A 135,735-nucleotide genomic window follows, 5' to 3' on the forward strand; every position below is an offset into this window, starting at 1 on the left:
CGATGTGATGCAGCATGTCAAAGCAAAAAGAAAAAAAAAAAAGAAGAAAAAAAAAAAAAGAAGGGAAAAAAAAAAAAAAAGCATGTGCATCCATGTCCATGAAATACATAGCTCTGTCAAGGGAGGACATAAATATCACAGAATAACTAGTGCCTCTGTAGGTGTGTTTTCTGGTTTTGGTGGATGAATGGGTAATTTCTCTACTACTTGCTAAATACGCCTAAGAGTGAAATGCAGCCTCCAGAGGCACTGAGAGCTAGAGCCTGTCAATTCCGAATGTAGATGTCTTGTAAATTCTCTTGTGCCTCAGAGACACACAGTCACTAATGATGGTTTCTGTCATTCAAACCTGTTTTTCAAATTTCTGGTTTTATTTCTCCAGGAAACTTCAGGCTGGGATAGGAGAAATTACTTCAGTGTACATTTGATGAGAAGGTACACACAAAGTCTGTGAAACATTAAACATGGCAGACAATAAATTCTGTTACCTAAACAAAAACACCAGTTCTAATGTTCTGTCAGTGCTCTAGCTCAAGGTGTATTACTCTAGCCTGTCCTCATCTCACTCTGTAACTAAATTCCAGTCACTATGATTGATAACACCTCTGCTCTGAATCAAATAGCTGTTTGTTCCTCCCTACTTTCTTGTGCCTTTTAGTTCTTTAGGAAAGGTACAATGATATTTAAAGGCATTTTGTGGGGAAAAAAAAAACAGCAAAAAACCCTGAAATTTGGTCACAGTTCAAGACTGCACATTGATTGTTTCTTTTAACCAGGATCCGAAGCTCTATCAGTGAACAAGCAAACATAAACCTAGCTTTCAGAGTAGACCTTGCAGGTCTTGCATTGATTATACAAACTTTTCTTACACACTACAATGCAGCATCTGGAAGAAGATAGTATTATCACTGGCAGATAATCATTTAACAATTGATGTGTGAAATGTGATATATATTTGACATGGAGAGAAAAGCAATACGCAAATAAAACAGCATAAGAATAAAAAAAGCTAATAGAACACAGTAATACAATGATCATAGCATATAAGATGCAATATGTCAGATGCAGACAGTGCGAATCCTATAAAAAATATCACACCAATGATTTTGTTAAATTTATTTTGTGATTAAAAAATTCTAGCAGGTATCATGGTTGATTGCAATAGTCACTTGTTTTTGTTATAGTATTAAACAAGTGTTAAAGTCACCTGTTTTTGTTAAATAGCATTTTGATATCTGGTTTTTCTTCAGTTTGATAGTATGCTATGCTCCATATTGGTTCTAAGGGTACAGGACAAGCTGAAGTCCAGAATTCTGCAAGCATTGATGTGAGATTTTTCATATTTGGACCTCATTGTCCAAGTTCCTGTAGAGTTTACCAATTTTTGTGGGTTTACAATACAGAATACCAGATTTCTCAATGCAAGGGCTTACATTGTCTGACACACGAAGCTTCCTATCTTTTCAGATGTTGTCATCCTTGTCTCCAGTTGTAGCACTTCATCATCAATGTTTTAATAAAGTTCCAGGGAATACTTAGTGTACTTTCTAGATAGTTATTTTATGTGGTATGCAGGTTGAAAGACAGCTTTCATTTATTCATTTATCAGTTCCTAGTGGAGGAGAAAGAAGACTTAAGTCTTGTATTGCATCCAAGCCTCAGTAATGACTGGTTTCATTTTCAGTTTCCCTTATTCCTTTCCCTTGAAAGTCCAGCAAGGTGACTTTTGAGTGATAGGTGTTGAATCCTCTTCTGATTTCCCAAATACCACACTAAGATATTTAAAGTATACTGCTGGTGTTATTCAGTACATGCATCTTCTTCATTAAAAATGTTAATGATATCACTTTTCCTGGGAACAGCTGCAGTGAGTGGTTCAGGGACACTGTTCAAGGCTCTGTAATCTATTGGCAGTCACCATGTGCCATGAGATTCTTTTATCCACAGCTACACAGGGAGAATGAGAACAATTCCCCACTCCTCTAGTGCTTTTGTCAATTATCATAATATTAATATATCAGTTCTTCTACCAATATCAATTCAAAATCATATCAATTCAATTATCTAACTCTTTCATGAATCCACAGGATGGATAGCACTGGAAGCCAACTTGTAATGTGAAATGTCAACTAGATTGCTATGGGATAAAGAAGCAGCTGTTTGTAACAGATTGACAGCCAGAGATGTATCTGCATGAGGCAAACTGTGAGCCAAAGAGAGCCATGAGACCATCCGTGACTGCCCCTTGAATACAAGCTAGCTAAAATCTAACCAGGAGATGAGTGAAGACAGTCCAGGAACCTAGGTGCCTAAAGGTTAGCTTTTAAATCTGCAATAGCAGGTCTACTTTACTTCAGTTTGATGTCTCACTCAGTCTGGCTACACTCTTCTACCATTACTTGGTAGCTATGACAATCATGCAACTTCATATTTGGTTTAAATATTAGCCACATGTCTAATAGTCATTTGAAAAAGCTGGTCCATATTTCTGCTACTGCCTGTTCAGAAACCAACGGATGCATGCATGGTGCTTTACAGTGAGAGATAAAGCTGCATTGTCTACTACAACATCATATTCTCCACTGTAACATGGAAGAGCTCCACAATATCCCACTTTGATGGGCTTATATTTTAATATATCTGAAGACTAAAGTATAAGAAATTGAGAATGACTGAAACTTTTACCTGGGTTTCTTGTGGAGAACCTGTGCCACCACAGGGCAAAAAAATATCTTGCAATCTACATTGAGCCTGACTACTAGGCTTAATCCAGAGCAGTTACTGAAAGGATAAGAAACATCCTGCCCCGATAAAGTAAAGTGCATGATGAAACCACCTATTCTTTTGCCTGCACTGTGCCTTCCACATTTACTTCTCATACTCATCTGAACTGCACATATTTTCTGTACAAATAAAAACTTATCAGAGAAGAGTTACTCTAAACCACAGAAGCATTAATTTAGATTAGGTACAAGGGGCTTGAGAAATGTGGGAAGGGAGTTCACCACTGAAAACTGAAGCAATAAAATGTTGAGTGCCTCAGCCTTTTCTGTATTAGACCAGTTATCCTGTCTTATTTATTGGGGGCTTACTTTTTGCTTGGTCTCATTTTCTGACCACATACTTGTAAAAGGCTTTATTATTCTTATTATAGTGGTAAAGTTTCTCCTCTGCTTGAGTTGTCTACCACTTGGATTAAAATCTCAATGCACATCAGGAGTCTCCTGGCCTGCTTATAGCTCGCTGCGCTGCTTTCCCAGCAGATGCCTGAGAGGTTGAAGCCCCGCAAAGCCCCCCATCCAGATCAGAGCCTGGAGTATGAATCTTCTGTAGCTGAAGTGAAAACACTTCATTAACATTCTCCCCTAGATCTGGTGGCCTGCAGTAAACATGAACTACGAGGCTTCCCTTGTTGGCTTTACCCCAGTATCCATATTTTTTTTACCCATTTTACCTGTTCATTGCTGGTTTTTCATGGTAGCTCTCTATAGTTCATCCATTTTTCACACAGAGGGTAACATCATCCCCGCTGCTGCCTGCTCCTTCTTCCTTGCCTGTCCCTTCTGAACATCAGTGGCTTTATAGCCACTGTTGCAGTGCTCCAGCCATGCAATTTGTCCCTCCACATCTCAGTGACAGCGATTACACCACAGGGTTCCAGCTGCACTGTGGTTTCCAGCTGTAGCTGTTACCCATGGGCATTGCTGCACGGGCACTTCACTGGGATTACAGATTTTCTCACTTCTTTAGATGAATACTCCCCAATGCCTTTGAGGCATTCCATTGAGGTCAGTTATCATATCGATTTTCAAGGTCCATGATAATTTTTTTCAATCTTGCGAGCCTTACTTATGGTAATTTTTTTTTTCTAATCATCAGGGACTTCAGCAGCACCAACAGAACCGAAAGAAAGGTAACAAAGGATTCATGGTAGAAATCATCCCATTGCAAAGTCTGGCTCGTGCAAAGTCTTAAACACCATTTCAGAGCTAACAGCTTGTAAGAGGTGCTGGGGCACAGTGGGTATTTAACGTTTCAATTTTTTGTGAAACAATATATCTAATCCCCCAGTTTTCAACATTGTATCACAGTAAGAACCCTGAAAATCACACATGCAACTGATTATTCCAGACTGTTGGGAGAGGTATGGAAACCTTGACTCCAATTTCGTACTGCTTTTCAGGCAGTATTACAAGTCTGTAAACTTTAAAACAAAAATCATAACAAAGGAGGAATAAAAAGCTTTTTATAACTTTCCTCTGGATCTGTTTGATATAAAATACTAAGGAATGTAAATCTGGATAGCCATCAGTATGTTTCTGTTTAGAAAAACGAGTTAACAGCTGTTTTAGACCTTAGACAAAACCATGTCTTTATGTACCTGAAGACCTTAAGCAGATCTGAAGGCTTTTTGTACATTGCTAAAAGCTTGCCTGTTTTCCAAATACGGCACTTACCCTAATAGGGTACTAGAGTAAAGGTAGAATCTCTTATCACACTTGAGTAAAATGACCCCAGGGAAAAAAAATCTAGCTTTTGCAGTGATGTTATCTTGTAAAGGTTTTATTTAAATTTAGAACTAACAAGAAAATGGAACACCGAAGATCCAGAAGCAAATGAAGTGCAGCGTACCACAACTGTCAGGTTATGTCTGCAAGAACTCTACTCCAAATTGCACAGACTGCCTTCCTGAATTTCCAGCCAGCCTGTAGTCTAGAGCGTGTATTAGACTAACAGTTGAAGTAACTTCATACTGCAAAAATACCTTTTCTTCACTTATTTCTGGAAGACAATTTACATCCAGAAAGATTAGGAAGATTGTCTTAGCTGAAGTGCTATTTTCACACCTTTTCCTGTAGTGTATAATTAGTATTCAAATTTGCCATTTTTGGAGGGCTTACAAAAAAGGAAGTCTGCGCCACAACGCACTTTTATGTATTAACTTCAACATGGGAGTAGTTTTAAAGCAACTTCCCCCCAGGAAGTGAGTGAAAAATGAATCATCACAAAAGCAGTAGTGGCTCTGTTCATCACTTTCTGCCAGCTGTGAACTGCCAAGGGCTTCATGCAGGCTGTATGTGCGTGCCAGAGAGCAGCAATCTGAAAAAAAGTGCAGACACCTCAGAACGATGAAGTGGAAGATGTGACAAGAAAGTACTTCAGACCCTCATGTTTCACAGAATCAGGAGATAGGAGCTGTTGAAGTTGTTTCTGATTTCAGGGCTGGAGACTTGAAACATTCCATGAAGCTTAAGCAAACAAATCAAGAAAGGCTTTGAATGACCTTACAAAATTGTTGGGACACAAGAATCACATCAGTAGTCTGCTACAAACCCCAGAGTTGTTAATCCTGCTCACCTGCTCCCACATTGGATGAAAACTTCAACCAAATGACACAGAGTGAGGGAAAAGACTGACACAGTGGGGCAGTGCTGGCAGATGTAGGATTTGTAGAAACATTTCCCACTCATAGCATTGCACAGGAGAAGGCAGCTGCTGTGATGTGAAAAATGAAACAAATTCTCTGTCTGCACATTTAGATCTCAGAGAACTACTGTTGTTCCACGGAGGACAGCAAGTGCACCCCTTTAGGTACTAAATTTCGCTCTGAATTTTCTTTGTTAATGCATATGTCGTTTTTCCCACTATTCCACCCTTCCCGAGAACTAAATCCGCTGGGCTCGCTCCGCACACGCAGCTGTTTCTCCTCATCGCAGAGACGCATGGCCACAGGCATAGAGACGTTTTCCTCACTTTCAGAGAATCTCTTAGTTGCGTTCGTGGTGCCTTCTCATGCCAACGGATTTGCTAGAATATTGTTCATCTGACAACGAAACCAGCGTCACCGTGACAGCTTAAGGATATCCCTGTCCTTAACCTATCCCTTTACCGACATCTTTGACTTTTTTGCATATACCGAGCGGGGCTCACCGCCCCCCGCTGACGCCTGGATGGGGCGGTCTCCGCTCCCTACACGTGCCTGTGGGGGCCAGCTCACCCGCCCATCGCGACCTTTGCCACCTGCTCCCGGGCCGTCGCCCCCACCCCCGGAGCGCCGTGCTGACTCGGGGGCGCGGAGCCGGACAGCGAGGGCGAAGAGCCCACGGCGGTGCCTATGCCCGCGGGGACGGAGCGCGGGACGGGGCGAGGATGGTTCCGGGCTGCTCAGGGAGGGCTGTGGCTCGCCGGGGGTGCCGGCACGGACCCCGCTCCCGCTGTCCCGAGGGGGCTCCGCCGCAGTGCGGGGCGGCCCCGCCTGAGCGCGCCCCGCGGGTCGGCACGCCCTGCGGCAGCGCTGCTGCGAGCGGCGAGAGGCCTTGGGGAGGCGCCGGACTGCCGGCGGGCCGCTGGGACTAGAGGCAGGGAGGGAAGGAGGGAGGCAGGGAGGGAGGAAGCAGGCGGGGAGACTTCCTCCTCCTCCTCGGCGGCAGCAGTAAGCAGCTGCGCCGCTGGAGCGGCCGGCGCGGCTGGGCACCGGCCCTCCCGCCCGGCGGTGGGCTGCGCCCCGGCCGGAGGCTCCCCACACCGCCCATGCCACCCACGCGTCCCCGCTGGCGCTGACCGCTCCGCCGTCCCCGCAGTGGAGCTGCTCCTGGGGCGGCGGCCGCCACCGGCCGGCCGGAGCGGGCAGCGATGCCGGTGACCGCCCGCTCGGCAGCCCCCGGGGCGCAGCCCGACGCCGGGTTCCGAGCCCCTGTCCGCCAGCGGGACCGCGGCGGCGCTCCGCGCGGCGACGAGAGTGGCGGCGAGCGGCACCTCCGCCAGGCCGGCGAGGCGGGCCGGCGCGGCAGATGGGTGGCTTCTTCCGCCGCCCCCTTCCTGCCTGCCTTCTCCTCCTCCCCTCCGCCGCCCCCCGCCTCCTCCGTTGCCTCCTCCCCCGCTGGTGGGGCCGCCGTCGCCGCCTCCACCTCCCCCTCGGCTGCCTCCCTTCTCCCGGCACTCCCCCAGACCCGCGCCCGTGTCCGCTCCTGCTCCGGCTTCCCGGGACTCGCCATGAGCGGCGGTTCCGGTCGCTTACCGCCGCCCGCCGCCCTCTGCCCGCCGCCGCCCCTCCACGGGCCGAGCTTGCCGGAGGCGGGAGCGCGGAGCCAGGGCCGGGGCAGCCCCGCTGGGCACGGCGCACCCCGCGGCGCCCCGGGTGCCAGAGCCCCGCCACCAGGTGAGCGGGAGAGGGTCCCCGGGGGACTGGGAGCGGGTCCGGACGTCGCACCCCCGGCTGGCAGCGCAGCCGGCCCGCAGGGCCGCGGAGTTGCCCTCCACAGCGCCCGGGGACCGTCCCCGGGTGGGGGCCACAGGCGGGACGGGACAGGAGGGAGGGCAAACTCCCGCTGTTCTGAGCACGGCGAGGCGAGTCGCGGCTGCGGCTGGCGGCAGGCCATGTGTCCCCAGCCGGCAGCGAAGTGCTCGGGGCCGCCTTTGAGCCGGTGCCCTGCGCGGCGATAGCTCTTTCCCCGACGGTCAGCCGGGATGCGCGGTGCGGAGCGCGGGCGGCCCGCAGTGCTGGCGCTCGGGCGGGCGCCTCCGGCTGTCGCGCCGCTGCTGCCGGCGCTCGCCAGCCCCGCGCCCCTGCCCGCCGGGGCAGCTCCAGGGGCTGCGCTGTGCGGGGCACTGCGCTCGCCCTCTCGCCTGCGTCTCATCACACTTTAATGTGCCCTGGGCAGCGCCGGGGCCTCGCAGACTCTGCCGCCCTGCCTCCCTTGCGCAGCGGCCGCTGGCCTTCTGCAGCCTGCGGGCTGCGCCCCGCTCCTGGAAGGATTTTTGTGTGTGTGAGTGTGTGTGTGAGAGAGAGAGAGGGGGCGATGTGTCCGTGTCCGTATCCGTGCCCGGAGCCAGGCCCCGCCCCTCGCAGCGGGCTGCCGGTAACTGCGAGAATTCGCGGAGCACTGTGACCGGTCATACCAAGTTCTTGCGTGGTGCTCCGAAATGCTGTTTGCAATTCAGGCTTTTGCCTTGTGAGACCCCCGTTGAGTGTCTTCGGGGCTCTGATCGCCAGTTCCACAACGTGTTTTTGGATTTCCTCTTAGAAACCGCCCCACAGCAAGGTCCCTCTGAGGAGCTGGTTTTGGACATGTGGTTAGCTCATCCTGAAGCTTCGATGTTTTCAGGACTGTGGTCCCAACATATGGGTTGATGTGCTTGTTTACAGTCAAACACAAGAGCCGCTTCCAAGGCTGTGCTGGAGTTTCCCACATGCTTATATTTAAACGCGTGTCTATGTGGTTTTGGGATCAGGCCCTTAGATGTTTTTCTAAGCTGTTCTTTGTGAATGGCAGCCAGAATTAAGTTGTTTATGCATATACGGAGTTACTAATTAGGAAGTGGTATGGGAGAAGGTCAGAAAACAAGACATCATTCTTTGGGCCTGGAGGGTGAAGAAACGAGGTGTCTAATTAAGTCTTTTCTTAGAATGTATTTTTAGTGGTGCTTATGTCTTGGGCACTTAGTTGGGTGATTTACCAGAGTATGTGGTATGGGTGTTTATTACTGATAGAAATCTTGCTCTGAAATGAAGTAGGTTTTATAGACAAGCTACTCTTGAAATTCGTGATTGACAACATAGTAAAGAATTACAATGCAGAAAGTTGAGGGAGAACTTGAATTTTTACCTTTGCATTGTATTAGATAGTTCAAAAGCAGCTTTTGCTATGTCCTGAGACCACACAGTACATGGGGCAGATTAGTCTCCCCCAGGCCTTCCAAATAAAATATATAGGAGAAAAGTATTTTTCCAGTCTAGGTTATTTGGAAATGGAAGTTTTATCTGATGAAGCTCAGTTTCAACTTTTTGTTTTAAAATTGCATGGGCATTCCTGGTGTAGATGGTAACTTTATCTTAAAGCCTGATCTCAAAACCTCTCCTAATCTTCTTATGCTCTTAGCAATCCTATAGACAAATTGACCCAGTATGCTGCTGTTAGGAGATAAAAGCTTTTGTATTTTTCATGATTTGGAAAATCATTTGGAAAATGGAGAAATGGAAATGTAACCTTTACCATATAATAAATTAATCACAGACTTAGTGTATGAAGACCTTAGTGCTGTATTAGGGAATACTGGACTTTTTATTCTCCAGAAAGGGACTTTTTGGGGGTTTGTTCTGAAGTTTTGGTATTGGCTAGCACAGACCCTGTGTTTAAAAGCCCTTTAGAGTCCTGTGTTTAATGGTAATTGCAATAGCCTTGAATAATTTTCTCAAAAGAACTCATGCAGACACCCAAATTGAAAGGTTGTTTTACAGTGTACTTAAGTCACAGTAGTAGGTGAATGCTTGTTGCTAGTCATTTTCAGATAGTATGGTATGTGATTCATCTTCTAATTTTGAAATAGTGTCACAATCTACAGACAAATCCAGGAGATTTCTAGATAGGGCATGAGGAGTGTTTATTTCTTTGCTTGCTTTTATCCAAAGGGAAAGACTCTTCATGAAGATCTATTTTTTTCAGTCAAACACTTGTCACCAGAGGGAAAAATTATGAACTAAACTCAGGTATCAGGGCTGAATTTGGATTGTTTTGCTGAGTATCTTCTTACTTATACTTTTGATCCTAATATATTAACTGTGGTGAAAATCTGTATTGTGATCTAATCTTCAGACATTGAGAGGGATTGAAATGGCTGTACTTTACATGCAAGGTTAAGAGAATGTTTGCTCTGTCTTTTCTCCCAGCAGAAAAATGTTCAGTGATGGTTGGGTCTCTTTTGGTGTTGTTTTTTTTGTGTTTTTTTCCAGTATGTGTCAACAGAATGGAAAGTCTCCATTCACGGCTGTCAAATGTAAAAGGATATTGGACTAGAAATGCTGCTGATTCTTTACTTCATTTAGAAAATTAATCCACATCTTAGAAGGCATTTAATTGAACATGAAATATTTTGCCTCCACTGGGCTACCTGCATCTCCTGGTGAAAAAGAGTCACTCACCTAGAGGAAATGTCAGTCAGGAAAAGTGTCTGTACTGGAAATTCGTAGGGTGGTGGTTGTTTTTTTGTTTTCTTGTTTTGGTTTTGTTTGTTTGTTTTTAGGTCTGTACTGACATCCTCAGGTTTTGCAACATCTGGAAAGGAAAGATGGCTTTTGAAAGTTGCGCTGTATTTAAGACATGGTTATACCCATAACTGGTGAAAACAGCTTTTCTCTTAAACATCTTTGTTACTCGTATCAACTCTTTGGATGTCATCTGATGAACTTTGCTAAGTCTATTTAATATTGATTTTTCTCCTTCTGTTGCTTAGTCTTTGGTTAGTTTAGTTGTTTCAAGGTGCACACAAGGTCGAGTCCTATATTAAGAGGGGTAATGGAAGGTGTTTATTCTGGCAGACAACTGCATTTGCTAAGTCTTTCACTGTGGAGAAGCTGGAACTTCTGCTGAAAGGATTAGTGCCAGTTTTCAAGCCTAGTTTATTGTAGAATGTGAGAAGTTGGACTTCTTGTGAAGATTATATGAGGTGTCAGTTAAGTGCAGTAGAAAGCTGAATTGTTAGTGGTTCTGCTTAAATCTGTAAATGCTGAGCAGTTGTAGTAGAATTCCGTGTTCATATTGACACATAAACTTTTGCGCTTTTAGCAGTTGTGCATAGTTATACCATCTCTGTGTGGTATTTGTGGTTTTGTTCTCGAACTGGAGAGCAGTTAATGTGGCTTTACAGTGAGAGTCATATTTAATTCTGGCATGCCTGGTGATAGACGCTGTTTTTTTATTTATGACATGGTGGTGCCTTCACAGCTTTATAACCATATGAAATAAAGTGAGATGGAAAGATAGCTTCTTGGTAGGAACAAGTGCAGCATGTTCAGTATGTGGAGACTTTTTAAGAGTTACAATTGATTTTGATAGATTAAAGAAAAAAAATAACAAACAAACAAAAAAAGCCCACCAAAACCAGAAACTAATTGGAGCATTTCCATTTTAATTTGGTCAAAGTGCAATGTAAAGAAATGGCTTGGTGGTACTTCTTAGTTAGAATCACCACAATATTGTAAATCTATTACTTTGCATGTTTGAACATAATCTGTTTTGGACACAAGATTACAATTACCTTTACCATAGCAGAATTATTTATTATAATGTTGATATGTTAGTTTTGCTGATTTTGAATTGTAAAGGAAGATAGGAGGCTTTGTTTTTTACATAAATTAGTTGTACTTTGAATAGATTATAGTAATTACAGATTTAATGTAAACAGACATATAATTAACGTTTGTTTCAAGAAGTTGGTTATAAGAGATATGAGTTGTATATTTATTGGATTAAATTGGGAAATAAATGCAAATGTACTTCCTTAACAATTATTTTCAGATAAGTTGCATTCATTTTAAACCATGCTCTGTGACTATCACTTTTATATTTTTAATTTCACTTTTACACTGTAGTATTTAAAGGAGATGGAAATTATGATTTTATGACCTGATACTGTTCTTTGGAGGTGTGCCTTTTAGGTGTCAGCATCAAGGCAGCTCAAGTGGATACTAGCAAGTGTTAATATACTGCCCCACCCTGCCCCAGCATAAATATGTAAGGAAAGTGTGAGACTGAAACAAATCTGTTGTGAAGAAAATATATAATATAAAATTAATATAAAATAATTTTGATTGTAGTTCATAGAGTAAGAACAACATGATCCTTGTCTAATCTGGCATATTTTAGATGCAAAATATGCTAAATCATGGAAATTAAAAATTCAGAATATTCTCGTAAGTACAAATTTCAGTTTAATAATAGCAAGAAGACCAGAGATATGTCTTTAATTTGGAAATGCATGTACTGTTGTGCAACATCTGTTTATGAAATAATCTAAAATATCCTTTTGGTCTAAGTCATCAAAATACCGAGCTTGAGAAATACATTTGTGTTGTCACAGAAAGGTTAAGATGAGAAACTGCTTTAAAGAATATTAATAAGCATGATTGAGAGCATTGTAAATTCTTGGAAAAGCTGTGTTCAATTAAAAAATAATGGTGGGGTTCAGAGTTTTTTCTTTGCCTTTTTGTGTTTAGTTTTGCTGCTTATGCAGCCCTTTTTCACCCACAAATTATCTTGGCAAAATGAAATCCACATGCAGACAGTCTTTTGACCAATTTTTTTCTTTTCTTTTTCTTTTTTTTTTTTTTTTCCCCTTGGAAAAATAGGCTTAAAATATTTTTCAACCAATAGCTTTGCAACTTTTGTGTTACTTCTTGCACCTTAGGTATTTTAAATGGTCTCGTATGGCATCTGCTTCATATTAGAAGTTCAAATGGAGATGTGTCATCTAAGCGTAAGATGTTAATGTGATGCAAGATGTGGATGGGTTATCAGGAAGATAGGGAACCAGAATATGAGAGACTAATATAAATTTTTCAGCACCCTGATTTTGGGTGGAATAGAGTTAGTTTTCTTCCTGGTAGGCACTCTGGAAATCAGTCAGTGTGTGGTGATTGTTGGTATTGTGCATCACGCGTTTCTCTTGGGTTTTATTCCTGGGTCACCCCTTTCCCCCCATCCCCTCACCTCTCTGTTCATTATAATTATGATACTTTATCATTAATGTTGTTTTAGTATTTTACTTTACTTCAATTACTAAACTGTTCTTATCTCAGTACACAAGTTTTACCTTTCCTGATTCTTGCTCACGTTGCATTGGCAAAGGGGGAGAGTGACGGAGAACTGCTGCTGGTACTTAGGGTTAAATAAGGTACACTGAGAGCTCCCTTTACACGAATATTTTAATAAGATAGTGCTGCTTTTCCCCACCTTTTTTTTTACTGGGTTTTGTTTGGTTTTTGTTTTTTAGTGCCTTTTTTTTTCTTAACACCTTCTGGTTGCATTCTTCTATGCTTGCTCTAAACCATTGTTTTCTTGTTTGTGTATGTGAAGTAAATGCTTGGTTGTTAGAATTCCTTGCATAAAGAAAACAACCTCCATTCTTGATAGGGAAAATACTCTTGTTCTTGTGCTTTGATGACTTCAAATAAAGCTTCCTTCAGGAAACTGCTTGATGTAATGTAGGGCAAGAATGCATACTTCACTTAAGGAAAGATGCAGGAAGTTTTTAAAATAGTAAGTCATAGGTGTTTTCGCAACTATTTTAAGCAAGCACGATATACAGTGTTTTCTGAGCTTCTGAAATGCACACATGCTCCAAATGTTCATTCTTAAAAAACTCTTCCTTAGATTTTCTCAATGAAGAGCCTGGCATCCCAACTCTAAGCTCCTGAGCTGCTGTTCCCATTATCCCTGTTTAGGTTGAGTCTCTGCATCATCCCTCCCATGCAAGCCCTTTGCTACCAACTTGTATGAATAAGTAACATCTGCTCTCAGTCTCTTGGTGGGAAAGGGTGTCAAGATGTTTCGCTAATGTCTTCTGTAGTGACTGGGGTTCTGCATCCAGACAAATAATATTGTTGCTGGCTGCATTGTCTGGCAGCTGGTGTGGTTTTCTTGAACGTGGGCTGTCATAATAACTAACCAGCCTTCAACGCTGTAGTATTTCAAAGCTCACGTCTCTAGGCATTTGGGCTTGGTCACCAGCTTCTAGGACAATCCCAAATGGAAAATTAAAATATTAAAGGAAATGTACTCTAGCATTTCAATTACAAAAAGCAAACCAAACCAAACCCCTGCCAAGCAACAAAAAAAAAATTCCAGCAAAATAAGCCCTTGAAAAACTGACTTAAGTCTTTAACTAAATTTCTGTTCTTCTGTGTAAGGTACACAACTGTAGCACAAGGGTGCTACAGTAAAGAATATCAGTATCAGTAAAGAATATTGCTTAAACTGATATCCTTTATGAATAGTGGAATTGCATTTCTTTCTGTAGCACTGCCTGTCTCTACTTCCAAAAAAATGTTATTCATGCTTCTGCACATTTTTCTGGAAGGAGGGTACGAGGAAGGTAGTGATGGTATAAATTTTCTGCCAGCCTGTGAAGGAGTAAAGTATGAATTCTGTGAATCTTATTAAAATACTTCTTAATCTGCATGCCTGGAAAACTCCCTGTTAGGAAGACTACTCTTAAATAGTCTAAAAATTTCTAAAAGCCATGCACTGTCTTTGTTTGCATGACTTCTAGTTGTGTATGAGCCCAAGGAATGGCTATTAAGCCACAAAGTATGGCTTGAAACATTAGCTGTGTATACAGAACAGTTGGGTCTGTCGGAAAACACTTGGAACAGCTCCTGTGCTTGATTGAACCTGCACCACAGAACAGCAACATACAGTTTGAAAACATTCACTGCCTGTTTTTTCAATACAGCTGAAAGTTATCTCTTCTTTATTTTTTGCTGCTTGGCACCTAAAGTATATCAGGTTCCAGAGTGAAAATATTAGAGATTTGTGTTTACTCTCTTCTTGGGTTCTTGCTGTGTGATGTTTTGACTTTTAGGCACATGGATACTTCTGCTTTGCTTAAAAACCTGTTCAAATGTTTGTGGGATCCCTACCTACAAGTCAACATTTTAAAGTGATTTTTAAAATTTCCATTAGAAATCTGTTTATCTGCTTTTTTTAGTGTGTGCAGGCTGTCTGTATATATCTTTTCCATGGCATCACTTTTTTCCTGTTTATAAGTTGAAATGGCCCAAAGCCAAGCAGAGTAAGCAGTAGTTTTTGGAAAGAATTATCATGCAGATTTAGTAGTTGGATATTGAGCCATTTGGCACAAAAACCCTGTGAGTCTGTAATCGTGGTTTGTGTGTGGTTTTGAGCAAGTTTACATAAAGTGTTTATGATATGATCTGAAAATTGCCTTTTCAGCTTATTTTGGAGGTTGGGTACAGGTTAGACTTTTGAACTGTTTCAGAAATGCATTTTGATTTTTGGAGGCATGGAAGTGAAGCTTTTAGCCACCAGTGTGACAAGTGTCTTCACAGTTAAGAAGTATGTGTTTATGCTTGTGAAGATCAGCAAACATGCTGCAGGGACATATTTCAGGAAAGTGAGAGTCAAGATGTATTTGAAGTTGTTTGTCATAAGGGTCTTTTGAGCTGGACTGAAAAAGTGAATGAGATAGAAAAATATTATTTTCTTTATTAAAGCTTATTTTTTAAAACACTGTCAGTTTCTTGCGCCCGCAGGGTATTGATTCTGCTTTTATGCAATGAGATACCAAAAAATACTACTAATGAAGAATGTGGACATTGAGGAAAAATAATTTAAAGGATTTGTTGCATTTTGGCACCTTTTATTTGATGAAGCATTCTGAACATGAAGGATTAGGGAAAAGCTATTAAACTGGTAAATATGGTAAAAAATTATTCAGTAGTGACTAGGATTGTGTCACCTTAAAAACCTGGAAAAAACCCAATTGTGGAACACCACATATCTCTGGTGGAATAGTGATCCTCAGCTATCTCACTGATGCCAATATATGGTGAGGACCAGTCAGTATGTTGGGGTGTAGGTGTGCTATTCCGAGGGACCTTGGCAGCCTGGAGAATTTGCGACCTTGCAGCATCCAATAAAGGCTGAGGCACTGGGGCAGAAGAGCTGTGTGCCACGAGGGGGTTGAATGGGTGGGTAGCAGCTCCTGACCCAGTGGAGCTGGCTTGCTCAAGGGCAACAAGCTTATGTAGGGGCTGGAGCATGGGACCTGTGAAGAGAGGTAGAGGACAGTAGGATTGCCCAGCATGGCTGAAGAGATGGCCCAGGGGAGATCCCAAATGAGAGATCCCAATTGCCTCTGTCTTCCTCTTATGGCAGATGAAGAAAAGGTAGTGCCAGACTTTTGAATGCTGGTAAAGCGAGTCACTGGGAATAGGGCTCAGGCTAAAACACCTAAATATGTGGCAGATATTTTTAGGAAGAATCTCTTCACTCTGAAGCAGAGACCTGCAGACATAATGGACTTTACAACTTTGGAATGATTCAGAACTTCCTCCGATAAGGCATTGCTCCAAATTGGCCTGGTCTGAGCAGGGAGATTGAATTATCAGATATCCAGACTCATGCAGCCTGAAAAACTTTCTGTCACTGTGTAGTGAGCATGTACTGTTTAGCCTGGGGATGCCTGCTTCAGGCACTGCAAATGGAGAAGGGACAGTAAATGGTCAGAAGTGATGATGAGAACTCAGTTTGCTTTGGCGTATGAGTGTCACCTCAGTCCTGTGAGACTGGTTTTCTTCAACCTTGATTTTTTTTGCCTGCTTCCTCCCCACACACCCAAAAATACCTTTTGTTATGGGTATTTAATATATAAATGCTTCTGGGTAAAGCATCAATAGGTCTTTGTATTTAAAGCAGAGCTATACTTCTGCCTCTCAGCCCTTCTTCCTAACTTACTTGCTGGTTTATGTACAGTCTGTTTTCATCTGACAGACAAAAGTATGCACTTCAATTTTTATTTTTGAGTCCTAGAAGTATAGACAATGCCGGACCCTGTTTCTCCTGTCATACTTGGTACACTCTCAGAAAGTGCCAGATAAATTAATTGAGAGATGTGTTCAGCAATCAGAAGGATTTTTTTTCCAAGATTAGAGGGTGTGTAAAAACATATAAAAATATATTCACTGATGCGTTCTTATCCTTTTTTGTTAGTCTTTACCAAACCAGTGTTTCTAATATGATGACTCTCGTAGTGTATACATTTTCTGTAGCATTTTTAAGAGAGAATGGTACAAACAGGAATTCAGTCAAAAATATAAAATATTAACAAAGCAGAAAGTAGGAAAAGAGTGAAAAACTGTGGTATATGACTCAGGCTGCCTTTGTATGTAAAAGTGAAATTGGCATTCTTAAGTAAAGCTGTCATACTTGTTCGCTTAGTTCTGTTTCTCTGTAAATAGCTTCAAATTTGAGGGAGGTTTTTCAGTTTTTTAAGAAGACTGCTAGTAAATCACTAGTTGAGTATCAATAAATCAGTCTGCTCTCTCAAGCAAACAGCTTGGAAGGGATCTGATGCTGTTTTGTCTGACATATTGATCTGTGGACACAGGTAGTTATTGTGCAGCTAGACAGTGTTTTGCTTCCAAACAACTGCAGTGTACAGTCTCTCTGAAAAGGACACAGGAAATAAAGGTGGATCCTGAGGGCTAGGGAAACCCAAGGAATTTCAGGGAATGGGAATTGTAAGGATTTGGAGGCAAACTTTATTGTTGTGGGAGAAAACATAAAAATACATAACAAAATTCCATGATTGCAGATTTTCATTATTTCTGATGTTCATGTAACCACTGTTTTCTTTTGAGGATCACTCTTAAAACATCTGTGCCATAAAAGAGAATTTTCAAAGCAAGTGAGTTGCCCATATTGTTATGGACTTGTTTACTGTGAATTTATTGAAGCATCATCTGTATCTCTTGTTTGCAGGCTGTGTGGCAGGGTGGGTAGTGAAGCCGAGTGAGGATGCCAGAGTGTTCTGGAGTTACTGAGTCTTCAGCTAGGTTGGGGCAAAAGTGGTTTTAAAGCATTTTAAACCAAGAGATACCTGAATGATTGCCACCTGGAGTGATTTTAATTTTGATCTTCTAAAGATCTTAAATTTATACAATTTGAAGAAGAAACGCCTTCTAAGGTTTACTGCATCTCTTTAAGAGGCGTGTCTAGCATAACCATGAAATACCTTATGATCTCTGTAGACAACAGTAGGTGAGAATACTTTAATACTGCTCAGTACAGTTGGTATGACTATAGTTGAATATCTCTATACTGCTTTGTTATTTATTATGCAGTATCTTTGGAGTTACTGCTTAGGGATTACCTGTGCTAAAAAGTTATGCTAGGGCTAACTCAATCAGTCTATCCAAAGGGGCAAGGATGGTCTTCTCATAAAAGGGACTTTGAAATGCTCATTCTGGGATTTTGAGAAACAGGGTAGCTCATCAATACGACCATTTTGGTCTGATAACCTCATTGTTCCTGGATTGTAGACACACTACGTCTGGAGAATTGTGGCTTACAAAGACACTTGTGTGTTCTCTTATGTAGACCACCAGCTTATAGATGCTTGGTATTTCAAGTTCCTAACAGCTATGTGTGGTACTGGAAAGAAATTTTCAGTCGTGTTGGGGCCCATTGGTTGCTTTTAGGTGTGTGGGTGTCAGCTACCTCTTCCTTGCAGTCAGTCCATGTGATGAATTTAAGAGGTAATTTCCTACAAAACATTTATGTTTTAAGCCTTCACCTTGCTTTGCCTAAATCTTGCTGTCTTGGGTTTGCTGCTCCTTGTGCTTAAAAATTTTGTGCTCCCCTCAGCTCATTTGAGGAGTCATGCTGGAACTTCCTGGATTGTTCTTATGGCTGTCCAGGCATTTTCCTTGTTTTTACTGCTTCCCAGGCCAATGAAGCTTGTCCTTTTCATGGCTATTGCTGGAGGAACAAATTTCAAAGTGTCGTAAAAAACCTTTGGTGGGCTGAATTGCACCTCTTGCAGATTGTTATGTTCAGCATTCTTGTGACCACTGAAGCTTTTTATGTTGTCATCGGAGCAGTGACAGCAAAAGGGGAGAGCTGTCACAAAGTCTTAAGAGAAGGGAAACCAGGACGTGTGGTTGGTTACCTGTTCTCCAGGGCTGCCCACAGTGCTCAATGGAGAATACAGCTAGCAGGCTGAGGGTGAAGAATCATGTCCTGGGAGACACATTTCTGGGACATGAAAGTGATTCTCAGCACTGGTAAACAAAATGCTGTGTTTTCCTTGTGAGGATTTTGTATGAATTGCAAAACTGGGCTCAGAACTTTGTATTTATGGTGTTACCAAGAAAGACTTCTGCACACAAGCAAGCTGTTATTGTTACGAATGCATTACTTGCAAAAGAAGGGGAAGTGGACTTTGGTTGTTGTGTATATTAAAAAGAAATGTGGCAGTCTGATCTCTGGTTAAGTCTGAACTTGTTGAGTTTTGCTTTGACTATAGCATATTTTGTTTTGGAAAAACTTGGGCAGTGAGAGCTTAAATTCTAAATTTACTCACCCAAGCACTGCAGATGTTACTTTCCAGAAAGTACTGTGAAACAGAGCAGATGGAGGCAGGTTTTGAGGAGCAGATTTGCTCTATTGCCTTCGGAAGTGTAGACATAATTCTCATCATCAACCACAAATAGACATGCTTCAACTTTGCAAATCAAGTATCATCAAGACAGAATTAATGCCTGATCTACTGGTCTGTGTTGACTTCACTCTTCATGCCTGTGTTTAACAAGTCATGTGCTATTTTACTCTGAAATTTGTATTTGTAAAGAGAAGGGCAAGAGGCATTCTTCCAGAGGTTCAGTGGCTGATCTTCATTACTATAGAGAGGTTATTCGAAATCTTGGTTTAGCTTTTAAGATATCACAGAAACTGTTGAAATTGAAAAGGATAGTGTGCTGAAACAAAAAATGGATATATCTGAAGTCACAAGATTGGTTGTTATTCATTCTAAGTTTCCTTTATATATACATTTCTGTTGACTATTTTCTATTTTTCCACTGGCTATTACACTTATTAACATCCTGCTGATCCTAAAGAAGACTTGAGAGTTCAAAACTGACGATGAGCTGACTGATGTTAAATCTAGTGTGTTAAGTTCTAATCTTTTCTCTTTTGACATGCATACTTCGTGTTTGTTTGCTTTAGAGACAAATAGCACATGCATATGGGAATGCTCACAGACAGACACACAAACTTAGATACCTCATATATATAAACAGTCATCTCTGTATCTCTTAAAAAGATATGCTATGTGGCAGTGGCGACAGTCCCCTACTTCTAATTGCCTCAGTGTGTTATGTAAGGTATTAAAAAAAGGGTTTGCTGAAAATGGCTCCATGAGTATTGAGATTATGGGTATTGAATGCATAGTAAACTTACAGGGTTTTTTTTTTGTGAAACTTGTCTGCAGCATGCAGTGGTATAGCTAATCATATTGGGACTGGATGACCAATCTACTTTGAAACCTCTCTTCCAGTTCTATATGCTGCTTTCTGAGGTCTTGTCTTCAGCTGAAATATGCTTAAAAGAAAACTGGACTATATATGTGTCTTTAAGTCTTTGTATATACTTTTTGTGTAAATATGGGAGTTCTGTGTTCTGGACTGGATAGAGTTATGCCTTCTTTAAGAGCAAAAGTGGTAGTTTGTTCAGTTGTACAAAAATATTGGTGATAACAATCCCCATCAAAAGAAGTGAGTTTCTTAAAATGACCAAATATCCTTGCTATAACTGCAGTAACTTGTCCTCTTTCTCAAAGTTTTCATGTCAAAGGGGTATTTTGGCTGCTAGACAAACAACTGAAATCTGCTGAGCTATGTGGATATGTCACAGGTATTGGCTGACGTGCATCTGTGTTGCTGCTTTTGCTTTCAGATGTTACCATGAGTATCAGTTGGAGCACAAGGAGCTATGGTAGTAGGAGTGTTTGGGAGAGCTGGGTCTTGTTTACTTGAGAAAGGTAAGAGTGTGATGGGGTTGTGGGAATTCCTAATGGAACAGAGTAAGAATGGCTGATGACTAGCCAGGCAAGATCACCCAGCAATGAGATATTTTACTTATTGAGTCAAAGAGGGTATCACAAGCTGAGAATTGGCAACTACAGAGAAGGAAATACTAAGTCCACTATTGCTTCTGTAGCATGTTACCGAATTAGGAGACATGAAGCAAGTTCCAGAGTATAGTTCATTTATGCAGAACACATAAAGTGAGACAATAAGAAACTAAAGTAAAATTCAGTGGAGAAAGGGGGTTTATGTTGTGATGAGATAACTTTGGCTGAACATAAGATGCCCATCAAAGCCACTCTAATCACTCACCTTCCTCATCTAGATGGTGAAGAAAAAGTATGACAGAAGGTTCAGCAGATACAGTCACAGGCCAACCAGACTTGGAGAAATTAATTTAATTAATTGCCAATGAATAGTCAGAGAAGGATAATGAGAAATAAAAACAAACCTTAAAACATCTTTCCCCCACCCCTCCCTTCTTTCCAGGTTCAACTTCACCTTCAGACTTCTCTTCCTCTTCCGTCTGAGGGGCTCAGGAAAATGGGGGCTGTGGTAATTTATCACACTTGTCTCTGCTGCTGGTCCCTCCTCACATTCTTTCCCTGTTGCAGCGTGAGGTCCCTCCATTTTCTAGCATGAGTCCTTCCCACGGGCTGCAGTTCTTTATGAGCTAGCCTGTTATGTCTTCCAGCATGGTTATGGCCTCCTTCAGGCACCTGCTCAGGTGTGGAGTTCTCCATGGGCTGCAGGTCATCTCTGTGGCACCATGGACCTCAGTGGGCTGCAGGGGGATAAGCCTGCCTCATCATAGTCGTCAGCACAGCTGCAGAAGAATTTCTTCTCCAGTGCCTGGAGCATCTCCTCTCCCACACTTTTCACTGACCTTGAGGTCTGCTTCGCTGCTGTTGTGCAGCAGTTCCCTTTCTTAAATATGTTCTCTTAGATGTAATCACTGTCACCGATGGGCTTGGCCTTGGCCAGTGGTGGTTCTATTTTGGAGCTGGCTGCATTGGCTGTTGCACATAGATGAAGCTTCTGACATCATCTGACTGAAGTTATCCCTGTAGCCAGCCACCAAAACCTCACCACACAAGATGGTGTGAAAAAAATCTCTTAATTTTCCGCATAAGTAACCAGTGCTGACAAACATTGCCTGTATGTATCTGTTATCTGACCTTTGACTGCACAAAGATTTTGGTGTCTTGATCTTGTCACAGCTCCAAGACAGTTTCTTGAAGAAGGAAACAAAACTTCTTTCTATAGGGTGTCCTGGATCAAGAGGAGTTGTATGATGAACTGGGTGAAGAATCTAGTGCAGGAAAGTAGAGTGAATTCAGCATGTTGTAGTTTTTGGTTTTTGATTGCTTATGGTTGAAACAGTTTGCTGCCTAGAAAAGTTCTACAGCTGAAAAAGGTAATATCGTTGAACCTAAAGGCAGGTTTTTCTGGGTTTCAAATCCTATAACTTGCATTTAAAGTTGAAAATGGACTGCATTGCAGCCATTATATTGGAAAAATAAGTATAAATATACAGAAGGATCTAGTTAAAGGCTCTGAATCCTACTAGCTTACACACTTGTCAGAAATAAAGATGCTCTTTGTACTTGTAAGTTTGCCATTGGGTAGAGGTCTGGAATTATTAAAAAAATAAAATAATGAAATTGCAATTGAAACGCTAAACCACAACTTTTTGATGTAGATAGAGATTCGTGTATCATGTCTTTTGCTTAGTTTTTCAGGGATTTCAGATATTCAACTTTACCTTGGAGGCTTTCAGAAAATTGTTGGGGTTTTGTGGTGATGGTTTTTTTTGTTTTTTGTTTTTTTGTGTTGGTTTCCCCCCACATCAGAGACAAAGCAACTGCAGAACTAACAAAGATGCAGAAATAATCCAGCTTTATAAATGGAATGGAAATAATAGTGTTTAGACTAATCTGTGATTCTCAGTAAAATCTCCTTATGACTGACCTGCTGCTTTGCCATTTAACGGTGATTTCTGCACTTTTTCTGTTGTCTTTGTAAATGTGGTACCTAGATTTTTGAGTGTGGTTTTGCAACAATCTTTTAGGTGGATTATGTCTATCTAATACCCATCTTCTGGTGAAAGGTCAGTGGCTGTGATGTTCAGAGCAAATTTCAGAAAACAGTCACATCCATCACAAGAACAGAGGGGATAACATATTTTCATGTAAGGGCAGAGGTCAGCAAGGTTGCTGACAGGAATTGAAAGTAATAAACTTTACTCAGCAGTGAAACCATGTTTCTGGAAGAGTGCATGTGTTTATAAGTAAGAAAAAAAGGAAAATAACTTCTGTTCTCATGCTTTTAAAGAAGTGCTGCTTTCCAAGTAGCGCTTGGTTTGCATACCAAGGAAAAACTGGCATATGTAAGCATCAGTTGGTGTTGCTGTAGGTGACCCGTCTTATATTTTGGACTGTGGTGGAAATGTGCCCTTTTCTAGCCTTTCCAAAGTGATCAAAGACATCTGTATTGTTTGAAGAAAATTTCTGATTTGTGTTTGAAGGGATCTGTTTTTCACTGGAATGAGTGGGTGTGGGGCCTTTTCTTGACCTCTTAGGTAGGATTATCCTTCTGTGAAGGTTTCACCGTGGTGATGCATAGTCTCTTTAAAAGCACCATCTGAATCCATTGCTAGAAGTGTTTCAGTGTTTCTTTTTATTGAGTGTGATACTGTGGACCTTTGGGACAAAACAGAGGAATAAGGTGAAATCAATACATACTGCAAGAGTTGGTTTGGTTTGTGGTGGTTTTTTGAGTGTTAGGCTGGCCTTGCTTGCTTAAAGGGAAATAAGGACAGAGTTCATAAAGCATTTGGCATGTGTATTCTCTACGTCACGTCATGAAGCTCTGAATCAGGCATCTACCCTTTTATTAGCTGTGTAGAAATAATATAAGGAATATCCCAAAAAATGTGTTTTCTAGGGTAATAACTTCTTATACTCTTAAGCTGCAGCTGGGAATAGCAGAAGTAGCTGCACATTATCACCTGACTTCTGACCACTGTACTCCTAAAATGGATGAATGCACTGCTGTACTGTAATTTAACACTAGCAGTAGGTGTTACCTGAGGTAAACCACTTGCCCAAGTTTACCGGATGTCCTTACAGATGCATACCTACAGTATGGAGGAAATCTGGAAGTGTTTCCTTTCTTGGTAGTGCTGCTCTAATGTGGGATCAAGAAATGAAAGCAAAGCAATGAGATTGCAAACACTTTTTTCCTGTCTGTGTAGCAGCTTCCAGGTGATATTTGTTTCCTCCTTTTGTCATCAGTTGTACCTATTGCAATCCATTTTGATAGTCTTTGGAGGGCTGGTAGGATATACACAGTAAACACAAATAAGTGCTTTGTAAAAGTAAATAAATAGCGATGGCATTTTTTAATATTTTTGCCTCTTTCAAAAATTTGCTATGTGGAAATAGTGATAGAGGTAGCATCAGTGATGAAGGTACTATATACTTGGAACTTTGAAGGGAGAGAAAAAGGAAGTAAGTTTGTTTTTTGAGGAAGGAAAGTTTTTTCTATTGAATAGAGTTCTACAGTAAAGTGAATGAAAAATTTCACACACACAATGACCTCAAAGTGCAGATATTTCTTTGACCTTTACCTTCATTTATGTGGTTCAGATTGTTCATGAATCAAAGAGAACAGCTTATGCACTCTGTAGCTGCAATTTTGAGTAATCCTTACAAATCATGGAACTGAAGCTAGAGACCTCTCACTTTGAGGTACCGATCCTTCCTGCCTGACCCCAAATAATATTGCAAAGCATAAGCTTGCAGGCTGGTAAATGCCAGCCTCAGGTGCTGAATGTAATTTTTACCTGACTGCTCTATGGTTTGCTCATGTAGCCCCAGTGCTTTCCTCCTGTACAGTACTAGTACAGGGTTGGTGCTTTTTGTTTGGTACTTGATATGCACAAGCAAATATGATGTAAACCATGTACAAGGCATATAATGAATATTAGACAGCTTTTCTTGCATATCAAATGAAAAGCAGGAAACCTGAATTGCCCTTATCACCCAGAAACAGGCTCTAATTTCACAGAAATGTGTTAACCCTGTCATACGGAACTAAGCATTCCACTGCACTTCCTCCCCCAAATGAACTCATCATTAAAAACATTTTAGCATCACAGTTATTTTCTTACTAGTTCTCATAAGCTTTTTAGTGTGGTTGACATTTTTGGAGAGAAACAATCTCCTGTAAAAACTTAGCGAGTTTCCCATCATAAGATGTTCCTTCTGTTATGAAAATAATGTAGACACATTGGCACATAGACAAGTGAGGATCTGTGTCTAGAAATCCAGAGCATAGCTTAGTCATTTGACTCTAGGAGAAATAACATTAAATTAAATGGTTTATTGAGGCAAAATGCTGATGCTTAAATGATACAATCTGAATTGTGCTTTTCTCTCTCAAAGTGGCTCTTGAAAGATGATCTGGACCTAGGTCTATTAGGGGCACTAAGCAAGGCTTTCAGTCTTTCTGAGAGATTGTATTGAGAGCACTTACTTTAGTTGCTGCTCTCTACTGGGCTCTCTTGAAAGGATAATTTGAAGATGTTATAACATCCCCCTATTAGAACAAGTGGAAATCTTCTAGTATTAGACAGGTTGAGCTTGTGTCTGGCAGGAGTTCTCTCCAGTTCCATTTTTCCCTCTGTTTAGTCTCAGCCACAATATTCTTGTGTATTTCCCTGATATTCAGATCTTCATTCCTAATAATATTTCCCTGTATTCCAGCTTGTCTTCTATCCATCATCTCTGGTTGTCTTGAGGAAGAAGAGAAACAAAAAAGTAGTTTCCTCTGGAAATTCTTTCTTCTCTTTTGACTTCTGTAGCCCTAATATTAACTATTATTCGTCCATCTCATTTCAGTTTCCAGGTACCCGAGCCCAGAAGGGTCTGTCGTGTACTAAGTGTTGCGCAATCTAAAGAAATTCAGCCTGTCCTCGGTGCTTGTATACTGCTAGAAATTGACAGCTAATGCTTGGTTATGTTCCAGGAAAATCATAGGCTTGGTATTGGGCTTCTGAACCTGGAAATAACATGCTTTTTTCTTCATGGTGCAGAATCCTTTTGCTTACATTGCTGTTGTGCTTGGAGAGGCTGTATTTTGCAAAGTGCTGCAAATAGATGGTGCAAAAAGGAAAACAGTAATCAAGCAGACTGCTTTCAGAGTGAGGAGAAAGTGTCATATGGATTTTATCTGACCTGAGGTCAGTAATGTTCTTTTGCCCTGTTAAGGCACTTACCAGTCTGATAAAACTGAAAAACTGCTTGTCTCCAGTAACCACACAATGTCTAGTAAGGGGCTTCTTCTCCTGAAAAGGACTGCTATCAGTCGTGCCCTGTTCTGTCTTGCAGCTTTACTGAAAGCACACCAAGGTACTGAAGAGTGTTCCAAGACCTGGAACCTGTCTACAGCTGAACTTAGAAATCTGGAGGAATGTTTGTGGAAGATGAACAATGGTTTTTGGAGCAAATTGTTCTTGTTTTATCAGATACTAGCTAGTCCAGAGCTGGTATCTGACAAATACAAGCCAATTGTAACTGTCCCGCCAATTGTACCTGTCCCATCATACTACCAAGCTTCAAGAAGTCATGGTCAGGGACTTCCAGAGGGGGAAGTTCTACCAGGCATAATGTGTTCAGTGGTCTGGACTTCTTTTGAGGTCTGGACTTCTTTTGAGGCACCGTGAGTGTTCTTCATCAACATCAATACTTCTTTTTGAAAGTATTATATTCACTCAAGCAATTTAACAACTGAAGAGTCCAGGTCTGTATGCTGTCTTCTTGCTTTTCCCCACACTATCTATTTCGTTAGTGTTCTCTAACTAATTATAGGTTCTTAAGAACACAGATATCAAGGTACTGGAAAACCCTGAGGTATTTTTCAGTCTGTAGCCTTTTTCTAATTATTCTCAATGCAGAACTTCTGATAAAATTAACAGATGAACAAATAAAGTGTTTCCATTTAAAGGGAGAAGGCAAAAGGAAGTTTTTGGTCCACAAGTGTAGCTGGGATGATCTTCCTCCTTGCATGTTCTCTTTTTGTAGTTACTGGCACTGAATTTCACCAGTCACTTTATTTGCTCCTCGCTTGCTGTTGTTAAACACTGTCATAATTCTGTTGTATATTTTTCTTCCATTTGACCCCAGGTCATGCTTGTTGCTGATTTTAATAGACTAGAAAATGAGGATTGCTTTGAAACGGATTGCTTTGAAACTTTGAAGGCCTTTGCCATTAATTGCAGAACCATGTTAGACAGATGAGGATAAACACTCGTTAGCCGAACAATTCTGCCCACACTTAATCAAATATATTTGCCTGTTTGTGGAACTGGCTGGGTCATGTCTTCCACATTTATTTTACTGGCAGTGTACTGCTCTGCTTGCTCCTGAATAGAGCATGTCCTGAGGATATTCTGGAAATGTGGAGGCTGTGCCCTGGCAATGGGAACAAAGGTTGCACAGAGTAACTCCCTCTGATTTCAATCATGATTTTGTCTTCTTGCTCCTCCTTTCATCTCTGTGAAGGTATTTTTTGGCCTTCTCCCTGCTTTTACTTACAAAGTTACTTAAATGATTTTTCCTCTTTAAAATTATAAGTAACTGGGTCAACAGCCTTGATTTTTAATTGCTATGAATAATTAGGAAGCTTTTATAGTAACCCATCACTGCGTCTTCAAGATGACTTAGCGAATCTCCTGATCTCTTCTTCCCCTGCTTTCTGGGAATGCGTTCACTCCACATTCCACTGCTGGGATTGCCTTTTTTCCATGTCATTCTCAAGAGATATCTTAATAGAAAATCTTGCTGTTAAGCCAGAGTGTACAAAGCTGTAATTGCATTAGAGTGAGATGGAATTTGGAAGATCTTAAAAAAAACCCACAAATCTAGTGGTTTTCTTTGAGGAGTGCTTCCAGCTGTTTGTTGTATTCCAATTTGAGATTGTTTTTGCACCTGCTTCAGAAGTCTGGGTGCTGTCCACTAGCTAAATCAACTCGTGGCTTGAAATTAGCTATACCAAAAAGTATGTCTCATGTCTGCTTTGTTTGCATTCTACTCATAGAACAAAAGGCAGGTGGTAATTACACCTCAGGGTAAGTAACAGTAAATAACTGTAAATTTCTTAAGTAAAATTTGAGCGATTGAGGAAAATGTAATTGAGGAAAAATCTCCTGAATGTAATTGACTAGTAGTAGTATTACTACTACTATTAGTTAGTTGCTAGTAGTACTACTAGTAGTTGGTAATACTATAACTGGTAGTAGTACACCTAGGACAGTCGCCCTGTTCTTAGAACTTTGTTTTTCAGAGGCAAAGTGTATGACGTTCTGATGATGTTCTTGCAAATATATTGACTTCTCATTGAGGTAGTGTCACAAAAGAAGGATGGACTGAGCTTGTATGGGCTTTTGCAGAAGTGGAAGTGCTGGAGGCAATATTCATATATTCATATCTCAACTGCATCTGCAGTTGAACTGGTGGGAAAAGGCAGAAGAATTCACCCTGGGGAGTTGCTGTACTTAATGTGGCAGCCACGTCCTTCATGTTTACCAAATAAGCTTTGACTGGAGTTCTAAGCTTTCTAATACATAACATCTTGCTGTCCAGCTTAAGAAATAAGTGAATATTTGTGTCTTCTGATGGATGAGGAAGCTGAAGCATTCTCTCTGGATAGCATTAACACTTTCAATTAAGAAGAAGTCTTTGGCAAGATGTACATTATCATTAGCATGCTAGTTGGTCTAGGTTATTGGCTAGATGTTAAACTTCATGTCGTCAGTCTTGCATTATTTGGCAATATACCTCAGGTACAAAGGATGATGAGTGAAATAAATTTTTAAAACTGATGCAGTGAGAGAAATGAATGTTTTGGTATTTCTGTACAATGGTGTAGCAGATCTAGTCATAGTAGCGAAGAATTGTTGCACGTTTGGGCTTGAGAAAGAAGAATGAACAGTTAAAGCAATTATGTGTGACACTGAACCATGCATGCTTAAACGATGAGCTTCCAAGAGTATTCGAAAAACTTGTGTCCTGTGGTTTAATTTCTGCTATGGCCATGAAAACATAGGATAGCTTACCTGTTTCTCCATTCTGAATTAGAAATGACTGTTTAATGATCACAGTTCCTCAGTATTCAGACACAGTTACCTTAAGTTTTTCCATTGCTGTTTTTCTCCTGAGAGCTACCTGTGCAGCTTTTTGTCCCTGTAAAGTCTTAAGTTTTAAAACATCTTTTGTAAGTCATAAAATGGCAGTTTAAATATTCTGATGTGTGATCACCCCAAAAATTATGATATTTTTAATGTAATATTATTGAACAGTATACTTCCATGATCTTTGTTTCATGCAAGATACATGCAGTGCTTTTTCCCATTTCTTCTGTGCGAAAATTTCTGGGTAATTTCTTTTAGAAGTTGCAAAATTGCCTTCCTTAACCTACATTATGCCCCTTGACCTTTTGCTTTCTCTTTCAGTGTGTCTTTTGTGTACTCTTCAGAGACACTCCTTCCTGTCTGATCACTGACTTTCATACTCTCTCGTAAACCTATGGCTTCATGTTTTCAGACTTAAGTGTAGTGAGTGTCCTTTTGTTACCTCTTCTCTAAGTTTAAACATACTGGCCTTTTTGTGATCTCTTCATGTCCTGATCCTTCTTGCTCCTTGCCACTGTCCTGGTGCTGGGTTTGAGCTTAACCTGTGGTGTGTGCACCTTTGATTCTTGCTGCTCTGCATCTGCCTGCTTGACAAGTTCAGATCTCTTGTCATCTTCACACCTCAGTCACTGAAAGCTGGTGAAGAAGCATATTCATGTGGAACTGAAATACGCTGTAAGTGTGTTGCTGCTACCAGCTTATTCTCTCCTAATCTTTTAAGCCTTGCTCTGGCATCTCCTTTGTAGCCTCCTAGTGAATGTGGTAAGCTGTTACTCTCAGCTAGCCTAGTTTTAGGAAGCAGTCTTTGTCTAGCATAGGTATGCTGCACTGAACACTAAGCAAATAACCTGTTACAAAACCAAATACTCATCCCACTACTTTGATAATTAGCTTCATTAACTGTACAGTTTTTTCATGTAGGGAATGATTCAGAAAGCATATTAATTCTGGAAAGATTGTACAGTTGGGATCTCTGTGTTTCTTCATTTCTGTATCAAATATCATCATTTGGAGGGTATAAAGGCTGTACTGACTGTAAGCAAAATTGACATTGTACTTAAAACATCTTTGAATTCTTTCTCATTTTGCTTAGTAATAAATAGTGAAGGCCAGATCTGTCACTCATATGTGACTTCATGATAAAGTTTTGACAGTCTGAACTAGCAATCAGTATGTGCAGTAAAAAGCACTCAACTTCCTTCTTTGAGTACTGCTGAAATTTAATGTTTTGTCTTCTCTCAGCACGTGCTATCTTCAGGTTTTCTCTTTGAAGTTAATTAGAATTTTAAGTTCACGAGATACAGAATCTTTGATGCAAGAGTCCACCAATATATATAGTTGGTTTTCTGGAACAGAAGCATTTTTTTTCAAAAAACTTAATTTGCTTATTTCCGGTAGTTAGTCCTTAGTTTTGATCACTTACTGTATTGTATTACAGCTTTTTCAGACAAGAGCACAGATAGTGAACAGCATTGTAATGAATTCCCTTAATATGAATAAATTGTGCCATGGGCTTTATCACTCTGCTGGAGGAGGATTTGGATAAATATGTCAATTCTGTGTTTACAATGATTACGTCTTTGGCATTACATTCAGTTTGTTCTGTAGTCAGTTATGTATGGTCCTCTACTTGGTAACTGTGCTGCTCTTACTTAAACTTCATAGAAAACAGCAAACTGAAAAAAGGGTGCATTTAGTGGGAGGCTTTTAAAAGGTTTCCAGGTTCTAATGAACAATTGTTGTTCAAAGGCTAATAGCCCTTCCTGTTTCTTGTCACATACATGCCAGAATTAACTGATTGTGCATTGTTGAAATTGTGGATTTAGAACTTTTACTCAGCAAGTTTTTCCCAAATTATGCCTTTTTATGAGAAAAAAAGAGGGCATAGTAATTTTTAGTTATTGCATTGAACTTTTCTAAGTTAGATTTTAAATGGAGCATGTTTTCTAAATTCATGGCTTTTGATTGTCTGAATGTATGTTGTTGGGGAGCTAACAGTTCTTTTCCTCTGGTATACTAACTCCTACTGAGGATAAAAATGCCTTTTTATATTTTGATATTGCAACTGAGAAGGTTGTAACTGCACATTGAAAAAAAAAAGAAAAGGCTTGATGGATTTTCTTCCTTGTTCTCTAAACAGGCAGACAGCGGTATGATTTTATAACTTCATTTTCTTTGACCTTAATATATTCTCACCCTAAATCAAGTGGACAATATATTATGTTCTTGCATCCTCATTTGTGGGTTGCATGCTATCTGGAGAAGTTGCCCAAATAGCTGAAGTTTAAAAGAAAAACTAGTAGTTGTACTTCCTTCTGATATAACAACTCTGGTTGAGGGTTGAGGATTAGAGGCAGTGAGCACACACTGAAGCATAGGAGCTTCCTTCTGAACATCAGGAAACAGAGAGAGGGACTGCACTTTGGCACAAGTTGCCCAGGGAGATTCTGGAGTTTCCCATGTTGGAGATACTCATGCGGACATTGTGCTGAGCAACCTGCTCTGCGTAGTCCAGCTTGAGCAAGGAGGTTGGACAGAATGGCTTCCTCCAGTGGTCCCTTCCATTTCCAACATCAGCTATTCTGTGATTCTGTGATTGTTTGTTTGTCTTTTTCACAGCAGACTTGTTTCCATAGTAATCAGCAGTGATGGCAGATTATTTCATCCATATTAAAAAAGCTGTCAGCGTTTTTCTCTGAAACGTGAAATGGGAAGTTCCTACCTCCAAAAAATGTTACCTTTCTTCCAGAGGTCCTTTCTTTTCTAATTCTTGGAAGTGACTTTTTAGGCATTTCTAGTAAAAACATTTTACCAGAAATTGATATATATTAACTTCAGAAAGTAAAAATCAAATATTTGTTAAATTTCAGTTGTGGGCTGTAGATGAAAGTCATTTTATGTAGAGCATCCCAACTTCTGTTTTGGAGAAGTAATTTTCCCATAGTAAGCTCTTTGGAGGAGAGGGACGCCGGAAGCAAGTATTTGTGCTAAAGCACTTCTATCTTACTAATATATTTGGCAAATCTAATCTTTAATTTTTTTTTCAGAATGTCAACTGTTGCTCTAATTTTTGAATTAAAATAAGAATTGGCAGCTTTTCAGGGACTGGAAATACTGTTATGTGAGTGTCTTTTGTTACATATCAGATGAATTTTAAGAAGGAAGGTGAGAGGTATTCTTTGACTGAATGGCTTTGATTTGAATTTGTCATCCTGTTCATAACTTTTCATGTTGCTGAGAAGCATAAGCCCTTGAAAGCTTTGTTGGTAAGCAAGTGTAGTCTAACTTGTAACCCACCAGGAAAATGTCCACTTCGTAAAGAGAAGTGACACAAGGTTTCCTGCAGTGAGAGTGAGAACTAATTCTCTGGACAGCAGCAACCCTCCAAGATTTAGCTGGCTGACAAAAAAAAACCCAAAACAAAAACAAACAAAAAACTCAAACAAAGAAATCAAACCAAACCAACAAAAATGCCAAACACACCCCACCGCAAACAAACCAGCTAGATTTTGTGCAAAAACATCTTGTTTGGTTGTGACAGTCTTTTTGAAGGCAAGGTCATATGCTTGTTTTCCCATTGAGACAACAAGGTCTTAAAGCTCTTTAGTTTTATGCGTGGACAAAAGCAGATTTTAGGAAAGAAGAAAAAAAGAAGTTATTTGAAAAATGAGGTATTTCTAATGAATCTGTGAAGTGAAAGTCCAGATTCTGCCTCTGGGCTGCCAAATAGATGAGGTGGTCCAAGCAAGGCATACTTCCAGGTAGATCAGCAGTAAAAATTGCTGATAATTGAAAATCTGTTCATATATTCTTTAATTAAGTGCTGAGGTAGTACTTTACCTTGCAAGAACTTTCCCCCTTGAATATGAAAGAAGAGCTACCAGAAAAAAAGCTCATGTCATTCCAGAATAATGTACAAGACAAAAAGATCTGTGGGGCGACTTTTAACAACTGTCACTTCTCCACATAGCTTTTGTTAAGTATATGAATTTTAGGTTTTAGCAGCAAAAATGATTAGGGGGAGGGGGTGGGCTGGCAGTCTGTGAGGCAGTTTGCCATCTGGAGGTGGTATGAGCAGTCTGTTCACCAGGGTTTTCATACAGAAATGGACTCTGGACATTTTTTCAGAGGACACTGGCAAAAGAGCAGCTAGACAAAAGAAACTCTTCAGAAAAATTACCCACATCACACCTTGCAACAGCTGCACGGTTTCCAGCCATAGATATCATAACAAATTCATCCTGGGCTAGCAATATTAAGGGTAACACTTTTTGTGTGCAGTGGAAATCCAGTGGTTGCTTTTGACCTGGCTGTTTTGTGGATTGCTGTCAAAAAAATCAGCTGGATGCCCTGTGTTTGGTAACTGGCCATTGCAGCTACTGTGACTGAAAGTTGTTCAGAAAACATGAGAGAAGGGGATTTTTGTGTGTGTGTGTGGTTGTTGGACTTTTGCTTCTCTGCTCCAACTTTCTGATATTGTCTAACCTATGTAATCAAACATGGGTGAGGGTAGAATTTATCTTAGAAGTAATCTAAAGCATTTAATTCTTTTTAGAATTCAAATGTTAGTCTTTTGCAACAGCTTTTTGAAGGTTTGTATCAAACTGCTCACAACCTACAGCAGAAATTGAGCAGACTAAAGTGGTCTATAATTCTGTTGCACTGGTGTTTTCTTTGAGCTCTTTAACAACTTGCCAGTGAAATTCTGCATCAAGAGTTAAGGAATATTAGTTGATTTTTGGATAAACTGGAGCTCCAGCTAAGTGACTAAGCTTGCTTTAGATTGCTCCCTGCATTTTTCCTGATGACAGGCATGTCACATGCATGGTTCTTTGATTTGCCAGTATCAGTTTATGTTTCTAATGGCCAGTGTCCTCCTTTGCAATCCTGTCTGATTCACTGACAGATTTATCAAGCTGTGGAATTGCCAGCAGCCCTGTAGGTCTGTATACCACAGCTGCTGTGCAGTGACTGACTACTGCCATGGAATAGCAGCTTTTAATGCTGTGTGTGTCTCTTTATATTTGAAAGGATTTAAAGTTACTTGTGTAGTATTTTATTGCTCTTTACCTACACAGACTCCACTTCTTTCAGTGCAAGAGTCTGTGCATTTTATTAGAAAATGTTAGTCTAATATCTGAGACATTTATGAAGTGAAAAAACACCAGTATGGGTTGCATTACTGTAGAGGTGCTTCTGACACTGTCTGTGTCAGGAAAAAGCCTGTTTTAATGTTCTGAATTTTTGTCAAAGGGACTCTCCAAACAGCCCAGGGGCTACCAGTTTAGCATTAAGACACAAGCACAGAAATTCTTGGTGTTTCCCCAAAGGTCAAATGGAACTCACTGAAACATCGTCAAAACCAAATGATCCAAATGATTTTGACTAATTGGCATGTTCCAATTTAAATAGTGCTGATTTTTTCCTAACCTGCTCTACTTCTAACCCTGAAATTATGCTTCATTTCTTGTCTTTAATGCCTTTCTACTTTCCATCAGTCCAAACAGCTGACTTCAGGAATTGACTTCCATTGTCCTTCAGATAACATGTGAGACTTTCTTTCTGTGTCAGGTGCACTGTTTTGCAACTCTTAAAGCCTTCGGATTTTTTGTTGAAGTCTCTCCCTGTCTCTCTCTGTCTCTCTCCCCCTCTTCCCCCTCTGCCCCTTCTTTCTTCAGATTACTGTTTTCTACTTGGCAGAAAACAGGAAAAATATTTTAAATTGTCAATCAAGTCTTACCTAGTGAACTCTCCTGAAGCTGGTAACTATCCCATGGGTTTATATGTAATTTTGAGTACTGGAATGGTATAAGTTTGTGTATTATTCTTATTGATTGGAAGTCTTGGTTTTTTTAATCAGTTTGCCCTGTGGAGAAAAAAAAAAAACATTTAAAAGAAAGATCCATGGAAGTTTGAAGAAGGTGAGCTCAATCACATGTCTTTTTCAAAATTGTTTAAAAGTTAACTATGCTTGACAGTAGTAGCTCTGTAAATCAAGATTGATTTTTCTTTGGAGACCATGCAAACCAAAAACTAGAAGAGGTCAAATGTGTGTTTATTGTACCAGTCTTGGCTTGTACAGGGAGTTCTCACTCATTACACGACAGTTAATTAAGCAACCTACCTGGGATTGTAGACCTGTTGGTAAGCTCAGGTACTTCATTAAACAATTTAAAATATTCCCACAGTGCTCCATAAAGCAACCTGTGTTACTTCAAGCCTAAATTCTAGATGTGTGCAGTGCAGGAAGGGATTAAATAACTGAACCCTGCTGCCCTGTGCTGTAAGTGAATTCCTTCACTTCCAATTTTGCTGGCCAAAAGCAAGCAGATCTCTTTTAAATGCAGATGGCAAAACTAAAGCAGAACAAGATCATATTAAAGGTTGGCATGACATGACAAGAGAAGATGCAAACCCTGCAATACCAGCAAACATGTATTCTGTGAAATTGTCAGAGGAGCACACTTAGAGGTTATAAGGCAGTGCTGGGAAGTCTCCTTAGCAAAAATTTTTTACTATTGTTTATGTATTACAAGTTTACTTATATGATCAGACAAGTCTCATAAAACAATTACAGCCTTCCTTTCACCTTGGCTGGAGAATGAGTACATTCTCTCCCTATCATATGTATCTTTAATTAGTTAAGAAAAGAAACAGAATAGCAGAGTACAGTAATTTCATGATTATAAGCCGCACCATTTTGACTAAAATTTTGGTCCGAACCCAAAGTGCGGCTTATAATCAGGTGCGGCTTATATATGGACAAAGAACGAAAAGTTGCTGTTTTAGTTTGGAGGGCAGGTGTCTGCTGAGAAAGGCAGGAAATTCTCTTTGAAATGGAGAATGTAAACCCCCTCCCTCCAAATTATTATAATTTTTAAATCAAGGGGCTTTCAGGCAATAATATGGGAATTAGGAATAACAGTTCTTTACTAGAGAAATTAAAATAGAAATACAGTACTACAAAGAAACAAACTCCAAACCCTGACAAAGTCAGAGTACAACCTGACACCCCATCAGGCAGAGTGTTGGTAGCAGTCCCAATAAATGGCGGCTGCATCCTCCTGCAGTGACAGATGTGATTCAGTTGGAGCAGTGCTCCTGTAGAAGGTGCAGTTTCCCTCTAAAGGTCCAGTGGTGATTTGGAGAAATCCGGTTTCCCTCTGGAGTCCAGTGAAGAAAGGGGCTCCCTTAGTGTCCCAAAACCTCTGTTTTTATCTTGGTAAGAAATGTTGGGCTCTTCCCCCTGGCTGGAGCAACTTCCAATGGGATGAAGTAATTTTATCAGTCCCACAGTGGGACTCAATGGGCCATTAGCAGAAAATGACTCGCTGGAGGAAGGATGAGTTGTGAAAAGATAAAGAACAATGCCCTGCCTGGTTTCAGTGGATGACCCATTAGCAGAACATCTGCCATTGAGATAAGGATCACTGCCCCCACCCCCAACAGATGGTGATAGAATAGATACCTTTTATCACACTCTGTATTGTAACCTGCGGCTTATAATCAGGTGTGACTTATGTGTGGACAAAGAACAAAAAGTTGCTGGCACCCAGAAGTGGGGCTTGTACTCAGTGCGGCTTATAATTGTGAAATTACTTTAGTCCCTGTTTTGAAAGAAGTAGACTACACTGTTCTAAGTGGGATAAAGTAATTTCTGGGTACATTAAGTAGGAGGTTTCACCAACCTGATTGTCTTCTGTGATGATATGACAAGATCTGTGAATGATGGGAGAGTAGAGGCTGTCATCTGCCTTGATTCTTAGCAAGGTGTTTGCTGTGGCCTCCCATGGTGTCCTTGCACCCAAGTTGGGATAGTAAACTGTGGATGGACGAAAAACTACTAGATGAGGGTAGCAAAGATGGTGAAGGTCCTTCAAGGAAGCTGTATGAAGAATGACTGAGGTCGCTTGGTCTGTTCAGACTGAAGAAAAGAAGACTGAGGGGAAACCTCACTGCAGCTGAAACTTCCTCATGAGGGGAAGAGGAAGGGCAGACACTGGTAATATCTCTTTAGTTGTGCTAGTATTCCCAGAGCAAGTGACCTGTGACAGAACCCAAGGAAATGGCCTGAAGATGTGTGGGGAGGTTTGAGGTTGGATGTGAGGAGACATTTCTTCACTCACTGGGTGGTTGGTCACTGGAACAGGCTCTCCCAGGGAAGTGGTCACAGCACTGAGCCTAAGAGAGCTGAAGAAGCATTTGGACAATGCTCTTGGGCATGTGGAGTGACTCTTGGGGATGTCCTGTGCACAGCCAGGAGTTGGACTCAATGATCCTGATACAATTCTTCCCAAATCAGCATATTTTGTGATTCTTTGATCTGTGATTCTCTGTGTGAAAAAGTGGTTAGATGTTTGAGCTTGGAAAGTAGTAGTTAGTGGATAATACTACTGGCTTCCAGAAAATAATATCATGGGTGTCTGTCCTGAAATCTATTCAGTGTCTTCACATCTTGTTCAACTCTTGATCATGCACACCATTAAAATCTGTGAATGACTCCAGTCTAGGTTTGCAGTTTATACACTTGAAGTAAGGACTGCCATCCAGAACAATCTAGACAGGCTAGGAGAGTGGACCAACAAGAATGTTGTGTAATTGAACAGAGACATAGGCAGCAGGACATGCTATTTCCCTCAGACAGAAGCTGACTGGCTGAGGAATTGCTCTGCTGAAAAGCTCTTACAGATCCTGGGAGACAGTGGCCACACATGAACAAAGTGTGCTCTGCAACTGATGAAAGCCAGCAGCATCCTGGGTTGTATTAACAGGAGCATAACCAGGAAATCAGACCAAGTGATTCCTCTTTACTTGTCATATGTTAAATTGGATCTGGAATATTGCATCCACTTTTGATGCCCCAGTATGAGAAAAAATGATGCAGAAATGGGCTGAGCTCAGTAGAGAGCTATGAAGCACCACAGAATCTAGGGTGCTTGCACTCTGAGGAAAGACTGAGGGACTGGGGCTTGTTTGACATGGAGAAAAGACAACTGCAGGGCAGGGATATGTAGTGATAGTCTGCTTACATCTATGAAGAGTTGCCTAAAATGCTGATACATACTCTGTACTTAGATATACAGCAAAAGAATGAGAGAGTGATCGTGAATTCAATCAGATCATAGGTTGAATACCATAAACTATTTTTAATAATAGCTTTTTATGCTCTTTTTGAAAAAAATATTATTTTTAATAATGGCATTTCATAGAATGTTGTCCTTAAAGGGGTGTGACAAGCTTTAAAATACCACATTTGCTTGGGATAGTGTAGCATTGGGATAGTGTAGCTTTTTCTGGAGTAGATGGCTTCCTTAGTTAGCCAAAAGGAAGCTCTGTCATTGTACACAGATCAGAAAAGCGTTGATGTTTGAAGGCATGTTTTGAGATCATCTAATCCAACCTCTCTGCTGAAGCAGGGTCATTTAGAACAGGTTGGCCAGCACAGTGTCCACGTGGATTTTTTTAATACCTCCAGATCCTGGAGATCATTTTAATATAGATGATGCTGTGAATTTTGATGCAGAGACAGGGCCTGTCTGTGACAGCATAACTCCTGTGGAAAAAAACTACAGTAATTTCACGATTACAAGCCGCACCTGATTATAAGCTGCACGTACAGGTGTCGGCAACATTTAGGTCTTTGTCCATGTGTAAGCCACACCGGAATATAAGCTGCATTTTTGTTCGCAGGGAGGACCTGCATGCAACAAAGTAATGAATTAGTAACGGAATTGCGGGATCGCTTGCCCTGGCGCGGCGCTGCCTCGCGATGCCGGCGGGAGTCCACTCACACCCACAGTGGCGGCGGGAGGCAGGAACAGAGCCTGCTTGCACCCATGGCAGCAGCGGGAGAGGGAGGCACAGAGCCTGTCTTCACCTGCAGCGGCAGCGGGAGGGAGGCACAGAGCCCACTCACACCCGTGGTGGTGGCGGGAGGCAGGGATGGGCCCATTCGCACCCGCGGCAGCAGTGGGAGGGAGGCACAGAGTCCCACCTCCCCCCCGGGCTGTGGGGCCGGCGGCACGGAGCCCCCGTCTCCGCCCCGGGCCATAGGGCTGGTGGCACAGAGCCCCCCGCTTTCCCCCCACGGGGTCAGTGGCACAGAGCCCCCCGCTTTCCCCCCACGGGGTCGGTGGCACAGAGCCCCCCGCCTTTCCCCCGGGCCGCAGAGCTGGCGGGAGCTCGCTTCCCTCCCCCGTGCTGCCAGCACGGAACCCGCCCCCACCCGCCACGCAACAGAGTAACCAATTTGTAACAATCACGCAATCTCAGGTTTTACTGGCAGGTGCTCAGCTCGGCATCCTGGCTCATGCTTCTGGGTTGGGAAATTTCCAAACTTTTTTCGTATATTGTCCGCTCCTGAGTGTAAGCTGCATTTCCAGGTTGGGATTAAAATTTTAGTCAAAATAGTGCGGCTTGTATTTGTGAAATTACTGTACTGAAGAGTCAAGTAGTCCAAATGAAAAGAAAACCACAAATAAAAACCCAACAACCCCCCGCCAAAAAAGCCCCTAAAAAAGAAACCATGCCCCCCAAAGTAAACAACCAAATACACCCCAGAACAAAATACAAACAAAAACCCCTAAATGAACCAAATGATACCCCTTCCTGATTACATCTGTCACTTCTTCATGAAAAGAGCCTGAGAAAGGGTAGCTTTTCCCCCCAAATTGCACTACTGTTAAGACTTTATTATTTCACTCTTTCCAATTTGTTTTTAAGCATGCCTATCCTTTGTTGTGATATACAGACAGAATGCAGATGTTGTTTCTATGACCTTTACAAGTTGTATTTATTTGCATTATTTCTATGAACTGTAATCATGAACTGTTATGTCTAACATTTAAAATGGACAAGTTTAGAAAGCAATTGGGAGAGTTTGGAGTGTTTTTCCAATTTGTTAAATTAAAGTATGTGATGACAACTGATGTATGGGGTCTTATTTTTTTAATACGTTCATGTACTTCCTCAGATCTTTTCTGGTGATCTTTTTGTGTCTTTCTTTCATGTATCATTTGAGCAAGGAGAATGATGCTTATATTTAAAGTTACAAACCCACTCAGCAATTGGAGTAGATACCCACATAAAATCTAATAGCATTTTGCACTAATTTTTCTCTAATTCCATAGCAAAATTTGCCTAGTTTTTAACAATTGCTTGAATGTTCTGTCTTGAGGTATGATGAGTGAATTTTAATAGCTGAAATGCATTTAACTGTTGAAAAGACAGTGAGTCAGGCTTCCTTGCTGTTTCTCTACCTACAGAGCTAGTGAAATGTGTAGCTTTGTGCTTAACTCAGACAAAAGGCACCCTGACCCTAGTGTACAGATCTCATTGACATTTTCTGGGTTTGAAAAAGGAATTGTAATGATCTACAGTGTGCTTGAGTGCTGCCTAAATTGTGTGTCAAGTGTGGGTGTCACTGCGGGCCCTTTTACTGATGTTATCAGTTTACAAGAGGTGCCTGCTAGGAGAGGGGCTGCAGCCTCTATGCACAGCAGGGAGCATTGTGAGGGCTATGAGCCCTTAGGCCTTTCAGTGGCAATTGCAGGACAACGTTTTTCACCCAAGGAGATGAAATAAACGTGGCGTAAACTCTAAATGGAGACTATGTATATACTTACTTGAAGGCTGCTGGGATGAGAAAAGAGAGTTTGAGTTAGGTTATTCTTGATGTAGCATGAAAGAACTGTAGAATGGCTTAGGTTGGAAGGGATCTTAAGATCATGTAGTTCCTGCCCTACTGTTAGCAGAGACAAGTTCCCCTAGACCAGGTTGCTCAGAGCTCCATCCATCTTGGCCTTGAACAAGGGATGGGGCATCTTTAACTTTTCTGGGGAAACAGTGCCTTGTCATCCTCACAGTAAAGAATTCTTCCCAATATCTCAAGTAAACCTGCTGCCTTTCAATTTCAAGGTGTTGGCCCTTATTCTATCATTACATGCTTTTTTCCATCTTTCTTGAAGACTCCTTTCAGGTGCTGGAAGACTGTAGACAGGTCACCCCTAAGCCTTCTCTTTTCCTGGCTGAACAATCCCAATCCCAATTCTCTCAGCCTTTCAGAAAGAAGTGTGACTGTTTTGTTCTGGTTGTAGAAGGTAGAAGGAATTAAAGTGTGATTTAGTGATGGTGCTGCATTTACTTACTTTGTTTTATCTGTTTCATGTGTTAACATGGGAAGGAATTTCCAGAACTGAATTCTCAAGAAAGTATCTTAGCAATAAAACCTGGTAACAAAATTATTGTTACAGATGTTTCTTCAGGCTCCTGTCACATGCTAGATGGTCTTTTAGAGTAGTACTGAGAAACAAAACTACTTCAAGGTGCTGGTGTAGCTTTTTCTGTGGATTTCTACATCTATACATAACCTGTCTGACTGCTCTTTGTTTGTCTGTATACTGCATTCAGTTGTGTTTCTGTGCTGATTTTTTAGCTATGTCCTCATGATTCCTCTCTTGCTTGGGAGCTGGGCAGTACTTTGTGTGTGTGTGTGGGCAACTTTCAGTCTTGCTGTTCCTGCTGAGTGGAATACTGGTAAGCTATACAGTGAAGATTTCTTTGGATTGTCTTTGCTAAGGGAAACTTGGAAGAAGTGAAAACCTGGTGGCATTCAGATTGTGAAATTCTTGGCTGAACCAAATACCTAATCTAAAAACAGCCAAGCACTATCCACAGTACTGTCCTTGAATGTTGTAGGTATTGGTTTCAGTCACCATATTAGCTAACTTTTGCAAGTGATTTTCTGCCTTTCCAAATAATTTGGAATAATTTGGAAATATAGTTTAGCTTCTTTTTAGAGTGGTTTTTACTAGCTAGAATTTGAGTTAATTGTTAGATTTCCCATCTTTATAAATCCCAGTAAAATGTTCTACTTGGTTTGTGATTTTATAGTTGTGCATCAAACATTAGTATTAGAAATCATATTAAAGGTCAGCATGTCCTACATGCAACAATATTTGTGTCTGTGTGTGTGTGAGATTTCCATTTAATCACTGAAAAATGTAGTAGTCAAGGCCTAACAGAAGTTCCATACATTGCTGGGAAAGACCTTTCTATTTTTAACAGTATATAATTCTGTCATTTCTTTTCTATTTGGTTTAACATGTGGGGTGTGTGGGAGTGTTGTCATTTTAAGGTTTGAATGTTAGCTGAGTTTCATTCAGTTTTTTCTGAGTAAGGCAGGATGGTAAGAATGGTTCATTGCACCTAGTCTGCTGAAGCTGCGATACCCCAAGGTTTAATTTTGTGTTTGGACATCCAGTTTATTGGTTTGATTAATATATCTATGTTGGCTCTACTGTACTTCTAGTTTTTATCTTTAGTGCTATGTATGATTACATGAGGGCCTTCAACGTGGGCCTCCTTTCTTCCCTTTATAAGGATGAAAGGATTATTTGCACTTGGTTTAAAAGGATAAGGCATAAGAGCTAAAAAACTTTAACAGCCTGATGAAGATACTTATTTTTGAAATTTTGCTTATGAAAAGCAGGTGTGGATGTGGTTTTCTTACATCCCAATTATTTCTTAAGGCAAAAAACAAAACTGCAAAATAGACTGAATCTCATTTGGTTTGCCTGCTACAAAATAACATCGGCTATAAAATCATTATATTTCAGAGACTCATTTTCTAGCCATTTTTCACCAGCATCTACTTCACCTTAAGACCACCATTGATTACAGTATTTTTTCAATTTCTCTTTAGTCATGGGCTCACCCTGAAATTTACTACTATTCTTTAAGATCCATCCAGAGGCAGAGCAAATTAGAGATTTTTTTCATAGAAGCGGAGGAGCCCATTTCAGTACTGAAATTCCCAATGTTTCATGCATTGTCCAAATGCACACACCTTAAAACAAGTTTTCACTCTACCAACGAGTGTGAAAATGTATGTACAAAATACAAAAAATTAAAGACTCACAGTGCAGAAACAAAATACTTGCTCCTGCAGCTTGTGCAGAGCCCCAGCCCAAAATCCTCCAGCCTCTTTATCAGTTCCCAATCACCACCCTTTACTGACGAAATACCTCTCTACAGTGTTGTGCTGGTTGTCCTGACTTTGGAGTTGGTTTTCTGAAGTCCCCAGTCAGAAGGTCGGTGTGCACTAGGATTTGCCTGACTGTACCTGCTAGTTTGAAGTGGCCAGTCAGTCTGGGCAAGGCACCCTGTCTGTCCCACTTGTCCCAGCTGCAGGCTCCTTCACTTTGCACACTGCCAACTCACAGAGCCAGGTGAGGTATTTCTACCTCTTATTCTGGTTTGTGCAAGCAGGGAGCAGGGTGGTAGCCCACAAAAGACTGGCTCCCCAGTCATCAAAATTTTACACCATTTGTACATTTTGACAAAGCATCAGCATCCACTGCTTGACTTGACAGATCATATGGCTTTCCTTAATTAGTACTCAACCCCCTATTTGCCATGCTAATTAGTCTGCAGGTGCAGTTCTTCTCTCCGTCTGACTCTGGGTCTGTTTGGAGTAGGTGGTCACTAGGTTGGTGGACCACTGCTGGAATTTCCTCCAGTTGCTGCTCGGTCCTGACCTTACTCCTGGTGGCTCTCATCCAGACAGCCCATTCATCTTGGGATTGTCTTCCCTTTTCCTTGAAACAAACATTAACCAAGCATATAATGTTCACAATGCAACTGCTTAATCATAATTGTCTAGCTACATCCGCTGATTGACAACAAGAAAATATTGTGAAGTTCACTTTAGATCTTGAGGGGCTTGATACAAGATGTGCATATGCTTTTGTCTGGATTCTGGGATCTGCAGCTGGCTTCCATCATGTTAAGCAGTGCCAGGGTATGTGCAGATGGAGTGGGTGAACTGTAGTGGATTGCTGCGAGGAAATAAAACATGCTTGAGGCTCTGTATACTCAGTCTGGGGATGTTGGGAAGCAAATTGTCCCAGCCTATTGTAATAACAATGTAAGACATGCTCCTGACTCTGCATACTTGACCAGGGGAGGTGAGCTACCCTGGGTTACCACAGCATAGTTTTCTCATGCCTTACATAGGGTTACAGGGCTTTCTTGCTAGCTCTTGAGTATACCAGATCTCTTTACATGCCACGGCGGCCGAGCCACACCAGCTGGGAGCGGGCGGGAGTACCAGAGCCTGGGGCTGCATTTAAAGGCTACGCCAATGTGTGAAAAATGTTTGCAAATTGAGCACCTGCCAGTAAACCATGCGATCGCGTGATTCCGTTACTAATTTGTTACTTTGTTGTGCGCGGATCCTCGCTGCAAAAAAAAAAAAAGTGCGCCTTATGGTCCGGTGCACCTTATATATGGACAAAGTTTGGAAATTTGCCGGCACCTGGAAGTGCGCCTTATGATCCAGTGCGCCTTTATAGTCATGAAATTACAGTAATTTTAAGCCAGTATGGTGTACAAGCAGAACAATGCAGAGGTAGAATGAGATATAGAACTATCTGTGTGAAGCTGCAAATTGCTCAAACGCTTTTAGTGAATATTTCTGGACAATAATATTGCAATGAGGGAGCAGCTAGCATTTGTAGAATGCAAGCCTCTTATGTCTGAGGGGTTGTCTGTGTCAGAGCACAAGGAGTACTGTCATGTCATGCTCTGAAGCTTGGGATAGTGCTGATGCTGAGGGCATCTCGGTTCCAGCTGAGCTCTTCAGAGCTACCTACAACTGCCAGAGATAGTAATTTTCAGGAACACCTGCAAATATTCCTCTTTTTGAGAATGAAACTCCATTCTTTCTGCTTAAGAGGGTATGTTGGGCTTTGTATATTGGTGGATTTCAGCAGCAAAGATTGACTTGCAATAATACTGAGAGTTTGGCAATCAAAAGAGCAGTTTCTTTCCTAAAAACCTGAGACTTTTGTGAGCTTCCAGTGGAGGTTTTTCTGTTGTTTTGATTGTAAAAATTGTGATATACTTGTTTCTCTAAAACTAGTTTTTCTGGGAATTTTTCTCATTTATTTCACTGTTGCTTTATCTGTTTGCTTAAAAAAGGTGTCTAGAGTGAATGTAAGCTTTAGGGTCTGGATTAATGCTTCCATAGCCAGCTCTTAAGTGGAGGTTTCCAGTTAAAGGTGTGTGGTTTTGACTCCTGTTCATCCTCCTCTCTCATCCTCCTGTATGTTGGTTATTTAATTGCTTTCAGTGACAGGTTCTGATATGCATGAGATTCCGTATTAACTTTAGCCAGTTGACTAGTGATAGAGTGAGGGCTACAGGAGTAAATGCTGACTGTTCGCAGTCATCTTTTGTATGTTCATAAAAATGCTCAGAGAATTCACTGGTTTCATTATTTCCTCGGGAATCAAGGTGAATCCAACCATTCTGCAGTTCCCCAATGACCTGTTAGCCTTCTCCCCCAGACTGGTGCAACATTTGCTTTTTCCAAGTCATTAGGGGCCTCCCCAATCTCCATGCTTTTTACATGACTTTAGATGTGTGAGAGAGAGGGGCTTATCACAGCATTGCCCATCTCTCAGTATTGTTGGGTTCAACAGGTCTCATCCCATGGAATTGTATGGATCAAGTTCTGTTAAACAATTTCTGGCTAAATCCTCATCAATTGATGGCCATTCTTTGAACCTCTTTGTCTATAAGAACAGAAGTATTTTGCAGGTAAAAAAACAAAGGCAAAGAAGAGTGTATACCTCTCACTTACATGTTCCTGGGTACACTAAATCACCTACTCCGTTCAGTAACTTTCCCATGTTTCCAGAGGTCAGACTTCTACTGTTCATGGAGCAGTAGAAACTCTTTGTCTTAGCCTTCTAATGCTTGCAGGTCTTACTTGCAGCTGAGCTTTGCCTTTCCTAATGCTATTCCTGCATGTCCAGGCAATGTATCTAAATTCTTCCTTTGTAACCTCACCTTGCTTTCATCTCTTGTTTGCCTTTTAGCAATGGAATTCCACCAGGAGTTCTTTGGCTGGTCTGGTCTTCTGATATGTGTACTGGGTTTCCTGAGTATTGGGCTGCACTGTTCCTGTGCTTGGAGAATGTCCTTTGACCTACTTGGTTTCTTGTGATCCTTTACCCATCATTACAGTTTAGAGCTTTCATTGGGATCATACCTACCTATCCCCAAATTTGCTTTCCAAAAGTCCATGGTCTGTACTCTGCTGCTCACGTTCCTCTCTGCCCCCAGGGTTTAGAATTCCCCTATGTCGTGATCATTACCACTGAGGCTGCCAGTGATTTTTGTATCCTTAATTGGTATTTCTCAGCTAGTGAATTGCAGATGTACACCAGCCCAGGTTAGCCTCTCCAGTACCTATATTAAGGAGATACTCTTCAGAGAAATTCTGTTCTATTCTATTCTATTCTATCCTATTCTTTTTAGTGCATATCCCCACCTGCTCTGTTGCTTTTTCAAAGGGATGTCAAGGAGATTAAAATAATTCACAAGAACTAAGGTTGTGATTAAAAGCAAACCTCAAGTTGTTTACGGTGCTCCATCTGTGTGGGAGGTCTGTAAAAAGTCTTTTTGTCATGATGCCACATTACCTGACATCTTTTCTGATGTGGATCTACGAACCCCCACCCACCTATTGTTCCCTAAAAGAGCTCCATATATCCAAACTGGTATTTTGCATAAAGACCTTTACCTTCATCTTCCCTGTCTGCATTTCCTGAAGAGCATCTGTTTGTCCATTGCAGCTCTGTCATTCTTCCAGATCTCAGTTATTCCAGTCACGTTGTGTGGTGACTAGATGCAGAGCTCTTGTTCCTCCTCTATGTGTTTTCAGGCTGCATGTGTTGCATGTACACTTTAGAAAGGGGCCCCTTCAGCCTATAATGTTGCTGCTTAAGTGCCTCTTGGTCTTGTCACTCAGGGTCCTTTATTCTTTCTACTGCTACTCCCCAGTTCTTCCCTTATCTGTGAGTCTCCCTTTCTAGTTGGAGATTATGTGAGTTTGAAAGTAACTTAACTTGTGAAAATTGATATATTGCCTTGACTGGTGCTGCTGTGCCAGGAAGTAAGTGGAAAGCATGATATCCATTCCCACTATCTTCTGCCTGTTGCAAACTGGTACCTCTCTTGTCAAAATCTTGTGTGTTGGTTTGTGGGTTTTTGGGTTGTCTGATGTTTGTGGGGTTTGTTTTTTTTTTTGTTTTTTTTTTTTTTTTTTTTGAGATTGTTCAAGAAAGAGGAGAGAGGATAAGGAAGAGAGGATAAGGAAGAGAGTTTGGGGACCAACTTCAAATCTTAAAATGAAATTAACAGTTCCATGAAATGTATTAAAGGCTGTTCCTATTATTAGGGTTGTATTAGAGGTTGCTGCTCATACTATAACCTCTTCCATGGCAGAATTTATCCCTTTGCAGTGAAAACATACTGCAGGCAATTGAATTTGGCATTCCTGGCCAGAGCCCAAGTAAGTGCTACTGTTTGGTATCTTTGTTCCTTTTTTAAATTTAAAAACATAATTTCATTTTGATTTGAAAGACCCTGAGTAGCAGAGGTTTTGTGGATTTGGCTGATGTTTACAGTTCCTGCAGCTATATTCTGTTTGTATACAAATTGCCGGGTAATTAATAATGTGATCTAATTTGTTTCCATTATATGTACACAGTGTTAAAATTGTACTTGAATGTTTACTGTTAACTAACAGTAAAGCTTATTTCAAGAATGCATTAGGGTTTTTTTTTTAATACCCATTTGACTACATTTTAATGTTTCCCTCTAAACATAGAAACAGACCATGCACACACACAATTTCTTGTAGCTGGAGAAATGGAGCTGTGACTTCGGCAACTTCAGTTTGCCTGCGAGTGCACTCGACTGATTCCAGTGAGACTGATAGCATAGCTTAGCCTTCCTGGGCTGCATCTCCTGCCACCTCAGTGTGTGCACATCTCTGACTGTTCTTCATTCTTTTCAGTTCTTCTTGCTGCGGACATTGTGCAGTGGCACAGTGATTTGAGCAGGTGATTAAAAGGAAGCCTCTATTTGTGAATTACTTTAAAAGAGGGTGTTTTTGGAAGAAGCTTATTTGGCAGATGTTTACTGTATAATGGCAGGTAGTTCTGCATTAAGTTCTGGTTTGCTAGCTTCTACCATTTTGGAGAAGTGCAGGTGAACCTTTTGTATTCATAAGTCGCCTTCAGAGTGTAGGTTGTGGAGAGAAAGGTGGAGTGGGACTATAAACAATACTTTGTTTTGTAGTGAGTTGTGGGGGTGTTGTGTGACAGAGTTTAGCTAGAATGAGTTTACTGGTGTGATTAGGAAACCAAGCTTGCGGCTCTGAGGCAATTTATGCTAGCAAAATAAAAATTATCTTTAACCTAGATTTGCCTTTGAAACAAAGTAGTGTATATAATTTTTTTTGAAAATTATGTTCATATTTATGTGTGTTGTCTTGGCCTTTTAAAGCTGATGCTAAAGTAATAAAGTTAAAATTTGTGTCCCACTGTGCATTGTGTTGAGGCAACTCACGGATTTTACAAACCATCAAACAGGCAGATATAGTTACACACTTCAAAAGAAAGAAAAACATGTGCTCCCTCTAGTTCATTTGGGATTTTAGTTCACTTTTTTCGGTAGCTGAAGGCACTTTGCTCTCAGCTTAATGTCAGTAAGCCTGTCCAGTACAAACCATTCTACTCCTAATTTTACTGGGATTTAGTTACCTTGTAATGCCACCTGGAACAGCACTGGGAAGGATTCATAAGGAAGGATTCATAAGCAAACTGTGCATGTTTCTGTGAATGAAACATTTGTGGCTTCTTGACTTTTTGTTCCATTTTTTTTCCTAAGTATGTTCTAAGTATGTTTATTATTCCTAAGATGTTTTAATTGCATCCAAGGACAGTTCTGCTTTGGGAAACTTTAGTTCGTCAGTTTCTCTAGGTTATATACTTAAAGTAGATGCAGTCCTTAGGATAGAGAGAAAAAAAAATCTTTATGTCCATCATGCTTTTGATGCTTAAAAAATGAGCAGTTTAAGTTACTCTTCTTGTGGTACCCTTCTGTTTATAGTAGTGGGGGCAAAGGGGTGTGCTTCTGTTCACAGCAGAGAGCTGCACTGTGGCAACTTTGGTCAAAGTCACTCCAGATGAGACAATCCCATTTACAATTGAGCTTAGTAGTGTTATGCCAGCTTTTCAGGTGATGCCCCTCTTGGTCAGTTGGTGACTTCTGAGCATGGAGTTGAAGGATGCCTAAGAAGACTGTGAATACGTGGAGAAGAATATTTCTGTGTCAGGAGTCACTACGCAGGTCTATTGGAGACTGATCAGGGAAGCTAGCTGCAAGATCCTGGACTTTCTTTGCATATCCTTGGTCATAGATCTCTCTCATCATTGTGTAGGACCCAGGCTGGTTGTGCTGATGGCTGTAGGAGTTCTGAAGCAGCAAAGAAAGGCTCAGGTGTGATATGATTGTATGTACTGTTGGATAGACAAGCTGTTCTAGAGGAGGTTGGTAATTGGAAGGCATCTCAAATGTCAGGCATCTATGGGTTAAATATTTGATACAGTTAACAGTTAAAACATTTTACAAGACCATTTTTAATAATCATCCTGTAGTAATTTAAAAATAATTTATATTGTGGTTTCATAATTGTTCCATTCAAAGGTCTTTTGTTTATCTGTAGTAGTGCTTCCAGCAACCACCTAACCCCAGTAACAAATTAGCAAGTTGCTTTACATTTCAGAGAAACAATCTACTTAGGTTTTGCAACTACATACCTTGAAAACAAATCCTGCTGTAAGTCAAGATATGATGTCCGTACTTTGTTGTTGGTTTTATTTAGCTTCTTTTGAATTCATAAAAATTGTTCATACTTTCTGTTCATCTTTAATGTGGGCCAGAAAAATCATGAAGCAAAACCCCTAGGTTACCACAAAAAAGCCTTCACAGGGAAACCGAGTTAGGTTGGTTTTAATTAATTTAAATTGCCGATTAGGATATTTCTTTGATTTATGATTTTCAGTTCAACTTTGGAGCATTTAATCTAGAGCAAACTTGAATCTTACTACTTTTAAAGTGTATTTCCTCTTGAACATAACATTTGAAGTCTTATTTGCTGAATTTTGTGAAGAAAGGAGGTACGGTAATATCATGAGTATAAGGCGCACCGGATTATAAGGCTCACTGCAGGGTGTCGGCAAATTTCCGAACTTTTACCGGTATATAAGGTGCACCGGAATATAAGGCGCAGGTTTTTTTGCAGCGAGGATCCGCCGCTGCTCCCCCTGCGTGGTTGCTGGCCGAGGTCCCACCTCCACCTGGCAGTCACAGCACCGCGAGATCCTGGGCTTGCCTGTACCCGGCAGCCGCGGCCCCGCGGCTCTGCCTCCACCCAGCAGCCATGGCCCTGCCGGCTCCCCCTGTGGCTCGTGGCTCACACTTCCGGGTTGGCAGATTTCCGAACTTTGTTCATATATAAGGTGCGCCGGACTATAAGGTGCACTTCTGGGTTTGGGCCAAAATTTTAGTCAAAAGGGTACACCTTATAGTCATAGAAATTACTGTAACTTATGGGCACATTTAAGGAATTTATGTAGCTGCACGTTTTATTGGAGTCTTATGTTCCGTGTTTTAGGCTTTTGAAAAATTTTATGGTTTACTTTATTTTCCTTGATAAGATTAATTTTTATTTCTTAATTGATGCTAGGCTTCTATTTAATATAAACAAATTAAATTTAGACAACAAGCTTGTTAAAACAGTGTTGAAAGGTAGATGTGTTTTGTCAGTATGCTGAAAATAAAGTGGCTTTGAGAAATCAGGAAAGTGGAAAAAAGTTATTTGAGGGAAATGCAAATTTAAGATCTTTTTCTTGATATGTAGCATTTGTAGTACTTGTGATTTAGTATTCACTTGCACTTTGCCTTCTTTTTCCAATATGTAAAAATTTGTCTGTTTTCTCCTACAATTTGTAATAAATTTTCTAACTTTGAATGAGCAAGTTATTAAAATCTTTTCAATTGCAAGAGGAACAAAAGGCATTAACTTTTCAAAGAACACCTAAACATCTCTGATTTCCTTTGATTGGCCAGGAACTTCCTTCAGAGGCTTGATTGATCCTAAAAGTTCAGGACTAACGTTTACTCTCTGAAGTGTTCTATTACATTTTGATTTTTGTTCTAGACAACTTAAGGTTTCAATTTCAAGTACATTTGAAAATAGCTTTGATTAAGCTCAAATACAGTATCTTAATTTAAACTTCTGTATTTTCACCTACTGGTTTCTGATGTTCAAAGACTCCTCCTTGGATCAGGGATTGTAATCAAGGTTGTGCATACAATTTTATATTGGTCCATCATGATTTTTCTTGGAAAATGTATTTCATTATTCTGCATTTTTTTGTCCTTTGTTATGAAAGGGTTTGGAATAGAAATGCTCTTCTGAGAACTTCTCTGTTATCTTATCTTTAAAAATACTGACAAATAGAATGTTCCATCCAAAAAATGGGACTGTGTGGCTATTTGAGTCTCAGTGGACCTCCACATGGAAGAATTTTTCTGTATGTGTATTCTGTATGCTATGAATTAATGAGAAACTGCCTGTATGCTGCATATTTTATAGAGCCAAAGGGAGCTAACCTTCACCCTTGGTATTACCCATCCTGTTAGTTTTGATGTTGGTCACGTTAGGCCATTTGATTCCAAATATTTAACACAGACAGATGTGTGCAATCCAGCTTCTGTTGCTTGAATAGATACTTGACAGAAAGGTAAATTACCTTTCTGATGGATATTACCTGCAGTGATTTCAAAGTAGAATGTTAGTCTGAGCTAATTTTGTTAATGTGCTCTTTCCAAGAAAACAGATGTTTTTCTTTTGAGAACCTTAGACGGATTTTGGAAAATACAAGGATTATCAGACGTGAAAAGCTGAATGGAGTTTAAATTAGTTATTAAAAGTAGAGGACAGAGAATAGTTGGGCAAATTTATGGGGGATGGATCTGTCACTCTCCACTTGTCAACATTGTCCACTTGCAACCAGCAGATCCAGAGTCCCAGGCCTATTGTTTGTTGTAAGCTGTTGTGGCTTTGCCAAAAGAAGGAAAAATGAACTGTTATCTTCTGTGGTCTCTCCAGACAGAATTGCTATTGACCAGTACTGCTACAAGATTATCCATTTGTTCTGAAGTATCAAAACTTCCAGAGTTTCTTTACTGGAGTTATTAATGTCTAACAAAGGTAAAATAAATGTATACATCTGCTCCCATTTACAAGCTTAAGTCATTCCACAGCTGACAGATTTCTAATCTCAGTGTTGAATATGTACCAGGAGAGTGCTCCTGTTAACATTTAATGATATTGCTAAGACCTGGTAGCCTGTGGAATATGGATAGGCCAATTTCTCTGTTTTTAAAAGAGAAAAGACAACATTGTGCAAAAATAATGACTGATGCAAACATACTGAAAAGTTGCCCTATTTACAATACTCAGTAGGGCAGTGTGGCTGTTCTTACATTGAAAAAGAAGCATATTTAACCCTGGAAGGTTTTCACCCCTATCCTAGGGGGTATATGGTTGCTTTCAGAAGAGTTTTTCTGTCTGCTGGTATTGCTGGAGAAACTAAAGGATTTTTTCCTGTATTAAATTTGGGAGGACTTTAGAAGATACATTCTGCAATCTCCAGGGTCCAGGACAGAGAGAAATGCATTTTGGCTCAGGAAATTAACTGTATCCTGGAAGTGATTTCCCCCCTCTTCTCTGCTCTTATGAGATTCCAGTGGGAGTACTGCACCCAGTTCTGGAAGACTTCGGTACAAAAAAGTAACCAGAGACCTGTCGAAATGGGTCCAGAGGAGGGCCACAAAAATGCTCAGAGGTCTGAAGCCCCTCTCCTCTGAGGAGAGCCTGAGAAATGGGATTTTTCAGTCTGGAGAAGTCTCTGGGAAGACTTTACTGCAGCCTTTCAAAAGAAGGTTTAAAAGATGAACAGAGATTTACATCCGTGGCTTATAGTGACAGGATAGGGAACAAAGGTTTTAAATGTAAGTTTCTCAGAGTACTTCTTCATAAAAAAATTTCTAGTTACCTAATATGCTCTTCAGATGTCAAACTTGGCACAGACCTGGTCTGCTGTTGCCAGATGTCTGATTTATTTTCCTTATGAATGTTCTTTTAAATTAAAGAACCTTTAAAACTCAAAATCATCAGAAAAGATACCAGATTTCTGAAACGCTGGAAACTGACAGCAAGAAACCTGATGCTTTCTACATACCTGACTGCTGGCTGAATTACAGTAATTTCACGATTCTAAGACGCACTGAGTGTAAGTGGCACTTTCTTTCGTTCTTTGTCCATATACAAGCCACACCTGATTATAAGCCACATGTTACAATACAGAGTGTGATAAAAGGTGTTTATTCCATCACCATCTGTTGAGAGTGGGGGCAGTGATCCTTATCTCAACAGCAGATATTCTGCTAATGGGCCATCCATTGAAACCAGGTGGGGCATTGTTCTTTATCTTTTCACAACCCATCCTTCCTCCAGAGAGTCATTTTCTGCTAATGGCCCATTGAGTCCCACTGTGGGACTGAAAATTACTGCATCCCATTGGAAGTTGCTCCAGCCAGGGGGAAGAGCCCAACATTTCTTACCAAGATAAAAACAGAGGTTTTGGGACACTAAGGGAGCCCCTTTCTCCACTGGATCCAGAGGAAAACCAGATTTCTCCACATCACCACTGGAGCTCCGGAGGGAAACTGCACCTTCTACAGGAGCACTGCTTCAACTGAATCACATCTGTCACTGCAGGAGGATGCAGTCACCATTTAATGAGACTGCTAACAGCACCCTGCCTGACAGGGTGTCAGGTTGTACTCTGACTTTGTCAGGGCTTGGAGTTTGTTTCTTTGTAGTACTGTATTTCTATTTTAATTTCCCTAGAAAAGAACTGTTATTCCTAATTCCCATCTCTTTGCCTGAAAGCCCCTTGATTTAAAAATTATAATAATTTGGAGGGAGGGGGTTTACATTCTCCATTTCAAAGAGAGGCTCCTGCCTTTCTCAGCAGACACCTGTCCTCCAAACTAAAACAGCAACTTTTCGTTCTTTCTCCAGATATAAGTCGCACCTAATACAAGCTGCACTTCGGGTTCAGACCAAAATTTTAGTCAAAATGATGCGGCTTATAATGCTTTATGGTTAGATTGAATATGCAGTGAAGACAAAAGAATAAATAACTGAGGTGCATTTAAATCTTTGTTTCTGGGATTTCACTGATATTGGACTTCATTGCTCTTTCCTATATGTGTGAAAGACTACAGGAATTGGCACCAACAATATTTTTAGCGCTGAAGCATTCTCTTCTCCAGGCTAGCTTGGATGGGAACTTTAAGGCTTATATAGAAAAACCTGATCAAAACCAAAAGTCCCAACCAAACAATTAGCAGGCCTTTCTGCAAATTAATGCTAGGTTTGATAAAGAAACAGGCAGGGGAAACAAGCTAAGGCTTAGAGTTAAAATTGTGCTTCTATGCCTGTTTGGGTTTTTTTGTGGTAATGATGGCGGTTTATGTTGGTAACAATAAACATAAGCCAGAGAAAGCCCTTTATTAATTACGTTCAAAAAGTCTGTATGAGCAGACTTTGATTTTTTAGACATTAAACGAGATTCTCAAGAAACAATGAATTTTTAAAAAATCAGTTTAATAATGTAGTTACAAATAGAGAAAAACAAATGGCTTGAAATATCACGTAGCTTTTGAAAAATAACTTACATTCAGGAGGCTCAGAAACTCAAGACAACTGAATCTTCGCCAACTGAATCTTCGCAACCAGTAATTCAAATTCCTATAAAGATGGAAATAGAATGGAGGAGATCTATGTGATCTTTTATGCTCATACAGGGCCTTTAATGTAGTTGTGCTTGGTATTTGCATGTTTTGCTTCAGCTCCCACACAGTGGTTGATGAAAACTGAATTCCAGGATAAGATTAAAAGATTTTATCTTTTTTTTTGTTTTTTAATGCTTTGTGGCTTGCCAGTTTTATTCTTTGTTCTACAATTGATTTACTTTCAGCAAAAGTCAGCCTTGAGTTATTGAAATACCCGTTTTCTCTCCTTTTTCAGCTGTTTGCATATGCTTTATAGTAACTGTGTTTGGATGCCTTTTGGGCTTATGGTACTGCTGTTAGCCTCCTTTTGAAAGATGACAAGAACAGGCAAAAAGTTTCCTTCTTTGTAAATAGATACTGAACTTCCTGGGGGAGAGGCTCCTTATGAAAAGGCACTGCTATATTTTGGCCTTTCAGTACTATTTTCTGTGGTGAGTTTTACCTCACTCTTTGCATGTATAAATGAATGTCATCATTCTCTCTGGAATGGCATTAAATGTGCATATAAATGGTGCGAGCATAGGCTACACTTGCACAGAAGCAATCCTGGTGAAACAGCCTTCAGGGAACAGCAAGGAAACTGTGACTAACTATTAAGCAAAGCAGCCACAGAGACCAAACACCACAAACTGGAGATGCTGTTCAGAGTTTCTTAGCAATAGTGTCCCTCTCTTGCAGAAGTTTGTTCATTTCCTTGCATTAGCTTGTTAATAAACTGTGAATTATTTTTGTTACGTATCAGAGATAACTCCAGTGTTGAAGCTGTGAATCTTACTGTACACAGGGGGAAATTGCTTATCTTTAATGTCTATGGCTTAAAGTGTCAAGCTTTGTTTCTCAGTAATTTCATGATTATAAGCCGCACCATTTTGACTAAAATTTTGATCCGAACCTGAAGTGCAGCTTATAATCAGGGGCAGCTTATATACGGACAAAAACAAAAAGTTGCTGTTTTAGTTTGGAGGACAGGTGTCTGCTGAGAAAGGCAGGAACTTCTCTTTGAAATGGAGAATGTAAACCCCCTCCCTCCAAATTATTACAATTTTGAAATCAAGGGGCCTTCAGGCAAAAATATGGGAATTAGGAATAACAGTTCTTTTCTAGGGAAATTAAAATAGAAATACGGTACTACAAAGAAACAAACTCCAAACCCTGACAAAGTCAGAGTACAGCCTGACACCCCGTCAGGCAGGATGTTGGTAGAAGTCTCATTAAATGGTGACTGCATCCTCCTGCAGTGACAGATGTGATTCAGTTGGAGCAGTGCTCCTGTAGAAGGTGCAGTTTCCCTCCGGAGCTCCAGTGGTGATGTGGAGCTCCCTTAGTGTCCCAAAACCTCTGTTTTTATCTTGGTAAGAAATGTTGGGCTCTTCCCCCTGGCTGGAGCAACTTCCAATGGGATGCAGTAATTTTATCAGTCCCACAGTGGGACTCAATGGGCCATTAGCAGAAAATGACTCTCTGGAGGAAGGATGGGTTGTGAAAAGATAAAGAACAATGCCCCACCTGGTTTCAATGGCTGGCCCATTAGCTAAATATCTCCCGCGGAGATAAGGATCACTGCCCCTACCCTCAACAGATGGTGATAGAATAGATACCTTTTATCACACTCTGTATTGTAACGTGTGGCTTATAATCAGGTGTGGCTTATATATGGACAAAGAATGAAAAGTTGCTGACACCCAGAAAGTGCGGCTTATAATCAGGTGCGGCTTATAATCGTGAAATTATAAGAGGGTCTTACAAGAGTCCTGTAGTATGGCAGTAGGAAATATGTTTTTTGCACTTTAGCTGCACAGGTAATATGTTCAGGCTGCAACTTAAGTTTATGTCAGTTCTTCAGAAAATCACCTCATAATGATTGTGTCATGAGAGGAGATCTTAAGAGAATGACTACTTAGAGGGAGGAGGAACTGGTGATTGTGTTGTTCAGTACTCGACTGCCATGCCCATGGGAGCAATCTCTTCTGAATCTCTGCATCTTGTCTGCAGCAGCATGGAATTATCTACAGAGCGTACAGGTAGATCACCCCTTAAGAAACATCTACTGGCTGTGGGACTAAATCAGTTTTTGAAAAATTATTCCCTTCCCCACACAAAGGCTGGTTTATGTATTAGGTGTTACTTCTGTATGTCCTTAGTACAGTTGAGAAGGTTCAGATTAGTGCATCTAAAATCAATAATCCAACAGGCACTTTTGGCTTTCTTTTGGACATACCCTTTTTAAAAGGGTAAAAAGAAGGGCCCTGAAAATTACTGACCACTCAGCCTTTCCTCTATGCCCAGCAAGATCACAGAACAGATTCTACTGGTAGCTATGTCAAATCATAAAGAAGACATGGAGGTACCTAGAGACAGCCACCAGGGCTTCACCAAGGGCAAATCATGCCTGACTAATCTCACAACCTTCTGTGTTGTAGTCCTGACTGTGTCAGTGGACAAGGGAAGAGCTAGAGATACCTCCCTAGACTTTTGCAAAGCCTTTGACATGGTCCCACACAGTGCTGTTGCTGAATTGGAGAAGGATCTGATGAATGTACTGTATGATGGATGACATTGACTGGCTGGCCATGTCCAAAGTGTTATAGTCAACAGTTCAGTATCTACGTGAAAACCAGTAATGACTGGTGTCTCTTAGGGTCTTTGCTGGGACAAATACATTTTGATACCTTAATTAGTGGCATAAAATTATTGAGCAGAATCTCAGCAAGTTTGTAGAGGGCACCATGCTGAGTGGTACAACTGATAGGCTTAATGAAAGGGATGCCATCCATTACTAGATGGTACTGAGTGGATCTTTGTGAACCTCATGGAATTTAACAAGGCCAAGTCCAAGGTCCTGTCCCTGGGTCAGTACAATTCTTCATTTCCATCACAGGAAGTATTAAAGTCGAGGTTAAACAGTATTTTGAGCAACCTGGTCTAATGATAGATAGACTAGATGGTATTTAAAAGTTCCTTAAAATGCAGATGGTTTTATGATTCTTTGACATTAGCTTGTACCCTATTGAATGAGCAGTGAATTTTCCCAGGGGACTTAAACTCTCATCTGAGGCAAGTTTTTCAGTTGCAAAGTTCTTAAATGACTTCCTGGTCCAGATTTGTTGGCTGTCTTCCATGTCTGACACTTGTATGAGACAGCTGGAAACTGATTTTTATGAACTTGGTTCATCAGAAATAGGAGGATACAAAGGTAACAGAGAGGGAATGGTCTAAATAGTTTATTTGACACAGACAGTGCTTTTACCTTACTTGTTTATATAGTTCTTTTTCTCCAGTTGGACTTACCACTGGAAACCAGACTTAACACCCTGCTAAGATTTTGTTGATGCTCAGCTGTGTAGTCTCCTCATATAACAGTTTGTGTGTTTTGAGTGTTAAGAGCACCAGTAAAATACTCGTACTGTGTTTATGGGTGTAGTAGTATTTCTGCATTAAGCTGATTTCCTGAAGGTTTACTGATGCTGTAAATTTTTTCACCAGATGATTTCTTGCTGAAAAGCTCCTTGAATAAGCAGGAAAAAACGATCCCCAAAGCAGAGCAAACAACTGTCAGTAAGCCTATGGAAAACATGCTTTACTTTTGTATGTGCACTGTAAAGACATGAAAACACAAATTTTAGAATACTTCATGGTTATTGAGTCTTTGGTTTTTCAGTAATGTTGCATTGTTAGTTGAGGAAAAAATCTTCTGATGTACTTAATACCTGATCTGAGCTGCAGAAGTTAAGAGTATGTGGGGAAGCATGTTGCTGGTGAGTTGAATCCTTCAGATACTTTATCGTGTGAAAGTGACCCACATTCTTTTGCAGGTATGTGCTTATCTTAAAAATATGCAAATATTTTCAGAATTTGGACCTTGCAAGTTGAAGTTGGGTGGCTGCCAAATCAGTGGCCTCTTTCCTTGTCCCAGACTGCTGTGGAGGGGATGAAACCATATGGTTGACTCTGTTGGGCTACCAGTCTATCTGAAGTGTAGCTGTTCTCATTCTTCACTAAAAAATATGTAGCTGCTAAAGTTAGTGGGAAGGAAGAAGGCAACAGCTAGGCTGTAGTAATTCCTGGTATGACGTGAGGGGGACTTTGTTGTAAGTGCACTTGCAAGCACAGTGTTAGAGAAATTTCTGACACTATGTTCTCATCTCCATCAGGTGGGTTTATTGGCCATCTCTCATGTGAGAGTCTGGACAAATAGCAATGTTAGGGTCTGGGGTCTACTTGCTCTTCAGCAGTTCATCTTTTGTTACCAAGTGGTTGCCATGTGGTCATCTTCACACCATCTTACATTGGTTTTGGTGGGAGTTTCTGGTTTTATAGTCCATGTTGAAATATGGCTCTTAAAGTTCGTAAATCACAAATCTATGGGCTGTCTCCTCCAGCTCTTTATTTTAATATAGTATTTTAGTTGCTATGTTTTTCTGTACTGACTATTATTAATATTCAGATTTTTAGCTCCAGGTTTGACTATAATACCTCTTTGATTTACACAACATAGCCTTATAGTTCAGATGAAGTTCAGCTCACATCCTAACAATTCCAGCTACTGATACCTACTTTCAAATAATTTTTCAACACTAAGGTAGGCAGTATGTAGATGGGATTATATTCAGTTGGCTGCTATGAGGACCATTTTGTGGACAGTTCCTGGAGTAAGCTGTCCAGTTTGTACCTGTAAATTTAAATTAGGTGGTCCTCGAAGTAAAAGTGTTTATGCAGTCTTGTAGAGACACCTCAGATAAACCTCAGCAGAAACCTCAGGTAAAAAGGTCTTTCTTCAGTTCTGATTTACAGATGAGTTTGTTTATGAAGCTGAGGTCTGCCTCACATTCAGGCTTTTTGCTTTACTAAAGGAAGTTTGTCTGTTCTTTGTTTTAAGCTCTGGTATTGTTTCAGGGTTTTAAAATGAAAGTTTTCCCTTTAGGTTCCTCTTCTTTTCTCCAAAAATGTTGTAGAGGTGTTATTCAATCAGAAGTTTAGCTGGAAGATACGCTTAATTTATAAGAAATTAATGTAGGTCTAGATTTCATTTTGAACTCTCCGTTGTGTAATTTGCATCCCATTTCTTACTGCTTAGTAATCATGCTGTGTATTTTTCTGATAGCTGCAGAAAAAGGAAAAGCTGAGGGACCTTTTCTTGCAGAATGCTATCATGCTTCCTGATGATATATATAAATTCTCACTGAGTGTGTGGAATTGAGGACAGCTTTCTTTGGTTGAGCATTGTGGTGGGGAAAAGGGGCTGGCAGGTTTATCAGTAAGGCTGACAGGGCCATGGTGAGGAAGGGAGCACCAGAACTCAGAAAACACCAGCAAACCTGTGCTGGGTGCAGCACAGTAGGACTATTTGACAAGTAGAGGAAGCAGGAGGAAAGGATGGAGGGAACTTTGGGAGGCATTTTACCTTTTTTTCCCCTTCTCTGTTGACTTTAGGCTGCTTCCTGGCTGGAATGTGTTCCAGAGTTTTATCGCAGTGTCTTAGATACGTATATTCCATGCTGAGGAGCTGCTTTAAATTTATCAGTGTTGTCCTCCATACCACGCAACTGAAAAATATTCATTCTCCCTAGAGTGTAATAAATTCTTTCAACAACCTATGTTAAAGTGGATATAAATCCATGGGAATTTGTTGGAGTTTATGGCAATCCTAGTATGCATTGCATGCAGCTAGCATATAATGTAGCATGTTTGTTCTCTGTGGTCTGATTTGGAGGCATAGGGAAAAAAGTTTGAAAGTATAATAATATACTTAATTTGGAGCCTCGCTCTTACTTGACCAGCCTGAGTAGCTGTGTCTTTTATTGAACTCACCTTTAACTTTTTTGTTGTAACAGCAAAGCATTCAGTTTACCCATTAAGTAACTTCTTCCTTACAGTTTGAAAGGTTCTTGAGGTTAGAAGGAGCATCCAAAATCTGAATAATGTGCCGCAGGTAGAGGAACATTGTTGACTAGCACATGATGATAATCTGCAGGAGTGGTTTGCATTATTTTGTTGGAAGTTGAGGCTCCTCGATCACAGATAATTTAACCTCCCTTCCTCCTATCTTTTCAAGTAGACAAGCCATCCATGGCTCTATCTCACCATATATATATATATGTACTCCATTCAACTGACAGGTTTTTTTTAAGGGACTCTTTTAATTAATAGTCTAAACTTGATCCAACTCAGACTTTGTTTCCATGCATTTCCTGCTTTCCAAACTCTAATCTGCAAATCAAACAGCCCAGAACTTGTCTGATTCATACAAGTTAGTAAGACTCAACAGCTTCACTCTAGATAATAAAGTAGGTTTAATAGTGCAGGTGTCATACACAAATTATTTCTTTATGAGACTGATGCTGGAGAGTCAGTGAATGTATTAATCAGTGTCATTCATTTAAGCAATGTGATACTTCTAGTAACTCTGAAGTTACTGAACTAAAAGGTTTGAATTTACACTTCTTTTTCCCTTGGCCTAGCATTGTGTGTGTTTGGAGGATTTAAATTGGCAAGCATGAAGCAGGTCTTTCAAACCTGATACTGACTTTGTTTACATTACAATACAGAAGTTAGACAGAACCCATAAAATTCTGAAGATTATTTTTGCTGTTCAGTTTAATATGTGGGTTTACAAGAAAAACAATCACTTTCCTGTGGTAGGTGGGGAGCGCAACACACTCTTCCTTGCCTGTTCCAAAAGAACTGTTGTTTTTTCTGGAGTGCAAGTCATAATACTAATCTGGATATCTCACTTTATTTGAGGAAGGGTGTGCAAAAGAATTTAACTGTGTTTAAAGAGGTTATATTTATACATATAGTGCATCACTTGCAGGGCATGACCCTGTCTGATACTGGTTATGGTGAAAGGATGTCTGATCTGATGTTTCATGTATGCCTGCTGTGTTTTGATGGTGCCTCAGAACAAATCGAAGCAACTCCTTTGTCACTTAGGTTTTAGAAGCTGTGAGTCTGAGAAAACCAACTAACTGTTACAAAGTGGAAATTGCTTTCAAATGTGGGAGAGAGGAAGTTCAAGCTGGGATTATGCTTGAGAAAATGATAGGCATTAGACCTCACAGCTGCATCTCCTGAACACGGTAGCAGGGAAGTGTGTTTGGGAAGGTCCTGTGGGCAGGGGCCTGTGTGCCACATTCTGCCCCTTATGTAGTAGTCTTGATGGCATTTCCCCCACTGTGTCAGCTTAGCAAAAATAATTCTTCAGTCAGAATTAAAGCTTTGATTGTAGTAGCCCTTGGATATGCTAGCCCTGGAGTGTAGCTAGTCTTGAGCTGGTCTGAAATTCCCTGTAAATTTGGGGATAAGAGTTTGCATCTACTCCCTCCAGTCAGTGCAATGCAAATTGACTTTTGTTGCTTTCAGTCCTCTGGCATCTTTATGGTTAAACAACAATTGAAAAGTATTTGACACAGACTAGAGAGCTGCTAAGGTCCTCTTTTGAGATTCTGACTCTGATCTTCCTTGCAGGTGGGTGAAAGGACTTCAGGTTTGTCTCAGTGCAATATGTCAGAAAGAAAATGCTTTAAAAACATAATAACTTAGTTGTTAAAAACTACTCTTATATTTTATGTGTGTATGAATATAAAAAATATTTTTAAGATCAGGAAAGTCCTACAGGATTTCCTGATCTCAACATTACAGATGCGCTGTCATGACTGCTGTGTCAGTATCTTCAGATCTGTTGCTTCTGTTGGCCCCATTCAAGGGACTGCATTATCAATTTGTCTTTGGTGTAAACCCTTTTCTGAAGGCAGCTTTTGGTGAGGCTGTTGCTGAGGTCAGCCAGCTCACTGGTGCAAAGCCGGGATGTATGTAATGCCTTCACTTCTTGCAGTTAGGAATTGTGTCTTATGTCTTGCTATTGTAAGGTATTAGTTGACTGCAAATGAAATAAATATGTCATGAAGGCCATGAATAATCCTGTCGAGAGAAAAAAATAATTTAAAGGAAAACATTGCCATTTCTTTTTTTTTTTTTTTTTCTGCTAGTGTGGATATTGTTAGAATTGAAGGTATGGCATCATGCAAACTGATAAGCTGCCCAGGTGTCTTATGTTGCACTTACTAACTGGAAGTTCTGCTATTGGAGCTGTGTTGCTACTGCTGCTATCTTTTATAGCTAGAAGAAAGTTAGATTATCATTGTGATGGTTTGTGTGATCACTGTTTGTGAAAAGCCTATCTGTAAAGTATATAAAGTAGCCTGTAATGCAATGAGGTTTTTTTAATGAGTTTTAATTTGTTAGGAAGTAAATTTTAGGAATTTCATCTCTGGAAATTCCTTTCATTATCCACATGGATTTCAGATGCCTTAAAAATGTTTATATTTTAAAAGTGGTATTTGTTGTAATTTGGCTGAACTTAATTATTTTTTGTTGCCTATTTTCTTATTTTAAACTAATTCAAGAGGTTGTATGTTACATCAATTCTTCCTCTGGGGTAATGGGCAGAAAGATATCAAGCCTTACCTTTAACAGTGTGTTCTTCTGGCTTTGTAGCTTGCTTTTGAGCTTGAATTGATTCCAGTTTGAAGAAAACAAGTGGAGTGTTTATAGTGAAACACTTGTAGTTTGCATAATTCTAAATCAAGTGGGAGGGGAGCACTGCATATTTCAAACAGTTTAAAACTGGTTCTTTTTTTCCGTTTTCACCTTGAAACATTAACTGCATAGTGATTTATTCTTTGCCTTCCCTTCCTACAAAAACACATAGTATGATCTTGCTCTACTGCTGTTCAACCCAGTACAATGACTGTATGGAAAAATAATATTTTTTCTGAAGTGATAAGTCAGAAAGAAGCTTTGTAAAATATTTTCATATATTCCTTGGACAGAAGTCTCAGGACTGGGGTAAGCCTTTGTAGGGATGTCCTGTCCCTTTTGTCCCTAGGCATAAAGAAATTGTATAGAAACATTAAGCAGGCAGAAATCTCATTACAAGAAAACTGGACACAATTAAAACTTTGACCTGGGAATTTTCCTCTTTTATTCTTAATGTATTGGTGGAATGAGATGGCTGGTTTGTGGTTACCCAGGATGCTGCAAATATTCTGTAGTACAGTATATAAACTTCAATTGTGTAGCTTCTCCTTATTTGTATATTTGCATATGTACTTTACTGCATTTTTTTGTTTTGGATTGATGAACTAGCTATAATTATATTCTGCTAAAAAGTCTTTAAAAATATATGTGAAGACAGTGGCACACTTGTAAAATGTCTCTTTGATACTTATTCTGTTATCAGACCTGGCTGTTTGGCAGTTAAATCTTGGAGAAAAGAAAGTTTGCTACATTTATCTTTATTTTTTGAGTTCACAGAAATTGGGCTATCATTTTAGTTACTTTTTTCTCCCTTCCCTCCTTGTTTTCCAGGTAGTATTGGTACATCGTTTCAATGCCACTCAATCCATCAAGATCACATTTGTACTGATGACAGTGACAAGGTGAGATTTATGTGAATGTTTCATTCACAAGATGCATATGCATTGCAGGCTTTTTATATACTGCTTTTACTACACAAAGATGTATTGTTTTGCAGATATAGCAGTCAGTTTTCAGAGTTACTTTTTGAACTGCCTCTAGCATAGTAAGATACATATTTTTCTCCAGACAATCTTTTAGACAGTTACTGAGAAATTTTTCTTTAGTATTTTATTTTTATTTTTGTTTCATTCTTTTGCTGTTCTAAATGTTTGTGATTTGCCATATTGACATCCTCAGTTAATAAATAACGGCAATGTTTTTGCCAATTTCTAGATAAGGTAGGATGTATTGTTTCTTCTGACTTTAGAGATTAGAACCTAGCTGAATGTTCAATGTTGCTTTTTTTTTTTTCCCTGGTTCTTCACAGTAGCTGTATTTTCTAGTTTTGGAATTGAAATTTCTACAGAATGAATAGAAAACTGTCTAGTTGTGTGCATGTGTTTCCCTAACCTATTCTTTTTGGCACATTTGCAGATTGGTTTGCTTGGGGTCAGTAGAATAGTGGGTAGTGGATGTTCAATGATACTTGGATTGCTACTGTAATTGTGGCATACAGAAAGGAGCAGTTTTGACACTGAACTACTTGTGAGACTGGCTGTTCATGGTTTACCTTAAGTTTTATTATCTGTAAATGCTGATTAACTTTAGTTCAACATGTAATGTGTTCTTATATTGTATGCAAGTATAACACATCATAGTAAATTAACTCTTTGGCTTGACATGCCTGGAAAGAGGCAGGTATTGGTCAAATTCTAAATAATTATTCTTGGGAAGTGAAATGCAACCTGTATGGCACTGCCTTAATAAATGCACCAATCATTGTGCTTTGAAATTCTGGAGTAAGTTAATTTTATAGTTGTTCCAGCTTATCCTAGAGCTAGAGTTGTTTTCAGAAACAGGTTTTTTTTACTGATCTACTGCCTTGCTATCTTTTTTTCCTCTCTCACTCTACTTCCTCGGTTTTGTGGGGATTTTTTTTTTGTTTCTTTCTTTGTTTTGTTTTGTGGGGGTTTTAGGGTTTTTTTGTTTGGGTTTTTTTTTTTTTTTGGTTTTTTGTTTGGGGGGGTTTGCTTTTTGGGGTTTTTTGTTGTTTTGGGGGGGTTTTTTGTTTGTTTTGTTTTGGGTTTTTTAAGTTGTGTTTGTGTATTTGTTTTCTTGTTGGGTTTTTTGGAGGGGTTAGGGGTTTTTTAATGTGGTTTAGTTTTTCAGTTTAATTTTATTTTTAGGTACCACCCTAGATTTGGTTACTGGTTCATCCCTACAGATACGGATCAAACATGCTATCCAACATGGCCAACATTATTTTAAGATTCTTCTTGATTATCTGGTTAGCTATATTCAACAGTATTCACAGTTTTGGTTTTTGGGCCTTGTGTACTCTGCACTGGAAGATTGTTAAGTGAGGAATGGGTAGGGGAAATTTCAGTTCAGAGCCATCCTAGTGCACCAACCTAACCATTTTCCTTTTGTGGATCATTTACATGGAAGACAATTTCTTTGTTACACTGATTGTCTTCCCTTAGTTTTATTTCATGTCACAGCAATTAAAACTGGTTTAAATCATGTTGGAAAATCTGTTTGTTAGGTTCTTCACTGGTTGGGGGGCAGGGGTGTGGCAGCTTATCTGGTATAAATTTCAGCAGAATGGTTGTTTGGCACACCACCTGCCTCCATATTAGTAGAGAAATTGAGACAAATGTTATTTTTTGCATATTTAGAGATGGTGGAAGAAAACAATCTTTCTCATTGGGGTTGATTCTGCACCAATTGAGAAAGAATTTCCAACTGTAAATTTTAGTGAAGTAGAACTAGTATGAAAAGAAGAACGAATGTGGGTTTGGGTCTGTTTAAAAGACATGTTTTTCCATCAGGTGTCAGGTTTATTTGGTAAGGGTTTTGATTTTTCTGTAAGAATACATAAAGCTGTCTGACTTGGATTTTATAGGAAATTCTTGTTGATTCCTTGTTTGGAAAAACAATGAACAGTCCTCTTGTCCACGTCCCTTTGGATGGCATCCTGTCCTTCAGGAGTGTCAACCACATCACTCAGCTAGGTGTCATCGGGAAATTTGATGAGGGTGCACTCGATCCCTTCATCTGTGTCAGTAATGAAGGTATTGAGTAACACTGGTCCTGATACAGATCCCTGTGGGACACAACTTGTCACTGATGTCCATTGGGACTCTGAGCTTTTGCCATTACCCTCTGGATGCCCGCTGATTGGGGTTTGTTGGTTTTTTTTCCAAAGGGTTTGTGTATATTGATATACTTCTTTAAAATCATAAGTAATGCTTCCTAAAAGTAGTCTGTACTAGGGTACAAGTGCAATCCCCTATCGCTCCTTGCTTGTATTCATATATGCCTACATTCTTGTGTCAATTTTTGTCGCAGTTTCCACTGTGAATTACTTTGAAAACCAGGCTCTGATTTATTCTGCTATTACTGAGTGATCCACCTGTTCACTTTGGCATGAATATAATTTAAAATACATTAAATGCAGGATTAAATTGATTTATCTACAAATTTATTAATTGTTGGGCCTTTTTGTATTTTAGAAACTTTTGAAAAGGATGAATTTAAAATAGTTTGACATGTCTTTGAATTAGTCAATAGGCATATTACAGCAAAATAATTTAACTACTTTTTGCCTGATTGCACATAACTGGTTTTTGCATTTTAGAAGAAATGTAAAGGTTAATATTTTACTTGCAATCTACATATATTTTACAGTAGTTTCTCCACAAGCCCAGTTGTCATTTTCTGGACAACAGCATGAGAAAAGTTCCACACCACACATGCTAAAGGAATGTTGCAATCTTAATGAAAACAATTCCCAGGCTTCCACCCCAATTACTTGATTTTGTTGACTTGGCACATGAGAATCTTGAATTCATGTTCAGTGACATCAGCAGGAAACCAAAGTCTAAGATTTTTCATGTGTGGGCTCACTGCATTAAAAGGGATGTGTCATTGTTGAGAACATTATTGGTAATACTAAGAACTTATCTAATTTTGTACCACCAAAAACAGTGCTTCTTGTCTTACAGAGAAATATAATACTGCATAGGTATAAAATGCATTTCCCATTTTACCTGGCATAGCAAAGTGATTAGAATTGAGATATATTTAAAAATAATTGTTGCTTTGGTGGTGGGAGCTTTTAAACCTCAGTGCGTGAGTCAGGGCACCATTTTTCTCATTATTGTAATTTATTTAATTTTTGCTTTAAAGTATTAAATAAAAGCTGAATAAATTTCTTGATTGAGCATAACATTTAGGGAAACTGGTATTCCTTGCTATATTACTTTAATGCTCAAGCAGTGGATTCCTACTAGCATTAGAGATAGCCCTTCAATCATATCAAGTTTATTTAGCTTTAAAAATACTTTTTTGTCCCTTGGGTGGCTATTTCACCAGGGACGTGCTTCCATTAAAGAATGCTAACTCATCCTGAAAAGAATGGCCAAAGATGCAACCCATAACTACTCTTGTGACATCTTTTTTCACTGATCTTATCAAGTTATCTCTTCCATGCAGTTAAAAACCAAATTGACCACTTAGAAGCAATCACAAAAAAAAATCACTATGGGGCAATCCAGTGGATTTTTTTTCACTGCTACTAAGGGATTGGTAATTATACTTTGCTTTTCTCCTTCTCAGCTTATTTTAATTTATTTTACTTTCACAGTATTAAAGATTTTTTTTTTCTTTTTGGTACTTATGACTGAAATACATAGCTACATAATTTATTTTACTATTTCTAACCTTTACATTTCCCAGCTATAGTTAGTACATTTTCCACACGTTTTGTGTCACCTGCTTGAGGTGACCCTGCTCTCCAGAGGTCCAACCACAACAGTTCTGTGCTTGATGAACTTAACTCTCATTTGCCTGTCTTAATGACATCATCATGGGTATCAGATACTCAGTGTGTAATACAGAGGCCTGGCAACTCATTAAAAATATGTTCTCACAATGGAAGCATTTTTAAGTTCTAGTCCTAACGAAAAAATTATCAGCTTTGTGTTTCACTTTGGATAGTGCAGTGTCTGTTAGCATAAGCCTACGAAATTCACATATAGCTGAACAAAAAATTATTCACAAATTCAGATATTTGAAGGACCCATCACATTTATTTATATATGATGTATTATATAGGACTGCATGCACCTCTTGTGGTGAATATGTGAGGACCAGTACATAGAAAAAGAGGAAGAATTTCTTTTGCCTCTTCCAATTTCAAAACTAGAAAATTTTCGCATCCAATTAGGACAGGTCAGATTCATTCCTCGTGGTGTGTATTGTTGTCACATTCCCACACGCACACACTTTCAATTCATTCTGTCTGTTTACTGAGCAGCTTTATGCCTTTTTCATTTCACCTCTGGCAGCTGCAAGGATGTAATTTACCAAATTTCAACCACTTTCATGGTTAGTGGGTCATCTCCTTTAGAAGGTTCGTTCTTTATACCTACAGCAGGTGGTTTGTTTTCCTTGCTCAGAGCTGGGAAAAACTTTAGTTAGGTTGAGTTAGAGAGTGCAGGGGGGGTTTGATAAATAAGGGAGGTGATAAATAGGCGGTAAAATCTTATTTGAAGGGAACAGTTCGACAAATTAATTTCTGCGAGGCTCCGTTTTCTCCCGTTGCTGATCAGGGCTGCATCCTGAGCTCGTATCCGTGTGGCACCGCCAGCAGAAGGCTGATCCTGTTATTCCAATGACTTTCGAAAGGAGGCTAGAGCCAGGTGGGGGTCGGTCTCCTCAATCGACAGAACCAGAGGACGTGGCCCCAAACTGCGCCAGCGGAGGTTCTGTTTGAACATGAGGAAGAATTTCTTCGGGTGTCGGACACTGGAACGGGCTGCCCAGGGAGGCGCTGGAGTCGCGGAAGGTGTTAAGGAAAGACTGGGCGTGACACCTGGTGCCACGGTGTGGCTCCCAGGTTGGAGATGGGCCCCAGGTTGGCCCCATGATCTCGGAGCTCTCTCCCGCCGCAGGCAGCTCCGTCATCCCGTCAAACCGAAACTAAAACGGGGTTGGCGGCGCAGGCGCGTTGTGCGCGCGGCCGCAGACAAAGGACGCCCCGCGCCGGCCGTGGTGTGACGTCACTGGCCAGCGGGAGTGACGTCACCGGCCCGGGGGGCGGGGGGCCGCGCTCCCGGAAGCGCCGGCGGAAGGGTCGGGCCCGGCCCGGGGCGGCCGCGGGGAAGCCCCCGCGGGAGCTGCGGAGGGGCCGCAGGTACCGGCAGGGGAGCGGGACGGGGCCTCGCCGGCGCCTCCTGGTGCCCACGGCTCGTCAGCCGGGGAGGGGAAGGGGTAGTCTCCCGGCGGCGCCGGGCCACCCTCCGTACAGGTAGAGGGTGGAGGAGGCCGTGTGGCCTGGGCCGACGGCGAGCCCGAGCTTCTTACATACGGGCGGCCCGCGAGGTGGACGAGAGCTGGGGAAGGGATGTAATCGTTTGATCTTGTTAGAGTTGCTTTATCTGCTTTGGCAAAAGGTAGAACTGGAACCTACAAATTAACAGATTTAACAGGACTGAAATGCTGCGTGCTGTCCTCAAGACAGGCAGGTTAATGTGCGAGGCGATAGCAAGTGTTTCTGGAGCACTGAACATCCTCCCATCCGTATAGTGAAGTGACGTCTCTAGGTATCTGTAATGCCCTTAAATTAGTCAAAAGAACAACTGATTAAGGAAACACTGATTTATCAAGCATCTATGGTTAGGGCACTGGGTATTTTTCAGTACACATGAGTTAACCTATTCCTAAAAAAGCACAAAGGGGATTCCTTTTCTTTATGCTTGAATTGTAAAGTTGCATCTTGTTTCTCTAAGAAGTATGTTTTTAAACTGACTGTGCGTTGATACGTTCTTAACTGAGGACATCCATTTCCGATTGTAACTGTGTAGAGCAAGTAGCTTAGTTATTACCTACACAGAAGTTCATTGAACTAGAAGTCATGACTGGAAGTCAATGTTTATGAAGGTATAGTGTTTGCATTTTGAAAGAGATTTTTGAAGGTAGTGTTTGAAGCAGATGTGCATTTTCTGGTAAGTTCTTTACATGCAGAGTGGGGCAGCTGGAACAGGACTACTGGAAGTCAGCCTTATGCAAGTGTTGAGTACAGTTACATTACACAATTTGATTTGGTGTTGCTGATGATGTGCTTGTTCTTAAATATAATTCACTGAAGCAACTGCTTTGGTTTCATTTGCTGAATTTATGGTATTTATCCACATCCTGGGAATCTTGCTATCTGCTGACCCAACAGACATCTTAGACTGCTTTGCAGCATTATATTACATTACCTTTCTTACCTTCAAGGGGGTATTGTGGTTGTGGTATTAGAGACTCACTGTTCTGAGAGGAAAAGCTCCATTTGGGTGCTAATGTGTTTAGTAAGAGAAAGGAGGGTGCAGTCATTAGACAATTAAGTATGAGATGGAATAGCAAATGGCTTCTATGGCAGATTTCTTGGTTAGTGATAGTTCACAGTGTTTTTGGTCTTCTTTAATCAACAGATCTCAAAAAATGAAATGTATGCATACATAGAATAACAAGAAAAAAGTTTTCAGTGAATTGCCACTAGGAGTTACCCTACTTGTGAAAAGTGCTAATTGTGAAAAGTTGTATGAAAATAAAAGGGTCTTAAGAAATAAAGATTTCATGTTCTCCTTTGTGAATCTTAATTTGTTATCTCATGGATTTACAGAGTAGGTTAAATTTCATTTGATTTTGATCTGGTTCACTTTGTGGGGCTTTTTAATTAATAAAAGTATAATAAACACTGAATTAAAGTTGCATGTTGATCAGTCCTTGCTTTGTACCCACGGTGTTGTGGAAATCACAGTATATAACTGTCTTTTCTTTTTCTAAAATACAAGATTTGGCTCAGAAACTGTTATTAGTTGAATCAGTTACTGTTGTGATTTGTAACAACAATTTGTGAGGTTTTTGTGTCAGCTTATCCAAATATGTTTTTTAATATGGCTTATTGACTTTATAATAAGAGATAACTTTGGTGATTTAAAGTGGACTGTTGATGAAGTCAAGTTACTTCATCAACTCTGCTAAAAAAAGTCTTTAAGAGTTGTGATGGTTTTTATGCAAGGTCTGGCTAAAATATAAAAATTATGTGGTTAGGGAGGAAAGTTACTTCTTTGCACCTACCTGCTATTGAATTTTAGTCTTGTACTATGAAACTGTAGTGTTGTCATAAGTCAAAGCTGTCACACATACTTGTTTGTAAAGACTCTACACGGGCTGAGTTGCTGGGGATCTAATGAGAATTTGTACAGAGTAGGTCTTTGACTTACAAAGTTCTCATGTAGTCTTTGTATGTAGCTTTACTATCCCCATCTCCTCTTTCCTCAGAAGGATTTGAAAGGTGGAAATAAGGGTAGAGGAAAGATACAGAACTTCTCTTTTCCTAATTTTAGTCAGAAAGTTGTTTTAGAGGAGTGATTCTTAAAATTTGTGGAAGATACAGGCTTGACTTAATCAGTTCATATGGAAGTAGAACTTGCGGTTTCCTTCTCTATATAAGAATTTATTTCAGCGATGAGGTCTATGATTTAACCGAATGGTTTTCATTTTTTTATTCTTCAGCTTCTCATGGGAGCACATAGGTTCCTCTTTTACTAAGCTCTCAAAAATAAGGAAACTTGTTTTGCTTTTTGGTGCCCTCTACTGATGCCTGTTTGTCAGAACATCAAAAACTGGTGCTGTTTTCGGCCTTTAATAGCACTGAATGCCAACAACAGCAGCTCTTTAAGAGCAACCCAAGGGGGAAAGAGGGAAAGGACACCCTTTTACACCTTGAGTATTTTGTTGTTTGCCTTCCAACCAGTTTGTCTGGATTGCACTGGAACTGTACCCCACCTGATAGAAAAATAGGTAAGCAGCATATATCTGACTTACTTAGTGTAATCTGTTAGCATTGTAGCAATAGAAAGACTGATTCCTTTACTTTTTTTCTCTCAGGAAAATAAGGACATTCTTTCTCTAATGTCTGCAATTCCTGGTTCTCAGTAAATACGTTCCAGGTTTACTCTCTCAGAATTTTTTATTTCCTTGTTTATTTTCAGTAACTGTACTTTTTTTGTATTTCCCACTATTACCTCAGATTCTACAAAAATGCCCAGTGCTTCATGTGAGCACCACTACGTAGGCTGTGCTTACATTTTGTTTAAGTAGCTCTTTCATCTTATCAGCGTTGCAGTTCTGTTCCTGTTGCAAATTCTGTGAATACCTCGGTTCTATAAAAACTCAGAACTTGTGTTAAGTCAGCTACATTCTCTTTACAGAACCTCTTACCTTAGCCTTGTGGTCTGTCTTTGTCAGCTTTGTTAATTTCTGAGAGAAGTGGCCAATTTTTTTTTTTTTGTCACACTGCAGTAACTAACAGTAAATTGTGTGAGAAGGGATGACAACATTCACAGCACAATTTATGGTGCTGCTGAGCAGATGCTCTGTCTGGCAGTCTTCATGGAAACTTTAGGAGATGGCTTTCTAGATGAAAATTTAAGACTTTTCTTCCTTATTCAGGTTGTTTAGATTACCTGTGTTGGGACTGTTCTTTAAAAAATTTGTGATAAGAATGTTTTTTAAAAAGGACTCATCTCACCAAATTTCTTACATTGTTTAAGTTCTTAATGCCTTTTTTTTTCTCCTTATAAAAGGTATGAGGTAAGGTTTAGGAAGCAAGTCAACAAAGCATGCTTACTTGAATGTGTTTAGGTGAGTGAGGCTTGTGTTCCTTGGCTTATAATCTAATGTGTATCAAGTGGTTTGTTTTTTATTGACCTTCCTTTGATTTTGTGTGAGAATAATGTTATTTTCTAAAGTAAATTAAAAGGTCTACACAAGTAGAAGCTATTTTTTGAAACTGAGAACCTGCAGTGTTTCTCATATATTACTTATTTTGTTTAACTTAGCAGAAAATGAGAATTTTTTCTTGGTTTTGTCATCTCAATTAATTTGTCACTTACATGGAGGAGTGAGTTCTTTTACCCGTGACACAACCAGTTTGATGACAGCCTCGCAACATGTGTGTATTGTAGGGGCAGAGGAACCAGTCACAACTGCAATAGTTAATATGTTTACAGGGCCTGTACTGAGTCTGACACATGTAGAAAAGGAAATTCTGCAATCTACTAAGGGTAAAAGGTGTGTTCAAATCCCAACTCTAGAGAACAACACTTTTTTTGCTAAGCTTTTTAAAGCAACTCATATCGAAGCTGTTAATAAAAACTAAATGACGTGTGTACATTTAAATCAAGTAGTCTCTTACATGTAGCACATAGTCTAAATAGAATGAGCTTTGAAAAGAATAATAGAATAATTTGGGTTGAAAAAGATTCATAAGATCATCAAATCCAACCATTAACCTCATACTGTCAAGTCTAGCACTAAATGACATCTCTATGTCGGTACATCTTCTTTATTATCTCCAGAGATGTGGCTCAACTGCTTCTCTTGGAAGCCTGTTCCAATGCTTGATGATAATTTTGGTGAAGAAAATTTTCCTAATACCTAGTTTAAACTATCTCTGGTGCAAACTGAGGTAATTTCTTCGTGTTCTATTGCAGTAATTTCACGATTACAAGCCACACTGACTATAAGCCGCATCTCTGGGTGGTGGCAGACATTTTGTTCTTTGTCCATACACAAGTCGCACCCAATTATAAGCCGCTCTGTCGTTTGCAGCAAAGACCCGCGTGCAACAAAGTTGCCAGATAGTAACAGAATTGCGGCATGGCGGGGATTACTGGCTCAGCTCGGGCCGTGCGGGCTCGGGGCTGCCAACGGGGCCAGGTGGCCCAGCTTGGCGCTGCCGCTTGGCGGGGCTGCTCGGGACCGGCCTCTGCTGCCACTGGGCTCGCTCGCCCTGGCCCGGCCCGGCACTGGGATGGAGCCGCGGCGGTGGTGGGAGGCGGGGATGGAGCCCGCTGGCACCCATGGCCGCGGCAGCACGTGGGGACGGGAACCCCCCGCCTTTCTCCGGGCTGCAGGGCCAGCAGGAGAGAGTCCCCCGCCTCTCCTGGGCTGCGGGGCCAGCAGGAGAGGCCCCCTGCCTCCCCCCCGTGCCACAGGGCCAGCAGGAGAGAGAGCCCCTGCCTCCCCCCATGCTGCGGGGCCAGCAGGAGGGAGTACCTGCCTCCCCCCGAGCCGTGGGGCCAGCAGGAGAGTGCTCCCCTGCCTCCCCCCGCACCTTGTTGCCTGCAGGGAGCGGCTCCACCCGCTGTGCAACACAGTAACCAATTTGTAACAACCGCGTAAATGCCGGGTTTTACTGGCAGATGCTCGACTTGGCAGTTTGCACTGACGCGGTTTGCACTTTCGGGGTTGGAAGTGTCAGAAAATTATTCACATATTAGCCACTACTGAGTGTAAGCCGCTTCTCCGGTGTGGGAGCACAATTTTCGTCAAAATGGTGCGGCTTGTAATCGTGAAATTACTGTACTTGGAAAACAGATCAGCTCCCACCTTGCTGTAGCTTTTCAGGTAGCTGTAGAGAGAGACAAAGTCTCCCTTTAGTCTCCTTTCCTCCAGTTTCAACAACCTCAGTTCCTTCAGCTGCTCCTCATAAGACTTGTACTCCAGACCAACCATGCTCCAGCACCTCCATGTCCTCCTTGTTATGAGGGGCCCAGAACTGAACATAGGACTCAAGGTGTGGCCTCACTGGTGCCAAGTATAGGGGGATAATGCCTTCCCTGGTCCTGCTGGCCACACTATTGCTGATACAGGCCAGAATGCCATTGGCCTTTGTAACCGCCTGGCCACACTCCTGGCTCATGTTCAGTGGCTGTCAGCCAGCAGCTCCAGGTCCTTTTTGCTGGACACTTTCCAGAAACTGACCTGGCCTTTCACTGTATGGGGTTGTTGTGACCCAATGGCAGAATGTGCACTGGGCCTTGTGAGCTTTGACCTCAGTGCATTGATACATCCTGTTCAGATCTTCAGAGCCTTCTTACCCTCCAGCAGGTCAACTTCTGACCAGCTTGGTGTCATCTGCAGACTTAATGAGGAGCCATTTGATTGCCTTGTCCAGTTTGTTGATAGAGATGTTATGCAGGGCTGGCCCCAGTACTGGGTCCTGTGGAGCACCACTTGTGACTGGACATCAACTGGATGTAACTCCATTCACTAGAATTTCTAGTCTGGGCCATTCAGCCAATTCTTTACCAAGAGAAGACAGCATCTCTCTTAAGTCATGATCAGCTATGACCAGGAGTCCTAGATTGTGCTGTTGTTAAGGATAATTCTGCAGTTTATCAACATGTAGTATTCTGTAGTGTAGATAAATTACAGTAATTTCACAACTATAAGGTGGACCGGATTATAAGGCGCACCTCTGGGAGTCAGCAAATTTCGCAACTTTGTACATTATATAAGGGGCACTGGACTCTAAGGCGCACTTTTTTTTTGCAGTGAAGATCCGTGCCATGCACAACAAAGTAACAAATTAGTAACAGAATCCCGCAATCCTGGCGTTTACTGGCAGGTGCTCAATTTGCAACATTTTTCACAGATTGGTGTAACCTTTAAATGCAACCCCAAGAGTTCTCCCTGTGCCATGGGCCCCAGCACTCCTGCCCTTTCCCGGCTGGCAAGGCGGGGCTTGGGGCGGCTGCAGCTCGCGGCTGCTGCAGTTCGGGGGGCTCGGGGCTGCCCGTGGCTCAGGACTGCCTGTGGCTCGGGGCTGCCCGCTCCTTCCCTCCCCATGCGGCTCCTGCTGGCTGTGGCCACCCGCTCCCACCCCCCCTCGCGGCTCGGCTCATGGCTTGCACTTCCGGGTTGGCAAATTTCGCAACTTTTTCCATTATATAAGGCGCACCGGACTCTTAAGGCGTGCTTCCGGGTTTGGACCAAAATTTTAGTCAAAAGGGTGCACCTTATCGTTGTGAAATTACTGTAATTTTTTAGAAATATAGTTTAACAAAATGCCAATTGTAACGCCCTGCTTGGTGACCCATTACGTCCAGCCATAGGTGATAATACTTGTTCTTAACTGTGTGAAGGGCAGAGTAAAGCCTTGGTATTTATTTCACCTGTGAAAATTTACTTTCATGTGGAAAATTCTGTAGAATAAGGAAAGAATAAATTAAGCATCATAAATAGAAGGACAGAACTGATGCACAGGATGACAGGAGCCCAGTTTGATGTTGGAAGCTGCTGTGACAGCTGAAGGACAAGGGTTGCAGTTGTACTGTGTCCCATGAGGGATGTGTTTTCTTCCTCATCCAGTGATCTCCCCAGAGAAAAAGCAAATTGAAAAAGGTAGAACTTAGAGTGCCTTATTCTTAGAATGAGGTGATATATGCTGTTGTGATATATGGATTTTGCTGACCATTTTGTATGAGCAGTAGAGCTTGAAAATAAGAAGCATGTAGTCTTACTAAAACAATTTCCTTCTATTTTTAAATGCTTTTGAGTCTTGCAGTGCTAAGTAAATGTCAGTCTGATATAGAATAAGCTACAGAGTAAATATTCATCTTATTTATGGTGTTTTGACCTTAAGTAAAGAAAGTCTTTGTTGGACTGTCTGGTCTGTCAGTGTTTCTTTTGTGGTAGGAGCCCAGAACTGCACATAGTAGTCCAGATGCTATCTTCAACAGCTTTTGCAAAATTCTCTCAGTTTGGCCTTTCTTTCAGTCACCTGCTTTTTTTGAAACCGTTCTGTAGTATTGCTGTGTGATTTGCTATTGCATGCTTCAGGTCTTTGCAGTTAAACTTTGCATGGAGGATTCATTGTCAGTTCTGATTGCTGAAGAATGAATTGGCTTTTGTGCCCACTGTCAGTAAATAATTAATTAATCCTGTTAGCCAGGAGTGAATTATGGATGGCCAGAAAGATTACTGAGGCATGTTCTTGGTACAGTTTTTAGCTATAGTTACAGCTATAATTGATATATACCATGTAATTGATATATACCATCATAGGATTGAAAGACAAAGAAAAGAGATGAACTTACATCTTCTTTTTACCATGTCTGGTAATATTGCTTTTGTTTTATAAATTGTGTTCCTATTACTAGATAGTGTGGAAAGTTCTGCTCTTCCACTCACTGTCAGAAGGATTCTTTAATTCACATGAATTACTAAGAAACCTGATCTATATATAAGGCTGCTGCAGAAAATTTGGTACTAGCAACCTGACATGGCTATTGAACAGTGGTTTCTGTCTTAAGATGTAGTGGCTAGTTTTCTTCTTACTGCATGACTATATGAAAAGCAAGTTGAAGAAAATATTGTAGGATTCTTTTCAGAATTATGTGCGTTGCTAGACATTTTTCTGTCTGAATTGAAATACAGTAATTTCCCGACCATAAGGCGCACTGGACTATAAGGCGCACCTCCGGGAGGTAGCAAATTTTGCAGCTCTGTACATTATATAAGGCACACCGGACTATAAAGCGCACTTTATTTTTGCAGCGAAGATCCATGCCGCGCACAACAAAGTAACGAATTAGCAATAGAATCGCGCGATTGGGGGTGTTACTGACAGGTACTCAATTTGCAAGCATTTTTCAGATTGGCGTAACCTTTAAACGCAACCCCAGGCGTCCTCACCATGCCATGGGCCTCGGCAGTCCTGCCCGCTCCCGGTGCCAACTGGCAAGGCATGGCTCAGAGTTGTGTGAGGTCCAGGGCGGCTTGGGGCTGCCCGTGGTTTGGGGTAGCTCAGGGCTACCATGGCACGGCCGCGGCTCACATTTCCAGGTTGGCTTGGGCTGGCCACTGGCTCCCTCCCTCCCGGAGCGGTGGCGCAGCGGCGGGGTCCACCACTCCCCTCATTCCCAGTGCCGCAGCAGGGGCTGCCACTCCCCTCGCGGTGGTGGGATCCACCGCTCCCCTCCTTCCCGGCGTGGCGGCAGGGGCTGCTGCTCCTCTTGCTCCCGGTGCAGTGGCGGTATCTGCTGCTCCCCTCCTTCCCGGCGCGGCAACACGGCGGTGGGGTTCACTGCTCCCTTCACTCCTGGCGCGGCAGCAGGGGCCGCCGGGGTTCACCGCTCCCCTCCCTCCTGGCGCGGCGGCAGGGGCTACTGGGGTTCGGCGCTGCCCTCACTCCAGGTGCGGCAACAGGGGCCGCTGAGGATTGGCGCTCCCCTCCCTCCTGGCATGGCGACAGGGGCTGCTGAGGTTCGGCGCTCCCCTTGCTCCCGGTAGGGCAGCGCGGAGCAGGGCCGCCCTCAGCTCAGACCGCCCGCGGCTCTGGGCCGCCCTCAGCTCAGGGGTGGCGCAGGACAGGGCCGCCCGCGGCTCGGGGCCGCCTACTCCCTCCCTCCCTGCGCGGCTCCTGCTGGCGGGGGGCTACCTGGTCCCGCCCTCCCTGCGCGGCTCCTGCTGGCTGGGGGCTGCCCGGTCCCGCCCCCCTCGTGGCTCGGCTCACGACTCGCACTTCTGGGTTGGCAAATTTTGCAACTTTGTACATTATGTAAGGCACACTTCGGGGTTTGGACCAAAATTTTAGTCAAAAGGGTGTGCCTTATAGTCGTGAAATTATTGTACTTTCTTCATAAGTCAGCAGACATGTCACCAGGAGGGTGGGGGTTTTTTTGCTTAGTGTTTTTTTGTTCTCTTTGGGGACCTGTACATACTCACAGGGATGCCTTGTGTATCCAGGATGTATCTTGAAGTACCCAGAAGTTCTGTATGAGTTGCACTTTGCTTCTTTCGCAGGAAAAAGGCTTCAAAAAGCCTTGTGTTTAAGCATTACTTGAAAATCAACTGCAGAGTCACAGTGGCTGAAGTTGGAAGGGACTTCGGGAGGTCATCTGGTCCAGCTCTCCTACTGAAACAGGGCTACATACAGCTAAATGCTGAGGACCGTGATTTTTGAGGTAATCCAAGGAGTGAGACTCCAGAAACCTGGGAAAAAACTCCAGAAACTTTGTGAAACCTGTACAGGTGCTTAGTCACTCCCCACAGTAAAGAAGTGCTACTCATGTTCAAATGGAGCCTGCTGTGTATCACTGAGAGCCCTGAGCTTTCTCTTTGCTAGGCTGATCAGTCAGTCCAAGGCTGTCTCAGCCTTTGTTTACACAAAAGGTGCTCTAGGACATTCATCTTTTCTATGACCTTTTGTTAGACTCTCCAGTATGTCAGTGTTTCTCTTGTGATGGGGAGCCCAGAACTGCACACAGTACTCCAGATTCTATCTCTAGGACTTTTGCAAGAATTGGCTCATTTTGGCTCTCCTTTCTGTCATCTGCTTTTATTGAAACAGTTTGCAGATTTGAGAAGGTCTGCATTTCTTTGCCAATTTTTTTATTAGACCAAATTCAGATTTCCCTTACTGTTCCTTAATCAAGAAGTTGTTTAGTATGTGCCCAGGCAGCCACGTTTCCAAGTTGTGTCCTGGTCACAACTCTGAAGTCAAAACTTGGGTAGGAAAGAATGGTCTGAATATTACTGATAGAGAGGTTTTTAGGTAAAATTTGCTTGTTTTGGTTTGGTTTTTTTTTTAAATGTGTGAAGCATTATTTACGTTCTAGGATTTCTGTCTAGTGCCTGGAAGATGCAGGGTGTAGGCATCAATATTAGAATTTTTATTTTCTTACCATGTACCCTTTTACCTTGACTTTATGATTATGTTATACTAAGGTTGTGCTTGTCAACAGCTGTAACAGTTTGCAGCTCTTTCTAGAGAAGTTACTATCTTTTCCAGATGTTCTGTTATTCCTGAAAAGAGATATAACGATTATGTGAATGGTGGTGAATTGAAGCAAAGGTTCTGAATCCTGCTTACTCTGCAGAAATTGAACAAGTGGTGTTATATGCTCTAGCTGGGCTGGCACATGGTTGGCAGGATAAAAAATATCACTATGTTGGCTCATGCAGCTAAGCCAGCAGAATTCTTTGGGCGAATCCAATTATACTAGCAAAAGATTCTTATTTCTGGTGTTTATTTTGTCAGTTGAAGTTCCTCTGAAGAGCTTTTTCCATTGAACGATGTGTGTCATTACAGTATGGTTCTACTGGCAAATCTTTATGCATGGACAGGTCCTTCGTCATGCAGCTTTGAGTCCAACTGGATAATCCTTGTTTATTTTGTCTTGAAAAAAGCGTGTCAGTTAGGCTTGGAAGTAGACCACTTGTTCATAAAATTTGCTACTTGTGGCACAGGGCTTTTAATTTACTGTCCCATAGTGGCTTCTTACAGTAGCTCCTTTCTGGTTTTATTTAAAGCTAGAATTTTAAGAATATATTTAAAGGAAATTTCAAACTTCATGGTCCCTAATAACTTTTCATCTGTCAGCTTACAAGTTAATAGGATGCTACTTTTTTCATCCTGTTTTTTATTTTTTTTTCTCACTGTTACACAAAATGTAGATGTGGATCATTCAGGAATAAAGCAGGAAAACGAGCATGTGAAAGCTTTGGCAGAGTTATCACTGTGGGAGCCCTGGGACACCAGCGCTAATCAAATGGAGTGAAGCTCAAGGGAAAGTACAGCAGGAAAGGATGATAAAACCTGAGCTTATTAACTATATGATGTATATACAGTGTCCTGTTTTGCTCATTGGGGAACTGGCTGATGAAGTGCAGGTGCTGCGGTCTGGATTCCAAGATGTACAGATTGCCTCTGTTGTGTGTGCTGCTGCTAAAGTACATACAAATGGGTGTGTGTGAACTATCCTGGGTTATCGCGGCAAGAACATAAGGTGTCCTTTGGACTTTACATACCCGAATGAGAGAGACAAACTTTTCCTGGTTTACCATAACAAGTTCTTCTCATCCCCTACACCAACCCTTTGCACGCTCATTAAATATTCTTGCTTAGGGAAAGGGTGAGGGGCAGTTGTTTATTCCGTATTCTTCTTAGTTTTTACTGTTTTCAGAAGTAATCTTCATTTCACTCTTCTGGGATTGACAGAGTGGTTACAGTTGTGCTTTATACTATTTGTGAAAGAGTTTTGTGATCTGTAATGGAACGTGGAAAGAGACACCATCAGCTTGTGTAAATTGTCTGGTCAAGGAACGTGTTAATGCCATAAGGGGATATAAAGGAAAAGGAGTAGTAAATAGGAACATTTTGAGGAACAAATCTGTTGAACCAAATGAAGAGCGTATTGGAATGTAGGAATGTTTATTTCAGTGAGATTATTTGATTGTGGACCTCATCAAATGCATTATAGGAGAAAGGAAGAAGCCATAAACAAGATAGGGAGAGAGACACAAGCCTGCCAAGCAAACTTTATGGAGACACGGACAAGAAACAAAACCTGGTCTGTCACACTAACTGATGAGCTGTCAGAAATTCGCACACAAGCAAGACTTCTGTGACTGATAAGGATGCAAACCTGAGGGTTCAGGATGTTGGGGCAGGTCAATGAGACTATGCCATCTGAGAAGGTGATTTGCAAGGGAAGGGAGTTGGGAAGGGGGCAAAATGGGGGCCAGACAGAAAAAGAGTTGATACAGATATACTGTGGCCAGTTTTTACACTTGTCTGGCTGAGCCCTGTGCCTGATCCCTGCAATCTGCCCTGTTTTATTAGATCTTTTCTTAACTGCCTCTCTGTGTAGTTTCACTTTCTGTGTGTGAGTGCTGCAGGGACTAGGTGAGACCAGCTTGAGTGGAAACTAGGCCAGCAGCTGGAGTCTCCCTGGAGATTTTGACACGAACCAGCTTTGTAGTGCCAGTGGTGGAAGAGAGTGAGATTCTTGGTGGCAGGAGCTGGAGGGGCTGTAGCTATCTGAATAATTTTATTGGTTTCCTACAACTTGGTTTCCTTAGTGCCAGCTACAAGGGGGTTGTGTGAGCTTGTAAACTATCTTGTAATACCACACTTAAGTTAAACTTCTGCCACTGCTGCTTTCCGTGGGAGAGATGGAAAAAGACAGAATTGCTTACAAAACCATCTGGCCTCTGGTGGCTCAATCAATAAATAATTTCCCTTGTCTTGGTGTTGGAGTTGTGGGGTGCAACTCTTCCAGAGCCTACGGAACCTAGGCCAAAAAATGTACAGTAATTTCACGACTATAAGGCGCACCAGATTATAAGGAGCGCTGTTTTTTTGCAGCAAGGATCTACCACGGGCTCCCCTCGCACAGTTGCTGGCCACAGGCCCGCCTCCACCTGGCAGCCAGGGCCCAGCGGGCCTGCCTCCACCCGACTGCCGCAGCCCCCTCTCCACTTGGCTGCTGTGGCGTCGCGGGCCTGCCTCCACCCTGCTACCGCGGCCCCATGGGCTCCACGGGCCCGCCTCCACCCGGCTGCCACAGCACCACAGCCCCGCAGCCCTGCCTCCACCCGGCTGCTGCGGCACCGCAGCCCCGCGGCTCCACCTGCACCCACCGGCCATGGCCCTGCCGGCTCCCCCTGCTGCTCGTGGCTCACACTTCCGGGTTGGCAGATTTCCGAACTTTGTCCATATATAAGGCGCACCGGACTATAAGACGCACTTCCGGGTTCGAGCCAAAATTTTAGTCAAAAGGGTGCACCTTATAGTTGTGAAATTACTGTACTTACAATTAGGTTGGTCTTGGATTATGAATAAGCCACTGCATTTGGTTGTAAATGTTCAGCCCAAGAATTTACTGTTACTGTAGGTATGATCAGGCTAACAGAAATGTTGAAATGTAATTCAGATTACAGTTAGAATTGTTAAATCAGATAGGATATGCTGAGTACTCTGTTTACTAGCCTATTAGATGCCTATAGTTAAATTTGAAAATGCTTATAAATATTCATGTTTACCAACTTGCATCATAGGTGGAGATAATTTCCTTTTCAGTATGCACTCATGAAGAAACTAATGATTTCTGGTCAACCTGGTAGTGTTTTATAGGGTATACCTATCAGATTGTCCTCATGTAAACCTTCTATGGGCTATGCATGAGCATACTCCTAAGGTATTAGTTTACTTTTAAAATACAGATCTTTTGTGGGCTACATGATAGATGTAGTTTATTCTCTGAATCTGAGATGGAAGTTATGGAGTAGTTTCTTGTGTTTTGCAGGACCATTAAGTGGAAATATATGGGGAGTTGTAGAGGAAAGTGATTTTCAGATATTTGCAGGAATTGCTTTTGTAACAATTCCTTTCTGTAATGGTTAATAATCAGTGTGTGGCTGCAGTATTTATAATTTTATGGGAAACGAACAGTGAAAAAGACACACCTCAAAGGGTGTTGTCTTAATGAAAGTACCTAGATTTTCCCAAATAAAATGGAAAAGCTTTCAAATGAAACATTACTAAACAAACACTTCCAAAGGGTGCTTTACAAGCAAGCATACTCTTTATTCACCTTCATTACCATTACACTTATGGGAGTTAATGAGTACAGAGATGAGAATGAGACAAAACTATGCTAACTATGTCAGTGAAATAATAACTTCTGGGAATTTCAGTGAAATGCTGAATTTTATGGACGAGATTGTAAGTATTAGTGACCTGATATATGCTGCTTCTTTTAATAGTAACAATCTGATGACTTTTTCCTGATGCAGCTTTATTTAAATACAAAGTAATCGGTATTCCTGTTCATCTTACTCTTTTGGTTCAGTGTTTTTTTAGAAGGGCAGTGAGTCTATCTTGTTAGCTAAAAGCTAGGTAGAGTGTTCTTGATAACTGCCATCCAGTCTGTTCCTGTTGCGTGCTGGGCATGAGAAAAATACATAGCATATGGCTGAAAAAAGTAGCAATAGTCCCAGAAAATATTTTGAGTACTAATAAGAAACAATAAGAATGATTTGGGATTTGGGGAGCTCCTGTCATTGTGAAAAGTGTCGTATTCCACAAATAAATTACTGAACTTAATGACCAATAATAGTAGACTGAAAAAACATACTGTCGTTATATAGTTTTCCACATGCTGATTGAAAATAACATGAAAACAAAATAATACAGGATATGTGTCTCTTATTAGCTCCTTGTATTTTCCTGCATGCTAGTTTTGTCTTGATACAATTACCACATGATTAATCAAACTAAGACAAAACACCAAGTCTTCAATTAATTAGGTTTGTATTTGGGTTTTTTATAATATCTGTATGCAAATAAGTTGAACTTAGCTTTAGATTACTTCTTTTTCAGTACAGAAGAAGACACAATTACATTTTAAATTTCTGTACATGTAGTTCCAAAAAATTACTTTACCTTTATTTTCTTTCTAATGGGAAACAATTTTGAGTAAAATTACTGTTGCTTACTGCAGAGGGCAGTTAGCATTTAGGGATTTTGAAATATTTGTGAGAGTTAGTAATCTGGAGTTGATGATGAAGGCACACTATTCGGTTTGCACTCTACAGTCTCTGAAGTGATGCACTCTTGATGCAAAAGGAAAATAATAATAACAGCAATAACAACAACACCATAATAATAATAATAGAAGGACTGTTTTTCCAAAGTAGACTGTTTTCTATGGGGCAGGGTATAGCAGTGTTAATGCTTGGGAAGGCTGTCCCATTTAAATTAGGGCAGTAGCAATGGGAGATCCCCAGCCAGAGGCATGTATAGATTGTATTGGGATAGGAGTGGTTGTTGTATTCTTTCAAGGTTTTCTTTTCTGCCAGCTTCACTCAATCGACTTTTTTCCTTCCTCCGTTTGACATTTCCTTTGCACTCACAGAATCTCAGCAAACCTAATTTAACAGCAATTTTTTACCTTTCTCTTTGAATAGGCTTAGTCATCCTGGTGTAAAAAATTGGTCCACAAATCAGCCTTTTGTGATTCTTACAGCATAGTTATAGTTCCTTTAAGATTTGTCCTTTGGCAGTGTTCTCTGAAATCTAATAAAACATGTGTTTTCACAGAGGCTGTGCTCTCAAGGCACTTACTGGGTATCTCTTCTAGTTTTTTTGGTGTTGAGCTTCTCATGGCATGCAGCCTTCTGAAGAGTCACCCTTTACCTGGACATCTACTGTTGTGAACCATCAGGGTGCATACCTGCCTTTTGACCTATTTTTCTCTAAAAAGTTTAAATGCATTTGGTTAAGAAGTTCAGAAGAGATTGAGCAACAAACAGATGCGTGCATTATCAGGCTGATTCCCTGTGAAAGCTGACTGTTTTAGATAAGGTACAGTAGGGAAAAACTACAATCTGTGTTAAAGTATTTGAAAGCAAGAGAGTGAAAAGCTCTAAAATTTTGTAAAAAATGGCCACAGTGAAAGAGAGAAAAAATAGCTATTTTTCTCTTGAACACCTGGACAAAATTTTTAGTTCTTAAAAGGAGTGTCCTTGCACTGGAAAGAATGCTGGAGTACAAACTACATGTTGATGGAAGCCTACCAAGAAGCAACTTAATATAAATACTGCTGTAAAGCTAAGAGCCAGGAAAGGTCCATACTCCAGTCTACAGTTAAGTCTGAAGTGAGACCCAATCTTAGGGGGAGGGGGCAGTTCTGGAACACAGAGCTGTTGCGAACAAGTTGTTTTCTGTGCTTCAGCTGTCTGCAATTACATGCAAATGTAGTTGAAATAGTGCTGTGGTGGACTGAAAAGGAAGTGGTGAAGTGACTGTACAAGCTGGAGGTCAACTAAATACTACAAGTTTACTTGCACTAGAAATTCTGTCAGAGAAGTTCACATGATACTTGGACTCAAGGATGATTCCAATTGTAGTTCATGTGTTTTTAGTTTTTGTTTGTTCAGTTGGTGATCTCGGAAGTAGGATGTGTACTTTGTATTTTCTGTTGTCATGCATAATAACAGCGTGATGGGTTTTGGCAGAATAGTGGGGTGGAGAAGTGGGATGTTTATTGCATTTGCCGCTGGCTTCATAGGCATTGGTGGGAACTTCTGAGAAGAATGACAGCTCCATTAAATTGTTTGATAGCATGGACACACAGTGAAAAGTAGTTATGTTCATAAACAATGGGAAAATATTGCTTGAAGGTGAATGACCTTCACATCACGAGCACTGGAAACTTCAGGCACTATGTAAGCCTTGTGGAATTTTAATGAAGTAGACAGACTTAACCAGAGATTGATTATTTTTTCTTTTTCTTCAGGTTGTGTGTATGAATGTTATGGTTTTCATGACATGAATAGCTAGAAGGATGAAGTGTCTCTGTGTTGAGGTAGCAGAATTAAAATAGGCTACAGTACAGAGCAAATGTCTGATTAGCTAAGTACAGACCTGATGGGAAGGGGGTGCAATGCAGAGAGCAGGCTCTGTGTGGCAGCTGCTTACTGGCTAGTACAGATTCCATAGCTGTGAAGAGTGTGTTTATGCATCTTCCCTTGCTTCTGTAGCCTGTAAGTGCTAAGGCAGGAGGAATGTAAAATAGTGATGCCTTATTTTCTTCGTATTACTCTTCTCTTATATTGATTTTGAATGGATATTGGAATTTCTATATTTTAGTGCTGCTAAAGTATAATTTAAGTTGTAATCCTTCCAGGGGTTATGGAACCATAAAAAATTTGTGTTCAGAAACACAGTATAAAGGTGAATACTTGCAGGTGATAAATTTCATGGTGTGTTTAAAGTTTCAGTCTTTAGTGAGTCACTCCTAATGCTAGGTGCAAAGCAATACTGAAGTATGGATTATAATTCACTCATCTGGGGGTGGGTTTTGTTTTTTGTTTTGGTTTGGTTTTCTTTGCACTGGCATAGAGCGAAGACAGTCCTAGTCCCAAGCGACAACGCCTTTCCCATTCAGTCTTTGACTACACAGCAGCATCACCAGCCCCATCACCACCAATGCGACCATGGGAGATGACATCAAATAGGCAGCCTCCTTTGGCTCGAGCCAACCAACACCACTTCTCAGGGGAACGATGCAACACACCTGCACGGAACAGGAGGAGGTAAGCAAGCTCTGTAGCTTGGGAAACAAGTTCTTGTTCTTTCTGATTTTAGCTCAAGGAAAATGTGTTTTGGGCAGCGCTGACTAGATTACATATGGTAAACATATTAACATTTCCTTTGAGCTGTAAGATAATGCAGTTGTGACTAAGAAGTTACTGGAAGTAATTCAGGTTTATACATCATCTTGTAATTTATGTGAAAAGTCAGCTTGAGGGAAAGAGTGCTCCAAACGTGTTGTTATGAACCTAATTCTCTATTACTCTGCATTGAGGTAAAAAGCATGTAGAAAAGTGCAACTAAAAATCTTTCTCATAAGGGTACTTTTAAAGGGGTTAAGAATTACTCATGTAATATCATTTTTATTACAGTCACAATTACAGTAGTTTCAGGAATACAAGCCGCACCATTTTGACTAAAATTGTGCTCCCACATCAGAAATGCGGCTTATACTCAGGAGCGGCTAATATGTGAATAATTTTCTGACATTTACAACCTCAGAAGTGCCAGCCAGGGTGCTGAGCCGAGCACCTGCTAGTAAAAGCCGGCATTTCACGATTGTTACAAATTGGTTACTGTGTTGCACCACAGGTCCCTGCAGGCAGCGCAGGGGGGCGGGGAGAGAGGCGGGAGAGCTCTCTCCGTCCCTCCTCTGTCGCAGCCCGGGGGAGGGACGGGGGGGCCTCGTGCCTCCATTGCCGCGGCTCGGGGAGGAGGCGGGGGCCCCATGCCGCCATCGCTGCAGCTTGGGGAGGAGGTGGGGGGCTCTGTCCCCGCCCGCCGCCGCCAGGGGAGCGGGGGTGGGGGGGGGTGCTCCGTCCCTGCCCGCCACCACGGGGCAGCACCGGGCCAGGGCGAGCGAGCCCAGAGGCAGCAGCCGGCCCCGAGCAGCCCCGCCGAGTGGCAGCGTCAGGCTGGGCCACCTGGCCCCGTCGGCAGCCCCAAGCGGGCTGAGCCTGCACAGCCCGGGCCAAGCCAGTAAACCCCGCCCTGCCGTGATTCTGTTACTAATTGGCAACTTTGTTGCACGCGGGTCCTCACTGTGAATGACAGAGTGGCTTACACTCGGGTGTGGCTTATTTATGGACAAAGAACGAAATGTTTGCCAACACCCAGAGATGCAGCTTATAGTGCATGCGGCTTTTATTCGTGAAATTACTGTATTTTTGCACCTAAAACCAATGAAAATAAAGATTAGAGATACCAGCTGCAGAGGTGAAGAGGCTAGAATAGTGTCAAATGTTTGCTGAGCTGGGTGATTCACATGTAATAGTAATTAAATTTACATATTGGTGTTACCTTGTGACTCATTAACTTCTCAAAGCAGAGATTTTGATATAAGTTCCAGTGGTCATGTAGTAGAGAGATTGGAACTGGGGCCTTGATGGATAATACTATAACAAAACAGAAACCCACAGATTTTTTGCTATTCTAGTTAAATAAATTATCCAAACCAGAAGCTCTCATTGTCTCACATTCTGCCTCAGAAATACGGAGTCGTCTTAGGCAAGTTAAAACACACAGTCTCTGTTTGCTTCTAAGAAATGTTTTAGCTTAGTTTGTACTTTAAAAAAAAGTGTCTATCCTTTTTCATTAATACAAAATTTTGGCTTAAGATATATTTAGCTAGTTTTTGGCAGATTCCACAAATCAAATTCATCAACAATGATCAGCCAGTAATTTTGAACCACGAGAGTTTAGAGCATGCTAGTTTTGTATCTTTGCTTCAACTTGATGAATTTGAAAGCTTTCATTCAGTGGCATGTAAAATATCTGGCTCTCAATGCAGCTTGTCAGATTTAGAAAAGAGGTTAAATTGTGAACTTAAGAGGGTTGTTGTGAAGACAGATGATCAGACTTTTCATACAGTTTGGTACAAGGATGCTTTGTTAGGGGCATTTGGCCCACAAAGTTATTTTTACCTCAGATGATTTGAATTGAGATGCCTCAAGTACATGCATTCAATCAATTTTGTTTGGTGTCTGAGTCAGCTTACACAAATTTCTTAGCAGTATTCATTAACATCTGGTGAGTTAAACAGCGTGCTTAACAAGCTAAGTACTAGATAGCAGAACCTAGACAGTTTGGATATACTGTGGGATGGAGGAAGAGAATGGAAATGTGTAAGAGGTGAATGTGCATGGGACAAGTGTCTTTGCATTCAGATGCACCAAGTGCTACTGAGGTAGTAGCTTGTGGCTTTTGCAAGTGAGCTGTTTGCAAAAGGGAGACACCTCATTGCAAAGCCATCTTCAGTCAAACAGGAGCTGTTAGGTTGGCTGCAGCTTTATGTACAAAAACATCACTCTTTCTAGGGCCGACTTGCCTGCTCCTGGGTAATAACACAAGCTTTTGCTCTATTCAGAGACATTCAAATGTGTCGGTACTTTGTTTCCCTGCACTTGAGTCAGGGCATTTTTACCTTGGTTGCAATGTTGCATTTGAGGTAGCTCCAGGTTTGTTCCAGAATAGCATTGCACCTAATCTCTTCTTCTAGAAGCAGGATTTTTAGGAAGAACAATATATACATGTTTCTTGTTTTGCAAGAGTTTTTCTGAGTCTTAAGAGTGCTCTAGAGTCATACCACAGCTAATAGCCATTCTCATTGATCAAAATTTGATTCCTTAAGATCATTATGAATGCATTTGTTATTGTTTTAGGTGAGGTTATGCCAATGCTTTTGAAGCAAATTTTTTGTTTTCCCTACTTTGTTTTCTCATTGCAAAATGGTTTCAGAGTTCATCAGGTTTTCAGGTTAAGATAAGATGAAAGGTGCACTCCAGCTGCAAATGGTCACTGAGCTCAAGGAAACAGGCTAGGGCCAGTGCAGGCAAAACCTTTGAAGTGGGTCTACTGTGGACATCAGTGCCCCAGTGTCATCAGCATTAATTCTTTCATCCTACCAGTTGATCCCTGTTGGTCAGGACAGTCTGTCTTGGGTTTTTTTATTACCTGGTTGTGTTTTTTCATTACCTGCCATACTATTTTGACCTAACCTCTTGGTATCAGGGATTTTGTACTGTGCCTAACACAAGTACCCTAATTTGTTGTGGTTTTTTTATTCTGATTCATTGTAAGCAAATAAATACTGCATTAATAGAGATAGCCTTCTGGTGTGAATTTGCAGAAAGATTTTGTCTAGATACTTTATATAATAATACAGATAAATTATGAATGTAAAAGAATGATGCATGCCTATGTGAAACAGAAGCCCGTTCCAATTTATCTTTATCAGTCATTGTGAAATGGAGGGATCTGTACCATTACTGTGCCTTACCTTTCATCTGTGCTTCCTTTCCTCCTTGAATGTAATTCTAAACTAAAGGGATTCAGGAATGTCTTACTGCAAAGCAATCATCCTTGTTAGAAATACGAAGATCTGCACATACTAACTCTGCAGTTTTGGATACCTTTTGATGGCTGTTCTTACCTGAGCATAGGAATTCCTGCAATTTTTTCACCACTTTCATCCTGTCTCTTTGTTTTAACCTGGCATTTACCATGTTTATACTGTGCATGTAGTAACAGAGGATTTTTTGGTGGCTGTTTTTAAAGACTTCAAGCACGTGTTCATTGCTGAAGTTTAATAATAGTTTAGACCCTTGTCTTGACAATTATTTTGAAGTAATTTCCAATAATTCAGAAGCTGATAAAGTGATAAAGCTCTGAATTTTGCTGACTGAAAGAATAGTACATTTATAATTCTGTACAGGAAAAAAATCCAGCTTTGCTTTTTGCCAGAGAATGATAATTCTTCATTCATTTGAAAAGGTACTCCAGAAGTGTTGCCAGCCTTTATTGGCTTTTTCATAATTCTGGGTTCATAGAAAAGTAAAACCAGGCCTTTTAACTAAGACAGAAGCAAGACTAGTTTTATGAGAGCTACCTTGTCTAAGAAACCACCTTGTCTAAGTGCTGGTGACAGTTAAGACAGTTTCTGTTCTTCTGAAGCCCTGGTGCTGTCTTTTGTAGCTTTCCTCTATTTTTGGAGCTTTTCCAAAGACAATTCCTCACATAGGCATTTTTGTGTTAAAATATTCAGACCATTTCTGTTTCATAGCAGAAAATAGCAAATTTAAAACAACCTGGGTACTCCAAAAGCAGAACATCTTAGGCATTACTAGGTCCATGATTAGAAGCTGTATATGCCAGTTTTACCTAAGGAGAATGTAGCAGTTGTATCATATTAGTAATAAAGCATCACAGAGTGCAGCAAAAACTCCAGGAAAGAAAACTGGATTTAAGACAAAATACATTAGTAAGAACTTAAATTTAGGTTCTCAGTAGTTAGAAGAGAACATAGCTTGTGTGTTCTGCCATGGTAGTTTATAAAAATAAAGGCAGCTATGCCTTTCTAAATTATCTGGAATTTTCTTTGCTGTGTTACAGCCTGGCCTTACACCTTCTGTCTGACCTGTTGAGAATTACTATTTGTTTCATTTCTAGGAATGGCAGTAATTTCATAAAAATCTCTGTGAGGTCGGGTAGAAAAATAGTGGCTTGAGACATTGTATCATATACTCACACTAGCATCTGGGTCGCGTGTAATTTGGTCTCACTTCCCCCAAGTATGTCTGTTTCATGCAGCACAAAAGTTGGACTCAGCCTGAGAAATATCTTGGATTTGCCAACAGGTTTATTTGATTTTTATTGGGTAATAGCAGAAGTACTGTTCCATGCAGTGTTGGAGAGGACATGTTCTAATAATGATCACAGATCTTTTTTGTCTCTTCACTGGGTCTTTTATCCTGTTTCATAAATGGGAAACCATTTCACCCCATGTAGCTTTAATTTGCTGTTGCTTCTGGGACCTGTAAGTTTTGTGTGTTGTGGAGATTGGAAGGCATGTGCTGAAAGTACAGCAAGATAATTTTGTGCTTTTCAGTGCTTTCCCCTTCCAAATAAATGAGAAGTGACTTGTTCAATACCTGTCATAATGAGTTTATCACATCTGTGTTCATCATTTTCTGAGTGCTGAACCTGAGCCAGTGGTCTCTGATGTCTAGAAGTTTTGGTTCAAAGTAGTTGCAGCTCTGCTCAGAACATACACAGAATTATATACGAACATAAAATCAAATCCTACACCCGTAGATCAGTTGATCAAATGAGGTATATGCTCTGGTCTAAATCTATCTGGAGAACTAACAGAAGTTCTCCACTCTGAAAAAGAAACAATACCACAATCCTAATTTCCTGGGATCTTCTGGAGAGAATTTTAGGATGCACATGAACATGTGAAAGCTGAGAAATGAATTTATTTCTTCAAAGAAGTCTACTGCTTTGTGTGCTGTCACTAAGCAAACAATCATTCTGTGGCATGGTTGAAACAAAGACCCTGGGGAAATCTGTGATCATTTAATGAAGGATTTTCACCTAGGTAGAATAAAGGCATGGGAATGTCGTGAAGATTACTGTCTTGTCTTTTGAGCACTATGGTGGCAATCAAAGTGTCATTTTTTTAATAAGGTAATATATACATAGGAGTTCTTCTCTTGGTTTTCCTAACAGCATTAAGCTATGCTCTGTTAAGCATTTCCATACTGAAAAAAGTGCCATTTGTAAGAACTCTAGCAGTTCTGTCAGTCAAAAATTTTATTCCAGTCTAATAAACTTGTTCTAGTAAAATTTTCTAGCTTAAAAAAATTCCTTAATATTTGATTCTCTTGAGGTTTTAGTTATGAAGAAGGATTTGTGTCATTTTTCTAACCTCTAATTTTTTTAATGCATTTCCAGTCCTCCTGTTCGACGTCAGAGAACAAGGAGAGATCGTTTGTCTAGACATAATTCTATTAGCCAGGATGAAAACTATCACCATCTCTCCTATGGACAGCAGCAAGCAATAGAAGAGCCTCGAGCCTTTCGCCCACCGAATGTATCTCCTCGTATGTTGCACCCAGCTGCTCACCCACCACAGCAGAATGCAGTGATGGTTGACATTCATGATCAGGTAAAATTTTTAGACCACAAACAGAAGGCTGTTCAATATGTGGTGTTTGGTTTGGGGGAGTTTTTCCCACCATTTTCTGTGGGAACCCAGGATATTCCCCTGGCTTCCCTGGAGCCTGTACAGGGGGCTCAGAAGCCTTGGCAAGGTGCCAGAAATCCCTGTGAGTTCGATCTAAGTCCCTGGGAGAAATTACCATCTTTATATACAGAATTACAGAGTCACAGAAATAAGTAGAGTGTAAATTGATGTGTTAAAAGGTAGAAAAATAAGGTTTTAAAGATTGTTTACATTAGGGGGTTTTTGGACACAAGATGGAGGATTTGTGGCGTAGTAAGAAATTCTTCTTCTTCTTCATGGCATCCATCTTCTGGGTCAGGATACCAACTCGGGATTGGTGAAGGGAAAACTGCTCGGTGTAAAGTGGGTATAAAGTATTGGTGATTAATTGTAAATAAAGTAGACGTAAATTAGGGTATAAAAGATAAGTCCTGCCCCGGAGGGCAGGAGAACAGCCTTGGATGAGTTGCAGAGTGGACTGCTGTAAGGTAGACAGAAAATTCCTTAGATAAGGAGGAATAAACAACCTTGGAAACCTCAGAACAACAGCTCTCGAGTCTTCTTTTGTGCCCTGCTGCGCCCTGCCTGCAAAATAAGAACTCTTAGACCATCCTTTACTGTGCAGGTGAGTGATCTCTGACCATAAAAGAGGTCGCCGCCTGTCACAATTTTCAGGATCCCTCTCCTCTACCAAATAGTTCACCTCGTCTCATAGTTGACAATTGAAGTCACAGAACACTAAAGTCTGTTTGACTTCTCACTGGTGGTGGTTTTTGTTGAGTATTACGTGTATGAAGCATTGCAGTAGGCAGTGAAAAATACCCAAGAAGTTCACACTTCTAATAAAGAAGATTGATACTTAAAAATTCATACTTAAAGATTTGTCAGTGCATGAATTGGCATATTTCTCTATGTCTGTCTCAAACCTTTGAAATGCAATTATTTTGCTTTTGTAACTAGTTTCTCATAATAGAGATGTGTTGTGACACGTACTAAATACGTATTCTATTTCACATTAAATACCTCAACATAGGGGTCATTAAATAGTTAAAATGTATTATTTAGTGGTAGAATTCACAATGCATATAATTGATTGTCTACATAGCAGCAGAACTCATTGTAGTTTTATTACAAAACTAAATTAACCCTCCAAGCCTAATCAACTCCTTCTTTAATTATACAAAAAATTATATACGTAGTTAGTCCAGAAAGTAAATAATTCATCTCTGTGACAACACTTTGTATAGAATTCTGTAACTGAGGACCTGTAAAAGAAGTTTTGAACCTCTCACTACAAGGAGGACATAATGTTGATGGAGCATCTCCTTGAAGAGCAATGGAACTGGTGAAGGGGCTGGAGCACAAATTGTATGAGGAGCGGCTGAGGAAGCTGCGTGTGTTTAGCCTAGAGAAAAGGATGCTCTGGGAGGACCTTACCAATCTCTAAAACTACATGAAAGGAGGTTGTAACCTGATGGGCATTGGTTTCCCAAGTAACAAATGACAGGACAAAGAGAAATTGCACAGGGGTATTTTAGATTGGATATTAGGAAAAATTACTGAAAGGATTGTCAACCATTGGAACTAGCTGCCCAGGGAAGTAGTGGAGTCACCATGCCTGGAGGTATTTAAAAGACACACAGATTGGCAATTACAGATGTGATTTAGGGGTGGCAGTGCCAGGTTAATGGTTGGACTTGATGAACTTAGGGGTTTTTTCTCACCTAAATGATTCTGTGGTCCTGTTGAGGTAACTTTTGTTGTTGGCTACTAAACTAACAGGCCACAGCACAAGTACACTAGTTCCTACATAGTTGTGAATAGACCTGGCATGAATTCTGATGTCCACATCGGAATGTGCACAGAATGCTGCTATAACATCTGTGCTTAAAAGCAGGTTTGCACTCAGTGCAGTTGCATAGCCCTGGTGTGTTGTACTATGTGTGCAGAGCAGTTCTCAGCAGGGAAGTATTTGCATTTGGGACCAAGTAAAAGTGATGGAAGTCAATGCCATTCTAGCACTCTCACGAGCTCCCACTTTTAACTGATCTGCTGGAGATCAGGTAATGTTCTTGCTTTATGTTGTAAGCTTGTGTCAAGTCTGACTGAACAGTTTTCCATCCCACTGCCAAATACCATCTATGATCAGATGTCAGTATTTCAAGACTGACTGAGGTCTTCCATGGTGCTACTTTCCTATTCAGGGACATTTTGAGAAGTCATTTTTTATTATTATTGTAACCAATAAACATTCCAGAATCACATACAGCATTGCAGTTATGCCACCTTTTGTAGCAAAGCCAAAACTGATTCAAATTCAGTCTTTCTGAGACTGGTTTCTGTCTAATATTGATATTTGAGATTTTAATCTGTGTTCAGTGATCTATTTTGGTCTATCTGGCTCTACATCACCAGTTTGGTGGTTTCTCTTATTCTCACTTTCCTGAAGAGCTGTTCTTTTTCCATTTTAAATAAGAAGGTTCTATTTGGGCTGATCGTGACGTGACATAAAAGAGAGCTTTGAAATAATTAGTTTCAATTACAGTAATTTCACGATTATAAACTGCACCATTTTGTCTAAAATTTTGATGTGAACCTGAAGTGCGGCTTATAATCAGGTGCGGCTTATATATGGACAAAGAACAAAAAGTTGCTGTTTTAGTTTGGAGAACAGGTGTCTGCTGAGAAAGGCAAGAACTTCTCTTTGAAATGGAGAATGTAAACCCCCTCCCTCCAAATTATTATAATTTTGAAATCAAGGGGCTTTCAGGCAAAAATATGGGAATTAGGAATAACAGTTCTTTTCTAGGGAAATTAAAATAGAAATACAATACCACAAAGAAACAAACCCCAAACCCTGACAAAGTCAGAGTACAACCTGACACCCCGTCAGGCAGTGTGTTGGTAGCAGTCCCATTAAACGGTGACTGAATCCTCTTGCAGTGACAGATGTGATTCAGTTAAAGCAGTGCTCCTGCAGAAGGTGCAGTTTCCCTCCGGAGGTCCAGTGGTGATGTGGAGAAATCTGGTTTTCCTCTGGAGTCCAGTGGAGAAAGGGGCTCCCTTAGTGTCCCAAAACCTCTGTTTTAATCTTGGTAAGAAATGTTGGGCTCTTTCCCCTGGCTGGAACAACTTCCAATGGGATGCAGTAATTTTATCAGTCACACAGTGGGACTCAATGGCCATTAGCAGAAAATGACTCACTGGAGGAAGGATGGGTTGTGAAAAGATAAAGAACAATGCCCCGCCTGGTTTCAATGGATGGCCCATTAGTAGAATATCTGCCATGGAGATAAAAATCACTGCCCCCACCCTCAACAGATGGTGATAGAATAGATACCTTTTATCACACTCTGTATGTAACGTGCGGTTTAAAATCAGGTGCGGCTTATATATGCACAAAGAATGAAAAGTTGCTGGCACCCAGAAGTGTGGCTTATACTCAGTGCGACTTATAATCGTGAAATTACTGTAATCTGTGCTACCTGACTCTTAAGCCTGTTCAGTTTTATTAGAGCATGAAAGTGTTAAAAGATTGCTCAGTGTTAAAAGAGCCAACAGAACAAAACCAACAACAAAATTTTAAACAAACATCTCATGTGGTTTCTAGGTCCAGAATACCTTGGTTTGGTGATTAATTTTTAGGGATTGCCACTAGTTAGAAAATTGTGTTGCATGGTTTCCTAACATGAATCTGGATAGTTATGGTCTGCTGCCTCTTAGTCATGTTAACTTTTTCAGCTTTCTAGCTAGCTGTTCTGTTACTTAAATTAGGAATTTAGCTTAAATTCTGGCCTGGAAGTGAATCTTTTGATTCACTTGGTGAGTCTTTTTGGAAAAAATCTGGAAAAAAAAATCTGGAAAACAATTTTGTTGTTATAAAGATACAAGTGTCTTGAGTTAATATTTTATCAGTCGCTTCAGAACAGAGAAAATTACTGAACTTCTTGTAGATTAGCTTTTATGTAGGAGTTACTACCTTCTTATAAGAATTAACCTTGGAGAGAGAAGAGAGGGTAGGCAGGCTTAGTAGTCTGATGTGCTTTTGAGTGACTAAAGGTGCCACTGAAGTTTTGACATGTTAAGCTGAGAGATCCCTCTCGCCCAGAAATTCTGATCAATAAGTAACATTCCATTGATAAAAACATTTTAATGAATGGAAATTACAACCATGTGCCTCCTTTAACTCTTTCTTTGTGAATATGTTATTTTTCTGATCTGTAAGTAAAAGCTTGTTATCTTACTGTGCTATACAAGAGTGTTAAGACTTTGCAGTAAGTTACTAAATCCATTTTCTTTTCCTTATGTTGCAGATCCATCAGGGCACAGTTCCTGTTTCATACACAGTGACAACTGTGGCTCCGCATGGGATACCACTTTGCACAGGCCAGCACATTCCAGCCTGCAGCACGCAGCAGGTCCCAGGGTGCTCAGTGGTTTTCAGTGGCCAGCACCTTCCAGTTTGCAGTGTGCCTCCCCCAGTAAGTGGGTCTCTCTAACTACACCAGCTTCAATCTATTTTTCCAGTAAAAATCTATAATGTCATACACAGTACTATATACAGCATCTAGTGAACACTTTTGATGTTGGTTAAATGTTGGTCTCTGCCAACAGTGCATAACTTTGCTTTTCCTGTGGTGCATTCTGTGACATGAATAAGTCTGTGTGACACTGAAACAAAACCCTTGATATGACCCATGTATTTCTTTAGGTTGGTCCTTGAAGAGTAAGGGTAATTCGCATTTATCATGCCTGGGTGCCATTTATCCCCATGAGAGGCAACAAGGTCTGCAGCATGCTGCTAGGTAGTCTGGAATATTTGTGAGAATCATTTTCCCCTGACCTGTCAAATTGGTGAACATCTGTTACATAAGGTGGTGCATATCCCTGAGGCAGCATGAGAGACAGCCGTTTTCTTCTGTTTAGTGATGAGTTAGTGGAACAAAGCAATATCAGAATAAGTACCCAGAGGCTTGAACAATACTTACATAGTAGATTCAGCAAAGTGAAAAGCAGCATGTCCTAGGGAACAACAGAAAAAAAATATGAAACTGTATTGGGGCTTAGGAAAATCCATCCAACAGTTACTAATAATCTTACCCTATGCTTTGAATAGGTTTATTATCTGTGCAGATCATAAAATGTTTTGTAATTCAACGATGCAGTTGTCCTTTTAATACTTGCAGGAGTAAAGCTTTGGTTTTGTTTTGAATATGCAACAGTTAATCAATTGTGTTGAGAGAATAGATACAGTACAAGTGAATATAAACAGTTAAATTTCCGTAGCATCAGCAGGCAGACTAAAGTCTTTCTTCTGTTAAAGAATAAAACTGAAGAATAATTTTAAGTTATCAGGGGGCCCTGGAGGTTGTCTGGTGGTCACTGCTGCAGTACCAACTTCCAAGTATGGAGATTTCACAATGCCTCTAAGCTTCTGCTCCAGTCCTTGTCTGTCCTTGTGATGAAGAATTTACTCTGTATGTCTGCTTGAGTTTTCTTTGTTGCATCTTGGTCCCGTTGGTCCTTGTGCTCTTTGACTTTGCTTCTTGAGGAGGACTTGGATTCTTCCCGTCTGCTCTCAGGAAGTAGTTAGACCCAGGGGTAAGGTTTTTGCTTAGTTTTCTGTTTTTAAAGAAGAACAAGTCTAGTGCTGGCATTTTTTTTTTTGCAGTTTTCTCCAAGTCAGTGCTCATCATGACTTTCAACAAGACCTGGTCATTGTCTTGTCATTGTCTCTGGCACTGGGATGCCCAAAATTGGGCCCAAGACTTGAGATTAATGTCACAGTTTCTGAATGGAGGGGCAGAATCACTTTACTGGTTTCGCCAGTTGCCTTTTTAGCCATGCAACCTAGCATGCCATAGGCCTTTTTGACTAAGTACACTATGGGTATTGTATACATGTCCACTACAACCCCACTTTTTTTTCTGCAAATCTGACTTCAACCGGTTAGTCTCAGAGTGTCCAGATCCATGGAGTTACTCTTTTCCAGTGCCAGACATTGCATTTGTCTTTGAATTTTAAATAGCTCCTGTTGGCCAGTTTCTCCAGCCTATAACAATACATCTTAAAGGTAGCCCATGCCCTCCCTTGAGCATGTCACCTTGCTCACCAGCTTCATCTGTGAACTTCCCAGTTTCCTTTTTTTATTTTAACAATTATTTTATTTTAACAATATTTGTCTCTCTCACTGCATGTGTAACTATGAAGTAAACAAAGGCTGCACCTGAGTCATACCAACACAGACTGGGGATGAACAGATCAGAGCAGCCCTGTAAGAAGGACTTGGGGGTGCTGTGGGTGAGAGGCTGGACATGACCCAGCCATGGGCACTCCCAGCCCAGAGAGCCAAATGTGTCCTGGGCTGTATCCAAAGCAGCGTGGGCAGCAGGAGAGGGAGGGGATTCTGCCCCTCTGCTCTGCTCTGTTGAGACCCACCAGGAACCCTGCACCCAACTCTGGGGTCCCAGCACAGGAAGGGCATGGAACTGCTGGAGGGAGTCTGGAACAGGGACACCAAGATGATCAGAGGGAGGGAGCACATCTATGATGAAAGGCTGAGAAAACTAGGTTTGTTCAGCCTGGAAAAGAGAAGGCTTTGGTACCCTAATTCCAGTACTTGAAAGAAGCCTACCAGAATGGTGGACAGAGACTTTTTACAAAACCATGTAGTGACAGAATAAGATGGGGCTTTAAGCTGAATAAGAGTGGGTTTAAATTGGATAATAGGAAAAATAAATCTTTACTGTGAGGGTGCTGAGGCACTGAAACAAGTTGCCCTGGAAGATGATGTATTCCACATCCCTGAAAGTGTTCAAGGCCAGGTTGGATGAAGGTCTGAACAACCTCGTCTAGTGAAAGGTGTCCCTGCCCATGGCAGGGAATTTGGAACAAAATGATCTTTTAAGGTGCCTTCCCACCCAGGTCATTCTATGATAAGAATCTCATGTTTTGAAGCAGACTGTGAGATGTTCTACCTGCAAATTCATCTTCAGCTGTTTCAGAGGACAGTTTTCAATTTAGTAAAGTACAATAGAAATGTATTATGACCATAGAAACACTTGCTTACATTATTTGTTTTAGAAAAATTATATAGTAACTGAGGGAAAAGAATAGTCAGCATAATTTAAATTAAAAATAGTAGTTGGATCAAATTATTCTACTAGTGTTTTCATGCATTTGGAGGTTTATGTTTGGCCATGATCATAGCAAATTGAGATGGTAGTTTCACCTCCACTACTGAAATCTAATTTTAAGTTAATTAATTTACCATTTTATGCTATTATAGTCAATATGTAAATGCATGCTAATAAAAACTAATAAGAAAAAAAGGTGAGAGATCAAAACTGGGTAACTGTTCTTTTCAAGATTTGATAATGAGTATCTTAATTGAATGCTCCTGTAATTGTTAAAATTGTAAAAGAAATACCTGACAGTCTCATATTGGATCAAAGCACAACAAAAAAGAGAATGCAGGTTCCTTTCTCCTCCGTATTTAAAGATGGAAGTAAAACTGAACAATGCTACAAAGCACATTCCTGTTCCCCTGCGTTGCCTTCATAATTTTATTGTTCAAACATTAGTGCCCAAAGTTGCTTTTGTGTCAGGAATTTAAAGGAGGAGAGAAAAAGAGCTATTTCCTGTAGTATCTGTTCCTAGGGACCTGCTTTTAGAGCATAGGACTCACCCAAAAGTGCGAAATGGAGCAGACTGTATGAGTTATTCATAGTATATGAGGCAACAGAGGTCTTTAGGCACAGTCTGACAGCTGGGTCCCTCAGCTGCATCTAAAGTTTAAGTGATTGCAAGACTGTTGCTTTGGCATGTTGTTTTGATGATGATATGCGGGAAAAACAAAAATTAACTAGAATAACTGTATCTGCTCATCATTAGGAGCATGTCTAATCCTGAAATAATGAAAATCCAGACTCCTGGTGACCTCATGAGCACTTAGCAAATGTCACACTATGCTTCTTCCTAGAGCCTATTCTGTAGTAATCACTGTTCCTTGGGTATTTGAATGAGTTACTGTTTATGTGTATTTTGGTGGCTTTTTCAACAAGGCTAAAGAACTGTTCTGTTACAATTATATCTTTCCATAATTGATAAATAGACTATGGTACATTGCGTAGGGAAAGTTTTTCATACGAAAATGTATTGTTTTCATTTTATTTCAGATGCTTCAGGCGTGCTCAGTCCAGCACCTACCTGTACCATATGCAGCATTTCCACCCCTCATTTCTAGTGACCCATTCCTTTTGCATCCTCCTCATATCTCTACACACCACCCTCCTCACTTACCTCCTCCAGGACAATTTGTTCCTTTCCAAGCACAGCAGTCACGGTCGGTAAGTAATGCTTCTTACCACACTCAGAGTAGAACTGGTGGGCTGGATGGGCACATAGTACTGATACCTGATTGACGGAACAAGGATTTTCTTTCAAATTGTAACCGCTTGGTATGAAGATGAAAAAATACTTCTGAAGTTTAGTGTTTCACATCAGATTTCATCATTTGCTGTGCTGTTCCTTCATAGGTTTTTACTTCTCTCAGAAAGATGGGAATTTCCTTTAGCATTAGGTATTTTTTTCCCAGGAAGCAGAGTAGAATCCAGAGAAGGTTGTGTAAGCATAGTAGGCGTCTCAGAGAAAAGCTTAGCAGATAAAAGAGCACAGAGTGTTGCTTTTATTACATGTTTCTTTTTTTACACAGTAATACAAGAAGTATTACTTCTTGATTAATTTTTAAATGACCAGTCCTTTCCCTAGGAAATTTTCTTTGCACTTTTAAAAGTTACTGGTGTTGTTGCTTAAGCAGATTTGGCTTAGTGAAACGGACTATGGCAACATGGGAAAATGTGACTCTGTTTTGGATTTAGGGAGGACTCAGTTCTGGCCTACCACTCTTTCTATGTGGTTATCTGAGTACTTGTCCATTTGTTTGCCCTGGCGAGTAGAAGACATAGATATTTCTATAATACAGAAATAGGATGTAGCTTTATTATTGCAAACACTGCTGAGACTCCCTTCATGCCATGTCTCCAGTGTGGATAGGATTGTAATCACTTCATTACAGTGATGGGAGTTTCCATTATCCTAGCAAAGTGGGGGTTTTGTGGTAGAAATCTTTACAAGACTTAGCTTTAGAAAATGTATGGACTCAGGTTTTAGATTGAGTTGCTTACTTTGGTTTTTAACTAGGTTTACCTGTCAGCTTTCAGCTCTGCCAGAAAACCTATATTGTAGTGGTTTAAGAATATCTTGTTTGTTCTGTGTAACAAGAAAACAGAATATTACTTTTGTTCCACAAGGTGGCTTTCTTAGCTGAATTTCTTGAAATTGTTTAATTCAGTATCAATAACAGAAAGGTGTATTTATGAAACAGTGAGAATTCCTGGTTGCTTCTTGGGCACTTTTGGACTCATGTAATAGATTTGACTAGCAACAAAACTAATCTTGGAATATCATGCTGCTGAAACCTCAGGACTGCTTGTTAGGACTGCTTGCATGACCCTCCTAGAAAAGCATCTGCTTTCTGGATGTCGTTGTCAGTTTCATCTTCTGGAATCACGGTGATTCCTCTCCACTTTTCAGTTTTTCTGGCACAATTTCAGTTCTTGTCTGTGGTTGTTTATTTTTTCTCTCGCATAGCTATACAGTGAGAGCAGCCTGGCAAGAGGGAGAGCAAATATTTGTCCTGAAAAATGCAGGACACAGGAAATTGCAGCCACTCCTATATTTGCTATATCACATAAATTCCTGGTATATAAACATGGCTAGCTGGGAAGGGTGAATTTATATCAAATGTGTAGTGTTGTCTTTGCTTTTTTGGGGCATGTTAATGGCCTAGGAATTGATCACAGAGTTACTATAAAATTGATCATGGCAGCACAGAATGTACAGCTGGGACTGCTGTTCTTTACTGGGGAAAAATTTCATCTCTATTATTTCAACAAAGGCTATCTCTGGTTTTTTTTTTGTAGCCACTTCAAAGAATAGAAAATGACGTAGAATTGCTTGGAGAACATCTTCCTGTAGGAGGTTTTACATACCCTCCCTCAGCCCATCCACCAACGTTGCCTCCCTCAACTCCTCTTCAATTCTTAGCCCATGATCCATTACACCAGGAGGTGTCATTTGGTGTAGTAAGTATTGTTTTCTATGCTACGTTCTCTTTCATACTACATTAACATTTTTGATCTTTATTCTGTAGTACATTTTGTTGAAAAGTCACACTTTTGCAGTCATATTTCATTATTGGAATAGCTGCATACTGTAGTGTTTTCTTTAAGCTTTTGTTAATTGAGTAAAGGGTAATTTAATGACATCAGCAAATTATTTCCAGTAACGTTATCTGCAGAGTGCAGCAGCATTTACTTAGAAAACTTCCCGTGTTGTCACATAGTCTGTTGTAGGAATTGCTACTATAGTTTAGAAAAACTAGTGTCACTTTTAGTTAATTCTTCATCATATGCTGAGTTTCCACAACTCAGGAAAGCCAGAATGCTTTAAAAACTTTAGCTTTAAGCAGTTGTAGAGTGCTTTCATAACTTATACCACACCATATATTATAAAGATAGCCATGTTATAAAGCTTAATTTAAGTCAGCTTTCAGGGGATCAACAGGCAGTTCAACTGCAGCAGCACAAAATAAAATTAGAAGTGGTGCAGAATAAAGTCAGTGTTGAATTTAGTTGAATCATGTGCTTCTCTGGTGTGTCCAGAAGTGCTACTTCTAGGATCTTTGTCTTGTGCTTCAATCTGCAATTATGCTAGTCCTGAAATGGGTCAGGGTTTTGTTGTTGTTGTTGTTGTAGTTGTGGTTGTTTTGTGCAGGTCACTTTAAAAAAAAAATACCCCCTGTCCTGCCTGTGTAGTGCTGGGAGAAATAGCTGATCCCAAATATAGGTGCTGGAATTTTTTATTGTTTGACATGTGCATCAAGTTGTCAGTGGTTTTAGGGGCATATTGTTATTTAAATTTTAAGTAATAATTAAATTTTTGGCCCTGCAGCTGCAGAATATACAGATATCTTGTCTTTAATTATTCTCCTTGAAATCACAGAACCTAGTTAAATGCTTGCTGCAGTTTTTATAAAGGTTCAAGTAAATGCCCACCATTTCAAAAAGTGATCAACTTACTCCTAGTCTAAAGATGTACAGATTTTCAATGAAGTTTTCAGGCACATTGAGACACTTTGGAGTCCAGGACACTTGAAAACTTCCATAAACTGCTTGTGTTTTATTCAGTGTGCTTGTTAGATTACTTAGTCTAATCATACATATTTTGCTTGGAGTCAGATTTCCTTTCATTTTTAAGATTGATTGTTAAAGTAGATAGGGAACATAATACCATTTTCTGCAGACTGCAGCATTTGTCCTGTCTGATGCTTCAACTCTGTTTTATTTATTGCAAAGGAGTAGAATAGAGACATTACAAGTAACCATGTGGCCTTTTATAAAGTAATACTAAATCTTTATAAAGCTTTATTTCCATTAACATTTGAGTGGAATAGCTGCATTTCTGATTTTTTTCATTCAGTGAATGCAACAGTTTCTAATTATGTTTTTAGATTGGAGAATTCACAAAGCAGTTAAATATTTGATATGTCTAGTTTGAGACTTCAACCAAAAGGAACCTGGCTCTTTTGCATTGTGTATATTCATGTGTTAATTTTATGTATGACTGTGGCTACCTAATTATAATTCCATTGTAAAATTAGGGGATTTTAGGTTATTTATTGGGAGTCTTGGGCTCTTGTGCTTTCAAATTTCAAATGTGTAAGAAGGAAAACATGTTAGTAAAGGCTTAGTGGTTTTTGTTAAAAAAAAATTCTTGAGGCCCTCAAATATGAATTCAGTAGGAATAAATTAATTTCACTTATAGAAAATACAAAAACATTTCAGTATAAGGTAAAAAAGCACCCTGATTTATACGTGGAATGAATGCATTGAAACTTTGGGCTTGAGTGTCTCTCCGTGTGTGGTCCAGCTGCAGAAATTGTACTGATTTAACCTTCCACATACACCTGAAAGGCTTAAAGCCTTTAAGCTTAAATGTAAATATATACTACTGCTTAAAGGTTAGAGGTTTTTGAAAGAGACTTGTTTAAAATTCTCATTTTTAAAGAGTTTTTTTAAGGGCTTCTTTACTCAACTGCTTATGCTCAGGTGCATAATAGCACCTGAGCCTTTTATATTTACAAGAGGGTCAGCAATTCATGTCCTGTTTCTCAAACTATACTGACTGTAGACTAAACACACAAGAACTTGCAAGGATTTCTGTTGTATATTACCGCTTTTTTCACATGAATTGGTATGGTTGTATATTGTAGATGGGAATAGTAATTTCATGTAGCGGCTGAGTTTCTTTTGGATTTTAGCAGAGACTGGATTTTTTAAATAATGCTTTAATCAAAGTGGATTTCATTATTGAGCCTAGAAATTAAGAATAGAAAATGTTGAAGCATGGGCTCACAGGCTGGATAGGGTTGGAAGGGAGGTCATCTGGTCAAGCAGGGCCACCTAAAACTGGGCGTCCAGGACTATGTCCAGCCAGCTTTTGAGTATCTCCAGGAAGGGAGACTCCATTTCCCTTGGCAATCTGTGCCAGTGCTCACTCAACCTCAGAGTAAAAGAAGCGTTTCTTGATGTTCAGACAGAGCCTCCTGTGTTTCAGTCTGTGCTCAATGTCTCTGGTCCTGCCACTGGGCACCACTGAAAAGAGCCTGGCTCCGTCTTCTTTGCACCCTCCCTTCAGGTATTCATATACATTGATAGGATCCCCAAGCCTTCTCTTCTCCAGGCTGAACAGGCTCAGCCGTCTCAGCCTTTTTGCGCATGTGAGATGCTCCAGTCCCATCTTAGTGACCCTTTGTTGGACTCTCTCCAGTATGTCCATGTCTGTCTTGTACTGAGTAGCCAAGAACTCGACACAAGTTCCAGTTCCACAAGTTTCAGTTGAAGCTTATTTTCTTCTTTCTTGCAGCCTTACCCACCTTTTATGCCTCGAAGACTCACAGGGCGCAGCAGATACCGATCACAGCAGCCAATACCAACACACCCTTACCATCCCAGCCTATTACCTTATGTGCTGTAAGTGAAAAGTACATTTGCTTCCATGTAGGCTATTAAGAAGCATCTTGGCACTTTTTATGGTTGGTCTCTACCAGAAACCAGGCATATTTCACCTGTCTCAGAGGAAAACTTACCATTTCTGTGTAAACTTTTCAGCCTATTTTGAATAACCTACACCACTGAGCAAGTTAAAATACAAGTAAACAGTTTTGGTCCAGTGTAGTTTTGTAGGTATTTTGGGGCACAGTAGCCCCTTTTTTCCGTAACTCTTGATAAAATCTTAACAGATTTTAAATCATAGTTCTATGATACTCTTACAGAGGCATAGTTGCATTGTTGTAGGGTCAAGTTGTAGGAGTCTTCACTTATGGAATACATTTATTTGGTTTGGTTCTTAATTATGGAACACAAGACTGGGAACTTCTGTGCTGTGTTACTCTTTACTGGCTGAAGTACTGCTCTGTCACAGCTGTCACATTTCTGTTCTACCTCTGATTAGCTGATTCTGGAAAAGATGTGGGACAATTAAAATTTAGGAATTACCTGTAGTGTGTTATGGTAGACTCTCTGGAAGATAGTTTGGGTCTTTGACATGAGATGTGTTAGTCTGGAAAACAACAATGAAGTTTCTGGTGGCAAAGATGACATTGACAAGGAAATAATCAAGCACTGACACCAGATCTGTAGATTCTCTGCATAATGTCACATATGGCATGAAAATGGTACCAGAAATCTGATTCTGCAAAGTTGTTTAACTTTTCATCTTGCAGTCTTAGGGTAATGTCATAGCTTCTTGCCTGTTCACTGAGGACATGATGTGGCACAGTAATTCCTGATTCTACTATATTAGTGCTTTGAATTTTGGATTTCCATGTCTGTGGATGAAGTTTTGACCCACTGTACTACCTTGAGGGGTAAAAAGACTTACTGAATATACAACCAGAAAAACATGTCTCTGATCTCTTAATCTAAAAGGAATCTGCTTTTGCAAACATCACAGTAGATGAGAAAGTGAATTTGTGCTTGCCGTCAGGATAGAAGTTTGTCCAGTAGTAAATCCTATTTATCTTCACTGTGTATTTTAGATTTGCAGAAGTTGCAAGACTTTTATGCTGGAGATCTAAATGAACTTAACATTTCTCTTTGATAGTCTTTTATCCACTTAAAGAAATAAATTTATTTTAAATCAGAATGTCAATTTTTTTTTCAGTTTTAGGTCTCCATAGTCTGTGATAATTAAGAGATTAGTTTTTGTACTAAAGCTGAGCTTGGTTAAAAGTACCAAGTGAAACGCACATGCAGTTAAAAAGTCAGCATTCCCAATATCAGAAAGTAGCAGAAAAAGCTTTTTCCTGTAACTCTTTAACTTCAAATGTCTATTCTTGGCTTCAGACATAACATTTTTGCCAGTTCTGAGAACATGTTGATTTGAGAGACATCAGAAAGGTTGCTTTACCTCTGCCAGTTATTTCTGTGCTTTCCTTCTGCAAGATACTGAACCTTATCTTTGTTTGCTCTCATGGTAGATCAATGCTCCCAGTGCCACCGGCAGTTGGACCAGCTTTCAGCTTTGAGTTGGATGTGGAAGATGGAGAGGTAGAAAACTATGAGGTTGGTGTGTGAACTACAGCGATCTTTAAAAAACAGATTTTATCGTAGGCAATAGATAAAATGTTACTATATTTTGCTTTTAATCCTGGTTTTGCCTTGCAAATAAATCTTGTGTCTGTGAAGACAAGAGTCCAAAAATGGCCCTTTCAGATTTTGTTTGTAATAATGGATATTAGAAGTATTTAGCTTTCTTTTTTGTCTATTGCTCTTTCCCAGAATTCACCTTTCCAGGCTAGTAATTATTAAATTGTTCAATTTTTATGTTCTCCATGCTGCTCTTCTCCTTTCAAAATTTAATTAATTTTAAATACCAAACAGAAGTGAGGCACTTTCAAAAGAAAAGGATAAGTTACTGGTTTTATGAGTGTAATTTTCAGAATAATTTTAATGTCATAGGATTAATTAATCTAAATGTAATGTTTATAAAATCACCTTACTGGCTTTTCTTCTTACCCTCTGGAGGGGATGGTAATTCACATCTAAAGATGCAGAACCTTCTTAAATATCCAACTGTTGTTTCTTTGCTGGTTCTGAATTGAATGGATTCCATTTGATTTCTCTTGAGTTAGTCATCATTAACCCTGACTTTTGCATCCCTTTGCCTGTACTCCCATTAAGATCTCTGTGTAGTTGCACATCCTCAGTTTGACAATGAGCACTTCTGTAGTAACTTCTGTGGTGGTTTAGAAACAATGTCTTCTGAGAATTTGGGCCCTAGGTGCAGTAGTGGAAGAAATCAATACCACTTGCAGCTTTCATAGGATCCTTTCTGTGCATTGATTCTCTGTCACACTGACATTGTTTCCTAGGCCCCCCATGAAGAAGTGTGACATGAATAAATATGTGACAGATTGCAAATTATATACATGAAAGGATTTTGGTTGCAATCATTGCCTTACAGAAAATTGACATAAAAATTGGCGGCCAAAAAAGTGCCTAAAGTTTGATGATATGTATTTGTTTTCCAGACTGTGGATAAAATCTCCATATTTTAATTCAATTAGCTCAAGACATGGAGTGGGAATCGTAAACTGTCCCATTAAATTTATTATTTCTCTCATAAGACCAAATTCACGTATTCTTATGAAATAAATTACTTGACAATTTTTTTCTGGTTACCAGAACTGTTAATTAAGGGTGAGGCTATCCCTCAGAAGTGAATTACTTACCAAGCTGTGCATGCAGTCACACAACTAATTGGGAATTGGGTCCTTGAGAAGTGGGTTTTGAAATCCCAGAGATAATAACTGACATAATTACAAAGATGGTTAAGTTCTGAAAGATTTTTCCAAGGAGCTTGTATTGTATGGGAGAGCTAAAGTTCTAAGCATTTCTTGACAGAAGGGTGTTTTGTGCTAGCAGCTGGAGTCGTGAGATGTGGTGGTAGTCCCCAACACTAATGGAACCAGAGCCTATTTGATCCGTGAATTTTTAAGTATCTAGTTTCTGTGTTTTGCAGGCACTGCTGAATTTGGCAGAACGTCTGGGAGAAGCCAAACCACGGGGATTAACAAAAGCAGACATTGAGCAACTTCCATCCTACAGGTTCAATCCAAACAATCACCAGTCAGAGCAGACATTGTAAGTATATTGGTCTCTTTCAAAGATTTAGGTGCCTTGATTTTAATTTCTTTAACTTGCAGTCACAACTAGGTCAGAAGAGCAAGGATACTTGCTTTGTGAAGTGAAAGCACAGTAAATTAAAAAACTCCACAAAACACCCCTAAAACCCCACAGAGTCAATTCTCAATTTCCATTGTCAGATGTAGATCACTGTAGCCACTGAGGGAGTAAAATAGCTACTGTGTTGCAATCATAGCTGTAAGGTTTTGTATGGAATTGCGTATTTATTGTACTTACATAGCAAATACATTTGAACTTCATTGTCTTTTTTAGATGTGTGGTGTGCATGTGTGATTTTGAGTCAAGGCAGCTACTTAGAGTCTTACCCTGTAACCACGAGTTCCATGCCAAGTGTGTTGATAAATGGCTGAAGGTAAGAAAAATCCTATCATATATAAAATTGATTATGTAGTTTTGTGGGAGAGGGTGGGGATATTTTGTTATTCTACTTCATTTCATCTTGTTTCATGTTTCTGATATTTAGAAATGCCAGCAGAACGGAAGCACTGCCGAGATACTACATTATTCTAATAATTGATGAAGATTGTTTCTTCATAATATTCGGCACAAGGGAAAATGAATATGAATACATTTGTTTTCATTGACAGCTCTTACTGTGTTTCCCATTTGCTTAAAACAATAACTGTGCATTTGAGTAATACATGACATTGAAGAATACCTGAAAAAAGTACTGTAGTTTCACGACTGTAAGGCACACCCTTTTGACTAAAATTTTGGTCCAAACCTGGAAGTGCACCTTATAGTCTGTTGCGCAGTATATAATGTACAAAGTTGCGAAATTTCCCAACCTGAAAGTCTGAGCCGTGAGCCGAGCCACAAGGGCGGGCAGCGCCACAGGAGCGCTGAGCCACGAGGGGTGGCTGCGGCCAGCAAGAGCCGCATGGGGTGGGCGGGACCGGGCAGCCCCCGGCCAGCAGGAGCTGCGCGAGGTGGGCGGGACCGGGCAGCAGCGGACAGCCCCTGGCCAGCAGGAGCCAAGCGAGGATGGAGGGAGCGGGCAGCCCCGAAGCGTGGGCAGCCCCAAGCCGCTCGAACCACAGGCAGCCCCAAGTCGCCCCAAACCACTGTGAGCTGCCCTGAACTGCAGCAACCCCGAGGTGTGAGTCGTGGCCGCCCCAAGCCCCACCTCGCCAGCCGGGAGAGAGTGGGAGTGCAAGGGCCCGCGCACAGGGAGGACGCTTGGGGCTGCATTTAAAGGCTACACCAGTCTGTGAAAAATGTTTGCAAATTGAGCACCTGCCAGTAAACTCCATGCGCGGGATTCCTTTACTAATTCATTACTTTGTTGCACGCGGCACAGATATTCGCTGCAAAAAAAAAAGTGCGCCTTATAGTCCGGTACGCCTTATAGTCATGAAATTACTGTAAATAATATAGGAGTTATGTTACAGAGGTTGATAATGATGGTGGCTTCAACTGTTTTACCTAGCTTACCTAGCAAGAATGAGTACCAACATGCTTCTTTACCCCCTTTGTGTTTAATTTTAGTTTCTGGGGCAAATAAAGTGGGTTACATGTGTACATTTACGGATAAAAATGATTTACCCATCCAAGAGAATTTCAGCAAAAAAGAAAGGCTCAAGAATCAGGATAGCCCAGTAAGAGCACTGATTAAATAGCAGCAGATAGTGAGAAGAACAAGAAACACAAGTAGATAATAGCAGACATTTCTCCAGGCTGTATTGTGCCAGATCTGCTGCCAGCAAGGTATTGATTCCCATCTTGCCTCAGTTTTTTGACTATTTTATTCTATTCTGCTTTAATCTGTTTAGTCTCTTGTGTGGAACATTGGAAACTGCAGTGGTCCTATGTTGATGTGGTCCCTAGAAAATTACGGATGGTGTTTGTTGTCTTGGAAAAAGAAATTAAACCCCCTTGCCTATATGGCATCATAAATATGACATCATATCTTATGCAAGTGCTAAAATACTGCATCCAGAGAATGAAAAAAATCAAATTAATATTGACAGTATTTTTTTTGTTAAGAAGATACGAAGAAAAATGAGAAGGATTTGAAAAAATGGGATGTGAAATTACCCTTTGGCTACAGTACCCATGGTAGTCTAAGGCTAAAGCTTCTACAAAATCTAGGGCCAGTGTAAGTATTTGTAATGCTCATAATTTTTGGTAGAACTGGTCCAGAAGTATCTGAATTCACGTACATGCTCAAGAATCGGCAAGAGGATAGTTGTTTTATTGTCGTACTGAAAAACCACATGCACACACTCCACATAATATTACCAGTTTTTCTGTGCTAGACGTATGCAGTTTTATTCACTTACTAAAAATTAAGAGAAGAGTCTGTATGTATCAGAGTGATATTCTTCAGTGTCTCCCTTCTTGAGCAGCGTCCACACTACATGTGTCAATCTTTCATTGCATGGAACTCTCTAAGTCACTTGTGGTGTGGACTGTGAGTATCCAGGAATAATATTGTCTCTACTTTATGGGGAAAAAAAAGAAAAAAAGAAGTTTATTATGTGGATTTTTTTAAAGACAGTGCTTTCCAGGTTATTAATGCAAAAAAAAAAACCATAAAAACTTATGATTCATGGAACACCTGATCTGCAGATTTCTGGAGGTTAAAAGGATATGTCAGGAAAGTGTTCTGCATGTTTGTCTTTTTCTTAATGCTTTTTTCTTACCTGACATGGTACTCATGAATGAGACATGTTGAGTTCATCTTTTTTGGAACTCAGTGTGTTACTTACAAAGTTAAGATTTCATCCTTTCAATTGCTGGCAATAGAATTTGGACCTGCAAATTGAAAAAAGTACAGTAATTTCATGAATACAAGCCGCACCGTTTTGACCAAAATTTTGCTTCAACACTGGAAATGCGGCTTATACTCAGGAGCGGCCAATATGTGAATAATTTTCTGACATTTTCAACCTCAGGAATGCAAACTGAGTGCAAACTGCAAAGTCAAACACCTGCCAGTAAAACCCTGCATTTACGCAGTTGTTACAAATTGGTTACTCTGTTGCGCGGCGGGTGGAGCTGTTCCATGCAGGGAACACAGGGGGTGGGGAAGGCGGGGCAGCTCTCTCCTGCTGGCCCCACGGCTCAGGGGAAGGCGGGGGCTCTCTCCTGCTGGCCCCACGGCCCGGGGGGAGGCAGGGGGCTCCGTGCTGCTGGCCCCGCGGCTCGGGGGGCTCCCGTCCCCGCGTGCCGCTGCCACAGGAGTGGGGTGGCTCCATCCCTGCCTCCCACCGCAGCCGCGGGTGCCGGCAGGCTCTGTGCCCCTCCTGCCACCACGGGGCAGCGCCAAGCCGGGGCGAGCGATCCCAGAGGCAGCGGCGGCCGGTCCCGAGTGGCCCCGCCAAGTGGCAGCGCCGAACTGGGCCACCCAACCCTGTTGGCAGCCCCGAGCCCTCATGGCCCGAGCCAAGCCGAGCCAGTAAACCCCGCTATCCCGCGATTCTGTTACTATTTGGCAACTTGGTTGCACACGGGTCCTTGCTGCGAACGACAGAGCGGCTTATAATTGGGTGCGGCTTATTTATGGACAAAGAACAAAATGTTTGCCAACACCCGGCGATGCGGCTTATACTCAGTGCGGCTTGTATTCATGAAATAACTGTAGATTTAGTTTAGTCTGTTTTCATAATCATAGTGTACTATTCTAGCAGTAAAATAGTTTTGCTGATGTTTCTGTCCCATCTTAGTGCATTTTGTAACAGATCTTCACATCAGCATTTTCTAAAGGTTGTCTTTAGAATGAGCTGCAACATATGCAATCAAAATATAGAGGGGTGCAGTTAAACCTAGTTAAACTTGCATTGACATTGTTATTCCAGAACTGAGTGCAAAATAAGATAGACATGGTTAAACCATTTTTGTTTAGGATCACTAAGGAATACTTTTGCACCTTGTGGGTTCAGTTACAATGGTACAAGCATGGTATATGGAAATAATGACTATTTCGTTTTGGAGGTGGTAATGAGTTACCTATAACACCAGTCTATTTTAGTTGCAACCTCTGTCTAAATGTGGTTACAGTTAAGAGGCTACCATCTGGAAGTTATGATAACTGGAAAATGTTTTGTGCTTTAGTTTTGCTTCTGTCCTTTCCTTTATGAATTTGAGAGCTTTTGTTAATATATCTTGATCGTATAATTGTGTCTGCATCCACCTAATTCACATCATCCAGCCAACATCATGTTCTTAAATTCTACAAGGGAAAGTTAAAATTGTAGCTTTCAGTACTTGTAATGTTATTCTTTTGGTATCAAAGAGTCATATTAAATGCCAAGAGGGGGAAATCCATTTCATGAAAGACACAAGAATGCAACTAAATTTGAAGCAGATGTTCATGTAGGATCTTGAAAAGTTACTTTAAAAGCAGTGGTGTGGTGTCCATGAGCATTCATTTTATCCTGGTACAGTAGATCTATTTTTGCAATTCCTGTCAGGAAATTATTCCTACTGAACGCTGTTCTGTGGTGCAAGTGATTGTTACTTCACTACCAATCTAAGCAAATAGCTCTTGATTCATTAATCCACTGAATGTTTAAGAACATGCCTTTTTATTTTAAAAATTATATTAACCAGGCTATATTTAGAATCAAGCACGTGAAATGACTGAGTAAGGACGTTCTGAAGTATATTTTGAAACTGCTATTGAAAGAGAGAGAAGGACAATTTTAATTGATACTCCAATCCATGATTTGCAAAATTTAGCAGTAAATGTTACGGAGCAGTAAAAATTATGGACAGTGCTAACAGCTGACAGCAGGAAAATTGACTGGAAAAATACACTGTCACTTTAACTTCCATTACTGAATAATGTTTCTCAGTAATAAATAACATATTACTTTCATTGGATTAGTTGCTGTTCAGATTTAAAATACTAGGCAAAGAATTCTGAATTCTGGCCAACAGAGTCATATTTCTTGATGCTCTTCACTTGTATTTTCATTAAAAAATCTGGTTGCCTTAGAAGACTTGGAGTGCAGTGGTTAGTCCTGCAATTTTGGTAACTATGAAATAGAGAATTTGGGAGAAGGAAGAGGTGTCTTCACACTTCCCTTTGCAAGGGAAGTATTGACTCATAGATGTTACATATTTTTCTGGGACTTTCTCTCATTTGCTAAAATTAAATGAGCCATTATTTGAAAAGGGGAATGAGAAGGCAGAAATAGTTTCCCAGTAGCTTAAGGAATATTACTTCTTACCTGTCTTACTTTTTAAGGAATCTAGAAAAGTAAATGAGTCACAGGACATATTTTCAGTGTGTGCTTTACTAAAGAGCTAAATCTAGGCCTGCTGGTGCGTGTTACTTGAATACCTGCTTGATTGGGTCATATTTTCTTTATTTTTTTAATTCCCCTTCCCCTTTACTAAAAGGCTCTCCCTTTTTCCCCAGTTTGCTTTCAGCTTTGACCCAGTCTATATGATGTTTTTCTGTGCCGATTACTGAATAAACAAAGTATGATGTCATTCCTGATCAGTACTGTTCGTGACATCCTCACCCAAAATGTTTATTTGCAGCCCAAGGTGTCTCAATTTGTTTTGGTTGGTTTCTCTACAGCATACAGTACAGGCTGCTAGTTACATCCATCTGACTGCAGTATACTGTAATTGTGAATCTGCATAAATGAAACCACCATCACTTAGCTAGAGCCTTATTTGTTGTCTTGCTTTGTCTTTGAAGATAAAAGGAGCAATTATTTTTTTGTAAACGTAATTTTCAATTGGCAAACTCACCACACCATTCAAACATAACAAAACAAATTAAGAAAAGGAGTACAGTAATTTCACGACCATAAGGCGCACCGGACTATAAGGCACACCCCCCGGGAGCCGGCACATTTCGCAACTTAGTAGATCAGATAAGGCGCACCGGACTATAAAGCGCACTTTTTTTTTTTGCAGCGAGGAGCCACACGGCACGCAACAAAGTAACAAATTACTGGCAGGTGCTCAATTTGCAAACATTTTTCAAACATTAGTGTAGCCTTTAAATGCAGCCCCAGGCGCCCTCCCTGTGCAGCGGGCCCCAGCACTCCTGCCTGCCCCTAGCGCCGGCTGGCACGGCTCACAGCACCTGGCTCCCACCGCGTGGCCACGCTGTGTCCCGGCTTGCCAGCAACAGCGGCGCTTCTCATCGCTTCCCTGCGGCCGGCGGCGGCGGCCGCCCCACTTCTGTCCGCTTCCCCAGGGCTGCACCACTTGTCGCTGCTTTTCGACAGCCGCAAGGGCGGCACTGCCGTCGCGGCTTTTCGGTGGCCGCAGGGGCTCGGCCACCGCCACAATTCAGCGGGCCGCAAGGGGCTTGACTGGCGCCACAATTTGGCAGCCGCAGGGGCTCCGCCAGCGCCGCGATTCAGTGGCTGCAAGGGGCTTGGCCAGCGCTACGATTCGGCGGCCGTGGGGGCTCCGCCAGTGCCGCAATTTGGCGGCCGCAAGGGCTCGGCCAGCGCCGCGATTCGGCGGCCGCAAGGGGCTCGGCTGGCACTGCAATTCGGCAGCCGCAGGGGCTCAGCCGCCACTGCGATTTGGCGGCCAAAGGGGCTTGGTCGGCGCCGCGATTCGCCAGCCGCAGGGGCTTCCCCGCCGCCATTTTTCGGCGGCCGCAGGGGCTCGGCCGGTGCCACCTTTTGGCGGCCACAGGGGCTTTGCCGCTGTTGCTCCGATGCCGCCACCAGGCGGGCTCTGCTCGGGGTTGTTGCAGGCTCGCACTTCTCATTCCCCCTGCACCCGGGCCAGGGCCGCCCGGGTTCTGGTTTCCCCTGTGCCTGGGCTGGGGCCGGCACCACCCAGCTTCTCATTCCCCCTGTGCCCGTGGTGGCACCGCCCAGCTTCTTGTTCCACCCGGGCCAGGGCCGACACTGACTCCCTCATGGCTCCTGCCGGCCGTGGCTGCCTGCTCCCGCTCCCCCCTCAAGACTCGGCACTCCCGTGGCACCGCCCCCCCATTGCGGCTCGCACTTCTGGTTTGGCAAATTTCACAACTTTGTCCATCAGATAAGGCGCACCGGACTATAAGCCGCACTTCTGGGTTCGGGGAAAAAATTCAGTCAAAAGGGTGTGCCTTATAGTCGTGAAATTACTGTAAGTACATTCTGTCTTCTCTTGAATTGCTCTTCAGCAGTCACAGATGTCAGTATCACATACACATTACTTCAACAATGTATTTGCCAGTCTGGTTAACCCTCTTGTTTTTCCGGTTTTACAGGCAAATCGTACCTGCCCGATTTGTAGAGCTGATGCTTCAGAAGTGCATCGTGATTCAGAATGACCAATCTAACAGCACAAATCTGGTTTGGGTGTTTCTGGTCACATGTATATATGAACTCTCTATTGAACTTACCTACCCACGTGGCTTCCAGCCTACCCTTTACACAAAGGGGTCAATGGACCTTACTTTGCACTGTGTGACTTAATCGATTATAAAGCTTATTATAACTAGTCTTCACAGTTACGGGATTGTTATACTAACAAGTGTGATTGGAACTCCAAAGATTTTTTTTTTTTTAGCTTAATTTTGTGTGTGCACTAACATTCCCTGGGTTTTGTGTGATCATTCCGAATACTGCTGCAAGATTACTGTGGATGTGATCTTTTAGCATGTGCTTTTATATAAAAGAAAAAGGAAATAAAAAGTGGTAGCTCCAAACAATATAGCAATCTACCTTATATAGAGCCTTCAGATACTGTGAGTGGGGATAAATGGTGTGAGTGTGTGTTTGCCTGTGAGAAGGTGAGTGAAGTGTGCTTGTGTCTGGGTGTGCGTGCGTGAGAACCTATATACCAGCATGTACTGAGAACGTATGTGTGTAGTAATAATTATGCTGCAATGTATAATCTTGTGTGTTATTTAAACAGTACTAGTACTGTACACTGGTTCCTTTCCTTGTGTTTGCAGCTGCACACTGAATGCAATGGGTGCAGCAATTACAGACTTTTAGTATTTTGTCCCCAACATACTTACAGGTGTAAAGACCTTTCTACCTACTACTATTCAAACAAACAGCTATTATGCTTCCCCTTCACTGGAGGCTTTAAGCGTGTACCACTAAAGAATGCATTGATTGTTCATACGTGAGTAACCTTGGGGGTTTTATCATATGTTAGAAAGTCCGGATTTTTTAATGGCTGATTTACAAGTTATTTTATCAATGTAGAGTTGCAATATCACATTTAGCAATATTAATGTTTCTGATTGCTAATATGAATATCAATGCTTTTCTGTTTTCCTTCTAAATTTTTCTAGCTGGGTTTGCCAGTTAAGTGTTTCTTCCATGAAAGGAAGCAGAAAGTTCACTGAGGGTGTCCTGGTCTTGTGGAAAAGCTCTTAACTTTTGCCCATTGGACTTTCTAAGGACATCATCTTTTAGCTTATAAACATTGGCTTTAGTCACATACATTCTTTGTCATCTGCAAGGAAGTTGGTATGTAACTAAAATAACTTGTAAAAGGTTACAATTTTGTTCCTACAACTTCATGAATAAAATACTTTTTTTTAGTGTTTTCTCAGAGAGGTAGAATTTCACATTTTTTTCATCCTGTCACAAAAGGAGGTAGGTTTTGGTCATTATCTTCAGAATTCTGTTGCCCTGATGCTGCTTCTTTCCCTTCCTTATTTCATAATGAGTATAACAGGAAGAAGGAACTCCCTAAGTTTTTGCAATCAAGTTTCCAGAGTGCTCCACTAGAGGAGAAATTTGGAATACTTTCCAGAACAGTGCTGTGAAATGAGGGGATAATGTCTACTCAAGTGCTCTGAATAATATTTTATTTGGGCCATTAGAAAAATGAGCTTTCTTTGTAACATTCACACTGTTAACGTGTCTGATGTGTTCTAGCATGTTTAGGTCTGCATATTCCACAGTTATTAAAAGTATGCACTTTTTGCAATGAAACTCTTGTCATAAATTCAGTGTCATTACTTTGGTTGCAGCAGCACAAGTGGCACAATTACCAGTATTGCTACAACTTGCTGCCAGTTTCAGCTTTAAGTTTATTCTTTATCATTTCTGATGCTTTTGTATGCTGCTATGCTTTAGTATCAGTTAAAATATCAAACAGTGTTAGATGTTCTCCATGCTGGTTTTCCTCTTTGAAGATTTAACAAACCAGTTACAGCTCTTGGTGCAGCTAAAAAGAAGCACAATTTTTCCCTATTTCAGATGTTTTTCCCTCTGTTTAGTTATGCAGGTAGTTCTTAAAAACAGTGAAGATTTCCATACCTTACTTAGGAACACTAAAATAAATAAAAATGCTGTTACTTCCACTTCAAAATATTAGAATTTCTTTTTCCTCTCTTCCAGTGGAGTTAAAGAATAGGCTTTTCACAATAGCACCTAGCAGGTTAAATTACATGTAATAAAATTTATTTTTTTAACAAATAAAATCATGTTTAAAAAACATATGCCACGTATGTCTTACAAAACTTAGCCTCTTTTATATAACTGCAAAAGAAAAAAAATCCATGTACAGATTTAAACATGACTAATATTTCTGTGTTTAGTATTCAGTTCAAAGCATGGAAAGAGGGTATTTTTTCTAAACTTGATACAAGTGAACAAGACACATACTTCTGAAGCCGAGGGAAAGTAGTTGTCTTTCTGGAATTGGAGAAGTGTCTCTTTTCCCCCACTAAAATTCAGTGAGACAATGGGAGATCTTGGAGATGGAGGGTCAAAGTTGGTAAAATCCTGCAATTAATTGTTGCACTCTTATGGCTCATCTCTTCTGGAATGGTTCTTTGGTTTGCATGGATGAATGTGGACTTGCTTCCCGTGGTTAGTGTGTACAAAGAGCACACATGCTTATGTTTTGAATCAGCTCAGACAGATTACAACCACATCCTCTGTGGTGGCTGTCAAGGGCAGGGGATTTATGTTCAGCTCTTAACTGCCATGTATTATGCACAGCTGCTGTGGTGCCTGACAGCACCTGAATTCAGCAACACTTCTTTTATGTTCATTGCCTTTCTGCCATTCAATGACTCTTTTTTCTCAAAAAAAAAAAAAAGACAAAAAAACAACACCAAAAAAAGAAAAAAATTATCCAACCTCCAATATGTTTGCTTTATCATATTGGCACTGCTGTGTTTTTTGCATAAACTGTTAATTTAATTTGACGTTTTGGTGGATATCAAGGCCTACAGATAATTCTAGTGTCTCATTTTTTGTCTTTCTTTAGAAAAAGAAGTGAGGCCATGTGTTGTACATCATTTTGTACAGGCTCTTGAATGGGACTTCACAGCTGTTAATACAATGCATAATACTTGGGATGAGATTTACCAGCTGTTTTAATTGTAAAAAACAGTTTCAACTGAGTTATCTATGGGCCTTTGTAAAAGCTGTGGTTTTTTCCTTTGGTACATTGTTACCTCATTTTGCTACTTGTGTTTCAGACTTGCTAATTATTATGAAAGCTTATGGTTTTTGTTGGAATCATATTTTGTTAAGTGTTTTCTTTAAATCATATGCTATTGTATCATTTAACATGTAGTTTTAAACGTATTATAAATATCTGTAACCAAATCATTTGAAGGCTTGATAAATTTTTAACAAAATTTGTACATTTTTTATGAGAGTTACTAGTAATGCTTTACTAGGTAGTGCAATGAATTTTTATTTTTAATCCCTGTGCCCAATTTTGGAGTTGAGAGAGTTGTTCGGTAATAAATGTATGATGTACACTTATACAAATTTGTCCTGTTCTTTCTCTGAGGAGTGTATTGTTTTCTTTAATTACTGGGGATACTTCTGTGTGTGATCATGCACATTGAAATATTGCTGGCAACAGCCACTTGTATTGTAGGGGGCATTTTGCCACCTTAACTGTAGCACACAACTTTTTTTTATTGTTATGTTGAGAGAGCCTAAGAAACTGATTTGAAATGCTGTACCATATTTTTGAATGTGAATGTTCAACGTACTCAAATCCTTGCCTAAGGTGTTCTAAAGATCTTATTTACTTAGCTGGAAGAAAATTTGTAGGAATGAAGGTGCTGCTTAGGCATACTATTTGCACTGTGTATCAACTGAATATATGTTACACTTTTGCAGTGCCCTAACAGTAGTAAGTGCTCAGATATAATGGTTTCAATTAGGCAGGGTCACACAAGAAACTGGTAATGAAATGAAACAAAAGAAAGAAAGAAAAAAGAATTCTGTGATTTTGGTTTTAAGATAATGTAAGCTAAATTGACAGATGTAGTTACTTAAGAGGTTTTCATTCACATGGGACAGTTATTAGCTAGTGTTCTTGGTACTCAGGTATTTTCACACCCTTACCTTTTGGATTTGGGAGACATTGGAAAAGGGAAAGATATCAATCTGTGAGCTCGGATACTTGCAAAGCCACATTTTTTGCACGCGAATATATTGCAGAGCAGCTTCCTGGATCATCAGGACCAGTCCTAGCCTGAAGAGCCGAACTGCCCTCCTCTTCTTTCCTGATCTGCTCTCTTCTCCCTGCCTTTGTGTCACAGCATCTCACTCTCTTCCTCAGCCTGTGCAGTGTCTGTCTTGGCTCACAAGCCTGTGTTACCACTGTTTGTGAGTCTCCTGGTGTTCTCAATAATTAGCTGACAATTTCTGTTGCTAGCTTCTAGTAAATCATATCACTGCCACCAGAAACTGCATCCTGTGTACTCTTGTGATTGTATTTTCCTGTCTTGCTCTCAACTACTGCCTACAACTCTAGTTTCTCCATCTTGTGTTTCTGCTGTAATCCTCCTTCTCCCACAGCTCATACTGTGGTGCACACGACCATATGACTTTCAGATGTGGTATTTCCTTGCAACTAATTCGTGATTTGCGTGCCTACAGTGCTTATCAACTGATTCAGGAATGACAGCATGTTTAAGAACAGATGGAGTTCCTAATTTCTTATTTAGCCTTACATGTGCAATAGACAGGCTTGGCTTTTCAGGAGCAGTGGCACTGCTTCAGCTTTTGTCCAATTCTAGCCTTTGATAGGTGTAGATAGATTTATTTAACACTGATAAGGATCTTCCCTTATCAATGATTCTTTGAGGAACTAGGGGACACTTCCGTATCAACTGCCTTTGTCCTTATGGGGGACTTCTACTTACCAGAAATCAACTGGAAGCCATCATACAGCTAGTACAACCCAGGTTGTAACATTCTTAAAAACCTTGGTGACAGCTTTACAGAAGTTAAGGGAGCCGGCTGGGAAAGATTCCATCCTTGACCTGTTGCGTGCCAACAGAGAGGATCTTGTGGGTGGAGATGGCAGCTGTCTTGGCCAGAGTGACTACAAATGGTTGAATTTAAAATTTTTGTCGATGAGAGGGGAAATCCCAGCAAAATCTCAGCTCTGGACATGAGAAGAGCAGACTGCTCGCAGAATTAGTAAATAAAATCCTCTGAGAAAATGTTTGGGCAGATGTTGGGGTCCATCAGTGATGGTCACTTTTTAAACACCACCTCTTAGGGGCACAGTAACAGGCAATTCCTAAATGTTGGAAGTCAGGCAGATGAGGCAGAAGGCCAGCTTGGCTGAGCAGGAATCTTCTCATGGAAATAAAGGCAAAAGGTAAAGTATGTGCCCAATGAAAGTAAGATCAGGTAACATGGGGAGAATGCAGAGATGCTGCTTCCTACTGTAGTGAGAAAATTAATGCAGCAAAAGCGCAGCTGGAGTGGAAGCTGGCCAGAAACAGGGACAATAAAAGCAGTCTTTTCAAATATATTAAGGTGAAAGACGGTAGAAATAACATCAGCCCGTTACAGGATGAGGATGCAAACAGAGACAGGGGCAAGGCAGAGGTGTTTAATGCATTCTTTGCCTCTGTCTTCAACATGGATCCAGGGAGGTGTCAGTGACCTGACCTGGAGGACCATGGCTGTGAGAAAAAAAAAATTAAATGTTGACCGTAAACTTGTGCAGGATCTTCTGCTCCAGCTGGGTCCCTGCAAATCTATGGGGTCTGATGGGATTCATCCAGGAATCCTCAAAGAGTTGGCTGAAGTCATCACAAAGCCTTTCACCATGGTTTTTGAGCAGTCTTGGGAATCTGGAGAAGTTCCAGCTGGCTGGAAGCTGTCGAACATTATCCTAATTTTCAAGAATGAAAAGAAGACCCCAAGAACTACAGTGAAGTCTCATTTCACTGCCTGGTAAAATTGTGGAAAATATTATTCTGGGAGTACTGAAAGACAACTGGAGAAAATCCAGTCATTGTCACAGCCAGCACGTCTTCATGAGCAGAAGGTCCTGCTTGTCCAACTTGATTTTCTTCTACGGCACCATAACCCACCAAGCTGACCAAGGGAAGCCAAATGATACAATCTTTTTAGGTTTCAGTAAAGCTTTTCATACTGGCTCTCACAATGTCCTTCTGGACAAAACATCCAGCACACATCTGGATAAATACATTATGGGATGGATGAGCAACTGGCTCGCTGATCAGGCACAAAGGTTACAGTGAATGGGTGACACCAGACTGGTGACCTGTCACTGATGGGGTTCCACAGTGCTCCAGCCTCAGCCCTGTGCTCTTCAGCATCTTCATAAATTACTTGGACACAAGACTGGAAGAGATGCTAAGCAAGTTTGCCAACAACATTAAATTGGGAGAAGCTGTCTAGTCCCTCAGAGGTCTTGTAGGGAATCCTGGACAAATGAGGGGGGCTGGACAGGCATCAGCTGTGTGAAGTTCAGTGAGGGAAAGTGCCAGATTCTGTGTCTGTGTCATGGCAACCCTGGGTATGTGTATAGGAAGGAATGAGAGGCTGGAGAGCAGCTCCATGGAAAATGACCTGGGGATCTTGGTCAAAGACAAGTTGGATGTGTCATTGTGCCCTGGCAGCCAGGATGGCCACCTGTGTCCTGGGGGGCATCAGGCACAGCATCACAGCGGGGTGAGGGAGGGGATTGTCCTGCTCTGCTCTGAGCTGGGGAGTTTTGGGCACTGCTACAATATAAAAAGACATTAAGCTTTTGGAGAATGCTCAAAGGAGGCCAGTGAAGGAGGGGAAGCTGTATGAGGAACAGCTGGAGATCACTTGTTCTGTTCAGCCTGCAGGAGACTGAGGGGAGACCTCATTGTGGTTTTTAACCCTCACAAGTGAAGGGGCAGGGACTGATCTCTTGACTTGTGACCAGTGACAGGACTTGAGAAAATGGCGTGAAACTGAGTCAGGGGAGGTTTAGGTTGGATTGTCAGAAAAGATTCTTCACCCAGAAGGTGTTTGGGCACTGGAACGGGTTCCCCAGGGAAGTGGTCACAACACCAAGCCTGACAGAGCTCAAGTGTTAGGACAATGCTCTCAGGCACATGGTGTAATCCTCCAGGATGGTGCTGTGCAGGGCCAGGAGTTGGATAGAATGATCCTGATGGGTCCCTTCCAACTTAGGGTATTCTGAGTCTATGAATCGATGCATCCACAAAGCTCTGTGCTTTTCAAAACATGCAAATAGAATGTCAGCCATCAGTTCTGAAATGCCTATTCTGCCTAACACAGTTTCACATGCTGGCTTTTGCAGTGGTTTGCACTGTCACTTAACACATCACTGTGTCTTAAAGTGCACTTTCCAATTGTGAAAGAGCTCAGGTACCATCAGGCTTCTGCTACCTAGAACAAAATTCAGCAAATCTTCATTTTAAAATGGACGTGTTGGAGAGGCTCATCCTGGCACCACTAGAAGAGTCTAAAGTTAACAGTTACCCAGATGCCTAAGCCAGGACAGTCCTCCTTGACAAACGTCCTGGGAGATACCCCACCAAGTTTCTCTCTCAGTGTTTCTTCCTATAGATTTGTGTGTGCAGGAGAATAATTGTTACAAAATCATGTTTGCTAGAGTTTGGAGAATGTCTGATTTTTTTTTGAAAGGCAGTTAAGGGAAGAATATGGAGAGAGAAGTTAAGAAGCAATTCACAGCTCATTTGAGTACCAGAAGCTGGGGCCATCATATAGACTTACTTAAAAACTAAATAAATCCATGAGTTCAGCAAGAGAAACAAGAAGGAACTTATTCAAAACAAGGAATGGAAATCTTTTTTCATGTGCAACTGGCTACTAATGAAATGAAGTACATAGACCATAATATTTATAGGGTCTATCATCTTAAAAGAAAATCCTTAGCAAGTAGCTGTGATAGTTTTGCTTAGTAATTAGAAAGTATTTCTGTAAAAATTCATAAAACAATCATGCTAATTGAAAGAAGTGATTTTGCATACTGATTCTGCTGAAACACGTTTTTGCAATATCTGAAGTATTGGCTCTCTTACAGCTTGCTCTTGCTCTGCAATTTACTGACCTGCTGTTGATCATAGACCATATCCCTTCTGTGTACAGAGGTTATTACTACCCTATTGCAACATACACTTCCTTTCTACCCTAATCTAGTCCAACATGCAGAGCCAGGAGCACTTTGGGCCTGTATGATTTGGTTTTGCTTGGCCTTATGGCATTTTGCTATGTCTTTTCCTTCTGAAGAGCAAGGCCAAATTAAAAAAATAGTTACTGCAAACCGCTTTTCATCTTCCTGTGTATACCACTGCCTCTTGGGCCAGCATGAACAGTTTTAAGGAAATAGGGCAGAGAAAGGAGGTTGCAGAGCATGAAAAGAAGTGATTGCACTTTATCTTTAAGACTTCAGCATGAAGAATCAGTTAGCCACAAAAGGAGTAAATGCAGTGGAATACTACAAATGACACATCAAAAAATAAAGATGTCAGTTTGGTCTTGGGTGATTTCTCACTCACATACTAAAATGAATTCTATCACCAGACCATCCGTCTGTTATTAATGGGGTGTCTCATTCAAAAAACAAATGTGTTTGTACAATGCATATTCATTAACTGTACAGAGAAGGACAGAAAACTATACAACTACTGTAGGATTCGACATTTACTGATGAATATCCATACCAGATGCTGAGTAAGTCACAGGGAAGACAATCACAGTAATGAATTTGTGTGGTCATACAATTCTGTGTACCCTTATTTTTGTGTAACGTCCTCAACAAGTCAAATTACATCAATTTACTAATAAAAGAAGAATGAAGCAGATAAAGAATTGTTGTGTGACTTCAGTTTACCACAGGGGAGGGTCTAGGCATGAGGGCCAGAAGCACAATCCTTCGAGTTAACTAAAGCTCACATGGAATGGTTAGCTGCTAAATTCATCCTGAGGTAGCAGGTAGGAGTGCTATTTTGACAGAACTCCACATCGGAAGTGAAAGGTGCAATCTGTCTGAATCCATTAAGAGAAACAATTATCTGCTTTGGTAAATCTTTCTCAGGATATGAGAAATTCAGAGCACAGACGACAAGATTTGCTGAATTAAGGAGACTGTTCCTTGGGAATCCACTTATACCAAATACCCTGGGCTCTGGTCTTCCTGGGGATTGTCTTAGTGAGCCTGTAGTTTTGCTTTTGATGGATTTTGCAAGATCTGATGCCAGGGGGAATCTCAGCAGCAAGTGTCTTACACTTCACAGCACCCTTGAGCTTCAGAAGCATTGCTGAGTCTGCTGGCTAGAATTTCTGCCCTCATTTCATGGACTGTTGGGTAGGTGGCTCTGTAGGAGAGTAGAAATGGAAAGATACACTTCCATATAGCTCTTGTCTTGGGATCTGGAAGAAAAAATTAGTCAAAGGGAGCTGAGAAGAGTGTACTCAGGCACAAGGAGCCCCTGCTGCACTGCACCCGTTGAATGAAGCAAAATGCATTAATCTGCAGAAGGCTTCCAGTCTCCCTAGGAACTGCAGATGGCAACAATTCAACAACCGATTTTTTTCTGCATGGGGCATTGCCTCCACTTCCCTGTGAATCTGGCTGTGCCTCAGAGCTGCAGTTTCAGAACACAACATGTTCAAACACAATACAATTCTACAGACCCCAAGTCCTCCTCCTCCCTTTTGTCTTCCCCCACCTCCCCACATGGTGTGTTTTGCCTTCAGTAGTAGGAGGGATCATGGTTTATTTCCAAGCTGAACCAATTTCCTGTTCGTTGTGACTATGATAGCACAGAGCAGACACAGCTAAGAAGAATATTGCTGCCAGTGTGACAAAGCTCCTTGTGAGCTGTGCAGACAGCTCAGCCTTGCTGCCACGTGGTACTGCTGCGGGAAACTGGTCTCTAAGCTCTTTCTTAGATGCTATTGAGTGTGCTGTGAATGTTGCAGAAAGTGTTGAATCTTTTACAGTCCTGCTGAAGCTCTGTGGCACAGCCATGACATTAGGTTGTACCTTTCCACCTCAGAGATGTTGCTGGCTTTGCTATTAGGTGAATGACACTGGGAATGCTTTTCTCCTGTGGGCTATGCAGAGGGGCAGGGTCACTGTGGCAAACGTGGGCTGCAAATCGACAGCAAACAGACTGTGTAAGGCACAGTCCTCAAACAGGCAGTGTACAGCTTGGCATCCTTTCTGCCCTGTAGGTACCAACATTTTCTATGAAAGCCAGACTCCATGAAAAGGAAAGTCATGTGTAGGAGGATGTTTCATTTTGAAAGGGTGGTTTCCATGTGAGCTGTTAATGAATGGCATAATTTCACTGACAGGGCATCTAAATTATGGCAGATTGAGATGTAGATGTATTGTTTTGGTTTTGAATACAACTAAAGCAGGGTTGACCTAAGCATGTGTACGCAGTTGTGGCTACCGTTACTGCACAATAATAATTACATTGTTATTCTACAATAATTACATTATTACATAGAAATTCACCTCTTACACCTCAGGTGATAGGTAAATGGTACCTACATACCTGCTGATATTCCTGGACTCTTTTTCCAAAAATCTGCAGATTGTTATCTGCCACAACTTGGTGGGGCAGTTTCTATTTCCCTGGAACTTTTCTGGAGAGATGTATTATGTGCCTTTTGGGTAGGAACTTCAGCTGCTGTACTTTGGCCCCTGAAAGGCAACCATCTGTTACGCAGGCAAGAACCACCTGTTCTGCAATTGGCAGTGTTGAGCAAATGTTATAAAAACCTGATAACCAGGATAATATGGGTAAGCAAAGGGCAGAGGACATAGAAAGCACTTATTTTAATAAAACTTAATTTCCCAATGAATGCAGATGGATTTCAGCCCAGCTACCTTTGCTGGGCTGTCCTAGGAGAGTGTTTTTGATCCTACATTTCATCAATAACCTTGTGGACAAGCAAAATAGAAAAATATAAAGTAAAATCAGAATGTTGTCATAAATAGATAATACAGGGAAAAAAAGATCTTTGCCTTACTGCCAGTTAGAGCATTCTCTATAGCAAACAATGTCACAGAAAGAATCCATGGCTGAAGTATAATAATAGTAAGAAAAAAGAAGAAAACAAAATTAAGTCACTACAAATTAGGGTGAGTGGGCATGCAGAATGCACAGATGAGAATGCCAAGCAAAAATTCTACATTTCCTATCCTTGAGTGTCAATCCCTTTCCCAGCTGCATATCCCAACTGTGTGTTTACACTGAAACTTGCTGTCTCTTCCCAGGTGACTTCTTCCAACCAACGCACATGAAAGCAGTCTTCCTAGATCTGAGCATCTCCATATGGAGCATGGATATGCAGCCTCAGTCCTGTCTGGGACTTAGCACACCAGGTTCAGGTGTTCACCAGGAGCATCACCAGGGCTCTGCTGAGAGTTGTTTGTCTTGAACCTGGGCAAGTTCAAGGGAGCTGCTCATAGCAGAATGTCATCTTGCTCAGCTCACACCAGCCAGTGAGGAGTGATGCAGCTTCCTTATGCTCCAGGCTGTGGTTGCCCACACGAGGCACTTGGGTGACGAGGCATTCCCTGCACTGGGGTGGGCAGGTGGTTCTGAAACTCCTGCTGTCATCAAAAGGCAAATAAGTGGGAAGTCCGGGGTGCTGGGGGAGTGTTGTGTGGGAAGCAAGAGCATGTGATTGAAGAGGAAGGAAAGGAGCCAGTTACACTTTAATTCTCTCCAATCAGCTAGTTTTCAGTTGTGGTATCACACTTTGAAATGTGGCTAGCAGACCAGAGAGCCTGTGTAATAAAAGTGTTCTGCTTGCAGCACAAAATATTAATGAATCACTATGGATTAATTAAAGCAATTAATTACAATTGGTCTGTTTTAGTTAAGTATTGAGTGTCTTGTTTCACAGGGAGCCTGGGACAATGCTCCTTCTGTTCTGAAGGCTTTCAGTGCACAAGCCAAGGATAAACTCTGTCAGACGCTGCTAAGGCCAAATCCATGGCTTTTACTGTGGCCCAGGTGCAAGAGGAGATGTTCACTTGTCCACTATCAGCACAGAAGTACTTTATGCTGTAGTGAAGTGCAAGAGGGATGAGGAGCAGCAGAGTTACAAAGAGATGCTCTTTTGAGACACTGAATGCATGACTGCAGACATGCCAGGACAAAGGAGATAGAGACATACTGGAGAGAGTCCAGCAAAGGGCCACTAAGATGATGTAGGGTGGTTGCTGCCATGCCACAGAGTAGCAAACACTGCCTATTTGGAGGTAGCAAACAGGAGCGGAAAGAGATTCAATTTAAAAAAACACTTGTGCTTGCAAGCCCCAAATGCTTGGCTGTGGTGCACAATAGATCTGTCCTGCTGCCAGGCATGCATCAGGGCTCTGGCTCCAGCTACAACTGCCCCCTGTGCCCCAGCCAGGCTCAGCTGCAGGGTACCAGACCCAGGGCCAGCCAGTGCTCTCAGGGCTGCTGCAAGGATCACTGCCTTCTGAAAACAGCACGTCCTGCAGAGCTCAGTGCTCCCAGGTCCCTGTGTGTCTCTCCAAAGCTGGAGGAGCACTGGCCCAAAACAGCCAAAGGCAAGGCAAGTCTTGGTATGTTGGGGCTGTGCAGAGCTGCCTCTTGTGTTGTCTGAGGGGGCACCTGCAGCTCAGCATCATGTGCTAGGGGTTTTGTCTAGGGCCACCATCCAGCTCTCAGCCTTCCCAGCTGTCAGGGACTTCACTGGGGCTCTGCACTGCCCAGATGCCCCAGCCCTGCCAGCAGAGAAGAGCCCAATTGCTCTGGCTGTACCCAACAGACCTTTGCACCCTCCTGCCCTTGTTCAGCACCCTGTCTCTGCTTCCCACATCTCCCAGCAGTCCCCAAACTGGATTACGAGCATGCTTGCCCCAAGCCCAGGAGCCTGTATTTGGAGCTCCTCTAACACATGGACAATCTTCCATCCCTCATGAGCAGGTTACTTCTTCTGGAGCAGAGGCAGATGTGCTTGGAGTGAAGTTCTCACATGTTCTAGCACTAAACCTTGCTTGGAAATAATACTCCTGGGCCATATTTTAGTCTCTCATCGTGGCTCAGGATGATACTGCCTTCATCCTTCTGGGATGAAACCTGTCTGGCCACACAAGACCTACAAACAGTCAGCTGGTACAACTGATCCCTGACAATTTCAGTGTCCACAAATAGAAAGTCACTTCCTATTGTCATGGTCCTCTGAGGACCAGGCAACACAAGGATTATTGTCACTATTAAAAACTGAGGCATAAAAAAATGCACTTACTTCATCTTTATCCCTATTTTCCTGGGATACTTTTCAGTGCATTACAATGTGGGTGTGGAAAGAGTTTGCCACTACACAGCCAACCCAGTGATGCTACAAGGAAGGACAAAATTTTCATGTCAGTTTGAAGTAGTTCTGACTCTTCTTTAATGTATACTATCTTTCCACAATACTGCAGAAAGTATATTTTGTAAAGTATGTGTTTGAAAATATATTCTGCTAAAAATTAGAAATATATACACAGATTTTTTTTATAGCCTAAAATAATCTTCTGTCTTTTTAAATGAAATAGTAGGCAGCTAAGCCACAGAAAATTCCTACTTTCGTTTAGTTTCTTAGTGAAAGTGCCAAAAGAGAAAGAGTATCCAGTGCCAGTAAAATTAGGAGTTTCAAAATTTTATTTGTTTTTCAGGAAAAAAAACCTGAACTCACATAGCACTGCTAAGACATTTTTCTAACTGTACAATTAAAATACTTAAAATACATGCGTGTTTGAATGTTTCCGAGGTTCTCCTGACTCAGAATAAAATAGATCTTCCCTGAATGGTCCCTCTGAAGATGGGTAGCCCTGAGGCAAACCTAACCAAGATAAACTCTGATTTCTGCAGTAAAAATTATTTCTCTTCTTAATCCAGTGGGAAGGGTGACTTCTTTTGAAAACAGCCCACTTTGATACAGGTTTCTTCAGTTCAGCCTTATTTAACATTCAGCCCTTGTGTGGCAGCAACTAAAGGCTGTTCAGTGCGTACAGATGGTGCATTAGTGCCATTCAAATCACAGTCCTCAATGTTTTTGCTGAAGTGGTGATTCCACTTGGTTTTGAGTTGGTTGATTGGTTGGTTTTTTGGGGGGTTTTTTTGGTAGATGTCTGCAAAGATGTTGAGATCTGAACCAAGACCTGTAAATTGTACACTAAAACAGACTTCCCTCCTTTACCCCTACTCACAAGTATGAAAATGAAATCAAGTTTGTATTAGAAATTTTCTGTACAAAGAAGTAGAGGATGATGCTACACCAAAACAAAAGCCTGGTCTCTGTGTATTGCATGCTGCCAGCTTCACACCAAAAATTTGCAGACATGCACCCCTATTTTACAGAAGGCTTATATTGGATCCAAGTCAGGGGAAGGATTTCACCTCAAAGCTAACAGATGAAGTCCCAGACTCATTCTGACCTTACCAACACACCCCACCCACGTCTTCCTCAGCTGACTTTCACATGGAGACTGTGCTGAATGAGGAAAACATTATTATTTCCTGTTTCATTTTGATTTAATTCTTCTCTCCACTGCCTGTGCTGAAGGATGATTCTTCTTTGCAAAAACAGCATGAGGCACACTCTGAGATATTTAAAACCTGTTTTGAAAGACTAAAGGTGTTTCCTCCAGAGAGATGAATGTGGGAGCTGGATACAAAGAGAATCTTCAGATCTCTCACAACCACAGTGCAGCAGCACTTTCCCCCAGTGTTAGACAGTAAAGTATGGGAGAAATTACATCTTATTTTGGTGCATTATAACAGCACCTGGTTATCCAGTAGTGTTTATACAAGCATTATCTAGTTTTATCACAATTCTCTTCTCCGCAGTAAACAATTTAAAACACTAGAAAGAACAGAGAATCTAGCTCAATAAGTTCATTTATAGTGGGAAATGCTCTAGGTACTAATAATGTGCCAATTCTAATGCTGCAAGTAATAGGCCTTGAAATGTTCTTACAGACAAACTCATGACATTGTTTAATACATACACTAGAACACCTGAACTGGCAGCTGGAATAGTGCCATTCCTCTGGGATGGAAGATGAGCCACATGAGCACTAATCTTCTTATCAGCAATCAGGGCATTAGGTTGGAATATGCCCTCAGAGTTTGGCGTCATTAAAATAAGGAGGGTATGAAGCAGAGGATGAGGAAAGATTAAGTGGCCAGCAGAGTGAGGGACTATGAGGTGCTGCAGAAATGCACCAGCATGAACCTCACAAAGATCAAGACAGGTTGTGGGCTCATCCAACCTTTGAAGTGACTCTGCAACAACTGAGACTGGACACCAACAGGCTGAGGATTGGTTTTGCATGAAAAGGAACCAGGGTCCTGAGCTGTGTGTCTTCCATCAGCATTGTGGGGCTTTATGGTGATGAAGACTGGCCATGGGCTGAGGAACACATTCAGTGCAGGTAGCTTGGGGTGCAGCAGCAGTGGGGGCTGCAGACTAAGCTCTGGATGGAGCCTGAGGCAGGAGACCAGGAACTGCCACCCCTTGGCACGGGAAAGGGCACAGGGACCTGTGGTACCAGCCTGGGGACTGGACACTGAGACACAGCAGGAGCTGAGGACTCAGCTGGAAGACCCCAGACTTTCTGGCATACAAACTGTGGGGGTATAAAAGCCCAGATAATCCTTTGTTCAGGTTTCTCCTCGAGGCACCAACTTGCACTTTCACTCTGTTGCTACATCTGAATTAAATTACTTGTGACCAGAGATCTGGTTGAGTCCCTCATCAGCCACAAGCGAGTGCCATTCCAAATGAATGAGCAATGACTGCCCTGCCCTCCACCAAACAGTCAGGTGCCAGGTTCAGATCCCTGTGCCCAGACTGGCAGAGATGGGTGTCATGGGCCATAACAAATCAGGAGTTCTGAGGAGAGCTCTGACAGCGCCCCGTGAGCTCTCACTGCCCATGGCCATTTTGGGGAGGGAATGTCAGTCTGTGCTGCGCTGTACCCATATTCACCTCCACAGTGATCTGCCCATCTCCTGACAGCTCTTTTTTGAGGCAATGCACAAAACACCATATAGAACAGTTCACCCTCTGTTGCTATTTTGTGCACATAGTATCTCTTCACAGTGGGGGATTCAGGGAGATCTGCATGTAGAGGAATGTTCATCTTCAATCTGTGTGTCCTTGTAACTATTTGAATTGATTATTGTGGTGTACACACAAATTAAAGAGCAAGAGCAGGTTCTCCAGAAGGTTTATTTCAGCTGAAAACAGTGCTTTATTTTTTGTACATGTATGAGATTTCCTCAGGACTAGTACAGTAATTTCACGAATACAAGCCGCACCATTTTGACTAAAATTTTGCTCTCACTCCGGAAATGCGGCTTACACTCAGGAGTGGCTAATATGTGAATAATTTTCTGACATTTCTGACCCCGGAAGTGCAAACCGATGTGCCGAGTCGAGCACCTGACAGTAAAACCCGGCTTTATGCGATTGTTAAAAATTGGTTGCTCTGTTGCGCGGCGGGTGGAGTTGGCCTCCATGCAGGCAGCGCGGGGTGGGGGGGAAGACGGGGGACTCCCTCCTTCAGGCAGCGCAACCTGGGGGAGGCAGGGGACTCCCTCCTGCTGGCCCCGCAGCTCGGGGGGAGGCGGGGGGCTCCCGTCCCCTCCTGCCGCCACCACCATGGGTGCCAGTGGGCTCCGTGCCCCCCTGCCACCGCAGCGCAGCGCCGGGCTGGGGCAAGCGAGCCCAGCGGCAGCAGCAGCTGGCCCCAAGCGGCCTCGCCGAGCAGCAGCGCCGAGCTGGGCCACCTGGCCCCGTCGGCAGTCCCGAGCCCTCACAGCCCGAGCCAAGCCAGTAAACCCCACCATCCCGCGATTCTGTTACTGTTTGGCAACTTTGTTGCACGCGGGTCCTCCCTGCAAACGGCAGAGCAGCTTATAGTTGGGTGTGGCTTGTGTATGGACAAAGAACGAAATGTTTGCCAACACTCGGAGATGCGGCTTGTAGCTAGTGCGGCTGGATAATCCTATATATGTTTAAAAAAACCTTATAAACAAGAAAATGCTTGAAAGCTCTGAAAGATCTTCAGGATATAGATGTTAGACCAATTGAATTTGCAGAGAATTTTGGCACTTAATGCACTTCAACGAAGGTATAAAATTACTGGACAAATTGGTTCTTGTGCAATATGTAGATGATCTGTCATTGGCTACTTGTGACAAGAGTGTTTATATATTAGACAGTATGCATCTATGTATTGCCAAAAGAGGGAACAGCCTGCATCTCCATCCAAACTTCAGCTGTGCCTGAGAAGTTAAATATTTAGGCTTTACTTTGGGAAAGGATGATGAATGCTAGATCCAGAAGGAATAGAGGCCATAATTAGGCTCCCACATCCAGTCACAAAAAGCATGTACCAAGTTTGCTCAGAGCTCTGGGATTTTGTTGGCTGTAGATTCCTGTGTTTGAGGAATTGACTAAACCTCTGATTGAGGAAACCAAGAACAAAGAGATAAAGTCTTTTGCATACGACCTGGATAAGGAATAAGCTTACACAGCAATAAAAGGAGCTCTGCTGTCTGCTCCTGGTCTTGGGCTCCTAGGTTATAAAAAACCCTTCAATCTGTACAGGAATCAGTGTGTACAGAAATGTAAAGGAATAACCAGTGGAGTGGTAGAGCATAATTTATGACCCCATCAGAGACCATTTGCGTATTACTCAGTTAAATCAGCTTCACTTGCAGCAGGAGCACTAGCCTGTCTTTGAGAACACAGAGAAAATGACATATAATTGTAACACCCACCATCTTCAGGACAAGCAGAGGGGATGAACAGGACATTAAAATATGCATATGCATTTATCTTAAATTTTATCACAAACCTTAAATTTGGCACCGTAAAATGTTTGGAATGTTCCATCACAACCTGTAGCACTGACAGAAAGTCTCTTTGGAAGGCACTAAGCTATATCAGGACTTATATTCCATCTAAGACCAGCCTTTTGGATGGAAAATAATGCCAGTATTTTACATATAAAATATAGAAAGGATTCAGGGAATGGAGAAAGTATGCAGAATAGTATCAGCACAGCCCACTTGAAAAAGAAGTAAATTATACACAACCTGCAGATGTAGTGTTAATCAAGTATTCTCATAAAAAGTCAAATTAGAACCTAAATGAGAGGGACCATATGCTGGTTTAGTGTTCTTATTTTGCTGTTAAAGTTTTGTGTTAGGAAAACCGGATACACCAGTCTCATATCCAATAAGTAATGAATGCTAAACCAGTTGGACAATAAATGAGTTTCAAGAATCTTTCATGACCTTGTCTTGATAATAATTTTTGTCCTATGACAATGTTAGCCTTAATTCTGTTACTTGTAATAATGTTGTAAGTAAGGGCAGTGTGAAATGCCATGAAAGCTTTCTTTTTTATTTTTCTTTTAATATATTAGCAAGTATGCTTAATCCAAAAAGAAAATAGGATGAGGAACACATTCAGTGCAGGTAGCTCGGGGTGCAGTTGCAATGAGAGCTGAAGGTTGAGCTCTGGATGGGAGACTGAGGCAAGAGACCATGAACTGTCACCCCTTGGCACAGGAAAGGGCACAGGGACCTGTGGTAACAGACTGGACACTGAGACACAGCAGGAGCTGACAACTCAGCAGAAGGACCCCAGACTTTCTGTCACACAGGTTGTGAGGGTGTAAAAGGCCGGGTAATCCTTTATTCAGGGTTCCTCATTGAGACACCAGCTGAAGCTGTTACTGTATTACTGAACCATAATTGAATCTCTTCAGGGATACAGAGGTCTGAGATTCTGCCACTGGAAACCTGGGGTTGCACTGTTAAGGGAGCCTTGTGTGATTGTGTGAGTGTGGGGTGTGTAGGGAGTCAGGCAGGGACCCTTTGGCTTGTTGTGGACCTTGTGAAGGGGCCTCAGTTGCAGCAGTTACAGTCTCAGGTGGTGTGACTGCCAGAGTGCACCCGAATGGTCAGATGGGAGCGTTTACTCAACACACACATTCCTCTGGATGAGACCCATTAGGCAAACCCTCCTGCAGAAACTGCAAAGACAGTACTGGAGCTGAAGTTTAGCATTTCAACAAACACATGAAGAACTGGAATTGTGCAGCCTCTGTCAGAGAACTTGGTGCTGTCTCCAGCTTCTGTATGGGCATAGATTGAGATGGGATTGAAACTCCCCTTGGAAAGGCACAGTGAAACAACATGGCTCCAGCTGTAATGAGAAAAATGTTGATTGACAGCAGGAAAAGTTCTCTTTCTGAGGATGGTCAAGCACCAGAACAGGGTCCCAAAGAGGATGTGAAACTCTTATTTTATTAAAGCAGGCATTAGGACTTATCTTTGTGTGCACAGAACAAGAGAAATAATCTACAGATATCTATCGTGATCTTTAAGATTCCACGACTGTAGCCTGGAGTCTGTATGAAATATATTCCAAGTAAAAAACCTGATTTTGTATGCACAAAGCACCTTCTGAATAGTTGGATATGTCAGCAGCTCTTTTACACACATACAATTCTGCCTGATTTCAACAGGACTGCCCTTGCTCCTCAGTGCTGCATATTCTTATGTACTAACACGTATTCTGACTCTCACATGTT

The 135,735-nt window shown here is 41.1% G+C and overlaps 1 protein-coding gene across 4 annotated transcripts; it reads left to right on the forward strand.

The window, feature by feature from the left end:
- The first annotated feature begins 7,075 nt into the window (after window positions 1-7,075).
- RNF38 (ring finger protein 38) lies at window positions 7,076-117,812 on the forward strand. Of its 4 annotated transcripts, none has more exons than XM_033084888.2 (12): window positions 7,076-7,159; window positions 63,735-63,805; window positions 86,419-86,612; window positions 92,344-92,557; window positions 96,928-97,095; window positions 100,792-100,962; window positions 102,598-102,759; window positions 105,602-105,708; window positions 107,217-107,301; window positions 108,761-108,882; window positions 109,198-109,297; window positions 116,126-117,812. In XM_033084888.2, exons 3-12 carry the CDS (start codon window positions 86,506-86,508, stop codon window positions 116,186-116,188), a joined length of 1,299 nt encoding a protein of 432 aa, XP_032940779.1. In that variant the 5' UTR covers window positions 7,076-7,159; window positions 63,735-63,805; window positions 86,419-86,505; the 3' UTR covers window positions 116,189-117,812. The 4 variants fall into 4 exon arrangements, with proteins under 4 accessions (XP_032940779.1, XP_032940780.1, XP_032940782.1 ...); XM_033084889.2 differs by lacking the exon at window positions 7,076-7,159 and adding an exon at window positions 20,265-20,340; XM_033084891.2 differs by lacking the exons at window positions 7,076-7,159; window positions 63,735-63,805 and adding an exon at window positions 69,011-69,084.
- The last annotated feature ends 17,923 nt before the right edge of the window (window positions 117,813-135,735 follow it).

This window comes from Catharus ustulatus, chromosome Z, assembly GCF_009819885.2.
Source record: "Catharus ustulatus isolate bCatUst1 chromosome Z, bCatUst1.pri.v2, whole genome shotgun sequence".
Lineage (NCBI taxonomy): Eukaryota > Metazoa > Chordata > Aves > Passeriformes > Turdidae > Catharus > Catharus ustulatus.

Excerpts from the sequence above, each read along its gene's own strand:
- RNF38 (XM_033084889.2), top strand. The coding sequence starts at position 20,292 with ATGGTAGTAGGAGTGTTTGGGAGAGCTGGGTCTTGTTTACTTGAGAAA. Across the intron at positions 102,760-105,601 it reads AGGAGGTGTCATTTGGTGTA|CCTTACCCACCTTTTATGCC; the intron begins GTAAGTATTGTT and ends TCTTTCTTGCAG. Across the intron at positions 105,709-107,216 it reads AGCCTATTACCTTATGTGCT|ATCAATGCTCCCAGTGCCAC; the intron begins GTAAGTGAAAAG and ends CTCTCATGGTAG.